Source organism: Cnephaeus nilssonii (genome assembly GCF_951640355.1).
Source record: "Cnephaeus nilssonii genome assembly, chromosome: 2".
NCBI classification, from domain to species: Eukaryota; Metazoa; Chordata; class Mammalia; order Chiroptera; family Vespertilionidae; genus Cnephaeus; species Cnephaeus nilssonii.
In genome coordinates, this window is record NC_137073.1 from 9,756,425 (window position 1) to 9,893,754 (window position 137,330).

Genomic DNA, 137,330 nt, shown 5'->3' on the forward strand with positions numbered 1-137,330 from the left:
AGAACGGCCACGCAGGCAGGAGGCTGTACAGGAGGTGGGTGTGTGGTCCCGGCATCCCACCTCACAGGGTTCTTGGGTGGACTTCAAGTGATCATGGATGCACTTAGCTCAAAATCACTGGACAACGAGGATTGCCATCGTTGTTACATCGTGTGTCTGTGTCCGTCTTTAGAACGGTAGTCAGATTTGAATTGCACACCTTTCACTCATACATTCGTTTAACAAATACATGTTTATTGAGCATCTACTGTGTGCCAGGTGCTATAGTGCCACTGGAAAACCAGCAATGAGCAAAACAAAGAGAATGCCTGTCTTCATGGAGCTGTTCTCCTTGTCTTTATGCCTGGGTAAAGGTGTGAGGGCATATGGCATTCACTCACTCAGTCACTTGGATTTTTAGTGAACATCTACTTTGTGCCGGACCTTGTGTTGGTTGTCGGGGAGAAGCAGGCATGAGTCAGGCCCAGTCTGGTCTAGTGGGGAAGCAGACTCCGCCCCCACCTCATCACATTGTCTGCCTGGACTGCTGGGAGAGGTCGAACTGGGCTTTGAAAGTGACCGTCAGAGAAGGGATAAGACAGTGTACCAAGCAGAGGAAATGGCACAATGACAGGCTTGAGGTATTTGGGATCTGTGACTCTTCGGTGTGGTTAAGGCCTTGGGTTCGTGGCACAGGGAAGGAAGTAGTAGGAGAGATGAGGCGACGATGGTGTGATTTCAAATGCCAGAGCAGCTACTGAGTGCAGTCAGGGGGCGGCGGGGGGCATGGAGTTATGGGTGCAGGGGTTGACATGATCACATTGGTTTGGGGACGGTCACACTAGCAGCTGGGAGGAGATGTGGATGTGAAGGGAAGAGCCTGCAGGCGGGAAGACGAGAGAGGAGGCCCTGCCTCAGGCCCAGGGGAAAGCAGATGAGGGCCCGGACTGACCCACGGTGGTTGCAATGGAGAGGACCTAGGAGGCGGCTCTGGATTTGGCCACTGAGGCGAAGCTGTAACGTTGTGGTTTCACAAGAATGGGCTTTGTCATCAAAGAATGCAAGTGAGACGCAGCTGAGCGCCCTGCCCGGCCCTCCACGAGGCCAGGTGCCGAGACGCGCGCTAGGGAAGGCGCGGCCAGCACGGTTGGGGCGGTTCCGTCGAAGCCTTGGCCTCGCTCGCTAGCGCTGCGCTGCGGATGTACTACGATCACACCTTTTGTCTCTGTCCTCGGTGCCCAGCCCAGGGCTCCGGCACGCAACAGGTGCTGCCTCTGAGGAGCAGGATCTGGCTTGCGTATAGATGTCAATATTGTAGACATGCAGACACACAGCTGAACCTGGGGAGGTGAGAGGGTAAAGAAAGAAGATGAGATGGGGCCTGGGGAACCCCGCTGTGGGGGGGTTGTGGAAGAATGGAGGGGTCTGTAAGGAGGCTGAGAAACAACATCCAGAAGTGTGTGTGTGGTTTTTTGTGTTTTTTTTTTGGGGGGGGGGGGCGGGGTAGAGGCAGGAGACAGGCTGGGAACCAAGAAGGGGAGGGTTTAAAGAAGAGCCCTGGCTGGTTTGACTCAGTGGATAGAGCGTCGGCCTGCGGACTGACGGGTCCCAGGTTCGATTTCGGCCAGGGGCACATGCCTGGGTTGTGGGCTTGGTCCCCAGTAGGGGGTGTGCAGGAGGCAGCCAATCAATGATTCTCTCTCATTGATGTTTCTGTCTCTCTCTCCCTCTCCTTTCCTCTCTGAAATCAATAAAAATATATTTTAAAGAATAAAGAAAGAAAGAAGAGAGAAGTCATCAGGGTCATATGTCCCTGAAAGATCACGGAGGATAAGGCCTGACAGGTAGTCGATGGATTTACTATCAAAGAGGTCACTGGTACTTGGCAAAAACAGGTTCAAGGCCTGTTGGGGGCCAAAGCCCCATTACAGGAGTACAGGGGTGAGGTCACGCTGAGACATGGAGATGAGGAGAGGAGAGGTGGGCACCGAGGAGAGTGATGCAGGTACCCGGATGGTCAGGGGTATCAGAATTCCCCTCCCAATGTGAACGAATTTCCATTTTATCTTAAAGATAGGCCAGGAGGTCTGGTTAGGTAGTGAGCATCCTGTCCCTGGAGGTAGACAAGCAGAGCTCTGAGACTCCCTGCTGCCCAGGGACTCACACTTGGAGTGGGAAAGGCTGTGCAAAAAAATGATGCCCCTTGTCCTTCTCAGCTGGGCTCGGCTGATTCCTCACATCACAAAAGCCACCTAGAGGGTCAGTCTTGCTATTTCTAGTGTCCAGAGAGTCTCCTGCAGGGCCACACACACACACACACACACACACACACACACAGAGGTGGTCGTGCACAGGCTCACACACACTCCCAGACACAAAACCTAAAATCTATCCACAGCGCCGCTCCCCGGGAAATGCATTCTCTTACCCCTTCTGGCTGCTGTTCCACCCCCGCCCCCCGCCCCGCCCCCAGCATCTCCAGCCTCCTGCACCTCCTCGGTCCTCTCCGCATCTCTCCGGCTTCCCAGCCCTGCTCTCCCCACCCCTCCCCTAGGACTCTCCGGTTCTCCTCTTCCCGGGTCCCCCTCCCCCGGACTACAACCCCCAGGCGCCCCCAGACCCGGGTGCTGCGCATGCCCCCTGCTCCCCGCCCCCTCCCGGTTCCCCCCTCCCTCCCGTGCTCCTCACCTCCCTCCGCCCCCCTCCCCCGCGCCTCGGCTCCCGCATCCCTCCATCCAAGCCTGTGCCGCAGCCGCATCGCCACCGCAGCCCCGGCAGAGCCGAGCCGGTCCAGGCCCTTGCCCCTGCTCGGCCCTCCGCCCGCCGCCCCCGGTCCCGCCCCCGCCTGCGGCGCCTCCCCCAGCGGCTCTGCTGCTCCCCCCGGTACCCCCAGACCCCTGCCTCCAGCACCGAGCCTGAAGGTAGGAGCAGCAGCCGAGGCAGGAGGACGAGGAGGAGGAGGAGCCGTCGCAGGATGAAGGATCGGACTCAGGAGCTGCGGAGTGTGAGCTTGGGGGTGGGGAAAATGGGGGGAGGGACCCCAATATTTGGGGAGCGCGTGGGGGTGGAGTGGGGCAGGTGCTGAGTTGTGGGGGCAAATTATGAGACTGGCGGTTGGTGGCAGGGGCACCACAATTTCTGGAGGCACCTGATGTTCTCCAGTGAACCTGCATTTTGGGGACAGTGGCTGGAAGGTGTTGGGAGCCGGTGAGACACAAGGGGCAGGAGCGGTCTCACGGGCCTTGGACACCCCACATCCCAGGAGGGCCCTGGGTCTGCTCCGGGGGTGGGAAGGAGTGAGTGTCAGGGAGGAACGGAGGGTGCTGAGCCCCAGCAGCAGATTTTCGGGTCAGAAGGATGGGCCTTTAGTGGGCCAGGCTGAGCTCAGCAGGACCGGACGTGGGGGAGGCTCTGGGGAAGGGCACAGGTTGGGACTGAGATGCCAACACCTGGCAGTGACTGAAGTGCGAGTGTGAGTGTGTGTGCGCGCACGTGTGTGCTGCTCTCCATGGCAGGGGGCACCTCAGACACAGGCGGGAAGGGGCTGCCTCGGGAGACAGCCAGAGGGCCAGGGCCTGAGGTGGGGTGACCCCAGAGGTTGGAGGTGGGGATGCAGAGAAGGGGAGGAGGTTCCAGGCACAGGGCCGTGGAATTGGGTGGTCTGACATGGACTGTGCTCTGCGGGGGAACTGCCCCTGAACAGCCGGCAGGCCGCGTGGGCCCGGTCTGCCGTGGGCCCGGTCTGCCGTGGGCCCGGTCTGCCGTGGGCCCGGTCTGCAGGCCTGAGAGGCCAGGCTCGGGAGCTGGCCCGGCAGGGAGTTGTGCTTGGGGGACTGGTGTCTGCGTGAAGGCTGCGTTTGGAGGGGCTGGGAGCTGGAGCCTGATGGGAATGGTGTCTGGTGGGGAGGAGGCTGGGGGATTCGGAGAAATGACCGGGGCTCCAGGAGGCAGAGCTGACACCCTGCTGTGGGCTCCCGTCTTGTGGGGTTACGTTCTTAAAGCACTAGCCCCAGCTGGTTCACTCCATTCGACGGGTCAGGGAAACGGGTTCAGAGATGGGCAGGGACTTGCCCAAGGTCACCAAGCAAGTGAATGGGAGGACCAGTCTGGAATGTGGGTTTCCTGTTTGCCTAGTTGACACGCGCCTCTGCTTTTGTGGCCTTTGAAACAGAGTCTCAACATGAGGTGTGTGGGATGGGGGTGGGGGACAAAAACTCTTTGGAGAGCCCCCCTGGATTTGGGGGTGGGGAACCAGGTCACTAAGACGAGAGGAAGGGGCTCCGAGGCCAGTGAGTGCTGTCTCTGGGGAGAGCTGGGTTGGCGAGTGGGAAGGAAGCAGGAATTGGTGGTCAGGGCAGGGAATGTGAAGGTTTATTTCTTTATTAAACTTACCCAATAGGCATCAGGAAAATAACAGTAATAAAAAATAACCAACACTTGTGTGCCAGACCCCGTTCTAAGTTTTTTATACATATTAACTCATTGTGATTGTCACAGCGACTCTAGGAGGCGGGAACTAGTGTTAGCCCGTTTTAAAGATAAGGAAACTGAGGCCCAGAGAGGTTAAGTAACTTACCCGAAGCCACGTAGCTAATAAAAGGCGGCCAGGCAGGCTGGCCCCATCGGGGCTCTAAACCACCCTTCTCTCGGGAAGTCGTTGCCATCCATAATTTTTTAGACCCTCACCCGCCTCCTGGGCAGGGAGGCAGACCGAGAGACTCCCTCATTTTATAGCTGAGGAAACTAAAGCCCAGAGTGGTTACCTAACTCGCCCAAGGTCACGCAGCTAGCAAGTGAGGAGTTCGGATTTGAACCCAGAGCCCCTGCTGCCAAGACTCTCCGTGACTCCAAAATCCAGAGAAATGGAACGTGGAGTCGGGTGAGGGTGGAATTGTGGTGGAATTAGAGAGAGGGGGAGGGAGAAAGGGATGGAGGAGGAGGCAGGGGTTGGGAGTCTTCACCTGAGTGGGTCGGGGGACCCTGCCCAGGGGTGAGGAATCTGTCTGCTCGGGCTACTGGGGGCAGTGAGGTGGAAGAGGGGGGAAGTGGTATGGAGGGCTGGAGGGCTGGGTGCCTGCTGATGGCTCTGGTGTTAGTCATAGCTCTGGGAAACTGGAGATTTGGGAGGGGGTGGGTGGAGAGGAAAAAAGCTGCCAGATGCAAGGAGTGCTGAGGGTCTCCCTGCCAGAGTTAAGAGCAAGGAGGCTGGGAAGCAGGAGAAACTGAGCAGGGCGTGGGAGGCCTGGGAAAGGGCTCTCTAAGCGCTGAGAGGGATGGGGCAGTGGTGGGAGGGGACGTCAGCCCAGCAGGTGATTGTCTTTCCACCAGTGCTTTAGAGTCCCCAGGGGGTTGTCAGATACGTGTATCACTTAGCAGCTGAGGGCACAGGTTTGGGAGTCAGACTGTTTGGGTTCAAATCCTGGCTTTGCTACTTCCTGTGTGACCTTGGGTAAGTTGCTTAACCTCTCTGATAGTCATTTTTTTCATGTGTGAAATCCGAGTAATTGACAATTTGCAGGGTTATCCTAAGGGTTGAGATTAGTTACTGTGCAAAAGTACCCAGAAGAAGGCCTGGTGCCCAGCTGTACCCATAGAGTACCCATCAGCTGTACTCTATGAAGGTTTGTTATTCCACAGCTGACTTGTTTGTTTCTCTTGAACCCTTGAGATGGGCAGGATGCGACCCTAATTTATTTTAGAGTAAATTGAGGACCACACAGGTAACCTGACTTGCTCAAGGTCACACAGCGGTTAATGGCAGAGCCAGGGTCAAACCAGGGTTTTCTGTCTCCAGTGTACCAAACCCCTTTGGTTGGGAGCTAGGAGGTGCTTGGCTGGAATGGAGGCTGCAATCGGGGTTAATCAGCGGGATTGGTGTCCCAAGATCCAGAAACTGGGGCCAGGGATGGGGCTCCAGAGGAAGGAGGGAGAGCAAGGGAGGCAGAGAAGAAGGTTGGTGGGAGAGAGAAAGTGCTAGGAGACGCGTGGGCTGTGGAATGGGAAGGCCGGAGACAGGAAACGGGGAGACTGGGAAATGGAGGACGGTGAGGCCTGCGCTGAGGGGGCTTGACTCTGAGGCCTCGTGGGAATGGGGGCTGTTAAAGGACAAGTCCTGTGCCCCGAGGGCCGGCCCGAGTCCCCCGTGCAGCGCGCAGGTGCGGACAGGCACAGCAGGCGCTTCTCTCCTGTTCTTCCAGGCAGACCTGGAAGAACAGGAGAGAAGCCGGTGTGCACGGAGGGACAGAGACCAGGAGAGCCGGGGTGACGGCCGGGCCAGCCAGCGGCGCGCGGCGTGCTCCTGCGCTTCAAGCAGCGAGCTCCCCCTGCTTTTGAGGACCTTTGCACTTGTTCCCTCGGCCAGAGTGCCGGTCCCTCTGTTCTGAATGCTCTCCCTCTGCCCTGAGTTCTGTTCCCCAGGTTTGGCTCAGGTGACTCCTTCAGGATTGGCTCAAGGGTCAACCCCCGTAAGGCCTCCCTGGCCGTCCTGTGTAAAGCCGCCCCTGGCTCATGTCTCTCCGTCACGTCCCTGGTTCATCTCTCTCCTGCTCTCAGCACAACCGACCCTGTCCTGATCGTTTGTCACTGTCTGTCTCCCTCCACTGGCACGTCAGCTCCTTGGGGCAGGACCTTCTCCCCGTCTTGTTCACCATGTTCTCAGGCGCCTGGGAGCGACCTCGGCCCAGGTCGTGCCAGTACATCCTGGGTAGGTGCATGAGGGACTCAGTGGGCAGAGGGAGGATGCGGAAGGGAGGAAGTGGGAAGGCAGGGAAGGCAGAGGAGAGAGGCGGGTGGGAGGGCGAGCCTAGGTGCTGGTAGGAGGAGAGGCCCAGGTCGGGCACAGATGGGCAGAAGGGGGGATACAGGGGAGACACGCTGCTGCCTCTAGATCAAGCGATGCTTGCAGCCCTAAGGAGTGCGTGTGAGCACGCGTGTGTGTACATGGCCCCTGTGTATTCACACACACACACTCTGTGACTCTTCTGTCACCCGATTCCAGTCTCTTTCCACCGCTGTTTTAGTCACCCTCTCAGCATCGGTCGCTTTGGGCAGTGACTTGCTGGCTCACATTGTCCCTCTCCTCCTTCCATCTGCCCACCTGTCTGTTGTCTCCTGCTGCTGACACGCACACAGGGCCCTTGGTGTCCAATGGGAGGACTGCAGCTAGAGGCTTGGGTCTGATCTGATCACCCCTGTTCCCCAGGCAGCTCCCGAGGGGCCCAGGATCTCTGCTCTCTCCTTCCATCCTCAAGTGCTTAAGGGGTTGTCGAGCCGTAAAGAGCAAAGTGTCTGGCTTCAAGTCTAGGCATCGCCCTATCAGCACCCATCAGCTGTATAATCTTGGGCAAGTTATTTAACCTCCCATGCCTCAGTTTCCTCATCCGTCAAATGGGAATATGGATAGTATCTACTTCATGGAGTGGCTGTAAGGATTAAACAAGAAATTCAAAGCACTTGTAACAGGGCCTGCGCCTGGTAATCAGTACATATGTGTTGTGTTAGATATATATTATTCTTTTTTAAAATATATATTTTTATTGATTTCTTAGAGGAAGGGAAAGAGAGAGAAAAACATCAATGATGAGAATCATGGATTGGCTGCCTCCTGCACGCCCCCCACTGGGGATTGAGCCACAACTCAGGCATATGCCCGACTGGGAATTGAACCGTGACCTCCTGGTTTGTAGGTCAACTGAGCCACATTGGCCGGGGCTAATTCTTTTTTTTTCTTTTAATAAAATTTTAGTTAATTGATTGATTTTAAATATATGTTTTATTGATTTCAGAGAGGAAGGGAGAGAAAGAGAGAGATAGAAACATCAATGATGAGAGGGAATCATTGATTGGCTGCCTCCTGCACGTTGGACTGAGCCCACAACCCAGGTATGTGCCTTTGACCAGGAAGCAAATCCAAGACCCTTCAGTTCAGGGGCTGACACTCGAACCACTGAGCAACACCAGCTAGGGCAAGGACATGATTTTTAAAAATTGATTTTAGAGAAGGAGAAAGAGAAAAACATCAGTTGGTTGCCTCCCACACGGATCCCAACTGGGAATCAAACCCACAACCTGGGTATGTGCCCTGACTGGGAATCGAACCAGTGACCTTTAGCTGCACGGGACAATGCTCCAACCAACTGAGCCACACCAGCCAGGGCTAGATGCAGGTAATTCTTACCTCCATTTTGCTCATGAGGAAACAGAGGCTTGAATTGTCCAGTGAAGAGGATCAGTCTCATTTGACCCTCTGTTCCAAGGTAGTCAGTCTCATGTGCCCGCAGCCTCTCTCTTTCAGGCCAACTTCCAGGAATGGAGGCCGTGCTCATCATTAAACACGTACCCCCGGCAGGAAGCGCTGAGCCCAGGTGCCAGCCCACCATCTCACAGCCGAACCGGGGCCAGAGCGGGCGGGGGTTCTCCTAGGGTCACACAGCGAGTCGAGGGGAGGTGAGAACGCCTAGCTTCCTTGTGGGAGCTCTCCCTGCCGCCAGGCACCTCTGATGCTTTTCTGTCCTGGCCACGGGAGTTCAGCGGGAGTGAGGACACAGCGAACGGACTCTCTGAGGCCAGGGAGGAAGGGAAGGATGGAGGGGAAAGAGCCTGGGATTTAGCACCGGGCAGTTCAGGCCCCACCTCTGGCCTTATTTGCTGCGAAGCCTTAGACAGGTAGGCAACTTCTCTGAGCCTGTTTCGTCATCTGTAACGTGGGAGGGGAAGGGGTAATAGCCCGCCCCCACTCGGCATTCATCTTCTCTCTGGCAGCGTGGGGCATTTCCCCGCCTGGTTTCATTGCCCTCCTGCCCACCATTTGGGGTAGACGTGATTGCCACCCAGCAAATGCAGAGGCTGAGGCTCAGAGGGGGGAAGTCATGTGGCCTTCTAGCTACGGACTTGGGCAAATTCCTTAGCCTCTCTCTGTCTCAGTTTCCCCATCTACAAAAGGGAGCTATAATGTCTATCTCGGGGGGTATGTGCAAGAATTAGATGGAGAGCCCTGGCCAGTGTAGCTCGGTTGGTTGGAGCGTCGCCCCATGCACTGAAAGGTGGCAGGTTTGATTCCTGGTCAGGGCACCTACCTGGGCTACGGGTTAGCGCCCCAGTCAGGGTGCATACATAGCCGCTTGATGTTTCTCTCTCACGTCGATATTTCTCTCTCTCCCCCCCTCTCTCAAAAATCAATAAAACACATTTTTTAAAATATAATCAAGTGGGTAAATATATGCAGAGGGCATAGAATGGTATCCGTAACATGCTGTGTAAATGTTTGCCATGGTTATAACGTGGGTCAGTGGTCCTCATAGAGTTTTAATGAAGATTAAATGAGATAACAAGATGGTAAGGTCTGTGTAAAGGTGCTGTTCAATGATAACATTTTGCCAGGACTTCAGGGCACAGAGCCTCCCCCAGATTGGACCTTGAGAGGGAGATAGCTGGGGGCAGAGGTGCTGGAAGGAGGTGGCTGACGGGGTGGGGGCTGCAGGAGTCTCCAGCTGTGGAGGGGTTTGGGGGAGGCCTGTCTTCGATGCCTACCGTTTCCCCACTCCTTTCAGCCTGGGCACCACTTTCCTTTATCCCCTCTGACCTGCTCCCTCATCTGTGAAATGGGGACAGTGGTGTTTGCTCTTCCTTTCTCAGCAGGGCTACAGTGGTGAGGATCAAAGGGATTATGGATGCAGAAGTGTTTGTGAACTGTAGCGGATTGTTAGCACTCAGCTCTGTAATTATTACACCAAATAGGTCATCCTTGGGTCCTCTGTCTCTTTTCCTGTCTCAAGGACAGGGATAGGCAGGTAGCGTGCCTCAGGGCAGAAGCTAAGGACCTGGCTCTGGGAACAATAGGAGAGACAGGAATTAGACTTCAGGAAGTCTAAGTCAGCACGTGGAAGGGAAAGAGACAGAGTAGAGGAAGGTGCGGCCTCACGGCCTGAGGGCAGCTGGGCGGAGTGGGGTGCCTGAAGGCCGAGAAGGGGCGGAGGCCTGGCTTTTGGTGCCAGGGGAAGGAGTCCTGGGGGGGGGGGGGGCAGCTGGCGTTTTGAGGACAGGGAATCATGGGAGGCTGGTGGGGCTTCAGAGATGAGCCAGGCATCCCCAAGTCTCTAAGGCCAAGGTCTAAGGGGGCGGTCCCGGGCAGGTGCGGGCTAGAGAAGCCCCATCAGAGTCCGAAGGCCTACCTGGTGCCACCCTTCTCCTGGGGCGGCTGTGGGCAGAGGTGGAGGAGCCTCCCTCTCCTGGGGGATTTTGGGGTTCTCTGGAAATTAAACGTAAGTGCACACACCTTCTGACGTGGTGTGGGGCCGTCTGCGGAGAATTCCTGGCGTTTCCGGGCAGGAGGCCGGGGTGGCTTCTCGAGTCCGGCCGGGTCTCTGGGCTGGCGGTTCCTTCAGTGCTATCAGGCTCTGCGATCCCGCGTTCACCGGGCTGTCTAGATTGCATCTAGGTCCCATCTGGCTGTCTAGGTTCGATCTGCGCTGTCTGGCATCTGTCTGTGCCGAGTCTGGTTCGGTCTGAGCCGTCTGGTTCTGCCAGGCTCTGTCTGCGATCTGCTTGGACCCTGTGAGGTTCCATGTGAGCCCTTCTCTTTAGATCCCCCCGGCCCTGCCAGGCAGACGCTTTTTGGATCCTGCCTTGATTTCATGCAGGCTCTGGACTTAGATCCGAGTGGTGGTTAGGTTCTTGCTGGGACTCAGGGTGAACTCTTTAAGTTTCCAGTGGGGCTGATTCGGGCTCCAGGAATTAAGCTTGGAGGGCTCCGCTTTTGTCCTGACTTCTGCCCCACGCAGAGAATCTTGAGTCAGGAGTGTAGCACCGATGAGCCTCCCTGCCCCTCTCCCTTTCCCAGCTCCGAACGAGTGTGCAGACCAGGCTCAGAGGGCCTCCCGAATGCCCCGGGGCGCGGGGGACCCGTGGTGTCCACACGTAGCTGCATGCAGCTCTGCTGTGGGTCTGCGTGTGGGTGAACGTCAGCATGTTAGTGTGTCTCTGTGTGGGTGTCAGTGGGTCTGTCTGCGCCTTGTGTGTGTCACTGGCTCTCGGTGGAGGTGTGGGTGTGTGAATCCCTTTGTGTCTCTGAGCCCTGCGGGTGGAGGGCTGAGCAGCTGCAGGTTGCAACTAGGAAATCCAAGCCAGTGAGAGTAGGTGGGTGTGAAGTTGGAAGAGGCTGGATGAAAGCAAGTGAACTCACCCAGGAGAGTCGGGGAGTCGGCGGGGCAGCGGGGGCCGAGCAAGCTGAGGGGGTGCGGTGGGCAGGAGGAGGAAGACACAGAAGGGAGGGGGGTACTGCTGTGTCACCTCCAGCCCTCACCGGGCCTGACTGCTTGCTGGCAGTGAATTGACCTTGTATAGGGGACGTGGCTGGGAGAGGGGGATGCAGGACGGGAAGAAGAGGGGAGCAAAGTGAGGCTGGCCCCAGTGGCTGAGGGATGGTGGAGAGGGTCAGGCTCCTGGGACTCCATTCCAGACCCCTTCTCAGCGCCCAGAGCCAATGCCTGCACGGCTGGCATTTAGCTGGTTGTTACCGTATTGAAATACTTCTGTCCTGGTTGGCTAATAGCAGGTGTCCTGTGGCCACCTGCCTCCAGGGGGACTGCATTCCCAGGGCCACATCCACCCCTGAGAGGCGCCTTTTGCTAATTCCCCATCAGCCACCTGGCCTCGGGTTTGCTGTTTACCCATAGCCAGTGTTCATCCTGACGCCTGGGGCTGGCCCGCACCTGCCTACGGCCCCTCCCAAGACTCCCGCTCCGAGCCTCGAGCTGGCGGGAGGAGGACGGGGCGGGGCTGCTCATGGTCTCCACCTTTCCTTGTCTCGCAGGCGAAAGACAGTGACGATGAGGAGGAGGTGGTCCATGTGGATCGGGATCACTTCATGGATGAGTTCTTTGAACAGGTAACTGAGTCTCCAATACCCCAGACCCAGAACCTGGCCCCCAGCCAACAACTCCCCCCTCCCCACTCTCTAGTCCTACACCCCTTGGCCTTTTACCAGTCCCTCGGGGTCTGGCCCATTTCCCTGAACCCCGAGTGAGCCCTGTCTGGCCTGAGCACTTGGCTGGGCATCGCCAATTTGCCGCCCCAGGTGGAAGAGATCCGGGGCTGCATTGAGAAGCTGTCGGAGGATGTGGAGCAAGTGAAAAAACAGCACAGCGCCATCCTGGCTGCCCCCAACCCGGATGAGAGTGAGTGCGGCTGCGGAGTGCCCGGGGGCTGGGGCTGGGGTCCACCCAGACTTCTCACTCACCCGGGCCCCCTCCTCAGAGACCAAACAGGAGCTGGAGGACCTCACTGCAGACATCAAGAAGACGGCCAACAAGGTTCGGTCCAAATTGAAAGGTGAGGATTGCAATCCCCCGACTAAGGAGAAAAAGAGCTCTGCCTTCCAGCGACCAGACAGGCCTTTCTCTCAGGAGTGCCTACACACTTCTAGGAGCCAGGTTCTCACCCAGTAGAAAGCACACAGCCCCAGTTTCCCTCCTTGCTCCAGATTCTTTGAAGATAGAGACACGACAGGGAAATGAGGGAGAGGGGGCGGGCTGGCCAGATTGTATGTGAGCTCTGCTGATTCCATCAGCATGAAGGTCCATCAGAAGAATATAGCCTCCCAAACGGCCTTAGTTTCACTAAGGCCTCATTTCCCCAGAACAGGTGCCAGGCATAGTCCTCAGCACCCAGTAGGTGGGTTCAGCAAATGCTTCTGAATTGGTACCCTCGGCTCAGGACAGATTGGACGGTGTGGCTGACATCAGGGGCTGGCAGGCTTTCAGGAGGGACTTGCCAAATGCTCATGTATTCGCTCTAATTTAAGGACTTGGGTGCTGGTAATAACCACCTTCCCCCAAGGCATTGTGGGTTGGGAACCTCCTTGTCTGCCGGTGCCAGGGGAATGGCAGTGTTACCCTGATGCTCCCTTGTATGCTCATGGTAATCCAGCGGCAGGAAACATTTGCCAAGCACCTACTCCGTCCGTCCGAGCCACATGCTGGGCTTTGGGGAAAAGGAACCATGCCAGATGCCTGGGCCTGCGTGCTGTGACCTTGGTCCGGGGAGATGAGGACGGAGACTTGATGCCCTCCCGGGCTCGACAGGAGGCCGTGTGTTAGCTAGTGCTGATCTGTAAAAACAAACCGTTTGCACTCAGGAGCGTGTGCTGGAAAGGAAAATTACCTAAACTGGGAGCACGTGAAGTGCAGCTCCAGGCGGAGGGGGCCCCGCTTACACCCTCCCTCATTTGGACAAGACCCTGCCCTCAGCAAGGAAAACGGAAGCAATTTCAAAGCTGGCTTTTTTTTTTTTTTGTAGCAAAATCTTTTCTTTCCAAATGAAATCTTATAAAGAACCCCAATATATACAGCACATAAAAATCAGGCTGTTCTGGCTGAACTGGGGCTGGAACACTCCGGTCAAGTTCCTTCTCAAAATCAGGGTTCCATGGAACCCAGCTTAGAAGTCCCTGGGCTCAGTGATTTCCTTGGGCTCATCAAGCTCTGACCTTACATGTCTCTCTGTTGGAGCACGAGGAGGGCTCCATGGTTTAGGGGTTCAGGAAAAGATCAAGAGACTAGGAAAAGTGGCAGAAGCTTCTAGAAGCTGACCTTCCAGACCCCAGAAAGAGGAGGTCCCCTTCTCCATCTTCCTCCAGCTGTGTGGTGGCACGAGCTCAGGTTTTGTGTGTGACTTGGAGTTGTTTTACCCACGCAAACCTCGGTTTCTGGTCTGAAAGTGGATTGGTCACTGACCTCCCAGGGTTTTTGTGAGAAGTCAGTGAGACTGTGAAGTAAAGGACCCCTTCGCCAGGGCGGGGCTCCGGTCCCAAGTCTGACAATAGGATCCGAGTCCGGACCAGAGATTCTGACATCCCTGGGGGGTGTGTGTGCCTTTCCTGCAGCAGCTGGGCCTCAGTTGCCCCTCGGTCACTGCCCCGCGTTGCTGGCAGGGAGTCGGGAGTCGGGGTGCCATTCAGCCCCAGAGGTCCCTGCTGCCAGCAGGACAGGAACCGGCTGGAGGCCCTTCCAGGTCTGAGAGGGCCTGGTGGTGACTCATCCCCGCGGCATCTCCCAGCACAGGACACCTTACTACAAGCTCTGTTTTAGAAAATCTGAATAAGTGTCAGGAGTGCATGAAACCCCAGTTAATCTGTGTGCTTTTCCAGAATCCTTTAGAAGTGGGAATTTGGGACAGGGCTACCTTGTAGGGCAGGGGGAACGCTATTTTCTCTATGGAACGTCCATCCACTCACGTAGAATTTGCCAAGGAAATGGTGGCCTCTGACCCACCTGGAAGTGCTCGCCTTCCAGGGAAAGCCCCAGGGTGGGCTCCGGGCCCTTCCCGAGAACGGCGAGCGGAGTTCCCTGCCCCCAGGGCCGTTCACAGCGGCCTGGGCCCCGCTCCCTCGTGGGAATGGGCCGTGGTTTCAGCTATGGGACTTCCCAAGACCCCAGCAACGACGGAGCCAGCAGCGCCCTTCCGTCTGGTTACCCACCGGCCCTCGGCCTCCCTCCCCCTGCCTTCCTGACCCCTCAAACGTCTGTCCCTTTACTTTTCGGCCTCCCGCCCCTCACCATGGAACCTTTACTGTCTGCCTTCGCCACGGGTGTGACATCTCTTCACAGGCCTGGGGCCTGCCTCGGGGTGTCGGCCCTTCCTCCGTCCCGGACCCCCGCCCCACACGCCCCGGGTCTGCGGCCCGTCACTGCATCCTCTCTCCCGCAGCGATCGAGCAAAGCATCGAGCAGGAGGAGGGGCTGAACCGTTCCTCCGCGGACCTGCGCATCCGCAAGACTCAGGTGGGAGGCGGGCCAGGCGGGGGCGTGTCCGGGATGGAGCCGGGGAGGGGCCATGCTGGTGGGGGCGGGGCATATGGGCGGGGTTACAGCGGAGGGAGGGGCCTATGGACGGGGTTACAGCGGAGGGAGGGACCGACGGGCGGGGTTACAGCGGGGGCGGGGTTAGAGCGAAGGGAGGGGCCTATGGACGGGGTTACGGCGGGGGCGGGGCCGATGGGCGGGGTTACAGCGGAGGGAGGGGCCGACGGGCGGGGTTACAGCGGGGGCGGGGTTACAGCGGAGGGAGGGACCGATGGGCGGGGTTACAGCGGAGGGAGGGGCCTATGGACGGGGTTACGGCGGGAGCGGGGCCGATGGGCGGGGTTACAGCGGAGGGAGGGACCGACGGGCGGGGTTACAGCGGGGGCGGGGTTAGAGCGGAGGGAGGGGCCTATGGACGGGGTTACAGCGGGGGCGGGGCCGACGGGCGGGGTTACAGCGGAGGGAGGGACCGACGGGCGGGGTTACAGCGGGGGCGGGGTTAGAGCGGAGGGAGGGGCCTATGGACGGGGTTACAGCGGGGGCGGGGCCGATGGGCGGGGCTACAGCGGAGGGAGGGGCCGACGGGCGGGGCTACAGCGGAGGGAGGGACCGACGGGCGGGGTTACAGCGGGGGCGGGGTTAGAGCGGAGGGAGGGGCCTATGGACGGGGTTACAGCGGGGGCGGGGCCGACGGGCGGGGCTACAGCGGAGGGAGGGGCCGATGGGCGGGGTTACAGCGGAGGGAGGGACCGACGGGCGGGGTTACAGCGGGGGCGGGGTTAGAGCGGAGGGAGGGGCCGATGGGCGGGGCTACAGCGGAGGGAGGGACCGATGGGCGGGGTTACAGCGGGGCGGGTACCGGTCACATCCTAATGCCCAGGCCCCGGCCGCCGCTGGTTTGGGCGTAAGATGGGGAGACAAGCGGAAGGGGACTGTGCTCTTGTGAGGCTTTGGGGTGGGGCGTGATCACCCCTCCTCTCCACTCCACGTGTTCACTAACGGCTCCCCTTGGTCTCTGCTCCCTGCCTCCTCATGTGTGTGCCCCCACCCCAGCATTCTACACTCTCCCGGAAGTTCGTGGAAGTAATGACCGAATATAACGCGACCCAGTCCAAGTACCGGGACCGCTGCAAGGACAGGATCCAGCGGCAGCTGGAGATCAGTGCGTGTGCCTCCCCTCCCGACTCCCCAGGCCTGCCCAAGCCTCCTCCCAGGCCCTTCCTCTCGGTGGAGGGGCGCCTGGCCTAGAGCCCCATGGAAGGGTGGTGTCCCGGGTCCCTGCCCCATCCCACCACCTCAGCGCAGGCTGGCCCAACCCTGAGCATGGAGTCCTTCCTCCCCACAGCCGGAAGGACCACAACCAACGAAGAACTGGAAGACATGCTGGAGAGCGGGAAGTTGGCCATCTTCACTGATGATGTGAGCGCGGGCGGGGCTTGGTCTGTTTTGGAAAGCAGCTGCATCTCCTCCCCAAACTTAGGTTAAAGGGAAGGTCCTAAGTCCACCTGCAATAACTGGCCTCGGAGGCCGGGAACTGGAACTGGGGAATTCCATGGAGCAGAACAGGAAGGCACCCCCATAAAAAGGGCGAACAGTAGTGTGCCAGGCACTGTTTTAAGCACTTTACACATTCACATTTACCTGCTAACCTCATTGCACCCTCACCACAGCCCTCTGAGGGAGCCACACTTCACGGGGGAGGAAACGGTGCCCAAAGAGGTTAAGTAACTCGCTGAGGTCACACAGCTGGGGACAGAGCCAGTACTGGAACCCACATGGAGGTGCTGATCTGGACTCTTCGGTACTAAGATACGGAACGCCCTACTGACGCAGGCTGTTTCACCCAATGACTAATGTGCCTACCTTCTGAAATTTTTAAAAAACCCTGTTTTCGTTTTGCACACTGTCCTGCCTTGTCATCTTGTATGTGAATAGATGGGCTTCCCCCAGCTGAGTTCTTGTTTCTCTTTTAAGTTTCACCCTGGCCTGCCCGTTCTGTCTGTTTATGCTTCCGGCCGTGGAATGGCTCTCCTTAAGGTCTAGACCAGGTTACAGTACGTTCAGGGACTTCCTAGCATATTGTCCCTTAGATAATTGGCCTTTGTTAAATTAGCTTTGAGCAAATGGATTGTGGGCAACTACCCTGGAGCTCTCCACACAGCTCTGCTAGGCTGTTTGTCTGAGGAGGGGGTGGTGGTGGTGGTTGGGGGCGGGGGAGCTGGTTAGTGGTTCTAAGAAGGCAGAGCTGACCCCTGCCAGTTCACCAGCCCATGCAGGGTGGTTGGTACCTGGCTTGAGGGCTGTGCAAGACGCAGACAGGCGCTGTGGTAGTTGACTTCCACAGCCGGGGAAGGCTTCCGGGGACGTGGCATTGAGCTGAGCCTTAAGAGACAAGGAGCGTGTGGACGGGGAGACGGGCAAAGGACACTACAGACAAAGGAACAGACTGGGCAAAGACAGGGAGAGCGGACCACGTGCCAAACAGCCGTCGGATGATTTTGGCTCCTGTTGGATAGCAGGAGATGAGGGTAGGAAAGGAGCCTGCGCCTTGACCGCTAAGATAAAGGTGTGGCCCCGGCCGGTTTGGCTCGGTGGATACAGCACCCGCCTGCAGACTGAAGGGTCCTGGGTTCGAGTCCGGTCAAGGGCATATGCCCCGGTTTCGGGCTCGATCCCCAGTAGGAGGTGTGCAGGAGGCAGCCGATCAGTGATTCTCTCTCATCATTGATGTTTCTCTCTCTCCCTCTCCCTTCCTCTCTGAAATCAATAAAACTATATTTTTTTAAAAGATAAAGGTGTGTACCCTCTGGATAGGGGGAGCCCTGGCAGGTTTTAGAGCAGAGGAGTGGCTTGATGTGGTCTAAACAGTGAATGCTCTGAGGAGTGAGCGGCCGGGCTCAGGCCAGGCATCTGTGGGGAGGAGGTGTATCTAATTCTGGGTTGGAGTCTCTCTCCCACCGACTCTTGAGGCTTCAGCGCACTCCTTTATTTCTCCCCCGTCTCATGTCCTGTTCTCCAGGGGACTTGTGGGCACCCTGCCTTCTCATCTGGGCCTCCTTCTCTGCTTGCTATTCTTTCTCTCTCTCTCTCTCTGTCTCTGTCTGTCTCTCTCTGTCTCCTCCCCACCCCACCCCCGCCCCTTTCTCTCTGCTGTGTCTTCTTCCATTTCTCTATCTTCCTTTGACCAGACAGGGGCCTGAATACTGGTGGGGCCTTGGACCTCTGTCTCCCTTCCCAGGGCTTCTGGGCTAAGGTGGAGGCTGGGGACAATGTTATTTCCTGTAATTTAACAAACTTGTCTTCGGTGCTTCCTGTATGCCAGGCACTATTCTGATCAATGTACACATACTAACTCATTTAATCTCCACAGCGACCATGAGGTGGGCACTATTATTATCCACGTTTTCTAGGTGGGGAGACGGAGGCCCAGAGAGGTTAGATCATTTGCCCAGGGTTGCAGCTAGTGAGTGACAGCTAGGGTTGGACCCAGGTGCTCCGGCTGCAGGCTCTGAGCTCTAATGGGAGTGAAGGGTGGTCTTCAGCAGCCCCCCTCCCCATCGCCCTAGATCAAAATGGACTCCCAGATGACGAAGCAGGCGCTGAATGAGATCGAGACGAGGCACAACGAGATCATCAAACTGGAAACCAGCATCCGCGAGCTGCACGACATGTTTGTGGACATGGCCATGCTCGTGGAAAGCCAGGTACTGCTCTGCCCTCGCCCCGCCATCTGGAAGCCGCCCCAGCTCCCCGGTTCCTCCTCCAGCCCAGCCCACGCCTCCCCGTGCACATCCCCTCTGCAGGGCGAGATGATTGACCGAATTGAATACAACGTGGAACATTCCGTGGACTATGTGGAGCGAGCTGTGTCTGACACGAAGAAAGCCGTGAGATATCAGAGCAAGGCCCGGAGGGTGAGCCGGGGCGGGGAGGGCCTGTGGGGCAGGTGGGCGGGAGCTGGTGGGCGGGGCGGGGCTCTGGCCAGGGCTGAGGCAAGTGATGAAATTCCCTGAAAGGCCTTATCTCTGGCTCTGACCTCTTCGTTTTTCTGTTTTCTCTCCCCTCTTCTTTTTCCTCACACCCTCCCCCATCTTTCTGTCTGTTTCTTTTTCTCTTAAACCGCCCCTCTCTCCGCCTCCTGTCCCATTGCCCTTTCTGCCTGCAGAAGAAAATCATGATCATCATTTGCTGTGTGGTGCTGGGGGTGGTCTTGGCGTCATCCATTGGGGGGACGCTGGGCTTGTAGGCCCACCACCCCTATCTCCCCCAGACCCTTCCCCCACCACATCGGGAGCAATACCCCCACTACCCCTTTCACTCCATCCCCTGCTCCAGGCTCACCCCCAAGACAGACCCAGGCAGCCCTCCCCTTACCCTCCCCCCCACCTCCCGCCATCAGACCCTGGAGTCCCTGGACCTCACTGCACCATGGACCCTCCCCCCCACATAAATAGCAGCAGGCGTGATTACACATGCACACCAACATGCATGCCGCCGGCACGTGCTCGAGACGAGTGGACACCCCAGCGTGTGTGTGTGCGTGCACAGATGTGTGTAGAAGCACCACATCGCCCTTCTTGCCCCCACCGGTCTGTGTGTTATCTTAGCTTTCGCCTTCGCTCGGTTGCCGTGTAGACGGTGGCCGGGATCACACAGCAGCCCACCGAGCCCTGCTCTGTCTTCTGTGAACAGGTGTGTGTGTCCACAGGTCTGTGGGTGCATAATCTGTGTACATGGACTTGTGTGTTTGAGTGTTTGAATCTAATGCAATAGCACTTCTTCCACTGGCACCCCTCCCCCACATCTGCTATAAACGGGGCAGATGCTCATTCCCAGAGGATCCAGGTAGGCCCCAGTTCACAGGCCATGGCAGGCACCCCACGGAGAGAGATGTGGAGCCCATCTTCCTGGTTTAGTCACCCCAGGCATGGGTCCTGGGGGAGCGTGTGTGTGTGTGTGTGTGTGTGTGTGTGTGTGTGTGGTGAGCCTTGGAGTTGAGCCAACGGGAAGCATACACATATAAATAACCTGGCTTGGCTTGTATGTACACGTACATTTCCCCAGCAGGTGATGTGAGAAACACGAATATGTCTCAGGATCTGCCTGAGTGCTGGTAGGTCTCCTCAGAGCCGTCCCTGGTGCGCACTGGGCACGCTCGGGTGGGCACAGGAAGCTGTATTTCAACGCTGTTTGGACGGTCCGTGTGAGCATGTGTGTGCACTGCACAGAGGCTTTCTCCAGTGTTTCTGTCCCGTTGACTATATGCACATGTATCTCTTTAAGGTCTCGTGCCCCATCCAGGTTTGTCTATGCAGATTGATTTGCCCCTCCCTCTCTCCCCGGAGCTGCTGCCAGTATCTGGCAGTGGCCACACACTGCAATATCAACATTGTGCAACTGGCGCGTCCTGCCCTGGCAGGTGTCAGAGCCCCTGACACACAGCCCAGACGCTTCGCTTCCTCTGTGTCCCTGCCAGAGGACAGGCCTGCACCCATGAGGGCTGGGACACCGTGTGCTCCCTCATGCCAAGGCTCAGGAGGCCTCGTGTAGGTGACCACACCCAGGCACACAGCAGCACACTGGAGCACACGTGCATGCTACCATGGGCATGGGGCCCACACAGGCCTGCCCCCATTTGCACATGAATGCCTCCTGGAAGGGCTAGTGTGAGAACGTTACTGATGATGCCGGTGTGGAGGGCGACCCCAGACAGCTAGGGAGAGAGCATTCCTGCCTTCCGCACACTTACCTCAGCATTTGTCTCCCTTGCCCCACTTGATGCTCTGGGCTCCGTCTCAGGGACCTTGGTCTGGGGAGCTGTTTGTTGCAGGCGCACTGGAGTGGCCAGTGTGGCAGCAGTCACTCAGGATGGGCTAAGTCCCAGGATCCATCCCCTGGACACATTTGCCGAAATGTCTGCAATCACTGCTCCCCAACCAGGGTGGGCACCGGCCTGGGTTTCTGATGGTGAGGAAAGGGCTAGCGCCTCCCTTGTGTAGGCAACTTATGCACAGGTGGGTTCGTGCGTTTGGTGGCTGATGGGAGGTACGTGAGCAAAGGATAATGTTAGGAGCCCCCTGCACTCCGTGGCTGAGGAACAGGGACCCACAGGTACAGGATTGAACACACAAGTACAGGAATGTGCCCTGCCCTGGGGGTGGGCATCCATGTGCACTGGGTAAAGGACTCAGGGTTGTGTGCAGATCATTTCCCAGGGTTCCACTTTATGTGAAGCGTGTGTGTGTGTGTGTGTGTGTGTGTGTGTGTGTGTGAGAGAGAGAGAGAGAGAGAAAGCAGATGTGACCTGGGACACAATACCCTCCCCAGCCCCACGCCAGCTCTTCCCCGCCCGGCTGTTTGGGCTCTACTTGTGTGTGGCCAATACGTGTAAACCCCAAGGTGTGCTGTCCTGAAGAGGGGCCCTGACTGCATTCCCAGAATGCCCTTCTGCAGGACAGGAAGTGGCCCTGTGTCTGCCGGCAGCCCTCCTGCTCCCTTCTCACTTCTTTGAGGACGTCAGGGAAGACCCCAGCACTTCCCCCACCCCTCCCTTTTTCCTTCCGGGTGCCCAGCCAGGACACCCTTTCCGCCCAGGTGTTTCCTGAATTCACAGCCTTGGGGCCACCAGAAGGCTGGAGCCACGGCTGGAGCCATGCAGCTGCCTCCTTGAGTGGTATTAGGCCCATAGCTGCCCATCTCAGCGTCAGACCAGAGGATCCCGAGGTCTGCTGCGCCCCAGCTTCCCCAAGTCCCAACCTCATATGATGTGTTTGCTTGTTGGCTGCTGTGTCCCACGTGTTCTGGAGTGTTGTCTGGGGGTGGTGTCTTTTACGTGGTCTTGGAGGAGTGTGTGCTGCCCACCCTCCCACACCTACAACCATGTGTGCCCCGGGGTGGTCCCGGGCCTGGCCAGGGCTCACTGCTTCCCTTTCCCTCTCCCCTTTAACCCTAGCTCTGCCTCTCACAAAGCACACTGCGCGTGTCCATCCCATGTGCCTGTGGGTCGATGCACGCTCATGCCACGCCTTGAGCGTGTGTACATGATGTGTTCTATGCATTCACCCTGCCCCCAGCCCGCCCCGCAAAGGACAAGATGGTGGCCCCCGGCTCCCTTCCACCCCACCTGCCCCCTGCCCGCTGTGCAGCCGTGTGCGTTGGCGTGTGTTTCCGTGTCGCTGGCGTGTCACGTGATGTAGCTGTGTTTGCTGACATGAGCCCCTGCCCCCTCTGTTTCTCCTTTGGTTTCTAGAGCTCTTTCCCTCGCCTCTCCAGAGGGGACAGGACTCTTGGGGCCTGGCTGGGGGCCCAGAGCCAGGCCACCCTCTCCTGTTAGCCCTCAGAGACCCATTTCTCTCTATTGGTGACCAAGTTGCAAATGGATAAAACACAGGAAAATTCTGCCCTCTCTCCCCAGCCCTGCATGTCCTGTCCCCAGAGCCCCCTACCCCCACCCTGGGCCGGGTTGGGCCCCGTGGAACGGGAGAAATAGCAACCAATCCAACAGCGGGCGTGCTGCGTGCTCACTTCCTTCTGTCCCCACACGGGACGGGCGCCGTGGGGAGGGGCCCCACGGGGGAGGCAGGCCAGGGAGCTGGGCAGGCACTGGACACAGATGTAAAGGAGTTTTAATCCAGGGCATGGGCAGGTACAGTTTCTGGGGTACCCTCAGGCAGAGACCTCACAACATGGCAGGAACTACATTTGGGCACAGGAGTGGGAAGAAGTGAAAATACAGATTTCCTCAGCTTCCACTGAGGAGAATTAAAAGATGAAACCTTAAGGTGATAAATGTTTTAAAATAATGGGGATGTGACCCTCCCCGAGGGACAAAGGTGGTAGGAGGAGCCAGAAAGCCTCTTCATTCTGAGCCCAGGCCTGAGGGTCCTGCTGGGGCGGCAGGAGGCCAGCAGGAGGCCTGTGGAACTTGTCCTCGCTTCCTGCTTGCAAAGCCAATGGGAGGCAGTGAGAACATCAGGGAAATCAGAACCCCGCCGACCCGACAGCAGGCCTGGGTGAGAGCGAAGACAGGCCTGGGTGAGAGCGAAGACGTCCGGCCCTAGAACTGAGAGGCAGCGGGCCGCGGACTCGGTGCTCATGGTTTAACACGAGGCTCCAGGAGAGCCGATCTGGCTGCAGACCCTCCAGCTCTAGAGGGCAGCCTCCCCCTCTATTGGGGCCTGGAAGGATGTGCTACGCTGGGCTCCAGGCCCAGCTCCATTGTCACTGGGCCGAACTGTCCATGGTCTGCATCCAGCGAATGGTGCGGGTCCGGCTCTCCTCCCATGAGAATAGGGGCTCATAGCCAAAATGGCGTTGAGCCTTGTTAGTGCTGACGGTGAAGGTGGTGTTGGCCATAGCCAAGGTGTATGGGTTGAGCAGGGGCGCATAGAGCAGAAGCGGCCGCAGTAGCCACTGCAGCAGGGCATTGAGGGCAGCCAGCAGCATCAGTAGCCAGTAGGGCAACAGCGGGCGGGTGCCCACCAGCCGTAGTCCACAGGGGCCCAGGAACTCCATGTTGAAGTCCTCGTAGCTCTTGTAGGGTGATTTGTCATAGCAGAAGTACACCTGGCCACCCATTAATGCCGCTCGCTGCTGTAGCTCCCGGGCCACCAGCACATGCATCCAGGCCACGTTGCCTGCCAGAGGGAAGTGGGGTGGACATGCCCCTGAGATCATGTAGCTGCTGCTCTCCCAGGCCAGCCCACACACAAGCCACCTCTTTGGGCCCATGTAGATGCTGCCCCTCTCCTCTCCCTCAGCCTATGACTTTTCTGTCTGCCTTCCCAACTTGCAAGGATGCTGTTTCCCTGTGGCCCACATCTAGTCTACCCTAGCCCATGTACAGGCCGTTCTTTTCTATGCAGGGTACACACTGCACCCCTTCCAGAACCATGCAGGTTCTTAGCCTCCCCCGTGCCTAGCCCGGGCCTCACCTACATAGACCCGTCCGTGCTCCACAGAGGCTGGGATGGCCCGGAAGAGCCGGCCTCCCAGGCGCAGGCCCTGGTGATAGATGTCCCTCATGATCTGGTGGCCTTCACCATAGATGCCGGTGGGACGCAGAGCACATGTCACCAAGGGCAGCCCCCCACGGACCTGGCAACAAAAGGTAGGCACTGCTAAGACCTAGGAGCCAGTGGCCTGCCCTCTTCCAGCTGGGAATGGAAGGGAGGTGCCAGGGCAGGACACAAAGAAGCCCAGCTGGTGTGGCTCTGCATCTCCTCGTCTCACCTTCCTTCCGTTGGCTTCCAGGACCAGCTGCTCAGCTAGGGCCTTGCTGCAAGGATAGGGATGTCTGTGTACCGCTTCATACGGGGTGTCCTCATTGCCCCTAGGGGGAGAGAGAAGACTCTTAATGCTGAGGGGAGATGGGCTCTTAAAGTATTGTGGGGAACCCCAGCTCACCTGTAGAAGGGGTGGCCTTTGATGTTGGGCCCCACAACTTCCATGCTGCTCGTGTAGACCAGGAACTGTGTTCCAGTCTGCACACAAGCCTCAATCACATTCTTCGTGCCTGGGGAGGCGGGGTGTGTGTCCAAACTGAACCTTCCTCCCTTTCTGTATCTTTCCCCTTCCCATCCCAAATCGGGATGAAGGCATATGGCTTCCTCCCCCAGGTCCAGGGAAAACCACACAGGTTGGCGAGGGCTGGCCTTCTATTACAGGGACAGGAGTGCACACAGGACTGACTGACGCAGGAGAATCACAGAGGTCAAGGTCAGAGCAGGGGGAGGGACACACAGTCAAGATCAGGCCATGGGCCAGTATTAAGTGCATTATTAGAACGGTGGGGGGATATCTCACCCTGCACGTTGACCGCATGGATGGTCTCAGGACTGGCCCTCCCAAACACGTCCACCAGCCCGGCCGTGTGGATGACCACATGGGCTCCAGCCATAGCCGCTGCCACCTCGTGGGCCTGGGTCACATCCCCCTGGATGGCAGTCACCTGCACTGGCCCTGGTAGGAGTGGGGCAGCCAGAGGCAATGTCAGAGCTGAGCCCACGTCAGCTGTTTGGTTCAGCCTACACCCCTGGGAGCCACATGTTTCCAGTGTGACTCACTCACCCCATTCCTGCGCACTGGAGAACACAAACAGGCATCACCCTTTCCACCAGTGAAGGGAGCCCACGCCCTCCCCCCAGCTCCCCTCCACGATCACCTGTCTTCAGCTCCTCCAGCCAGGGACCCAGGTGCAGGTCAAAGATCCGCAGCTCACGGAGCCGGGGTTCCTGCTGCAGCAGCATTCGGACCACATGCTCCCCCAGGAAGCCACAGCCACCTGTGACCAGGTATACCAGCTTCTGGGCCTGTGCAGAGTCTGCCATGTCCTGCTAGGGAGAGACCCTGGTTCACCTGAGTTGCCTGCGGTGTGCTACCTGCCCAGCACCAGCAGCCCACCTGATGTTCCTTGAAGGGGCCTCTAGCCTAGTGGACCGGAGCAGTGACCAGGGGCCACAACTGTTCCTAGTGGGTGCAGCAGCCAGGCTACCTGCCCTCTGACCCTGCTAACCGGTTACTGAGATATGGTCAGGGCTTGCAGGAAGGACTCAGTGTTTGAGGTGGAGGGGAGGTTCTGGGATAAAAACAGTGGGGGAGGGAGGGAGGGAGAGAGGGAGGGTAGAGGGAGGTGGGCAGGGCTGGGGCTAGGGAAGGGGACCTCAGACATCAGCTCTGCCTACCTGCAGCCACAGTCCCAGGGTGCCCAAACTAGCCACCAGAGCTGGTCTTCTCTCGTTTCCGGCCAGCGATAAATGGTTGTCCCCTTCCGCTTGCTCCTCCCTCCTGGCCATTCCAGGAACCGCCTCCACCCCTCCTCTCCTACTCTTGCCACAGGGCCCCCCCTGGTGGCCACTGCGCTCCACTGGCATCTGGTTCCAGCAAAGAACTTGGGGAAGGGGGTCGGGAAAGCCAAAACCTGCTGGGTGGGCACTGCGGGGCTTGGGGGAAGGGATGGGAAAGGCAGAGTGACCTCACTCCTGCATGATGTCAGTCCTTGCCTCTTGCTGGATTTCCCAGGAGGGAGAAGCCCAGCAGCAGCTGTGGTTCTGGGAAGGGAGGCCTGACCTTGGCCAGGTCTGGCTGGCCTTGCTGGGGATTTCTAGGTGGCTGTTCCAGCCTATCAGGTGGCCCAGAGCAATGGTGGCTGTCTGCGGGTCTGGGTTTTTGCCCCATAGCCCCTCTACCCACCCCAACTCCAGGCCACCCATTTCCCCCTCTTCACTTGCCCCACCCTGTCCTCAACCCCCATCCCACCCTACTCTTTCCCAAAGATACTGACCAAGCACTTTTTGTACAATAAAGTTTAATCACAATTATAAAAATGTGGCATTGGGTTTGCGCTATTAACATATGTACAATCCAGCCCAACAGGAAGGGCCCGCTCCCCCCACCATCCTGGCCTGGCCCAACCAGAGCTTACAGACACCAGGGTAGAAGGGTGACCCACAGGGTCTGGCAGGAACAGAAGACGAGGCAGGGTTCCAGGCACGGAGTCCCCAGGACTGGGGGGCACAGGGCCCCCCTCCCCAGGGGGAGAACATGGCCACTGCCCCTAGAGACCCCTAAACTGGGGAGGGGTGCACGCAGGGCACACAAGGGAAGTCCCCATTAACACAAAGCAAGAGGGCTGTGCAGCCCCCAAGAACAGGATCTATACAGGCTGGCACCCCAGGTTTCCACAGGAAACAGCTGCTGGCAGCTACAAAACATTTACAGCTTCTTCTCCGCAAAGAAAAAAATTAGGGGGTGGGAGGCAGGGGTGACAGGGGAGGCAGACACTGCCTTAAGGGACTGAGGCTCCCTTGCAGGGCTCAGGGGCCCAACTCCATATTCAGAGATGGGGGCATGTGGGCCCTCCTGAGCCCACTAAGGCTGGGGTGCTGGGAGCTCAGGGCACCAAGGGGAATAAATAGGGGTGTGGGCGCCCGTCTGCCCACCTCAGTTGAGGGAGCCCCGGCAGCTCTCGGTGCCGCACAGACACGGGATCTTGTTGTCCTCCAGCGGAAACTTGTAGTCGTAGGTGATCTCCTCGTCCACGCCGATGGGCTGCTTGGAGTAAATCACGATCTTCTTCTGAGACTCGATGGTGATCACCTTGGCATAGCAGTTGGGCTGCAGGAGGGAGGCAGAGTGAGCTGTGTCCACCTGCTTGGACCCCACCGCCCTGGCCAGGCCCCAGCGCACCGTGCAGCAGTGGTTGATGAACCTCGCCAGGTTGCCACACTTGGTGGCATCGATGATGGTGTCGTGGTCCACCCGGAACAGGTAGCTGCTGCCAATGCCCTCCTGCACGTAGCGCTTCTCCCTCATATCGGCCACCATCTGGTAGGATGGGTGCGACGGTCAGGGAGCTGCCCCTCAGAGGGTAGCCTCTGTGATTGGGGTCTGCACAGTCTCCCAGCTGCCTGGGGCCACAATGACCTGTCCTGGGTCTGTAGCTCTCTGGCTCCCACTAACCCAACCTGTGGACACTCCTGACTGCTTCCAGGAGCCCTCCCTCTCATGGCCAGCCCCCTACACCTTCGCTGCCATTATAAGCCACCCAAAGAGGACCCCAGGGGCATGGCACTGGTCACTGGGCAGAAGCAGCCACTGGCTGCTCCTGGAGTGTCTGCCAGGCTCCCAGTCTACCGTGGGGCTGTGGCAGTTCCCAAGATGACAGTGGTCATTTCACGGACTGAATTCTACTCCTCTCTTCTCCCAGGACCCTCTCTCCAAAAAAGGCACCCTCTGGCTGCTGCTGGTTGTCCACAATAGGACCCAGATTCTTGCATGAGGAGCAACTGCTATTTCCCAGAAAACGGGGCACTAAAACCTCTGCGCTCTTCCCTTGGACGCTCTCTCCCAGGGCCTCAGCGGCTGGCTCGGTGCTGGGTCTCCTCCCAAACTTCCATCTGCAGCCAAAATCCACCTCAGAGGAGCTGCTGGGTGTCCTCCTCTAGAAGTTCCGACTGGAACTCATCTGAACCGCACATCTGCTCCTCCTCCTCCTCACTCCCCATCTCACTGGCAGCCCTTACTCCCAGCTGTTAAAGGCAGCGCCCTGAGAAATGGCCTCACCCCGCCCCCCCTTGCCCTCACTCTGCAGAGCCAATGTAGTTGCCTGTCTTGCCAGCTACCTTGGACCCACAGACTCTGGGACCTTGGCTGCCACTGCCTAGCCCAGGAACCCCTCCTTTGACTGGGTTCTCTGCAACAGCCCCCACTCCCACCGCACTGCTCTCTGTCTCTAGTTCTCTCTTCACACTGCAGCCAGAGGGAGCCTGCAACCTCCCAAGTCCTCTCCTGTTTAACACTTCACAGCAACTTTCCTCCTCTCACCATCGGTCCCAACTTACTCATGTGGCTCCTAACTTCTGGGGAGTCTGGCCTCACCTGCCCCTCCTGCTGTATGTCCCTGCCCGACCCAAGTTTCTCCAATTAGCACAGGGCCCTCCTTGCACCTCCCTCACCTCAGCCTGGGGAGTTCGACATCCTTTAGGCTCCTGGTGTAAACACCACTGTGGTCCAACCACCCAGTCTCTCTGAACTTCCCCTTTTGTAACAAGCAAATACCATCCTTTATTGTAGTTACTTGTTCAATGCCTGTCTTCTCCACTAAACTGAGGTCCTTAAAGGGAGAGAGATTAGTCTTGTTTCTTGCTGCATCATTAACATCTAGTTTACTAGTACTCATTACTAGAAAGGGAGGGAGGGAGGAAGGGAGGGAGAGAGGGAGGGAGGGAAGAAATGGTTTCAATGGCTAAGCCTTGGAGGCAGGAGGGTATGTGGGGCTTTGTCCAGAGGGTTGGATGGGTCTCATGTCAGCATCCCAAGGTGCCATTGCGTTGGGAGCTGGGTGTGGGACCTCCTCACCTGGCGGATGTTCTGACCCACATATTCAATGACCATCTCATCAGCTGCGATGGGTTCCATGGCAAACAGACCCCACTCGTGGATCCGGCTCCGGCCGAATCGGAGCTTCTTCTTCCGGAACTAGAGGGCAGAAGGTAGACTGCTGCTGGATGCCTCCTCAACCTGTCTCCTGGCTCTTCCTGCAGATCTCCAGGGCAGGAGGGTGCTCTAGCCACTCACCCCCTCCGCACCCCTCGGGGACCCCACGATGCTGCCCTTCCACTGAGTCTCTCTCCTCCTGGAGTCCCGCTCCTCACCTTGAGCTGGTTTAGCTTCAGCAGATCACTATCCATGATGGCTGAGGTGCCAATGGCACTCAGCAGCCGCCGCTGCTCAGATCGGCGCTCCGAAAGCACACGGTTAGTCCCCTGTGAGAAACAGGACAGGGGAGGTACGTGACGGAGAGACCAAGGGAAGAGGATGCCGGTGGGCCACAGACCAGGGCAGGGCCTCACCTGAGTGTCCGCCCCTTCCAGCTGCCGGGCTGAGACAGGGCACACATCCAGGTACCTGTCCTTTTCCTTCTTGCTGATTGGGTAATAGCCTTCGCTGCGGGCGGAGCCCGTCTGGTGCTCCCGGGGCCCATCCTGGGGCCGCCGCTTGCGTTTTGGAGTGCTCAGGTTGGTGAGTGCAGGGTGTGTTAAGGAAGAGAACGGGTCCCACACTGGCCAGGTGCCTGGGGCCCCACTCCTGTCCCTCCAGTCCCAGCCCAAGGAAAGGGTAACTGACCTTTGTTGGAGGCCCTGAGCATACTTGGTATGAGGAGTAGAAAGATGAGAGAAATAAGTCTTAGGCCACCTTTTCTGCCAGAAACACTGGGAGGCAGAAAAGAGGCAGGAGGCAGAGAGAAAATACCCAGGTAGCCAGAGGAGAAAGACCTAGGCTGAAGGCCGGGGGCAAAAAGAAGTGGACAGGGAGGAAGAGAAACGCAGACACGAGGAGTTGTCTGAAGAGAACACCGCCCAGCTGTGTGACCTCAGGAAAGCCCGCCCCACTCCCGGGCCTGTCTTCCGGTCCTGAGAAGGCCGCCTCCGCGATCAGGATATTGGTGTGATGGACCCAGTGGGTGTCGTTAAGCCAGTCAGCCCCGCTTGTCTGCTGCAGCAGCTGCTCGTACGTGAGCCGCAGGTAGCCCATGTCCTCCAAATCCAGGCCTGAGTTCCAAATGTCATACAGGATGGTCATCTGCTCAAACTCACTGCGGGGTTCAAAGGTGGGAGGCGGTGGGGGAGGGGGTGGCGGTGGTGGCCTCCGGCGCCGAGTGTGGGAACGGAGGCTGCGCCGCCGGATAGCCCCCTCCCCGTTGCTGCTGCTGCTGCTGCTGCTCTCAGATGACTCGGACTCCTCCTCTTCCTCTTCCTCCTCCTCACCCTCCTCCTGCTGCTTTGGTTCCTCTGCCTCGGCCACCACCACCTCAGGGGCCTCCAGGACCTCATCTGCCGGGGAGCTGAAGAGGGCTGCAGGGGCGGGAACGGGCTCCGGCGGCCGAGGGGACGGTGTGAAGGGTTGAGGCTTGATGGCCAGGGCATAGTTGTGCTCCAGTAGGATGTGGCTGAGCAGAGGGCCCAGGCGGTCTGCCTCGTCCGATGTCTCTGTGGCCTCTGGGTCATCGCCAATAGGCAAGGCAGCCAACCCACGTCGGGATGGGGTCAGGGCCAGGTTGGCCAGCACCGCCAGGTCCACTTCCGTCCCTGGCTCAGCCTCCTCTTCCTCGGCAGAGCGGCCTCGGCCTGCGGCCCGGCTCCGACCTCCTCGGGACACCTCCTCCGGCCAACTCTTGACCAGAGATGCGTGGTCCAGGGGCAGATTGCGAATGGTCCGCTCCACGCCCCGGGGGGCTTTGCGGGAGATGGGGCCAGGAGCCTTGGCCTGCTGGGGGGCAGCTGGGGAAGGTTCTGGGGCGGGCACTTCCTCCACAGCAGAGAAGGAGACGGTTTTCCGGCGTTTCTTGGGTGGGGGCAAGAGGGGGATCGGAGAGGAGGGGCGCTCGTCAGGGCAGGGGGCAGGGGCCGGAGGGCCAGCCGGGGGCTCTGGGGGAGGCTGGGGCGCACTGGGTGCTGGTTCCTCAGTGGAACCTAGGGAAGGAAGCACAGGGAAGGGAGAGGGTCAGCTTCTTGGCCCAGCAGCATGAGACGGATTCGTTATGAGCTTGCGGCTGGCCAGCCTCACCGCCGAGTCCACACCCAGCTGCCTTTCAACAGGCTGCACTCATGCTCCCCTCAGCTGCCAACAGACACTCCTGCGCTCAGGGAACACGCTGCCTGCCTCTCACACCTGCAAGGCCGCAGCACTCGGGGCTCCCCTGGGCCTTCTACACCCGTCCATTCATGCCTCCCACATTCCCTGAGCACCACAGGGAGCAGACACTTGCAAAGCACCCAGTTTACAGTGCAATGGACACAATGACATGAAACAGTGCACAGCCAAACTGAAGAGTGGGGGTAGGGTGGGGCTCTGCGGAGACGAACACTCAGACTCCAGCCTTTTAACCAAGCCTGGTGGTGACAGAACTACATCCGACAAGCAGGCACACAGACCAAGACAATTTTTGCCAGCTGCATTTATGAGGATACAATGAGCCAGGTCTGAATTAAAGTATCCATCATTTCAACCACAAACAGTATTCTCTGTTTAGTGAGGTGAAAAAGATACAATATAAGCTGAATCTTTGTGATAAAATATTTTATAAAATGTGCCTTCCTCCCCACTTTCCCCCAAACATCACTGGGGATTTACCCAAGTGAGGAGGGGTCAAGAATTCCCCCCTAAAGAAGCTGAAGGTAAAGCTGAGATCCAAGGACAAGGGGTACCTTAGGGAGGGGAAACTATCTTTGAACAGGCCATGCTGTCTCTCCCCTAATAACCGCCCCAGGAGGAAGCACATCCTCCCTTTGTTGGGACCCCCCTTCCCCCGGCCCAAGTCTGCTGCAGAACGCAGGGGTCTCAACACTGCTCAATACACGAATAGCCCCTTCCCTGGGGCAGCCCGTCTTGCAGATCTGACCCATCAGACAATCCTCACGAGGCCAGTTCACGCTCTGCCCTCTCATCCTAGGTTTCAGCCACCCAAGCATGGCCTTTCAGACCTCTGGCCCTTTGCTGACAGCGTTCCCTGGGTTTGGAATGCCTCTCTCCCCTTGCCTGTTGGGAAAGCTGACATGCAGCTTTTAGGCCCAGGTCAATGCCACCTCCTTTTTGAAGGCTTCCCCGACTTCCTCAAACACTGGTAACACCTTCCTCTCAGAACCAGAAGACTGGTGGTTCTCAATTGTTTGTCTTCAGGTTGGCTGCAACAGATTAATAGCTAATATTTTATGCCAAGCACTAATCCAAGCCCTTTACATACTATATTAACTCATTTAATTCTCACAACAACCCTAGGAAATGGGTACTATTGTTAACCCCATTTGACGGAAAAGGACACTGAGGCAGGGAGAGGTAAATAACATGCCAAGGCCACACAGCTAGCAAATGCCAGAGTAAGATCTACACCCAGGGAAGCCAGAGCTGAGTTTGTACTCTTCCCCACTGCCCTACGCTGATCTGCACGCTCTGCATTGGGACTCGGTGGTTTCATATCTAGCTCTGCCACTCCCAGAGCTCAAGGGCAGCCAGCACCAGGCCCGGCCGAGCAGGCAGTTATCACATGTGTCCAATGCCTTAACAGATGTTCCCCAATCGGCAACCTCAGCAGAGCTCAGCCTGCACTTCCTAAGGCTCTGACTCCACCTGGTGTCCACTCTGAAGCCAGCAAGGCCCTGCGGTGCTCGTCCCAGGTGCTCCAGTTTGAGTCCTCTCATCACTTCTCCCCAACGTTTTGGGATAGCCGCCTCCCTGACCCATCCTCCCAACCTGACCCACTTTGCCCTCTAGAAGCCTGGCTCCTACGGAGAAGAAATTCCCTTCCTGGCTCAGCTTCTTCACACAAATTTCCCTGGCCATGCCTTTCCTTTAGGGAGACAGCCTGTGGGGTACCTTCCTAGTTTACACAACTCCCAGAAGCCAGTTTCTACTGTATGACTGACCCTCATTAACGGAGGGCTACCTGACCCAGCCCCACCAGAAGCTTCCCTGGAGGAAGGCTCTAGGACAGGAGTGGGGCTCTCTGTGGGCAGAGGAAGTCCATGTGCAGAAGGAGGACCCAGACTGGAAGACAGAAGAAAAGCAAGTCCTAAAGGCGGCAGGTCTGTCTGCGGGTTCCTCCAGACAAACCCTGCCCCAGGCTCCTGCCTTTGGGCCACATAGTCCTCTAATCAGTGTGTCCTTGGTAACTTGCATTTTCCTATCATTTTCTAAAAACTAAGGGATCTGCCATAACTGTCTTCTCCTCTCGCACCCTTGCCATCTATTTCAGGAACTCTGATGTCCCACCTGCTTACCAGTTTCACATCTCCAGTGGCCTCCCTCCTCCTCAGCTACCTCCGCAGTCACACACCTGACTCCGTCACCTTTTGGAACAGCTCCACCGTGAAACTTACACTCTGACTCCGTACCTCTGACCACAATTCCCAGCTCCTTTCAGTCTGAACCTTTTCTTTTTTTTGTTAATCCTCACCACTGAAGGTATTTTTTCCATTGCTCTTCAGAGAGAGGGGAAGGGAGGTGTGGGGGGAGAGTGCGAGAGAGGGAAACATCGATTGAGAGAGACTACAATTGCCTCCCACATGTGCCCCAACCCTGAGTAAGGATCAAACCTGCAACCCAGGTACGTGCCCTTGACCAGGAATCAAACCCGAGACCCTTTGGTGCAGGGTGACGCTGTAACCACTGAGCCACACTGGCCAGGGCCCACTGAACCTTTTCCATTTCCCATCCTTCTATCTCACTCCAGCCTATCGCCCTCCTGCTACATTAACTTCTTTTTTTTTTTTTTTTTATATTTTATTTATTTTTTACAGAGAGGAAGAGAGAGGGATAGAGAGCTAGAAACATCGATGAGAGAGAAACATCGATCAGCTGCCTCTTGCACACCCCCTACTGGGGATGTGCCCGCAACCAAGGTACATGCCCTTGACCGGAATCGAACCTGGGACCCTTGAGTCCGCAGGCCGACGCTCTATCCATTGAGCCAAACCGGTTTCGGCTACATTAACTTCTTTCTTTCTCATGCCCAAATTGCAGGGGCTCTCACTTTGTCCTCGCCTTTCACAGAACTTCCTACATCCTTCTACCACCTCTACCCTGTAGACCCCCAACCCTGAATCTAGCCCCCCCTGCCCTCTCTCCTCCCTGACCCATAACCCCAGCCTCAGCAGGGCTTCTGAGCTGTGGCAAGTCCAGTCAGCTTTCATCCTCACTCCCACTCTCCTCTCTTCCCAAAGGTTCCTGCTCCACCAGCCCCCTCAGCCTCGGAAAATGTCCCACTTTCCTAGTGCAAAGTGAAAAAAGGGGCCTTCAGGTATGAAACCCCACGTCTCCTAACCTCCTGTTTACAGATAGATTAGCATCAGACCTAGAGTACACCCTTTCCCCCCATGCTAACACAGCAAGTATTCCTCCCTCCTGGCTCATTTACCTGCCCCCTGTTCCCTTCAGTGTATGAACATGTTCAAGTCTCACCTACTTTGTAAAGCTAACCCGCCATAACCCTGCTTCTTGCTGTCTCTCCAATCCCAGCTGGGTAACCTTGAGTATCTCACTAAACCTCAAAGTCCTCACAGATGGGAATAAGAATGTTGTGAGGATTGCCCTAGCCGATTTGGATCAGTGGACAGAGCGTCGGCCTGAGGACTGAAGGGTCCCGGATTTGATTCTGTGTCAAGGGCACGTACATAGGCTGTAGGCGCCTCCCCAGCCCAGGCCCTGGTCAGGGCGCTTGCAGGAGGCAACCAATCAATGTGGATCTCTCACATCAGTGTTTCTCTCTGTCTTTCCTTCTTTTTGCCACTCTCTCTGAAGATCAATGGAAAAAAATATCCCCAGGTGAGGATTAAAAAAATAATAGTAATTAAAAAAAACACAAAACCCTAGCTGGTTTGGCTCAGTGGATAGAGCGTCGGCCTGTGGACTGAAGGGTCCCGGGTTCAATTCTGGTCATGGGCACACACCTGGGTTTTGGGCTCAATCCCCAGTAGGGGGCATGCAGGAGGCAGCCAATCAATGATTCTCTCTCATCACTGATGTTTCTATCTCTCTCCTTCTCCCTTCCTCTCTGAAATAATATGTTAAAAAAAAAAAAAAAAAGAATGTTGTGAAAATGGAATGAGAAAATAAAATTGCAATGTACCAGGCTGATTACTAAATAAATGTTAATATAATTACAACCCTCAACTCTCTTTCCTTTCACAAGACTAGTCTACCCTCCCAGAAGATTGGTTATCTCTATTGCCTGTCCTCACTCCCATAACTTGGCTCCAGTCTGATCCATTCTGTGAAATTGATAAGGTCACCAGTGACCTAACTGCCAAATCCAACAGACACTTTTCCTATCTTACAACCTCTCTTGTGGTCTGCTGATACAAGCCACTCCCTCCTCCAGAAACTCCAAGCTTCCCACTTTCCTTCCCACCTATCTGATCACTCCTTTTCAGCCTCTGCTGGCTACCCTTTGCACACCTGTCTCTTATCCTACCTAATAAAATAGTAATATGCAAATTGGCCGCACCTTCGCTACGCCCAAGCCACGCCCACCAGCCAAAAGCCACGCCCACCAGCCAATCAGGGTGAGTATGCAAGTTATCCAACAAAGATGGCGGTTAATTTGCATACACTGAGGGAGGGAGGAGTGAAGACTGAAGACAACTTAGAAGGAAGAGGGAGGAAAAATGGAAAGCAAGATGGCTGCCAGAGGGAAAGCCCGGGCGGGGCGGGGCGGGAGGCAGCAGAGCGCGGGTGCAGGCGCGGCAGCCGCAGCGGCGGCGGCAGTGGCAGCGGTAGTGCACGCGGCCGCAGCGGCCGCTTGCAGGATTCTTCCTGCAAATGGGCTACTAGTAAGACTATAAAGCTCTGGCCCCCCTCTCTCATCCCAAACATCCTTCTAGGGCAGCAGTCGCCAACTGGTGGTCCGCGGACCAATGGTGGTCCATGAGGTCCGAAAGGTTGGCAACCGCTGGTTTAAGGAAACCTTTGGAGCAGCGGTCGCCAACTGGTGGTCCGCGAGGTCTGAAAGGTTGGTGACCGCTGTTCTAGGGTACACACGTTTTCACATCCATACTTTCACCACTCTCAAATATCTACCTCACTTCCAGCCTACTGCTTTCTTCAGATCTACTGGCCCAACTACCTGTTGAATGTAGTCGCTCACACCACATACCTGCAGGCCTTGCTGGAGACTTCTCCTGTTCAGGGAGCGGTGTGATGGGGGAGCCCGCGATCCTCTCTGGCTTGGGTTCCTCCACAGGTGCTGGCAGGGGCACAGGGACGTCTCTAGGTGGTGGTGACACTGAGGAGATGGTTGCTGGCTGCTCTTCTTCCTCTTCTTCTTCAGAGGACTCAGATGAGGATGACGATGAGGAGGATGAGGAGGAAGATGAGGAAGATGAGGAGCTGGACGAGCTGCCACTCTCTGAGTCCGAGGTGCTATCATTTTCACCATCTGAGTCAGCATACAGAGAACATTTGGAGGACGAATCGCTTCCCTCGTCCTCGCCTGGAAATCCAGAAGGGGCAATCAGGCGAGATGGGAAGAGCCTCACTTGGTTCCTTCACTGACTCACTACTGTGGATATGTTGGGCTCTATGCTAGGTGCTGGGAAGCCCGGCCTCAAGGAGCTGGGTAGGCACACAATTTGTTCATACTGTGGTAAGCCTCAGTGGGAAGGGCTGGGGAGCCTGGCAAAGGGAAACCCTGATTTCTGCCTGGAGGGTCAAGTCAAGGAAGGCACCCCTGTGAAGGAGATGTCGAAGTCAAGAAAGACAAGTAGGAGTTCACCAACCAGACATGGGGCGAAGCAGGGATGTCAAAGGTTAAGAGAAGATGGGGCGCTGAGAGACTGGTGAGCAGTCCTCTCGAACTACCGAAGCTTTCCCCACAGTGGTTCGTAGAGAACTTCCTGGACTCCAGGGTAGAATAAGCTTAGGGCTGTTACATGCTCTGTATTTCTAAGACATGATAATACATTGTAAGGGCTCTAAGAATTAAGAATTTTGCAGTCTTTGAGGAACATAATTGGGTAAACTAGAATAGAAGGTACTGGTGGCCAGGGAGGGTCTGGAAGATGACAAGATGATCCCAAACAGATAAGCAAGAGCGGGATTATGAATGACCTCAAGTGTCAGGCTGAGGAGTCACCTTGTGGAAAACAGGGAGCCAGGAAAAGACTTTACAGAGAGTCCAGTGTGCATTATAGGGAAGATAATTTCCATCAACAGGCTGGAAAATGGCTGGGAATGGAGGGAAGAATGGAAATGGAGACAGGAAAATCATTCAAAACTGCTTCAGCCTCTAAGTGAGAGAGGCAGGATAGCAGGATCTCAGGCGACAATTCAAGAAACACGGAGGTGGTGAAACTGGAAGGCGTCTAGCCCAAGTGGATGTGTAGGGGCCGCACACACTCGCTCCTGGCAGGGAACTTTGCCCGCACTTTACTGAAAAGAGGCTCTCAGACCATCAGTCTCCCCATTCTGGCCTCTGCAGAAATGGTACCATCAGATATAAACAGTCCATCTTTCCCCAGTTCTCCCACCCGTTACTCTCTGCCTCATTAACCTATTCTATCTTCTTCAAAACACATATCTGTATCTCAAGAACTACTATTTGTTCACTTGTTTGTCAAGTCTCCCCCTCCCTACCAACTGATCACGAGCGCCTCAAAAGCAGGAATCACATCTGTCCTGGTCACTGATGTGTCCCCAACACCTAGAAGAGTGCCTGGCAGAATAGGGGCTCAATATACAGGGTGGAGCAAAAGTAGGTTTACAAGTTTCGAGTATGTGAAACACAGTTCAGTCTTTTATTATTATTTTGGATTACTTCCCGTACAAACAACTGTAAACCCGACTTTTCCCCTACCCTATATATTTCTAAACAAAGGAATGAAAAGAAAGACTAAACCATGTACCCAAGCCTCAATAAATGTGGAGGAACAAACAAGTATTCAACCGAAGAACACAACGGTGTCTGGTAATGGCAGCGGCAGGGAGAAGAGGGAGGCATGGCTCAGTGGCTGGGCCTTAAAGGAAGAGCAGTGCTCAAAGATGGAAAGGCTCGCTCTGGTAGCATCAAAGGGCAGCAAGAGAATGCAACCTCTTATTTCAAGGGCCCGGGAAAAGAAATAGGCTCTACTGGGTTGTCTTCAGGGCACAGCCTTGTTTCAGTAGCAGAGGTAAGCAGGTATTGGGGTCGTTGTTTACATGGGCTAAGGGTACCAAAGGGTAGAGCTAAAAAAGTTGTTTTTGGGGAGGACAACGGTGGCCAACAAATCCAGCAGCAACATGTGGGTTCAGAAAAGGATGAGGCAGGTGGCCGAACCCCTTTCTCCCCAAGCCAGAATTCTACTGTATTGTCTGTGCTTACCATCTGATGCCTGTGTCTCCTTCTTTGCAGTATCCATGGCTTCCTCATGATCGTCATCTTCCTCATCTTCCTCCTCCTCCTCGTCCTCCTCAAGGAAAGGGATAAATAGGGACTCACAGGAAAAGGGCAGCTGGTCCTCTGGAAGGCACAGCTCCCTGGGTCCCAGCCCCAAGGGAAGTGGCCATGGGCACAGCAACACAGGAAGTAGGCTCCTGGCAGGGACCGGGTGCCCTGGCTCCTCACCTTCTCCGAGGAGGACTCCTGGGATGCCTCCTCCCCCTCGCTGTCCAGAGCAAAGGACTTGCGGTGCTTGCCCTGGGTCTTGCTTCGCTCTTCATCGCGCTTTTGGGGCTTGGTCCCTGGACGTCCTGCCTCTCCAGCCTCCTTCTCTCGCTCAGGGTCTAGGCCCGGGTGAGTGGTAGTTAGGACAATTTACCATCAGCAGTAAGTTACCATTTCTCGACCCTGCGAAAGGAGCTGTGCATACACTGTCGCTCATCTTCCTCCCAGTCCCACCAGACAGACCTCGTTTTATAGACAAGAAGCCAAAGCTCAGCGCAAAACCCTCAGCAATACCTTATATTTTAGTTTTAAACATGTCACGCTCATTTTATCTTTCACTGTTTTCTGGGTGGGGTGGAAGAGGCAGATGCCTGGCCCAAGAAAATACTGCTAAGGCCAATGGGTTTCCAGGGAAGCAGATCAGACTCAATAAGGAAGTTTTCTAGACACAAGCTGTCAACCAATAGCTTAAACTTAGGCAAATTGGTAGAAGGCATAAAAGAGCTTAACCTATTTAACCTTGAAATTCTATGATCTTTAGATGTGAATGTTATTTCCATTTAATAAAAGGAAAATCAAAGTACAGAAAACTTAAATCAACATACCAGTGTACAAACCGTAACTAAAATCCAGGACGGTCCCATCGGAAGCTTTTCACCTCTCTCAAAACTGCTTTCTTTAACCCTCTACCAAAATCTCCACTTGGCTCTTTGCCTTTAAGACACCGTTATCCCCGCCTCTTTTCCTATCAGAATCTAAATAACCTTTCCCCTTTCTCCTTCTACCCAACCTTCCCACTCACCATCTTCGTCTTCCTCAGCTGGAGTGGAAGGCCGGGGCCTCTTTTCCTCACTGGCCTCTGAAATTTCTGAAGGCTCTTTTCGTTTTACCTGGGGGGTGGGAAGAGACAGAGTCCATTTAGACCTCAAAAACTTGTACCCAAGGAGGGGGATGGCCTGTCCCCACCCTACTAGGCAAGACCATAGTTCTGGGTACCTTGAAAGAAGGCAGCCGCAGGGCCCCTCGCAGTCCTGACCCAAAGGCGAAGGCCTCGATGCCTGTGGTACCCCCACTCTTCGCCCAGTCTACTAGGGACAGCAGGCCTGGCTCTTTGAGCTTTGTCTTCTCTTTATCTTCCTCCTTGGCTTGCTGTTTGGCTGCATTCTGGAATGGCTGCAGGCAGTAGGGGGGCTGAGCCTCAGAACCCAGGTGCTCCCTCCTGCCTCCTGCCTCCTGCCTCCTGCCTGGGAACTACTCCCAGGCCCCAGGAAACTAGAATTGCATCTACTCACTCCTCCATCTGATGCACATCTATGCCATACCTCCCCGGCACCAGCCCCTGTAGAGGTACTTCCTCAGAAGTCGGCTCACTTATAGTCCCATCAACCTCAGGAAGCAGCTACTATCCTTCCCACTTCACAATGCAGGCACTGAAGACTGAAGTCCACAGATACTGAAGGGCCTTGTCCACTGCAAGTCAGCAGTGGAGCCAGGACACAGTTCTTCAGACTCTTAGGCTCATGCTTTCCTACTGCTCTCCGTGCCCCAATTCCCTGTCCAACCAGCGTCCCAGTACTGTCTACGTGCCTTGATCCTCCTATTTTGAGCTGTGTAGCTTGGAGAAGCAGGGATTTATTTCCCCCAAGGAGCCCCAAGTTTCCCCAGTCCCAGGCATTGGCCCTCACCTTGGCCTTCTCTTCCTTGCTCTCCCACCACTGGTCAAAGGCTCCAAAGGCCACATTTTCCACCATCTTGCGGTTGAGGTCTCGCTGCATGATGCTCTTCATCTCTTGGACGAGGGTGGCCAGCACACGGCCCACAGTGCCTGCTGACGGCAGGGCCTTGCCCTCTGCCAGCTCTGCTTCCTCCCTTGGAGGTAGTCGGGCCTCCTCTCCCGAGACTGAAGAGGAGGGCAGGGGCTCAGCTGCCACGGGCAAAGGCAGGTGGTAAGCCTCCCGGGAATATGCCCCTCGGCCTTCTTGCCCTTGTGTGTACAGAGCATAGGGCAAGCCATAGGCTGCCTCCTGTGGGGGTGGGAATGGGAGGAAGGCCTCCCCAAAGGCCCCACCATGGGGACCAGCCGAGGCAGCAGTCAATCCCTTGCCCTGCCGCAGCTGGTGGAGCCGAGTTAACATCTGGGTCTGCATCTGGAAGGACATGGGCATTCCTCCCCACTGAGCCCCAAGTCGATCCATGAGCTCTAGGGAGTTCACAAAGTCATAGATGTGGGGGGGTGGCGGAGGAGGTGGGGGGTACTCAGGGGGCGGTGGCCCATCAGGTCGGGGTGGGAGGAGGTAGGCAGGCTGGTGGGGATAACCAAGGGGAAGGGAAGCCAGGTAGGGAGGGGGAGGAGGGGGTGGGGGGGGAGGAGGGGGAGGCTGTTGGGGGGGCGTTGGGGCTGGAGGGGGGGAGCCGCCCCTGTCGTCATCGGAGATCTCCATGTCCTCTCCAGAAGAGCATGGAGAAGCCTGTAGGGGTGCAGAGGAGGGTCACAGAAAGCTTCTGCCTCTTCCCTGGGCTTTTTCCCAAATCTGTTCTCATCTAGTTCCCTTCCCTCTCCCTCTGGGCTCAACCCTGCCTCCCTGACCCCAGGTATCTCCGCTGCTTGAGCCCCACCTCACCTGGTTCTGTCCGTTGGCCTTGGGAGACTCCCGGGTAGCCCCTGGATCCCCACTCCCTGCAGGTGCCACATCCTCAAAATTAGCTGGGGCTGGAGGAGGCGTGCAGGGCCCGTGACCTGAACCAGAAGGCACCTCAATCCCTGTGTCTCTAGCCCCAGGGCCTGTGGTGGAGTTCTCTTCCTCTTCCTCTGTGTCAGAGGCCAGGAAAGAAAACTTGGAGCGCTGCTCCTTCAGCAGCATCTCAATGCGGGAATCCAGGCTGCTGTGCTGAGCAAAGGGCACACTCTCATTGGTGGTCTCTGGGGCTGGGGAGCCGGAACGGGCAGGTGAAGCTGGGCGGGGGGAGGTCCGAGCTTCTTCTCTCTCCGGGCTGGGCCCCCCAGCACCACCACCTCCACCAGGTTCTGGAGGCTCCGGGGGTGGAGCCTCTGAGGCAGGAGGCCGGTAGTCCTGGTCAGTGGGACGGCTGGGTTCAGGGGGCAAATAGGAGGTGTAGGAAGGTGGGAAGCGCTCAGCTGTATTTTCAGCAAAAGGTGCCCCGGGGGGCTCCTCCCGAGTTGCCCGGCGGGGTGGGTAGGAAGAATGGCGTTGGTAGCGATTCCAGCTTTCATAATATGCTGGGTAGTTTGAGTCAGAACCACGAAAATGAGAGGATGAGGAAGAAGAGGACGAGGAGGACGAGGACAATGAGGAGGAAGAGGTGGAGGATGTGGCGGTGGCTGCAGTGGTGGCAGAAATGGCTGCAGAGGTGGTCGTGGGGGCTGCAGATGCAGAGAAATGGCGGCGGGAAAAGGAATCCTGGTAGCTGTTCTCTGACCGCCGGGGCTTGAAGGAGGTGGAAGTGGTGCTGGAGGAAAGATGCAGGAGTTAGCTGGGTTCAGCTCTGTATGACCAAAACCTAGGGTCCCAATTCTCAGTCCCCAAGCCCTTCTACGCTGTCCCGAAAGGAAGATGGAAATGCTGTCGGGTTCCTAGCTAGAGTGAGTTCCCTGAGAACAGGGACAAATTCTTCCCAACTCCCTTTTCAAGTTGGTTTCTTCTTTCCAGTGGCAGCTCCCAGAATCTGGGGGTCCCAAAGGGTGTTTACCCTGTACCTGCTGGAATAGGCAGAGTCCTGAGAGTAGGGGGTGCTGCCCCGAGACGTGTAGGGGGTTCCTTGGGAGGACTGAGGGGTGAACTGGCCGAAGGAAGATGGGGTGTCTTGTCGGCTGCTGGAGAAGCTTGTGTCCTGGGAGCAGGGGGTGCCATTGCCAGGAGTGCCCACCACAGCAGTGCCTGCTGGGTAGGCAGCTGTGTCAGAGGAGGGGCGGCGGCGGGACTCAGTCTGGAAGGGGAGAGTGGAGCAGGGAGAAAGGAAAAAAGATCAATTACCATTTAACAATTCACCCTTCCCCAAACTTCGAATCCCAGTTGCCTGTCATTTGAAAGCATCTAGGCATCTTTTCTTGGTTCTTCCTATACTTAACAGTGAAGTCCAGAGCCTCCCAAAGACTGGTCCTGGCACTCAAGGACTGTGCCCACATGGCTAGGGCTATGGCAACCACAAGCTTCTCACCGTCTCAGTGGCTGCACCAGGGCCCTGGAACTTCTCACTCAGGGCCTTGCCCCCAGTGGGCACCGTCTGAGGGGTGTAGGAGCCATTGACAATCAGTTCATAGTACTTCATTCGTTGTTGTCCTAGGAGGAGAAAAATGGGAACCAACAGAGTCAGATAGAGAAAACAACTCCTTCCTAATATGGTTTTCCCACTTATTCCTCAGGCCTCAAGTTGATCTTGGGTTTGGGGACTTCAATTCTTCTTCCCTATCTCTGTATCTGGGACCTTCTACCTCATCTCCACGTAACAACTACTACAAACGACATATAGTACAACACTTCACAGTTCCCTCTACATGTGTTACTACACTGAATGGTCACCAGAAGGGAAAAGCATCAGTACACCTACTTAACAGGTTTAAAGAAAATTGACCTGCACAAAGTCGGTTAGTAGCAGAACTCAAATTCAGACCCAGGTCGTCTAATGCTAGATCCTATCATGTTCTTCATCCTATAAACTCAAGAGTTGCAAAAACAAAGTTTTATTTGCCTTACATAATCACTTAACAAATTTTTTGGGGGTAGGGGGATTAACATTTTAAAATCATGAGATCTGATATAAAAACCTTGATTTCTTGCTTCAAAAAAACAAAAAACAAAGATTATTTGGCAGTATTAGTCCTCTTTCCCACTTGCAAATTGGCTAATGCCAACTAACAGCTGCCTCCTTTAGATGGCACTGTGCTACAGTATGCCACAGCCCCTACCCTTCCCTATGATCCCTAACACGTCTGCTTCCTCCACTTACCTATTAGTATATATACAGGTCTCTAATGCTCCATCCAAAGTTTCAAAACCTAGTATTTTGGGGAATTCAGTGTCAAAACCTGAGCTGAAGCTATTTACTCTAGTTTGTTTTTTAATCCTCACCTGAGGGTATTTTTGTCGTTGATTTTTTCAAAGAGAATGAAAGGGAGAGGGGAGAGGTAGGAAGGGAGAGAGAAAGATAAAGAGAGGAGAGAGAGAGAGCGAGAGAGAGCGAGAGAGAGCGAAAGAGAGCGAGAGAGCGAGAGAGCGAGAGAGAGAGAGAGAGAGAGAGAGAGAGAGAGAGACATCGATGTGAGCGAGATACGTTGACTGGTTGCCTCCCACACATGCCCTGAGGTACATGCCACTGACCGGTTATCAAACCTGAGACCCTTCCACTGAGCTGAACCAGCCAGGGTTATTTACTCTAGTTTTTATTTATCCAACCCAGTGTGACCCTTCATACACTTTCTTATAAAAATAGCCCTATGCTGGTACAGCCCCAATGATGCTGAATACACACAAAAAATACGTGTACCATAACCCTTTGCAAAATTCTGATTTCAGAAACCCATCTGGCCCCAAGAGTTTCAGATGAGGAATCATGAACCTGATCACATACCTGACTCCAACCGGCATTCACATGTACAATCTCTGCCAGAGCCCAACTTTGGCAGCAGGCAGGGGAACCCTCACCTTTGATGTCGAGCTGGGCATGGATGATGTTGCCCATGACGGAGGTAAGGTGGAGGTTTTTGACCGTTTCCTTGGCTCCTCGAGTGCTGGTGAAGAGCACTCGGGCCAGGCCCAGGTGCTTGCGAGTACGGGGGTGAAGAAGGATCTCCACCTCTTCCACCTCGCCATACTTTCGGCACATATCCTTCAGGAAGGTCTCCCGCACGTTGTCATTCAGTCTTGCAAAAGTCACTTCCTTCAGAGGGATCTGTCCAATATAGAACTCATCCAGCTGTGGAGAGGACAAGCGCTAAGTCTGGGGTCGTAATACTTTTTCCTTTTGGAAACTTTAGAGAGATCCATGAGATCAAGAGAGATAGGACTGGAAATAAGAGGCAAGGGCAGGGGACCCCAACAAGGGATACATCAGTCTTGATCCCTCTCTCTCTCTCTCGAATTCTTTTCATCACAGAATAATGGCAAGAACCAGGAAAAGAAAGGTATGAACTGAGAAATAAACACACATGGAAGAAACTAGACGTAAAGAAATCTCACTAACTCAGCTTTTACTAAGTAATTACCATGGACTGGGCACTAGGAATATAGAGATGGAAAAAAAGGAGATTCCTGGTCAGAAAAAATAGACAAGACAGAGACACATACAATTATGACATGGCAGTAAGTGTCGGCAGAGGTGTGCAGAGGTTGTTTGGGAGTCCAGAAAGGAAACCTTTATTCAGAGAGAAGGCAGGGAAGCATTCATACAGATGGTGTCATTCGTATTGGGCTTTTGAGATAAATAGGAGTTCACCAAAATTACAAGGACTTACTGGTAAAAGGCCGTGACATTATGAAATAACAGCATTTCCTAGAAACTGAGGAGTGTATAGAGGATGGAACACAGGTGAGCAGTATCAAGGCAGGAGATGAGGCTTGACCAGCTCAATAATCATAAATGTCAATGCACAAAAACATGGACTTGGCAACAAAAGTAAAATAAGAGTAAAATTAAAGCGACAATGACAGCAGGGTGGAACATGAAATGAAGAGAATGGAAGCAAGGAAACCAGGTGAAATGAATACAAGAGTATGTATTAAAGATATGGCAATGGAAATAGGATAATTAAGATAAAATGGTTTAGGAAAAAGGGGGCAGAACTTTGTGACAGATTATGCGATAAAGGAAAGGAGACTCATAGGATGACTTCCAGGTTTCCAGCTTGGGCAGCTAAGTAAATGGGGGGAGAGCAGGATTAAAGGGGTAAAGATCATTTGTTTTGGATGTCTTGAATCTGAGATGTCTGTGGGGCCTCCAGATGGAGCTTCCCACTACCAGGCATACACGTTTGAAGTTCGAGACTGATCTTGGCTAGAAACAGAGATTTAGAAGTCATGAACATTTTGGTAATAGTCAAAATAATGGATGTGAAAGAGATTGTCCAGGGAAAGTGTACAAAGTGAAAAAAGGGGCAAGGGAACCCCACCAATGATTTATTTAAAAGTGAATGAATAATTAGTGAGGAAAACCAAGAACCCCCCGTTTTCTAGGCCCAGCCCAAGGCCTGTTGAGTACCCTGCCTGGACAGAGACATGGGAATCCTCTGACATAAGATGGAGGGTCAAATGGCCAAAGGAGAGGTGAGGAACAGAGGACTTCAGGGATGGAGTCCCTGGCCTTAGCACTCCCTTATTTGTTGGGAAACGGGGTATCAGACCAGAGCACTGTCCAAGAATACATATACTGTCTAGGAATACAGAGTGGGAAGTACAGCGGCTAAACACGTCTTCATGTCATTCAAGGAGTCAACACCCCTGCTTGGGACACCTCACCCACGCCTTTCTAGAAGATAAATCGATTTCCTGTCCAGAACAACTCAGCCTCACAGCCTCACAGCCTGTTAGATGTGGCTGTGATCCTTTCATTGGAAAACTCTCATTCAGAGACATTAAGACTAGACTGCCAGGATGGAGCCTCCACACCCTCCAAGGGCCACCACACCGAGACACCAGCAGACACATACCTTAAACTTGGGGACTGGGAGGGAAAAGTCTCTGTTTTTGGACCTGACATGGCAACGGGGGTCTTGGAGGTCTTCGACTGGGATATACTTTGAGTCCTAGGAAGGAAAGCAGGAACAGAAAGATAGCTCAAGGTGAAACCACGCTGTTGAGCTCTAAGCCCATTTGGAGACCCATATGCAAAAGAGTTGGGCGCTGGTTAACCACTTTTTAAGAAGGCAGGCCCTGGATATGGAAGTTCTGGGTGCTGAACAGAGCCAACAGGAGAATGGGCCTGGAGGTTCCTGGATGGCAAGGAAAGGCCTGGGTACTCACGTTGACACTGAAGTGGACTCCATCATAGCGGTACACCTTTTGAGAAGGCCTGCGCAAGGCAGGGTCCAAGGCAGGATCCACGATGAGCTTGTAGTTTCGCCACTGGAAGCTCGGGGTCTTCTGCCCATCTCCCCCACCTTCCTGATCCATCTTTGCTCATTTACACTGTTACACGAGAGGAATACACAAGGGGGTTCAGATCTTAGGCCTGACTCCCTTGCTGCCCCTCACCGACTAGCCCAGACTCCAGGTTCTCTCATCACCCCAGTTTCCACACCTCACCATGACCCGTAGCTCCCCCAGATTTTCCAAGTACACTCTTTCACCGTAACAACACATTCTCTCCACCCCTCAACTCTTGCCCTCAGACCACCAGGCCCATCTCGTGCCCCCAGCTCTACCCAGCGCGCGCCCCACTTGCCCTCAGAGCAAGACCCCTCCCCCGCCCCCTGGCAGGCCCCGCCCCCTCCCGCCTCCTCACCGGCCAGCGGCCCGGGCCAAGCCCGGCTCCCGCTCCCACACACCCGCTCGGGTCCCCGCGCCCCGATCCTCTCGCCAAGAGGTGGCACCTATTCGGGGCGTTGGAAACACCGCGAGACCGAGCCCGAGACCCGGCTTCGGCCCCGAATCTGGGCGGGGGGGTAGGGGAACGCGCACCGCTGCCCTCTCCTCCCGCCCCGGTGCGTTCTGCCCCCCCCCATCTCCGCGCACGCGCGGCGCGGCCCCACTCACCCGCTCGTGTCGAGCGGCTCCCCCTCCCCCCACCCCGCGCGGCACCTCAGTGGCGCGAGGCGGCGGCGGCGGCGGCGGCAGCGCGAGACCCGGCCCCGCAGCGGTGGCGGCGGCGGCGCCCCCCCACCACCACCTCCCCGGCGCGCGCACCAAACACCACCGCCACCTGCGCGAGGCCCAGCAGGCACAGCGTCGACATTCGCACTTTCGCCACGGGCGCCACTGGGAGACCAACGGGGCCGAGGGTAGCGGTTTCGCCTCGGCCGGCGTCCTAGGAGGCTTGAGAATTGCAGCCTAGGGAGCTTGGAGATTGGCCGCATCCCCCGGAGAGTGGGCTTCACCACGACTATCCAGCTGCTCTGGCCTGGGGCCGTTGACGAATCGGCGGCGACGAAAGCAGCGACTAATCCCCGAGGAAAAGGGGGCGGGGCGAAGGGGAGGAGGCCAGCCAGAGCTGGGGAGATTTGAGTGGCGCGTTGAACGGGCGCAGATTCGTCAGGCGGGCGGGGCGAATGGGTGGACGAGACGCGGGCTCCTCTGCTCCTCTTGCCTGCCCCTTTCTTGCGCGGCCAAACGTCCAAGAGGCTGCAGATTCGCCACAGGTCCTGGCCCCAGCACTTGCCTCCCTTTACCCGCTTTGGTGAAGTCAAGAAAGTAATGCCTGTTTAGGCAACCCCTGTTGGCAAGACAGCCACTTTTCTGGATTTTCTTCCTAGTACAATTCAGGGGACTGCCCAATTCCGACCCGAGGAAAGTGGCTATGGCTCAAAGCGCCTCAGAGTCCGATGAGAATTTCCGGCTGAGCATCGGGGCCTGAGGAATCCTGGGGAGCCGGACTCACGAATCTGCGAGCCTGTGGGCGGGGCCGCGGCGCCTGCGCAGAGGGCGTGGCCAGCGTGCGGCCCGGCGTCGCGGGGCTCTTCCTGTAGGACCCACCGAAACCGGGCGGCCTGCGAGGGGCGCCCTTGAGGTGGAAAATACAACCAACAGTGGTGACTCAGGCTGTTTGCCCGGCGCCGCACTTACCGTAATGCAGGGAGCGTTTTCCTTTCGTGATCCCCCTTGGGCCACTGGCTGCTTAAGATGCCCACTTGGCAGATGGGGAGACTGAGACCTGCAGAGGGTTCCGCATTTTGCCTGTACTCGGCCACTACTGGTCTTAAAGTTTTATGATAAACGTGGTGGAGCTTAAAGACCCCAGAGTGGGTCCTGTAAAAAGTAAACTCGGTTTTACAGTAGTAACTAGGTGAGCTGCTCGCATCATGGTCCCAGTGCCCGCCGTTTTCAGCGGGATAGGGTGGAGGCTATCCTTACGCGGTCTCGCCGCTCGAGGGCAGCACCACTCCAGGCTTACCCTGGGCCTAAGGTCGCCTGAGGCTGAGCATCCTGTATTTCTGTCTTGGACGCAGGGTATTCTGGTCTCCAGGTGATGGCATACCCCCGAGGCCCCTCTGCCTGAGCTGAGGATGCGTTAGGTTCCAGACATCTCAGTCTACATCTCTCGCTGTATTACCTTGGGCAAATCATTGACCTTTCATAGCTTCAGATCCTTACTCTGAAATGGATGTTGATGTCACGCAGGATTAATGTAGGCATCAAAAAAAAAAAAAAAAAGCATAGGAAAAGCCCTTGAAGCCTTGTCCATGCAAATTTATCATTTTAAGAAATAGGAAATGAGGAAAGGGGTACTTGGTCAAGATGTCACACCATAAGAATAGAAGAGAGAGGATTGGGACTTTTTAAATTTTTGAGGAAAACGAGGCTGAAAAAATGAATTTACGTGGAAGCATGTGCGATGAGATCATATTGCTTTCTCGTCCGAGTTGAAAGGTATTGGCTCCTTTTCTCAAGTCAAACAGAAAGAGATTCCCCGTGTGATGGTAAAGGTAATCCAAGTTTTCACTGACTAGCTGTGTGGTTCTGAGCGAGATCCTCAGCCTTCTTGGACCCCAGGTCCCTTACCTCTGAAATGGAAATCAAGACTTACCTCTTTAGGTGGCTATGAGGGTTCAATGAGATAACCTATGAAAAGCCCCTACTTTGTAATAGTCGCTCAAAGAAAAAAAACTTGTAAAAGAAACATACTAAATCCTCAGTGGAAGAGAGACCCTGGGCTCAGGAACAAGAGTGCAAACGCCTTTTGCCTTGGAATAACTCATGCTCCACATTCAGAAGCTACTGGCCAGAAGGGGGTCACCCTTGCCCAGCACCCAGTCTCTCCTGGTCTCTTAGCAACAAGGCGCCTGATCCTAAGAAGACCTCCCCTTCACTCCATTCACGGCCACAGACACATCTGTGAAACACAATTTATTATACAAACAAGGTGCATCAAAAACTCAGTGTCAGAATAGCTCTGTATTCCAAGGGTTAGGGACTTGACCTCCCTTAAAACCTCCTCACCCCACCCCTTGCCAGGGAGTCAAGCTGGGAACACAGACCCTCAGTCTCCAAAGACCCCCAAGACTGGCACAGAAGAGTGAGAAGCAGATATAGAAGCATTAATTGTGGGTCTGGGGAGTTGGACAGGCACTTGAACCTCAAAAAATAGGGAGGCTCCTTCTAGAAAAGGCTGGACCTATGCCTGGGCAGAAACACCAAATCCCTCTCTATAACAACTAAAGCAAGAGTGTGAAACCCATCAAAACTGATAGGTCTGGCCAGAGTGGCTCAGCAGTTCAGCATCAACCTATGAACCAGGAGATCATGGGTGTGCAGGAGGCAGCCGATCAATGATCCTCTCTTATCATTGGTGTTTCTATCTCTCTCTCCCTCTCCCTTCCTCTCTGAAATCAAAAGGAAAAAAAAAAAAAAGGAGCATGTACAGGTTGCAGGTTCATCCCCGGCTAGTTGGGGCAAGTGTGGGAGGTAAGCAGTCAATGTGTCTGTCTCACATGGATGTCTCTCTCACGCCCTCCCTCCCTTCCTTTCATTCTCTCTAAAAAGCAATGAAAAAATATCCTCAGGTGAGGATTTTAAAAAACAAAAATAAGGGAAGGGTTGGCTGCCTTCTAGGGCAGTTGGGTGGGTATGTAATCTGACCTCCACATCCTGTATAGGGGCAAGTGGCTAGGGGTCAGCACCAAAGGTCTGACCAGGGTCTCCCTGCCTTTCTTCCACCTGGTGTATGAACCTTCGACTGAAGACCTTCCGCTTTCTCCCTTGCTCCTCCCAGGTGTAGAACTACACTCATGGGACAGGCTAACAAGGAGAATCCCGGGAATGTGGGAGCTGCCCCAAGGCCCAGCCCAAAGGACCCTGAGGTCAGGAATCTGGTTTCTACCTAAGAGTGGCCACAAGAGGTGCCTCCAGGCAGTCAGGGAACAGTGATCTAGACCAGGGGCCTCTGGCTGACCCCGAAGAAGGCAGTGCTTGTAACAGGTGGCTAACACACACGTCACACAGCCTGCAGCTCCCCCTGCAGGCGACTCAGCTCCTCTAACTCCTGCTTGTGGCGGTCTGTTTTGTGTGCCACCAAGGAGCGGTAAAAATGCAGGGCAAAGGCCACAAACACAAGCCCCACAGGTACCATGATTGCTGTGGAGGCCATGGCTGCTTGCCATCCTGGTCCGTGGACCCCACCACCACCACATGCTTGCTGGGGTGGGCAGGCCTCAGATGGCGCGGCCTGTGGAGGGGCTACTGAAGCAGAGGGTGGCTTAGACGCTGGACTCAGGGAAGTGGCCACTGGTGGTAGAGTCCCAGGCACCTGGGAGGCAGGTACCATAGGTTCTGGCTTGCCCACGGGGGCCCCAATGGGCACAAACTTGACCCAGCCAACAAGGACAACTTCAGCGAGGAAGAGGAAGGTGCCTAAGGCAGTGGAGAAGCCCCAGGCCAGCTCCACGTAGCGGTGGAGTCGCTGGTGTGGAGACTGGTGGACAGAGTTGAGGTTGTGGATGTTGCTAACAGCTTCAATGTGGGGCAGCAGACACGTGGAGACCATGAGTGCGAAGAGGTGCACAGCCACGAGGACGGTGGTGCAGGCACTAAAGGCCACCAGCAGGCCTGGTGGGTACTCGTAGTTGTTCTCCAGTTGTACTTCCACCATGGCCACCTGTGGGGACAAGAGGGGATGGATTGAGTGTCTATAACTTCCTGAACAGTAGCAAGGCTGCATCCTTAGGACCTAGAACAGTGCCTGGCAGAAAGACTCTCAGTCTTGCCCTGGCCAGTGTAGCTCAGTTGGTTAGAGTGTCATCCCATTCACCAAAAGGTTGCAGGTTTGATTCCTGGTCAGGGCACATACCTAGGTTTGGGTTTGATCCCTGGTTGGGGAGCATACGGGAGGCAACCAATAGTAGTTTCTCACATCGGTCTCTCTCTCTCTCTCTCTCTCTCTCTCTCTCTCTCTCTCTCTCTCTCTCTCTTTCTCATCTTCCTCCCATCCAAGTACTAACCAGACCCAACCCTGCTTAGTTTCCGAGATTAGATGAGATCTGACCCAATCAGGGAGGTATGGCCATAGACTTCTCTCTAAAAATCAAGAAAAACATACCCTTGGGTGAAGATTAAAAAAAAAAGGCTCTCAGTCTTTGTTGAGTGCATAAATGGGCAGCTTCGGGAAGGCTCTGGCCTGTCTGGGCCTTAGTTTCCCCATCTAGCTATTGAAACAGCTGGATGACATTTTTCTGACAATCTTAGCTTGTCATAAACATAGGGGTTAAAAAGCAGATTCTGGAGCTGGGCTGCCTGGGTTCATTTTCAGATCTACAAGCTGTGTAGTCTTGAGCAAGTGACTTAATCTCTCCGTGCCTCAATCGCCTCATCTGGAAAATGGGGATTGATAGTAGCACCTATCTGCTTTATAAAATTGTGAAAATTGAATGAGATAATATACATCAAGTGATAAGAATAGTGCAAGGCACATAGTAAGCACTAAGTGTTTGCTGTTATTATTAGTGTTAACACTGACGGCCACAGTTTGCAAATTGGCACACCATGAACCCAAGAATCAAATTGCGAATTTTTAAAACTCAAGAGATTTTGCCCTGGCTGGGTGCTCAGTGGTTAGAGCATCAGCTCAGAGACCCAAAGGTCACAGGTTCCATTCCCAATTCTTGGTCAAGGGTCAAGGGCACATACCTCAGTTGCAGGTTCCATCCCCTGGGACCGGAAAGGGACCTCATCCAGGAGGGAGGCGACCAATCAATGTGTCTCTCTCAAGTCAGTATTTCTTTCTCTCCCTCTCTCTCCTTCATCCCTCCCCCTCATCCCTCCCTTCACTCTCTCTAAAAATCAGTGGGGAAAAAAATCCTCGGTTGAGGATAAAAAAACTAAATAAAACTCAAGGAATTTCATAGAAATACCCCAATTTCCAGATCCTCTTAAAAATTTGGAGTATCTGGTTACACCCGGTCCACATTCTTGCATGACAACTATCAGCTAGAGTTGAGTCATGGGTGCTGCCTTTGAACCGGGCAGGGTCTCTTTATAGCCACAGTCCCCACAAAACCAACTTGGCTTCCATATTACCTGCCTGGATCCTGTTCAAGGTTTGTATAAATTTGGACTCTAGAACTAGACTGCCAAAGTTCACATCCTGCCACTTGCTTGCTGTGGGACTCTGGGCCGGTGATATAACATCTCTGATCCTGTTTTTTCATCTGCAAAATCGCCATTAATAGTGGTACCTACTTCATAGGATAGTAGATAACATACATAAAAGCCCTAAGCACAGTGCCTGGTACTTAATGACAGTTTAATACTATTTGTATGTTATTTTCACCCAGGCCACCTGAATTCCAGGACCTGGATCTTTTCCCAATAGTTCTTGCAGGACCCATTAGATTGCTCTGGGGCTGAGGGAAGGAGGAAGGTGAGGAGCCTGGAGCGTGGTGGTAGAAAGACAAGGATGAGTGTTTTGGGAAAGTGGGCCATGAAGGGTATTAGCAGGTGTTTCCCACAGACGGGCATCTGGGCCAGGCCTACTCCTGCTTTCTCCCATAGCCTGACCCAGGCTTGTTTTCCCCGGGCACGACTGGAGCCAGTCCTGCCCCCAGAACCTACTCATCTGGCCTCCGGATCCTGCAGAGAAGATCCTGGCCTTTAAGCTGTCACCCCAGCAACATGCAAGTCCAGCAGCAGGCCAGACTGAACCATGGGGTGGATGGGGGTGGGGGACCTCCCTTAGCTAGGTCCATGAGACTGCGTCTTTTCCTCTCCAGTCTGTATAGGGGAAGGAGAGCCAACTCCCTGTTCCTAGATGACTCCACGTTAGGAAGGGTAGACTGGCCTGTGGATCCTGGGCCACCACATAAAAATAAATCATAGACCTAGAATGACCCTTGAGGACAGAGACTTTCCCTCTGATCATTTTAAATACAGAAGCTGTGGCACTGAGAAGGGTAGGGACTGACCCAAATCACCTAGTGCTCTGACCCTTTTATCCCCACCTCAATTTGCCCCCCAAAACAGGTTCCTATAAGGATGCCCCCCCTCCCCCGCATACACACACCTCGCTCCTGCCAGCCAATTAACAGGTAGTCTAAGCCATCTTTGATGTGTATCTTGCTCTAACATGCTTAGATCTAGGGTTTGAGGACAAGAATCAGCTCATCCTAGGGCAGGCACTTGGCAGACTACAGAGGGCACACCCTCCACCATCTCACAATTTCCCACTGACCTGCAAAGTGGTGGAGACCTGCCCCGGGTCTCCGGCCACAGCAGGACCAAGCTGACTCCTCACCCTGGGACCTCCCTCAGTCCCACTTCCCCGGGCCTCCTCTGGGACCGTTAGCTGACTTCATCTTCCCACACCACCCGTTTATCAGCTCGGGAATCATGTAATCAGTTTCCTAATCAGCTTCTTTCCCCACAGACTTCCTCACAGGCATCCTCTCCTCAAAGCTTCCTGGGCTACACTAAGCACCCTTGGTACCTGCTGGGGACTAGATGCCTTCCTTGGGATGGGCCCCACCTTCAGTTGGGTGACCACCCCATCTGTTTATTTTCTCTAACCCCACCTCCAGCTGTGCATACAGCCGCACCCCAGCTCTGATTTGCCTTTGAACCTCTCCTGGCAGGGGTGGGGGGTGGTGTCTAGTAATCACTTCTGCCTGGACTAGGCTTTTGGACCTCTTTGTCCCACCCATGCATATGCATCCCCCTTGGTGGTTTATCTATCCCCATACATGATTTGTATCCATGACATTTTTTGCACTTGTTTATCCTCCCTGTGGCCCAGTTTATGCCAGGGGTCTGTTCACCCCCCCCCCCCTTCCCCCATTAAAAAGGGATTTGTCATCCCTCGGGAACTTGTTTGTTCCCCTCTTTTACCTCTTAAAACCCAGTCATTCCTTTTCCTTTGCCCGGCCTCCCTTGGGTACCCGTTTACTTTGCCTATGGCCCCTTCCTCACCCCCACCCTGTGCACCCCTCCCCTCCCCTCACCATGGCGAAGCCCGAGAGCAGGGCAGACGTGCGGCTGGAGGCTTTGAGCTTGGCCCGGCTGAGGTAGAGGCGGCGCCAGCTGAGCGCCCGCAGCGAGTGCTGACTGGCCCCCATGAGGTCCAAGTAGCCGCGGTGCACGAACTCCCGGTACGTGGCCGAGCCCGAGGGGCAGTCGGCCTCCGGGTTCAGCGGGGCCTGCTCGCCCGCGTCCCCCTGGCCGCCCTTCATCCTGGGGGGGCCGCAGCACCAGGGGGCCTGGGCAGTCAGGGCGGGGTCGAGTAGCCTCGGGGTGTCCAGGAGGGTCGGTCCAGGCCGGGAAGAGACCCCATCCCCTGCGGGGTGAGCCGAGATGTGGGCGGCAGGTGCCCAGGAAGAGGCGGTCGGGGCTGAGCAGAAAGAGTAGGCGTCTGCGGGGAGCCCTAGGGGCCGAAGCGGGACAGCAGAGGCCGAAACAGGAACTGGGGCAGAGGCGGAGCCGGGGCGGCCACATGATGGGGTGGAGTCCGGGGGCGTCCGCAGAGATCTCAAGGGACCCCTGTGACACGAGTCCGGCTAGAATGTCATGCGGGCGCCCTGGCTCCGCTGAGGCCAACCACCAGCCCCCGCTGTGCCTGGGAGCTCCCGGACCCTGGACCACTCCGAGTACATCGGGACATCCCAGAGTCCAGAGCTCCAATCCTCCACCTAAATTGTAAACTCGGGGAAGGTGAGCCCATCTGCTGTAGGGGTCCTGGTGAACTCAGTTCCGGGAAGCCAGGGATGCCCAAGGCTCCTCCGAGAGCCCCAAAGGGTTCGCACTCAGGTCCTCCCTGCCCTACCCCCCTCTCCCGACGCCGCAGACACAGGAACTCAGTCACCCCAGCTGGAAGATTTTGAGTTTTATAGCAAACCATATTGTACAGACCCGGGGCCCAGCCCCGGCTGGGTCCCCCACGTGCCCCCCGCCGGGCTGCCTCTTTCCCCTCCCCCAAGCGGCCTCAACCTCAAGCCTTCGCGACCCCCAGGACCCCTCCCGTCGACCTCTGATCCGCCCAGTCCCTCCCCCCACCCGCGCACCTCCCTGTTACCTGAGGTATGTGGATAAATTCCCCCCTCCCCTACATGGTACAACCCAGCTACCCCGGAGGCCTGGGCTGAGGGGCGGGCCCTGGCTCCCCAAGCCCCGCCCCCACACTGGAGGAAAGGGCAGGGGTGGGCCAAGACTGTTACTAAGTTCCCACGGCAACCAAGAGGGGCCATTACCAGCCTTAGCCCTGGCTTTGGGACGTGTCCATTGGCTGCTATTTCCATGGCAACCAGGAGTGGCAGTTCCCTGGGCAAATGGGATACAAGTTTCCATGACGATGAGTGGGAAGAGCCAAACTGAAGGAGTGTCATCTTCCCCATCGCTGGGATGGCACCCCACTCCGCTTCAGGTCAGGAGGGGTGGAACTGCTCAATACAGTAAAGCGAGAAAGAGCCTGGTGGTGGCGCAGCGCCCACCGGTCCAGTCTCAGTCCAAGCGGTCCGGCCCTCACACTCCAGCTCCCCCAAGTCCGAGATTCCCCAGGTTCAAGTAACACTTCAGTACAGATGAATGTTCAAGTATTGAACGGGGAGGCGGGCAGGGGGCTGGGGTACCCCTCACCACTCCCCTGGGCCACGCTGAACAGCAGACAGGCCAGCTGGCCCCCACTCCTCGCAATAGCTGCCATTGTCAGTGACTTTCAAGGAGTCGGGGTTGGGGGAAGGAACTGAAACTGGGGAGTAAGAGGAGGAGTAACCCCCTGAGGGATTGCTACTGCCCCCACACCTGCTCTCCCCGACCCCTCACTTAGCCCTGGCTTTCCCTGGTTCCCCGAGTGTCCCCACCTCTGACACCTGGACTCCCCATTGCTCCTCTGGTTCCCCTTTTTGCCCCTCCCTCCCAACTCCAAGTATCTGGTCTGCTCCCTGCACCCCTGGTGGTCTGCTTGCTGCCCCCCTCCCCCAGCCCATCCTCCACCTCCCCAGCCCCTGGCTCCCAGTATCCTGTATGCAGATGTGTTTCCCCCATTCTCCCTCCCTCAGACTTGCACCTTACCCCCCCGCCCACCATCCCTTTGGCTCAGCAACCCCAGTACCTCTGACCCACTCCCCCCAGGGGATGGACAATGAAGCAGGTGGAAGGGAGAGGGGAGGGGAAAGAGACCCCCAGAAATATCAGTGCAGGGGGCAGAGTGGGGAGGCTGGCTCAAGTCCCTGGGCAGGAATCCCAAGTCGGAAAACTCGGGAATCCCAAGTCATGAGGTGGGTAACCTGGCCTCCTGGCAGGAGTGAAATGAAGGCCGGAGGTCCAGGCTCCTGAAGAGTCGGGGGGTAGGGAGGGGCACCCAACTAGCTGTCCTTGAGAAGCAACTTCTCCTCTGGGCAGCGGAAGGGGCCAGGGGGCCCGGCAGCTGCCAGCCGGGCACAAGCTTCAGGTGAGAGCTGGCGGCAGGAGCGCAGGTCTAGGCGGCGTAGGCGAGGACAGCGGCGGAACAGCGGAAGGCAATGGTCAGTGAGGCGGTGGCAACCTGGGGATGGGGTAATGGTAACCAACACCAGGAAAGTGAGTAGGGCGTAGGCACTGGTCATGGGAATCAACAGGCTAGCAGGATGGACAGACAGGGGAACATGCTTACCAGCAAGATTGAGGTGTACCAGGGTCTCTCGAAGTGGGGAGGTGGGGGCCGTGAGGAGATGAACACTGGGATCCCCGACATGGGCGCAGTGGCTGAGGTCCAGGGCGCTCAGCTGGGGCGCGTGGCGCAGCAGGAGTCGCAGGGAGGCATCTGTCAGCTCTAGGCCTGCCAAGCGCAGCTCTGCTACCCCCTGCAGCCGCCCACGGCTCTCCGTTTGCCCTGGGCAGGCAGATGAAAGGTGAGCACGCCCCTCTGCTTCCACTCCTGCACCGAGGCCCCCAGGCCAGCTATGTTTACATCCCTGTATTCCTCACCCCCAAATCTGCTCCCATTATATGTGAGCCTCGGCTGGGGCTTGCTGTGTGGCTTGCTCTTGTCCTCATCTCATCTGTTCATTGCTCACGCTGCCTCCTCAGTGAGGCCTGCCATGATTACTCCACTTGAAACTGTAATATTCCACAATATTATTTTCCCCCACTTTCCCACCATCTGGCATATATTTTTTTCTCTCTCCTTCCATGAAGGCAAGAATTTTTGTTTGTCTTGTTCTTGCTTTAACCCCAACAATTGGGACATAGGTGCTCAATATATAGTCACTCATCTAACAAATGACATCCCTACCAGGACTGCCATTCTAGGCTGCTCTCCCACTCCCATCTCCTTCCATGATTAGTCAAGTCACCAACTGGATCCCTTTCTCTCCATCCCCCCTGCCACCACTCTGAGTCGACACCACTCTTGCCTCAACTCCTGCCCCAACCTCCTCATTCACTCTAGTCTCGCCTCTTCTTCTGGAATCCAAAGAGAGCCATTCTCAAATACAAGTGGGCCAACATCCGTTCTGTGCTAAAAACTCTCGAGAGCACCTCAAAGAAGTTCGATCTCCTTGGTGGAACCCTGCAGTCCCTACAAGGCCTATCACTTTCTCAGCTCTTCACTCCTCTCCCTCACCCCAAACACCCGGACCAATTCCACAGGTGGCCCTGCCCTGACACTCTCCTTGTGGCCACCTGTGCTGTCCTCTGCCTGGCCAGTGTCACTGGCTTTCAGGTCTGAACTCCGTCTCTTCCTTTATCTCTGGAGTACATGAGCTTACACTGCTCAACTTTGCACTCAAAAGCGCATGGTCTGCTTCCCTTTTATTGAATTTACCATGTCCCTGGCATTACAGTTTCTGTTTGTTTTTTAAAAAACTAAACGCCTATGGTGCACCAGCAGCCACTAATTGAGCACTCACTGTGCGCCAGACACAGGCTAAACGGCTGCCTGCCCGTAGGCCAGTGGCTCTCAAACTCTGTCCCTTGGAAGGCTAGTTAAAATGGATTGCTGGCCCCAGAGTTTAGGTACTCTAAGTTGGGGCCTCAGAGTTTATTTTTCTAGCAAGTGATGTTGAAGCTGCTGCTCTGGAGACCATGCTTTAAGAACCACAGCCTTGGGAGACAAGCTCTCTGATGATCATTCCTGTTTACCGGTGAGAAAATGGAGGCTCAAACCATTAAGCAATCTGTCCAAAGTCACATGACTATGAAGTAACAAAGCCAGGACAGCAGGCCTGGTGGCTCCAAGTCCAAACACCTACCACCATGCTATATACCTCCCGGCACCAGCGGAGCCCTTAGGTAACCTAGATCAGATGCCACAAACTCATGAACCTAGCCTACACGAGTGTTTTAAGGAATCCGTGTATGCTAAAAATTTTCTAAGTGACTAAGCCTACCAAAAGGACATTTAAAAAATACATATTTTTTCTTGTTGATTTCAGAGAGGAAGTGAAAGGGAGAGATAGAAACATCAATGAGAGAGAATCATTGATGGGCTGCACGCGCCCCCCGCACTGGGGATCGAGCCCAAAACCTGGGCTTGTGCCAACTGGGAATCAAACCATGACCTCCTGGTTCACAGGTCGATGCTCAACCACTAAGCCACATGGGCTGGGCCTAAAGGACATATTTATTTATTTATTTATTTATTTATTTATTTATTTATTTATTTAATGTTTGGTGTTTTTTAAAAAAATTGATTTCAGAGAGGAAGGGAGAGGGAGAGAGAGAAACATCAATGACAAGAGAGAATCATTGACTGGATGCCTCCTGCACGCCCCCTACTGGAGATTGAGCCCGCAACCTGGGCATGTACCCTTGACCAGAATCAAACCCAGGACCCTTCAGTCCACAGGCCAATGCTCTATCCACTGAGCCAAACCAGCTAGGGCAAAGGACATTTTTATAAAGAAACTAGAGGTCTGGTGCACGAATTTGTGCACAGGTGGGGTCCAGCTGGCTCCCCGTATGGGAGCCCGATCGGGCCAGGCTGGCAGGGGGGGTGGGGGGGGAGGTGGGAAAGGGGACGAGTGAGGTTGGCCGGCCGGCCCTGTCCCTGATGGGGGTAGGGTGCAATCAGGGGTGGGGCTGGTCAGGGGGAGGGTTAAATAATTTTCATCATTTAACACCCCCCCGCCCCCATCGCGCTGGTTGGCCGGCCGCAGTGCCAGTTGTTCTGGTTGCTTGGCTTTTATATATATCGATTTAGATATTGAGCTTTTCCTTGAAAATGGTAAGATCTGACATCACTGGGCTACCCTTTCACCTGACAATTGGCTGGGAATGGGTCGCTAGAGCCTACTTTCTCACGTCCTGCACCAATCTCATCACTTGCTGCCTCTGTGAGGACCTGACTTGGCAAGCTCTGAATTCCAGCTGCTCCTTTTTTTCATTTGAGGAGCTGAGAGCTTAGAGAGGGAATACATTACAGATACCATCAACCTTGGGCCACAGCTTAAGCCACTAGAGGAAAGCAGAGGAAAGAGGGCACCCTGGCTTTGACAGGGAAAAGGAGGCAGCAGTGAGGGTTTCACTGAGGTGGCAGCATTTAAGCTGGTCCTTCAAGGACTAACCCTCTGGAGAGGTGGGAGAAGAATAGACCAGACAGAAAATAGCAGGGGCAAAAGCAAGAAGTAGAAATTTTAAGGTTTGCTCCAGGAACGCTGTACAAACCAGACAGCCAAGATCAGAAAAGTAGGTGTAGAGTTCCAACATGCACAATAGGCCTGAGGGCCCGGAAGGCTCATCTTTGCAAGCTCCTGCTAAAGGCGCTGAAACTGAAATGAATTCAGGCAGGAGGAGATGGGGTCAGTCTGCCAGCCAACCAGCACTTCCTCACCTCATGGAATGCAGTGTTCCCAATGCCCACCCTTACACGAGCCCAAATCTTCCTGGCTCAGTCCAGTTCCAGTAAGACTGGGCAATGGGTGAATGCTCTGGTTTGGCTTTGCCTGTGTGACTTGCAGCACTCAACCCCTCTGGACCTCTGGTACCTCATCCAGAAAATGCAAAGAATCCTAGCTGCTTCTCTACTCCTTTTCCAGGCTGCTGTGAAGGGGTGCGGTGGAGGAGGGTGCGGTGGAGGAGGGTGGGAAGATGGGAGCCATGAGAGCTGTGAAAGCAAGATAGTCCTTGCCCTCACAGAGCTTAAGAACCTAGTGAGAGGAAAGGTTTTAACCAGATCATTCCACAACAGTACACTGCTATACTGGGAGGGAGCTCCCTCAAAGTTGAAGAGGGACTCTGATTTCAATGGGGAAGAGAATCATGGAGGGCTTCTAGGAAGCAGTGGCATTTAAGTTGCAGCCTGAAAGGTGATTAGGAGTTAATTAGATGAAGGAAGATAAGAGCATTCTAGGCAGAGAAGAGTAGGCAAAGGCCCTGGGGCTGGAGGGAACTTGGCAAGGAGGTTGAGGTGGCTAAAATGCAGGAACCTCATGGGTGAGCAGGAACCAGACTATGGCAGGCCTTAGTGGATACAGTAAAACACTGATCTTTATCCAAAGAACACCAGGAAGCAACAAAAAAAGAGTTTACAGCACAGGAGTAAAATGGATACATTTGTCTTTCTGGATGGTTCCCCTGACTTTGGTGTGAAGAACAGACTAGTGTGGACCAGAGAAGATGCTACTGTAAGCACCCTATCTCTTGGCTAGACAAGGAGGCCCCAGGCCTCAGGACCCCCACCCCATACCTTGTATGACCCCCAAGGTGACCAGACCTCTGCTCACCCGACCAGCCTCAGCTCCCAGCATCCCCCTCAGTCAATATGGGCCTCCTGCCCCACAAAACTACTTATTCTGCCTCAAACTCCCTGGAAAAACCCGGTCCCTTTCAGGTCTCAGTTTAGTTCCTTTCAAGGAGGGCTTCTTGCATTGCTCCTTCACCGCCCCCCCGCCCTCGCCAACAGCCCTTAGCCTACCACATCATGCTACAGAATTTTCTATTTCTGAGTCAGTCTCTCTCTGCATGACTGGGGGTCCACCAGGGTGGGGAATGAGGCTGATTCAGGCTGAGGTCTCCAGGGTCCTATCCAGGCCCAGGCCCAGGCCCAGGCCCAGGCCCAGGCCCAAAATGTGTTCAACAATAAAAGCTGACTTTACTTGGCAGGGTACCTGGGCCTGACCCACAGTGAAGAGGTGGCTGGTCTGACTGGGGAGATGATACTACCACTCCACGCAAACTTCCAAGTCAATTGGCTCCCTCTTTCTGCTCTTTTCCCTTAGGAAAATCCGTATCTTTTGACTGTAGGGCAAGGGAGTCTAGGGACTAAATTGCTCAGCCATATTTTTACTGGATCCACACGTGAATTTTAAAAGAATCTGAATTAATTTCCATCATTTAGAAACCAGGATATGCCACAGAAAATATATATTCCTGGCTCCTCTGGACAAACAGAAGCGACTGGCCACAGGCCCACAATCTTCCACAGCAATAGCCACTGCTCCCTTGGGAGAAGGCTGTCCAGTGGAGCCCACCATCCCCAGCGGCTTCACTGAGATCCCCTGGCTTTTCCCAGAATCCAGTGTCATCCTCCTGTCCTCCACTGTGCTTCATCCCATAATTATCTCCCCCTGGAGGCCAGGGACTACATCCTCTTCCCTCCACTCCCATCACAGGGCCCAGCACACAGCAGGTGAGTGAATGAATGAACAATGGCCAAGCAGGGCCTTCCTTTTCAAACTCAAGTATTCTATCCTTTCTTCAAACCCTTTAAACCTCGCATGGGCCTCAGAACCCCACCTTGCCCAACCCGTTCTACAATGAGCCAACGGAGGCTGCACCTGGTTTGGTGTCTGGCGGAGGCAGCAGCAGCTCTCGGAGCTGGGAGTCTTTAACATCCTCAATCCAGCGCAGGTCCAGGAGCCGCAGGGCTGGCAGTGGGGCTGAGCCCAGGGCAGAGACAGAGAGCCAGGAGCAGCCAGACAGCACCAGTTCCTGCAGGCCTGGGGGAAGTTAGGAAGCTGGTGCTAGGAGGGCTCTGTGCCAGGCTTATCCCACGAGTCAGTCTATCCAACCTCACCACCTTGCCATACCTTGCAGTCGGTTCAGAAGCCACATGAGTTGCTTCTTGGAGACACCTGTCCAGCTGAGGTCCAGGGCTCGGGGCTGGCGACGAACCACACCACTAAGCATGGGGGGAGTGAGTGACTTCCGCCGGCTCAGGTCCATTCGAGGCCACAGACGCTTGTCATAGCACCTGGCAGCCACAAGAGGGTAGACAGCCCTCAGCTCTCAGGGAGCCCACAGCCCTCCCCACACTCAATGGCACACCCCAGTTTTCTCCCGATCCATACAGAAGGTGGGAGGAGGGGGCTGCAGGAAGCTCCAGGACCCAGGCCAAGAGGATTGAGTTTGGGGCTCAAACCCATTACTAAACTAGATGCAAGTTTAGTTAAAAACTATTTTAGTTAAGAATTTTCAAATAGTCTTCCTGCTGGGAAAGTCCATTCTCCTTGCGCCTCAGAGGCCTAGTTTAGAAAATGAAGATAATGATCCTTACTGGCCTGCCCCATAGGGCTGCTGTAAGAGCAAATGAGGTCATTCTGGTGTCCGTACCTTACAGCTTAAGACACACACCAACATCCTATATACCATAGCTGCTGTAACACCAAAGGGAGCTTCGGCACTCCCAGCCCCACCTGGGACTGCTCACTAAGTTATGTTGTCGGCTTGTGGTCACGTCTCCTCTACCAGTTTCTGCTCTTGATCCACGTCAGCCCCATCCTTGCCTTACAGCCCTTTTGCTCTCTGTATTTGACTATTGTGTCCCATGAACTACAATGCAGGCTCCACAAGGGCACATGTGGCCTTTTCCCTTCGGTTCCCCAGTACCCAGCACTGTGCCATGGCACAGCAGGTTATCTGTTGCAACGAATGGGGCCAAGCTTCCATGAGCACCGCTCACAACACACTTCCCTTACAGCTTTCATTTATTCACCCAGTCAATGTTTACGGAAGACCTGGCAGGTCCAAGGTGTTGAAGCTACAAAGATGAATGAGGTCTGAACAAAGGTAAAGCAGGTTTCCTGATCCCAGCATTTCTGACAGCCTTGACATGCCCTTTGGAAAAGGGCTTCCCAAACTTATTTTATCAGGGAACCCTTCCCCACCAAGGTTACCTATTAATACTTTGCAGTGCACTAAGAGTTCCTTGAGACCCCCTTTGAAAACTTAAAAAAAATATATATTTTTTTATTGATTTCAGAGAGGAAGGGAGAGGGAGAAAGAGATAGAAACATCAGTGATGAGAGAGAATTATTAATCAGCTGCCTCCTGCACGCCCCCTAATGGGGATCGAGCCCACAATCCAGGCATGTGCCTTTGACCAGAATCGAACCTGGGACCCTTTAGTCTGCAGGCCAATGCTCTATCCACTGAGCCAAACCAGCTAGGGCTGAAAACTCTTCTTAATGCAGTTCTTGAGGGCATGTCAGGAATTTCCCACTGGGTTAGATGAACTGTGTCAGAAGCGGCAGGGGTGGAGAGGGCCCAGGAAGCTGTATCTCCCCCTGCCCCCCAATTCTGAAGGGCTTTTTCTCCAACCCCAGTCATTTGCTATTCACTTATCTGCAGAACATGAATTTATCTTTAAATTGATCTCCTCTATGCACTTAAAACCAACACTGTTTCACATAAATGTGTTAACCATAGAAATAAATACAATAAACACAGACCAGGGTTATTAAATTCTAACCGGGTGTCGCTGTAGCTTTGGGCTAACACCTAAATAAAGACTTTTTGTTAGACAGGGAGATGAGTATAAGAAAGGTACTAAAGATGCAATAGCACACAATGGAGAGACCTCCTTTTCAAAATTAATAAAAGAAGCCTTTTTGTGCCACTTAACACTGCCAGGCATACCTCAGAGCCCCTGGGTGACATTTTAGGGAACGCTGGAGGCCCAGACATTGAGGCTTCAATCCCAACAACTCCACCTCCCTGCCCTACCTATCACGTCCTACCACTCCTTCCTCTTCTGGCATTCTAGCCTCTCCCGCTCCCGCTCCCATCCACTCAACCACTAACATTTGCAAATCTCTCCAATTCTAAAAAGGAAAAGAACAAAACAAAAACCCCACCCTCAACACAACTTCTGTCCTTAGGTCCTGCCCCTTCTCTCTACTCAGTAAAATCCCTATCCACCAGTTTGGCTCAGTGGATAGAGCATCGGCCTGCGGACTGAAGGGTCCCGGGTTCGATTCCGGTCAAGGGCACGTACCTTGGTTGCGGGCCCATCCCCAGTGGGAGGTGTGCAGGAGGCAGCTGATCGATGTTTCTAACTCTCTATCTCTCTCCCTTCCTCTCTGTAAAAAAATCAATAAAATATATTTAAAACAAACAAAAAAACAAAACCTCTCTCTACCCACTCTGACCCAATCCTGAGTCCCAGCTCAACTGCGACCACCACCTTAAAGCTCCTCCTGGATCTTCCATGGCTAGAAAGGAACCCCTTCCCCCTGGAGGTACACATAGGCTCCCAATTGTTCTGTATCATACTCCACAAGAGCCAGGCCACACCATCAGCCTGCCTACAGACACACAAGGCTGTCTGGTGCCAACACATTTTGGCACATACGTTGTGCTGGAAATGCCAACCAACCCAGATCCTTAAAGGCTCATCGCCAGTGCCTCTTCTTCCAGGAAGTCTCCCCTGACTTTCCTTGTCCTGAAGCTAATCGATCCCTTTGCTCTTGCGTGACCAGGAAACTGGATTTGAATCTCAGAGCGGCAGCCAACAGTCAGTGAGGGCCCTACTGATACTTAGTGTCCAGCCTCCACTGGGCACAAAGCAGTCAGAAAGTGGGGGAGACACAGCCAGTGCACAGAAACTGAAGCGACAAAGAACATGATAAGAGTCGATGAGAAGACTGAGACAGGGGAGCCGCCCAGGGAGACAATGCCTGATGGGATTTTAAGGACAGCAGTCATTACTCCAGTGAGGTGGGTAGGAAGAGAGTGTACATTCCAGATGGGGAAGAACTAGTACCCAGGTCCAGGATCCAGAGAGAACACAGAGAGCTCAGAGACGCTCAGCCAGCATGAACAAAGGGCAATTCATAATCTCTTAATAATAAGAATGATGATGATGATGACTATAGCACTAATAACTACTATTTATCAAGGGTTTACTATGTGCCAGGTACTGTTGTATGTATTAAACATTTAACCTCACAATAGCCCTAGCAGGTAAATACTATTATCATCTCCTTTTTAAAGAGAAATGAGGCTCAGAGAGGTTAAGAAACTTGTTCAAGGTATCACAGCTACTAAATGGTAGCAGAGCCAGGGCTTAAACCAAGCTAGTTGGATCGGGAGCCTGAACTCTGGTGAGTGGGGAAGAGACAGAGGTTGAGGCTACAGAGGGGGCCTAGTGTAGGGGTGACATGTCAAGAAGGACTAGAATAGCCCTGGCCAGTGTTGCTCAGTTGGTTGGAGTGTTGTTCCATGCACCAAAGGGTCGAGGGTTCGGTCCCCGGTTAGGGTGCATGTGGGAGGCAGCCGATCAATGCTCTCTCTCTCTCTCTCTCTCTCTCTCTCTCTCTCTCTCTCTCTCTCTCGCTCTCTCTCTCCCCCTCTATCTTTAAAATCAATTTAAAAATATCCTCGGGTGAGGATATAAATAAGTAAATAAATAAACAGAATTTAAAAAAATTTTTTTAAAAGAAAGGCTAGAATGCCAGGCTGAATTGCTGTGGCCACAGAGCTCAGAGGTGAAGGGCATGGGTATCTAAATCCCAGCTCTGCCACCTCTGTGCTTTGTGTGACCTTAGACAAGTCACTTGCCCTCTTTGGGCCATTCTCCAAACTATAAAAGGAATTAAATGCAACACTTAATTCAAAGGTTTGCTGCAAAGACGAAGAGACAGTACAGGGGAGGTGTTCAGTGCAGTCACTGGGGCACTGTTCATGTCCATTAGGACTGTGGGAGCTCGTTGTGAGGCAACAGGGAGCCATGGGTGGGTTCTTTCTAAGCTGGGGAATAAGTCTAAGGCAAAAAGCAGGAAGAACTCTTCAGGGACTAAAGCATGCCATCATCCAGGGGGGTCAAGGCTTGATGTTCAAGTTCTCTAAACCATTCACTTTACCCTTAACTCCAGCCGAGTCATCCCCTACTAAGCCCACCTCCAAAGTCCTAAAATGTAGTCCTAAACCTCCCCTTGCGGAGGCCCTTTGGGGACACAGAGATGGAGCAGCCCAAACGGCCACCTGTTAGGAGCTCAACAGCCTCCTGGGCTCCAGCCAAAGCCAGTTCTTCCCTCTCAGCTCTCGGTTCCCTGATGCTTCCGTTGTCCTCCAATCTGTCCATCGCTAAGCCTCTGCTTCCAACCCCTGCTGGCCTTGACCCTGTGTTCCAGTCCCTTCCTTGCCACTCTCTCTGCCCATGTCCTCCAAAGTCCCACCCCTCTTCCCTGAAACTCAACAACTTCGACACTTCTGCCTGCCTTCTCTCCCCTCCCTTTTTAAAAATTGATTTGAGAGATCAATTTATTCTTCCACCTATTTATGCATTCATTGGTTGCTTCCTGTATGTGCCCTGGTCAGGGATCGAACCCAAAACCTTGGCATATCAGAACAACTCTAACCAACTGAGCTACCCTGCCAGGGCTTCCCCTCACTCTTGACAGATCACTTCGCCTCCCAGTTCCGAGAAAAGATAGAAGTCACAGAGAGGAAAGCCTGCAACGTCCTGCTCCCCACCTACAAATTTCTCTCACTACCTCTTTCTACTCCATCCTGATTTTCTCACTGTCACTCATTCACTCAATGAATATTTTCTTAGTACCGACTGTATGCCAGGTACCATTTTAGAAACCAGGTACAGCAGCAAGCAAGTCCTGGCCTTGACCCTATGTGACCTGGCTTCCGTCTCCCCACCCCCATGTAGCACAGCCAAGGATACCAAGACCTCCTTGTAGCAAAATCCAACCGCCACTCTGGTCCTTGATCTCCTTTTGCCAACATCCAACACTGTTCACCACTCGCTCCTTCCTCAATCTCCCTCCCTCAGAGCACAGCTCCACCCTTGATTTCCTCCAAGTCTCTGGCTGCTCTTTCTCTAACTCACAAATACTGACATTCTGTCTTCTGCTTTCTTCCGTGAAGCTGATATCTATAGATTAAAAACTCCCAAACTTGGATCTTTCTCTTAATAAATCACTTTGCCTTCTAGTTCCAAGAGAAGACAGAAGCCACCAGACAGGACAACCTGCAACTGCCTGTTTGTTCACTGCTGTGCCCCTAGTTTCTAAACTCGGACCTTTCTCTTGAGCCTCAGACTGCGACATCCAGCTGTTTCCCGCTAGCTCCGACTGGCCCACAAACCTTCCAGACCACACACGTCAAATCTGCGTGCTTCCCTTTCCCCGAGAACCTGCCTCTCTTCCTTCGGTATTCCCCAGCGTGAGGACCGGCACTGTGCCCCCACAGGCTTGTGGGCCAGAAACTCATTTGAGTCACCCGCGGCCCCATAGCCACTTAGTCACCAAATCCAAGCTCTTCTGTTTTTGTTTTTTAAAAATATATCTTTATTGATTTCAGAGAGGAAGGGAGAGGGGAGAGAAATAGAAATATCAATGATGAGAGAGAATCATTGATCGGCTGCCTCATGCGCGTCCCTACTGGGAATCGAACCCAGGACCCTTCAGTTCGCAGGCCCACGATCTACCCACTGAGCAAAACCAGCCAGGGCTCTTCTGCTTCTTAAATAAGTTCTCAACCTGAGTCACTTCTCTCCATTCCCTGCCCCTGCTTCTGCCCCCAGGCCTTACAGAGCCTTCTGAGTGTTCCCATTGTGCCCCACGGCCCCTGCTCTGCCCTACCCTCCTCTTCTTATGGAAAACCACCATTTTATTGAGTATTTGGTACCCTCCAGGAACTACGCTAAGTACTTTGCAAGAACCATCTCACTTAATCCCCACAAAGTGTTAATTTGAACTCCAGATAGTGGGTGAGAACACTGAGGCTTGGTAGGTATAACTGTCCAACCACGGCCATACACCCAGGAAGTGCCGGAGTCCCAGCTGATGAAACCATAAGGACCAAACTCCAGGGCCCACGCTGGACACCACTGTGCAGCCCAGCCTCTCTCTACCTCTGGTCACACATCTCTCCTTAAGGCCAAAACCAAGTCCTCTTCAGTTCTGATTCCCATGTACAAGCACAGGGCTGGCCTTGCTGAAGAGGCCTCAACAAACACTTCCTCAGCCATTACATGAGGCCGGGTGTCACCTCCAGCAGCTGCTGTAACTACCTGCTTCTGTGTTGCAGGCTGCCGTGGAGCTATGTTCTGAGGACACAGATCTGTGTTCTGAGGATGTGGAAGTCTGTGCTTTCAGTAATTACTTAGAACTGAGTGAATAATAATGATTATGGTTAAGGCATCGAGTAGTTTCTTTTTCCCAGGTACTGCCCTCAGCTACAAAAACACTATGAGGTATACAGACAATGCAGTATGGAATTGCACCCCTGAAACCTACATAATTTTACTAATCGATGTCAACACAATAAGTTAAATGAAAAAACAACACACCACACCAACAACTCTGAAGTAAATGTTTTGGTCCTCCTGGTTTAACAGATGAAGAAAATGAGGCCAGAAGCAGTTAAGAAACTGGCCCAACGGCAGACAGCTCCTGAGAGGAAGAGTCAGACTGAACCACAGGCACTGACCTCCAGAGGCCAGTAGGCACGCACTAGCACGCAGAATCCACAGGAAAAGGATCAGAGTTTGAGTTCAGCCACTAGCTTGTACTGCGACTTCAGGAGTCCCGCATTCCCTCACAGGCTGCTATCATGAGGAAAAACCAGCTAACTTTTGCAAAGTGGCCAACAGGGTGTCTAGTCCACAGTAAGTGCTTGAGAAAGAGCCTGAATTTTCTCATGGAATAAAATATTTCTTGAGCATCTACACTGCCCTTTGTCCCGTGCTGGGAACATGAAGATAAAACAGACACAGTATCTGCACCACCCCAGAAACTGATTGGAACATGAAAATGAATAAATGAATGAAGGCTCAGCCCTCCTATGAGCTGTGAGGGGAACAGAGTGTTCCGAGAGTTTGATTGGGGCGAGGAAGAGCAGGGGTTTGGGAAGCTGAGGGAGATTTCTGAATAAACAAGGTTCAGGAAGCAGTGGGGAGATGGGGGAGGACAGGCAGAGGGAGCTGGTAGCGGCTCTGGGGCATGAAGACGTTACTTAGGGTCAGGAGGCCCAAGTATGGCTGCTTGTGAGAAGGCAGGGCCCATCTCAGCAAAGAGCTTTCTTATGTGTAAATGAAAAAGGTAAGATTGTCCTCAGAAGAGGAAGTGTGAAAAGCAAACGAGATGATGCATATACAGCAGTGAGCACTAAGCTTGGCACATACTAAACACTCATAAATTATAGTGTTAAGAGGAAAGATTCGGGAACAAGAGGGGCTGGGTTCAAATTCCTGGTTCTACTGCTTCCTCTCCACATGACCTTGACCTCAGCTTCATCTGTAAAGGGGAGTAATAGTACCTACCTCACAAAGTCGTTATGAGGATTAAATGAGCTCAAAAACAGAAAGCAGCCTGCGCACAGTAAATGCAGAAGTATCATGCTGTAGTGTGCACACACTACAGAAATAACAGTGACCAGGGAGGAAGGAGGAGGAACAGGCGACAAGTCACCCAGAAAGTGAGGAGGGTGTCAGCAATAGAACCTAGGCCTGTGCAGGCCACTCACCAGCGGCTCCAAGTCCGGCAGACTCGCATGCAGATGCACAGCTCTCGGGGCCCAAGGTGCTGGAAGACACGAAGCCAGGCAGCACGGGGCAGAGGGTGGTCGGATCCAGCAGCCAAAGGCAGTGTGTCGGGCTCAGGACTTCGAGGTGGGGGCCGTACCACATGACGCTCCAGCTGTGGGGGCCGGGGTGGTGGGGCAGGGCCCAAGGGCCAACTGAGGAGGGGCCCCCCACTGCCAGGACGTACAGCCCGTCGCCCCCCGCGGTTCTCCTTCTCGCCTGAGCTGCCCCTGGCTGGCCGTCGCCCATTTCGGGCCTCGCCAGGGGCCTCATCCTCACTCAGGGATGTGCCTGATGAGTCGGAGTCTGAGTCTGAGTCCGAGGAGGACGAGGAGGTGTCAGGCACCCGCTCTAGCAGCTGGCACATCCGCTTGAAACGCTCTAACTTCTCCCTCTGTGGTGATGGGGATGGCACCGCTGGGCCCTCAGCAGAGGCCAAAGGTGGCTTTGGTTTCTGCAGAAAGAGAGGAGACTGCTCTAGGGTCCGACACACACTTTCCCACCCCCCTGCCCTTGAGGAGTCACCAGGGGATGCACAGTCCAAGGGATAGTCCTGATCCAGCCCTGGCTCTGAGCGATGTGAGGCATTGCCCAAGCCATGCCTGAACTTCACATTCCTTATCTGTCACATGAAGGCACTGATTCAAAGAATTAAATGCCTTATGGGTTCCAGTAGTTCATGAATTTCCACAAGCAGCATGCTATGAAAACGTAGTCCAGATTTGAGTATTGGCTTGGCCATCAACTCTGTGTGACCTTGGGAAGCCCCTGTCTCACCATCTACAACGTGGGACACTGGACCATTCCAAGTGTCCGGTCAAGGATGTGAGAATAACAAAGACCACCTGGCCCTATGTGTGGGAGGCAGAGCATCCCACACTCGCTGACTCGTCACATCCTCACAGTGCTTGAATGGAGTGGCAACCTGGGTCACTCTTTTAGACATGAGGCAAATGGGCTCAGAGAGATTAAGCGCCCAAGTGACAAATGGCAGAGGTGGGATTTGAATGCAATCAGGCAGATTTAGTGTGTCCATGCAAAGTGACATCTGATTCCTTGCTTTGCTGTATGACCTTAGGCCAGTCTTTTAACCTCTCTGGACCTCATTTTCCTCGAATCTAGGTAAGTTTTATAATTTACAAAGCCCATTTGCTTTCAGTAGATTTAAATAGTGGGATAAGTAGATAAGGAAGGTAGATTTCCCAAATGAGAAAACTGAGGCTCAGAGCAGCTGACAAATTGCCAAGACCACACGGAGTCAGCAGGCAGAGATTTGGACTCAGTTCTTTCCCCTTTAAGGTTTGGAAAGATGATGTAAAAGGGTCCGATAATACCCTGAGGGTTCTTGGAAAGTCAGGGGCTCCTGTGGCCCTGGCCCCAACCCACTCCCCGCCTCCACTCCTCCCAGGGTCCACGTGCCCATCGTGGCCAAGTGGAGCAGGGCCAGGACAAGGTGAGCAGGAAAACACAGATCTGTCTCCAGGGTGGAGGGTGGGGCAGGGAAAGAGGGGACAGGGAGGGAGGAGGTCCCCGGCACACCTCCCAGTGTTCGGGAGGGAGCCCAGGGTGGCAGGACGAGAAAGCTTGGCTTGGATTCAGAACCCTGGGGGGCAGAAGGCCTTGGCCGCCTGGGTCCGATCCTCGGAGGAGGCAGGCGTCTCCACCCACCTTCTTCAGGTGCCTCTCCCGGCCTCCTTTCACCTACCAGGGAAAGAGGGAGACATAGGGAAAGGGAGAGACCCTTTAGCCCCTCATTGTCCACAACTAAGATCCATGCCCTCCTCTTGGACTACAATTCCCAGAAGCCCCCACCTCAAGGAGAATTCTGAGCATGCTCACCTTCTAACCAATGTCTTGGCTCAGTGAGTATGCTCTCATCTCCTCTTTCTTCCCCCTCAGGCCCTTTCCAGCCCCTCCTTCTTCCTCTGGAGCAGCTTTGAGTATGCTCTTTCCCTAATCCCTAAGTACCCAGGGCTCCCAACGCTTCACTGCCCAGTGCCAGCTGCCCCTCTCACCTGTACCTCTCCTCCCCATCCTCCCCCAGCACCTCCTGAATTACATCTCCTAGCAATCCCTGAGGGAACCCATGGAGGGCCCACCCTCCCCAAAAAGGAAGAGGACTACCATTCCCAGATTCCCTTGGCTGAACCTAGTGAGCATGCTCCCTGGCTCACCTTTTTCTTTGGGGTTGGGGGCTCATTCCCTGACTCCCTCTCCTTTCTTTTGGGGGGCCCAGGCACGTCCTCTGGGGGGGGCCCAGCAGGCAGGGGGCCCTTGCGCCTGGGTGGGGGTGGTGGAAGTGGCGGCTCCTCCGTCAGCTTCCATCCACTCCCCAGGCTGGCACCCTCCTCTCCGTTGTCAGTCCTTCGGCGGCCTGGTCCCTCACCCGAATCCTGAGGAGATGAATGCTGGGGGTGAGATTCTGCATAGCTCCCCAGTCCCCTGGGAGCCCAGCACCCAGCCCAGTCCTGCCCCTACCTTGCTGGTCCGGCCTTCCTGGGTACAGCGAGGGCACTCCCAGCAGTTAGGAATTTCCGCATTGATAACACCCTCAGCCTTCCCCATCTGTGGGCAGAGGGCAGGGAATGGATATAGGGTATCAGTCAAGTCAGAGGCAGTGTCCCCACCTCCTTGCTCCCTGGCAATGTGCCCCTCCCAGACTCCAGGTTCCCCAGGGCCATCACCTTCAGGCAGCCAGGGTGGACGATCTCGTTGCAGATTGTACACTCCATGAGGCTCAAACCAAATTTTTCTTCCTCTCCCTCCACTGTGTCCTCCTTCCCAGCCTCCCCACACAAGAGGCACACAGCTGTGTGTGGGAGCACGGGCTGTTGGGGGAGAAGGGGCATCAGGGACCCCGAAAGCAAGCAACAGGGGAAGACCCTTCTTTCTGGGAGCCTTGGCCAGCTGCTGGAGGAGGTTTAGAACCTCTGGGCCAAGCTGGATCAAATCTTGAATTTATTTCTTCTTTTTTGGCAGTGTGACCTTGAGCAACTGATTTAATCTCATTCCTGTTTCTCCATTTGTAAAATGGGGCTAGGAATTTTTCCTGTGCAGAACTCTTTAAGAACGAGATAATGCAAGATGGGCATTTGTTACATCGTTTGTTCTCACTGTTGTGAATGTCCAGCTAGATCCAGGGCCTGTGTGACCCTGGAGTTGTTGCTGGCTTTGTGAGAAAGGGAGACCATAAGCAAATATGACACTGATACTCAGAGAGGGCTGGAGGGGAGGCGACAGCAGCCTGGGATGATTCTGAGTTTGCTCAGTGGGCAGCCTAAGCGTTGCTCTGGAGCTCACAATGAATCAGGTTTGGGCAAGACCCCTGGGAACACTAAAGGTTGGTCTTCAGGAAAAGGGAGCAGCCTTCAGATAATAGGACTTTGGGGAGGACGGTGGCAATACGGAGTCATATTGGGGAAAAGGGTTGTGAGACAGGCTCAAGGAAGAAGCAGGTAGGGGGAAGAAGGAACAAGAAAGTGGGCAAGGGCTGGGGGACAAGGAGAAGAGAGGGGCGGTGGGTGAAGAGACCAAGCAGTAAAGAGTCGTGGAGGGAAAAGGAAGTGATGGTGTGGGAGGGGGCCACAGGATGCTACTGGAGGCCCATGGCGGCAGGGGACGGGCCGCTCTCTGGAGCCCTGGGAAGCTCAAAGGATGCGGACAGCTGAGACCTGTGTTCCTCAGAAACCTACTGTGTGCTGGGCCTTGTAGCAGGCACTTGCATATCTGTGCTATTGTTTACAACTCAGCAAAAGAAACATTTTGCAGAGAAAGGACCTTTGGGATTCAGTGATTTGCTCAAGGTCACACAAAGGGTAAGTGCAGCCTCAAATCCAAGGCCCCTCTGGCAGGTGAGGAAGAGGCCAAAGAAGGCTAAGTAAGACCTATTCACAGGGGCTAGCCCAGGGGTGGGCGCCTGTGCACAGATACCTCTAAGCAGTGGGATGCGAGGGGCCAGGTTTTCTATTGGTCTGTGCCTCTGAAAGTTGGGGCAAGTATGACGGTAGAGACTGGGTCAGATTCTTCTGTGACCTAACATCGCCCTCAGCTTGGAGCTGAGGGGGGGAAACGGGCCGATGGACATCTGAACAAACCAGTGAATGAATGAGCGAACGAACAGCAACTCTACAGTAAACCCCAGGAAGGAGCTACCAGCCACCCCAGAAGGCACTTAGGCCACCAGGGAAGGGCGCCCAGAGCCCGGGGGTCGGGGGGCAGAACTCACGGCAGTGCACTGCCGGAGCAGGCACGACTGCTTCATGCGCCCGGGCCCCCCGAACTTCTTCATGTCTCGGCAGAAGTGGCAGTCCCCGCACTCAGTTCGCACACAGGCCCGGCAGCGGCGGCAGCGGGTTCGGCGTCGGCGCGCTCCGGCCCCCGGCCCCCGGCTGCTCGACGACATTGGGGGCGTCAGCAACGCCGAGGGCTGTAGGGGGAATGGTGACAGGGTCAGGTGGGCCCACTGGAGCCCTGAGCTGGGAAACTCCTGACAGCTCCCTCCATTTCTAGGCAGCAAGAACTCACCCTCCTACCCAGGGAGCCAAGGAACATGGAGGTCACCCCTCCTGCAGGGCGTAGGGGGAGCCACTCTCTGGAGGCCTACCTCTCCCAAGCAGCTCACCTGGCGCCTCCGGGAGCCTGAGAACGGGCTTCCTCACCTCTGCCTCCTCTAAGGCTTCCTCACCGCCTCCTTGACTCGCCCAAGGAGGACCAGGGACTGACACCCCCACCTCAAAGCTCCCGGGAAAGCCAGGGGCTCCTTGTCTGTGGAGCAACATTAGGAGGTCCCAACTTTTCCCGTTCCCCAATGTCCTATACCCCAAGCTCTCCCCAACCTAAAATTCTCCACGTTTACCTCCAAGGCACCCAGATTCTTAGATGGAAGCGCCAGACCTTTCTTTCTCCCTCCTCTCATACAATGACCACCCAATTTCTCGTCCCCCAAAACCAGATCCAATGGGATCCTTGCCCCCCAAATCCCTAAAGATTCACTCTGCTGCCCAACTTCCAGGGCTCTGAGATCCTCCTCCCCCAAGATCTCAATTCCTTAGCTCCCCCAGAGCGCCCTCTGCTCTAAGACACCCTCCTTTTGTATTTCTCAGTCAACCTGGGCGACCTCCTGGATTCCCTGGGACTCTAGAACCCAGCCTGACATCTTCACAGAACACAGGGTGGGCGCCTCCATGTGCCCCAAGCCCAGCTTCCCAGGCTGCTTTCCTCCCCTAATTGTCTAGAATCCCTTGGGCTGTCCTTCCCATGGAAACCAAACCCTCCGAGATCCCAGCAGGCCTGGAGGGTCTCTTCATGGCCCCGGTCTTACCCCAGCTTCCCCCTTTCCAGGGACTTCCAGACCCATCTATGGGGGTGGGGAAGGGGCCCTCCAGCGCTCCAGGGGAGGGGCCTAGAGGGCGGCAACTGCGGCAGGGATGGGGGTCTGCAAGGGGAAGCAGCATCGAGGAGGGCAGGCCAGCTCCCGGGTGGAGAGGTAGCAGGATGGAGGGCTGGAGATGAGGAGTTGGGAGCAGAGAGAGGGTGAGGCTGGGGGCGGGGAAGGGAGAAGAGGCCGGGCTGAGGATGAATGGGAGTGGGAGCTGCCCAGGTCTGGGGGTGAGGAGGAGCCGCACGAACCCACCTCACACGTGTCCCGGGAGCCATCTCTCCCTTCTCGGCAGCTCCCGGCGGGTCGGCGGCCATCGGCGGCGGGGGGGCCGGGCGGCGCGGGGCGCGGAACGCTCAGAACGCCGGGGTCCACGGCCCCCCGAGGGCGCTCGGCCCCTCCCTCCGGCGGAGGCCGGGACGGCGGCGAGTGGAGATGGGGGGCGCCGGGGGCGAGGCCCTCCCACGGGCTGCGGCGCGGCCCTTCCAGGGGGAGGTCCTGCTCTGGGGGGCGCAGTCCCTCAGCCCCCCCAGGCCAACGGGGGCTCCTCGGGCGCAGGGTGCTCAGCTTCTGCCCGGGCCCCACTCAGTCCGGGGTCCGAGTCTCAGCTCCCCTCCCCCTTTTCTCCCCAGCGCCCCCGACCCTTTAACTGGCCCCTTCCCGGCCCCCACTGCCCAGGGGTCTAGGGCCCGGCCTGGGACCCCCCACCGTTTCCGGGGTTCAAGCCCCGCCCACCACCGGTTCCCGGGGAGGGGGGGGTCCCTGTAACCTGCCCCCCTCCCCTGGGTCCTCCCCTAGACTGCGGCCCCCTGCCCTACCACTATCTGGCGAACCGAGGGGGGTGAAGGAAGCTGCTCCGGCCCCGCCCCCCCCAGCCTGCGTACGCCCCCGCCCTTTCCCCCTCCCCCCAGCGCGCGACCCTCCAGAGATAGGGATTTAAATAAAATTTGAATAAATCCCCTTCCTCAAGCAGAAGGTTGGAAGGAAAGGATGGAAGGAGGTAGGGAAAGGGGGAGGGGACAATCGGGGTGCCTCAGCCCCCTTGGTCCCCCGGCCCCGCGCAGCTTCGGCCCGGGGCCCTGGCCGCCTCTCTCATCCCTCCAGAGCTCCTTCCTCCTTCCTCCTCTCTTCCCCCTCCCGTCCCTCCTCCTTCCCTCCTCCTCCTCCTCCTTACTCCCTCCTTCTCCCAGAGGAACCCCGCCCCCTGCCTCCTCCTCCCCTCACCACTCCACTTGCCGGGACGAGCACGCGCAGGGAACGACGGAAGTCGTAGTCCCGCGGGCACTGGTGCTACCGTGGGAACAATGGGGCGCTGGGGCTAACGGGGACTACAAACAAGATGGCGGAGGGCGTGCCAAACTGAGAGCTGAGGATGCCGGGAGTTATAGTCCGGTTGCCCGAAGGCTCCCCGTTGCAGAGCATACAGATGGAGTGGGAACGATGACTACAAACAAGATGGCCTTCTTCCCCGGCCCGACCTCCTTCCCAGGCACTCACACGCCCTCCTGTCCACAACCCTCCGCGTGTGTGGTACCTGACGGGAGTCGCAGTCCATCTGCTGCCTTCCCGCTGCCATTTCTACTTCTCAGGAACAATGGAAAGGTGAAAAGGAACGAGGACTACAAACAAGATGGCTGAAGAGGGGCGTACAACCTGACTAGTAGTCGATCTCATGAGGTGCGATGGGAATAGTAGTTTTCCTAGGTTGCTAGTGTTCCTTAAGAATGACGAAACTGGGAGGTTAAGGAGACTACCACAAAGATGGCAGGTTACCTAGCCTCTTCCCGTCGCCTCATTCTACCACCTTGAGCACCTCGCCCCCCCGTAACATCGAAATCCCCCTCCCGGTGGCGCAGAGCCTGGCGGGAGTTGCAGTCTTCCCGTCTCTTCTATTATCTTCGGTCGAGACAATGGAAATAAAAAGGGGCGGGGACTGTCTGCAAAAATGGCGGCCGAAGGGAAGGGGAGACGACGACCTGGGATTTGTAGTCTACGCCCTAAGGCTACTCCCTGCGAAAACCGGGAAAAGGACTACAGTAAAGATGGCGGCTTACCGCTCGCCCTTTGTGGCAAGGCCTGCTGGGAGGCGTAGTCCTTTGGCTTCTACAGAGAAAGGACGTGGGCAGTAGGCAAGTGCATTGAGCTGCGAGCGAACGAACGGGAACCTGGAGTTGTCCTCTCTCCGCTACCCGCTTCTCGGAGATCTGCCGGGAAATGTAGTCCCACGCCTTCCCTCGTTAGTGGACGGGGAGGATTTATGTCACTAGTGGGGATCAGTGCAGGCGAGGGAGAAAGAAGTCTGGGCAATCCAAGAATATATCATGTCCGCCTCCCCGTGTGGCGAGGACTGAATGTTTCTGGGGCGGCTCTTAAAGGAAAGCAAATTAGTATTGTCGCGACAAAGGAGGGGTGGTTCAGGCCGAAAGCACTGTCACGCTGTTGACCCTTGGAAAGCTTGTACACCTCATATCCGATGCTTGTTCCCGCAGACCACAGGGAATCAATCAGGTCGTGAGGGTTCCAGGGAAAAGGCTCTGAGATCATGCAAAATCCCCGCCGCTCCTTCGGAAGTCACCAAATCTCGGTTTTCACATCTGAAAAATGGGGATAATGATGCCTCCCTCCAAGCAGAGTTAGGAGTGTAAAGACAATGGTCACGAAAGTTCCCAGCTCAGGGCCTGACATGGGGCACGTATTGGTAGTCCCTTTTTCAAGCTCCGTTTTCGCCCAGTTGTTCTGGGATCCCAGGAATCCATTATGCTAGAAGTTCGCTCCTGGTGGGCAGGCTATTCCAATTGAACTTCATTCTGTTCCCTCACACCCTCCTCAGTCTGGTCCTCCAGCGTCCACTACCGAGCACTGCTCCTAGGGGGCGCCCATTCTCCACTTGACTGAGGTCCTACTGCAATCCGAGGTGGTAGGTGCTGCATACTGCCCAGCCTCCTCTCCAGCCTGCTTTGGAGGGATCCTCCTAACCTCAGCTGCCAAAGCAAACGGAACTGCTTTCCACCTCAGTGCCTTCTTACCTGCCTTTTCTACCTGGAAAAGTGTCCTGCGAAAGACTTGATGGGTCTGGTTTCTCTGTCAGAGAAAGTTAACCGCTGGCCCGTAAGGTGTGAAATCCTAAGTTTGCAGGGACTGAACTGAGAGGCTCCTTCTAGCTCACGTTTATCAGTCAGGAAATCCTTGGCTGTGGAAGGATTGTGTCCTCATTGTTTTAGCTTCGGCTTGCACGATTACTTGAGGAAAGCTTGGGAACTGTTCCCTCTGCCTGTTATGCCCTTCCCCTCCTCCTGTTCCATTTCTCCACCCGATTAATTACTCACCCTTTCAGGTCTCTGTTTAAATGCCACCGTCCCAATGAAGCCTTCCTGTAATTCTCATTTGAGATTCACTTATTGACTAGAGCAGTGGTCGGCAAACTCATTAGTCAACAGAGCCAAATATCAACAGTACAACGATTGAAATTTCTTTTGAGAGCCAAATTTTTTAAACTTAAACTTCTTCTAATGACACATCTTCAAAATGGACTCGCCCAGGCCGTGGTATTTTGTGGAAGAGCCACACTCAAGGGGCCAAAGAGCCGCATGTGGCTCGCGAGCCGCAGTTTGCCGACCACGGTACTAGAGTATAAGTTTCATGAGAAGTCCAGCTCACATGTTAAGTGCGTTCAGCATCTCATTTGATCCTCATAAGAATGCTATGAGCTAGAATTCCATTTTATAGATGAGAAAACTGGGGCTTAGAATGGATGAGTTGTAGAGTCAGGATTCAAACCCAAGACTCCAGAGTCCGTCTTCATAACTACTGGGACACCCGCAAACTGGTTAAATCCAGCCCATGTGTATGTTTGCTTTGGCACAACAACAAATTTATCATGCAAAAATGGATTTTTACTTTAATTTGAAATCCTGAAGTCTAGCAACTGGGTGGGTAAGGGGAAATGACAGAGTGAGATTGCATATAAAGATATAAGAAATGCCCTGGCTGGTTTGGCTCAGAGGATAGAGCATTAGCCTGGGGACTGGAGGGTCCCGGGTTGGATTCCAGTCAAGGGCACATGCTCGGGTTGCGGGCTCGATCCCCAGTGGGGGGCATGCAGGAGGCAGCCAATCAATGGTTCTCTCTCATCATTGATGTTTCTATCTCTCTCTCCCTCTCCCTTCTTTGAAATCAATAAAAATATTTTACTTTTCACTTTATAATCTACTTTACAGTTTGAGATCTTTACCATAAGCAGGTATTATTTATATGCTGAAAACATGAGTTGAAAATACTATAATGTAGCCATGTTGACATCCTACCTAATAAAAGGGAAGTATGCAAATAACCATCACTCCGCTACGCCCACGATTGGGCCGGCAGCAGGCTGGGGGCGGGACTTGGGGTGGCCAATTGGGCTGACAGGAGGAGCGGGGGGCGGGGACTCACGAGTCCCTGCCTCCCGTTCCTCCCACCGGCCCCAATGGCCTGCACTGCAGGAGGACCGAGGCGGAAGGTGCCGGTGGCGGAACTCGGGGTGGCCGATTGCTTGGCTGCCAGCACCAGTTTTCCGCCAGCAGCAGTTTTCCTCTGGCCACCTGCCGATCGGAGCACCTCCAGATTGGAGTTCCTCTTGGGGTGGCCGATCGCGCTGGCGGGAGGCGCTCTGATCGGCGGGTGGCCAGAGGAAAACTGCTGCTGGCGGAAAATTGGTGCCCGCAGCCAGGTGAAGGAGGGTCTATTGCACGAAACTTCGTGCAACGGGCTTCTAGTTAAAATATAAAGATGATAGGGGAGTAGGGAGTTGGGTAAAAAAGGTGAAGGGATTAAGAAGTGTAGAATGGTAGTTACAGAATGGTCATGGGGATGTAAAGTACAGCATAGGAAATATAGTCAATAATATTCTAATAACTATGTATGGTGTCATGGTATGAGATGGGTACGAGATTTATTGAGATGATCACAGTAAATTATATAATGTCTGCTCACTGGGGTGTGCTCTGAAATTAATATAATATTGTATGTAATCTGTAATTGGAAAATAAAAAATGATTTTTAAAAAAGACCAGCTCAGCCAACATGGCTCAGTGGTTGAGTGTCAAACTCTGAACCAGGGGGTCACCGTTCTATTCCTGGCCAGGTATATGCCTGGGTTGAGGGCTGTGGGGCATGCAGGAAGCAGCTGATCAATGATTCTCTCATCATAATGTTTCTCTCCCTCTCCCTTCCTCTCTGAAATCAATAAAAATATATATTTTTAAATTTAAAAGACCATATTCAGACCTTCTCAGACATAAGTGAACTCAGGGAATACAGCACCCATGAGCCCCTTTACTTTTGTATAAAAATGATTTTTGGTCCTGGCCAGTTGCTCAGTGGTTAGAGCATTGGCCTGAGGACTGAAGGGTTGAGGGTTCAATTTCCCATCAAGGGCTCGTAACTGGGTTGCAGGTGTCCCAGCCCCCCGCCCCCCCCCCCCCCCCCCCGCCCAGGCGCATGCGGGAGGCAACCAATCAATGTGTCTCTCTCACATCGATTTTTCTCTGTCTCTTCCCCTCCCTTCCATTCTTTCTAGAAATCAAAGGAAAAAATATCTTCAGGTGAGGATTAACAATAACAAAAAATGATGTTTGTTTTCTGTCAACCTTTTAAATGCATTTTGTTTAAGAATCTCTGGAAGGATGGCTTAAGGCCACTGGTTAGTGGCGGCTTCCTATGCGAGGTCCTGGGCTATGGGACTGCAGAGCAGTTTCAGAAACAGGCTCTGGTGAGGAGTTGCTGAAAGGAATGGAGGGCACCTGCCTGCTCTCAGACCTATCTGCAACCTTGGAATGAGCACAGCACTGAATTCCGGAGCTGGAGCAGCCCACTGATCCTGCAGCTCCTTTTTACCAGTGGCTGGTCTTCCTTCTCCGTCTTTCTGGGTCTTTGTAGTTTATAGCGTCCGTGTCAGCAGGGTAGGCGAGGTTCTCCGGCAGTAACACATAACAACCACGTTTTAGGTGCCTTGTAACAGCAAAGGCCTGCTGCTTGCTCGTGCTGCACGTCTCCTGCTGGTCAGTGGAGGGAGGTCTGCTCCTCAGGGAGGTGGAGGGAAGAAGCCCAATACGCGCTTCCGTGATCGCCGTCTAATCACAGAAGAATGGGGAAGGAGGACTTGGTGCCATGCTCACTGGTTTTTTAGCTTCTTCCAGGAAGAGACACATGGCAGTTCTGCTCACATTGTATTGATGGGACTGTAAAATGGTGCAGATACTATGGAAGACAGTATGGTGGGTCCTCAATAAACTAAACATCCATTTAATGTTTAATTAGTTAATTAATCAAATGCCTAACTTCAAAGGAGGCAGAAAACAGAACTCCTCACGCGCCTGGAGGGAGGAGAACTGGAACATTTGTGAGCAGCCCCAACGACAAGCACAGCTTCCTGTGGGCCCTGGGGACGTTAGTCCCACCGTGTAGAGGGTTTCCTGGGCAAGCACCCACTACAAGGCACTGAGTCAATTCTTTTGTTGCCACATGATATGGCAATATCCACATAAAGAGAACTGAAAATGCCACTGTGAGAGGGTGATGGTCAGCCCCGAGATCACAATCACAAAAAGCAAAGCTCCCCCAAAACTGTGTGGATCTCATGAGTGTAAGACCCCAGAGGTAAAATGCTCAGCAATGGGCGTGGCTTCAGGTGGCTGCAGAACGTCCATAGGGCTCTTTGGCCAGTGTTCCCGGAGGATCTGAGGTCAACAGTAGCTGAGTTTCTACTGGTAATCCACGTTGAATTTCTCCCTGAGGCGCTTCAAATTGGTCATGTAGATAACATCACATTTCTTTTTGCATTTCATTTGGGAACCACGATTGATGCTCTGAGTGGGTTCCTGCAGCAAAGGCTCTGGACGTCATAAAAGTTTCCCTTTATAAGATGGGAAATTATATATGAACTAGAGGCCCAGTGCCGGCCGGAACTTCCTTCATTCCGCGCCGACCCCTGGTGGTTAGCGCACATCATAGCGAGTGATCGAACTCCCGGTCAGTCGAACTGCCGAGGCGATACTTTGCATATTAGGCTTCTATATATATACCAGAGGCCTGGTGCATGAAAATTCATGCGCTGGAGGGGGCGTCCCTCAGCCCTGCTTGTCCCCTCTCACAGTCTAGGAGCCCTCAGGGGCAGGAGGCAACCAGGGAAGGTGATGCCCCCATCACAACTCTGCTGCTGCCACTGCCGGCAGCGCAAGCCTCGGCTGTTCCTGGTTACCTGTGCTTCGGGCAGGCCCTGGGCGGCTGGGGGGCTAAGGGGACTGGGAGTGGCCAGGCCTGGCGGGACTAAGGAGACTGGGCACTGCCATCTTGTGGCTGTGGGTGCTGCCATCTTTGAGAGCGTGGCAGTCAATTAGCATATTCTCTCCTTATTGGTTGTGGGTGCCGCCATTTTGTGACAGTGTGAGTGTCAATTAGCATATTCCCTTTTTATTAGATAGGATAGCTATTCTGCCATAAGTAAAACTTAAAAAAAAATTAAATATATTTTTTATTGATTTCAGAGAGGAAGAGAAAGAGAGAGAGAGAGAGAGAGAGATAGAAACATCAATGATGAGAAAGAATCATTGATCAGCTGCCTCCTGAATGCCCTCTGCTGGGGATTGAGCCTGCAACTTGGGCATGTGCCCTTGACTGGAATCGAACCTGGGACCCTTCAGTCTGCAGGTCTACGCTCTATCCACTGAGCCAAACCAGGTAGGGCTTAAATTTTTTTTTTAATATATTTTTATTGGTTTCAGAGAGGAAGGGAAAGGGAGAGAGAGAGAAACATCAATGATGAGAGAGATTCATCGATCAGCTGCCTCCTGCAAGCCCCCTGCTGAGGATCAAGCCAGTAACCCTGGCATGTGCCCTTGACCAGAATCGAACCTGGTCCTCAGGTGGATGCTCTATCCACTGAGCCAAACCTGGTAGGGCTAATTATTTTTTTTTTAAAGTTTTTCATTATATTATTGTAGGATCTAAAGATAAAACAGAATGGACTCCTCTAGGTAGAATGGAAAGGGCATGATCCTTTCTTTAAAATGCTATTTATATTTATAAAAGCCTAAGCGACTGGCCGACTGGAAGCTATGACGCGCATTGACCATGCTCAAGGCAGGAGTGGAAACCACAGGCATGGAAACATGGAACAGACTGATGAATCTCAGAGGGAAGGGGGTGAATCTCAGAGGGTGCAGCCTGGCCTGAACCCTCTTGCAATCCGGGACCCCTTGGGGGATGTTGAAGAGCTGGTTTCAGCCCGATCTCTGCAGGCCAGCCTGAGGGACCCCACCGGTGCACAAATCCATGCACCGGGCCTCTAGTTCGAAGATAAAAATCTAGCTAACCTAGATGAGTCAAAAAAATTTGTTGATTTGAGAAAAAAAAGGGGGGGGGAGAACTTTTGGATACAAACAGCAGTGTGGTGATTTCTGGGGTGGTGGTTGGAGGTGGAAGAGGGTATAGGGGGAAAATAGTGATAGAAAAAAAGAAAAGAAAAATTGTTGGTTATCATCGAAAATATTTAAATATCAATCTAAATAATTAAGGAAATGAGGGTAGCAGATAGAATACACTGTAAGTGTAAATGCATACTATAACTATTAGTAAGCTAAAAATGGTAACATAACCAACAAAAATCTGGATTTAGAGGAAGAGAGTGAGAGGAATGCTGGGAATGAATTGGGAGTAGCTAATGTGGAAGGAAGTCAACTAGCCATATTTACTTTTAAAACGTGATTAAGGGCAGGTGCTGGCTAGAAGGGGTCAATGGGGGCAAAGAGGGACACCTGTAATACTTGCTTGTGTGTGTGTGTGTGTGTGTGTGTGTGTGTGTGAATCCTCACCCGAGGATATTTTCCATTGATTTTTAGAGAGAGTAGAAGGGAGGGGGAGAGACAGAGAAACATTGATGTGAGAGAGACACATCTATTGGTTGCCTCCTGCCTATGCCCCAATCAGGGCCAGCATCGAACCTGCAACCGAGGTGTAGTCCCTTGACCAGAATCAAACCCAGAACCCTTCAGTCTGGGGTCCAGACACTCTATCCACTGAGCCAAACGGATTAGGGCTATAATACTTTCAACAATAAAGATTTTTAAAAAACAAAACATGATGGCAAGATATGTACACATATAATACCTTAATAAAAAAAATTGGAAAAAAAAAAACAAAAACATGTGGGCAGTGCCCTCAGCGGTCCCAGATCTGTCTCTTGCTTCAACAGTGTTTGGATGAAACATACCCAGGGACGCCCCTTCTTGCAGCCTCCGACTACTCTATGTCTTATCCAGTCACCACCATCAGAACCCCCTCCGGGACCAGCCAACACACTGGGTTTTTTCTACCTTAACTCCTTATTGCCCAACAGCCATGAGCTCCCAAATTCGTCAGAATTATTCCACCGAGGAGGAGGCTGCGGCCAACCGCCTGGCCAGCCTGCACCTGCGGGCCTCCCACACCTACCTCTCTCGGCTTCTATTTTGAACGTGACGATGTGGCTCTGGAGGGCGTGGGCCACTTCTTCTGTGAGTTGGCGGAGAAGAAGCGTGAGGGTGCTGAGCGTCTATTAAAGTTGCCAAACCAGCGCAGTGGCCGCACTCTTTTTCAGGACGTGCTGAAGCCTTCCAAGATGAGTGGGCAAAACTCAGGACGCCATGGAAGCCGCCCTGGCCTTGGAGAGGAGCCTGACCCAGGCCCTGTGGATCTGCAGGCCCTGGGTTCTACCCACGCAGACCCTCAGCTCCGTGACTTCCTGCAGGACCGCTTCCTGGGTGAGGAGGTGAAATTCATCAAGAAGATGGGCGACACCTGACTCACCTCCGCAGGCTGCCGGCCCCCAGGCTGGGCTGGGCGAGTATCTCTTCGAAAGGCTCACCCTGAAGCACGACTAGGAGCCCTCTGCCTTCCCCTGGTGTCTGGCTTTTACCCGGGCTTCTCCCTGAAACTGCAAGGCAATCTTTGAAGCACCCTGAAGCCCTCTCCCATGCATTGGACCAAATGAAACAATAAAGCTTTTTGCAGCAAAGCAAACAAACTAACAAAAAACACCACCCAAAACAAAAACATGTCATCTCTATACACTGAGTGGCCAGATTATTATGACCACCTGACGTTTGTAGGCACATTAGCCGTACACTGCGTCGTATGGGATATGGAAGCCGAAGGCCTGTTCGAACACCTTTGCTGTCTGCAGTTACCAAGATAAAACGTCTCCAATTCGCACAGGAACACAAGGATTGGACAGTCGAGCACTGAAAAAAAGTCATGTGGTCCGATGAATCACGTTTCCAGTTGCATCATGCAGATGGCAGAGTGAGAATTTCGCGGAAACAGCATGAAAGCATGCACCCCACATGAATGAGCTGGTGGGGGCAGTGTTATGGTTTGGGGCATGTTTTCCTGGCATGATTTGGGCCTTTTAATTCATGTGGAACAACGTCTGAATAGCACAACATACCTAAGTATCGTTGCTGATCAAGTTCATCCTATCATGTTGATGGTGTATCCCAATGGAGATGGCTTCTTCCAACAAGACAATGCGCCATGCCACGGTGCTCGTATTGTGCAGGAGTGGTTTCAAGAACATGAGGGAGACTTTACCTTGCTTAGGTGGCCCCCACAATCCCCCGATCTCAATCCAATTGAGCATTTGTGGGACAAAGTTAAAAAGAGCCATCAGGCAGCTGGTTCCACAACCATCAAATCTCACAGAACTGGACAGTGCTATTCATCAGGCATGGGGTCAGATTCTTCGCATCACCTTTCAACATCTCGTGGAGTCAATGCCAGAAGAATCGCCGCAGTATGGAAGGCAAAAGGTGGCCCAACGAAGTACTGACGGGGCGGTCATAATAATCTGGCCACTCATTGTGCATAAAAGAGTAATACGCAAATCGACCAAACAGCCGAACAACCAGAATGACAGCTCAACCAGTTGCTATGAGGCACACTGACCACCTCTGGGTCTTTCCTGCTGGCCGGCAGGCTCTGATCCCCTGATGGTGACCGGGGGTGGGTGCAGTGGGGGTGGGGATGGCTGCCAGCAGCCGGGGAAGATGGCCCTGATCACAGACCAGGCCTAGGGACCGTACCAACGCGAATTTTGTGCACCAGGCCTCTAGTCCATAGATAATAATTCATCCTCCATGTTTTTTTTTAAATAAATCTTTATTGTTCAGATTATTACAATTGTTCCTCTTTTTTCCCCCCATAGCTCCCCTCCACCCGGTTCTCACCCCACCCTCTGCCCTTATCCCCCCCTCACTGTCCTCATTTTTGTCCAGTCTCTTCCCGCACCCCCACACCCCTTTCCCCCTGAGAATTGTCAGTCTACTCCCTTTCTATGCCCCTGATTCTATTATATTCACCAGTTTATTCTGTTCATCAGATTTTTTATTCACTTGATTTTTAGATTCACTTGTTGATAGATATCTATTTGTTGTTCATAATTTTTATCTTTACCTTTTTCTTCTTCTTCCTCTTCTTAAAGAATACCTTTCAGCATTTCATATAATACTGGTTTGGCAGTGATGAACTCCTTTAGCTCTTTCTTATCTGTGAAGCTCTTTATCTGACCTTCAATTCTGAATGATAGCTTTGCTGGGTAGAGTACTCTTGGTTGTAGGTTCATGCTATTCATCACTTTGAATATTTCTTGCCACTCCCTTCTGGCCTGCATAGTTTCTGTTGAGAAATCAGCTGACAATCATATGGGTGCTCCCTTGTAGGTAACTAACTGTTTTTCTCTTGCTGCTTTTAAGATTCTCTTTGTCTTTTGCTCTTGGCATTTTAATTATGATGTGTCTTGGTGTGGTCCTCTTTGGATTTCTTTGTTTGTGGTTCTGTGCACTTCCTGGACTTGTAAGTCTATTTCTTTCACCAGGTGGGGGAAGTTTTCTGTCATTATTTCTTCAAATAGGTTTTCAGTATCTTGCTCTCTCTCTTCTCTGGCACCACCATAATTCGGATGTTGCTACGCTTGAAGTTGTCCCAGAGGCTCCTTACACTATCTTCATATTTTTTTATTCTTTATTCTTTTTTCATTTCTGGTTGGTTGTTTTTTGCTTCTTTGTATTTCAAATCTTTGACTTGATTCTTGCGATCCTCTAGTCTGCTGTTGGATCTCTGTATATTATTTTTTATTTCAGTCAGTGTATGCTTAATTTCAAGTTTGTCCTTTTTCATATCCTCGAGGGTCTCGCTAAATTTATCGGCCTTTTCTAGAAAATTCTTGAAAAACCTTATAACTATGGTTTTGAACTCTATATCCAGTTGTTTGCTTTCCTCCATTTCTTTCATTTGTGACCTGTTTCTTTGTCTCTGCATTTTGGCTGCTTCCCTGAGTTGATAGAGTGGCTTTGTGTGCTAGGTGTCCTATAGGGCCCAGTGGCTCAGCCTCCCCAGTTACCTGAGGTGGACACTCTTGGTGCACCCCTTTGTGGGCTGTGTGCACAGTCTTGTTGTAGTTAAGCCTTGATTGTTGTTGGTATCACTAGGAGGAATTGACTTCCAGGCCAATTGGCTGTGAGGATGAGCTGTGTCTACACTGGGAGAACTTCTTTGCTGGAGACACCCTTATGAGACAAGACTTGCAAAAGCCTCTCTGTTCAGCTTGGATGGGGCAGAGTCTCAGGGCGGAGCAGACAGCAATGACTTCCTATCAGCCCTGCCCTAAGAGGCCCCTGGGTCTCAGTTTCCCACGGTAATTGCTGCAAGCACCTCTGAGAGAAAGCCGCCCTTGAGTTTTGCCCACTGCCAGACAGTCCAGTTTCTCCCCGAATGAGTCTGGGTCCCCAGAGTTTTGCCTGGAACTGGAGTTCAGAGCAGTTGGGAGCTTTTTTCTCCCTCTCGATTGAGAAAGCCAGCTGTGTACTCAGTTGCCAGCCCTCTCCGAGTGCGCGCCTCCATACCTCTGCCTTCTGCAGCTCCTCTGAGTCTCAGTGTGCTTTTCTCTTTCCTTCTAGTTGTAGAATTTCCACTCAGCCAGCCTTCTTGTGGTTCTGGATGATGTCCGTTTTGTCTTTTAGTTTTGAAATTGTTGTGCAAGGCAGCAGTTTAGGTGTTTACCTATGCCGCCATCTTGGTTTCTCCATCCTCCATGTTTTAAAAAAATCTTTTTCTTTTTTTTGTTTTATTTATTTTATATATATATAAAATAAATAAAACAAAAAAAAAGAAAAATATATTTTTAAAACACACACATATATATATACATACACACACACACACACACACACACACACACACACACACATTATTGATTTTTTACAGAGAGGAGGGGAAAGGGATAGAGAGTTAGAAACATCAATGAGAGAGAAATATCGATCAGCTGCCTCCTACACACCCCCCTACTGGGGATGTGCCCACAACCAAGGTACATGCCCTTGACCGGAATCAAACCTGGGACTTTTCAGTCCGCAGGCCAACGCTCTATCCACTGAGCCAAACAGGTTAGGGCTCTTTTTTTCTTTTTAAGATTTTAAAACCAGAATTTATTTTTATTTAAAAATGCTCAAGAGGCCCTAGCTGGTTTGGCTCAGTGGATAGAGCATCGGCCTGCAGACTAAAGGGTCCCAGGTTCAATTCCGGTCAAGGGCACATGCCCGGGGTTGCGGGCTCCATCCCCAGTGGGGGGCATGCAGGAGGCAGCTGATCAATGATTCTTTCTCATCATTGATATTTCTATCTCTCCCTCTCCCTTCCTCTCTGAAATCAATAAAAAAATTTCTGGAAAATTCAAATATGCCTAAATGGTTGATTGAGGACCACTACCACTAGATTGAATAAATGAATAGTAAGCACCTCTTGTATGCCAAGCCCCATGCTAGGCATCTATGATGTAAAACTCCTGTCTTAATCCAGAATGAGAAGGGAACCTCAGGCCTTTGTCTAGAGATGAGGGTGTGGGATTTATTCTCCCCATCACGCAGGGTCTGTAAGGCTATGGCATCCAGCACAGCATTACACCCAAAGCACAGCGGAGAGCCTAGCACCAGCTGCCTCTGGGCCTCCTGCCTCCATCCTTTTCTGAAATGGGCTCAGCTTCTCCATCCCTCTGGGCCCAGGACAGCCCCTACACTCCAGCTACTCCTCCACAGATACTAGGACCCCCAAGGACTTAGATCTGCTGCCCAACATGCTCTTTCACTGGAATGACCTGAATCTCCCTGCTTTCTTTGGTTAATCTAGAGTCAGGAGTCAGCTGCCTCTCAAAGAGGGCTGATTCCCATCCTTCCTTCCTTCCTTCCTCCCTTCCTTCCTTCCTTCCTTCCTTCCTTCCTTCCTTCCTTCCTTCCTTCCTTCTTTCTTTCTTTCTTTCTTTCTTTCTTTCTTTCTTTCTTTCTTTCTTTCTTTTCGTTCTTTCTTCATTCCCCCCGCCCCGCTTTTTTTTTTCTCTCTTTCACATTTATGGTTATCTTTCCCCATCTGAAATATTTCTCTCTTACTGTTTTCTCTAACAATTAAAATACAGTCAATATGCAACAGCTTTGGAATTTGTATATTATTTCAACTTTAGTGTACAGCTTTTAGTTTCAGTTCACCTTGATTTTTAACTCTTTATTATGGAAAGTTTTGAAAACGTAAAAGTAGAACAGTGTAATGAAACCCCTTATCCATGTAACGCTTACTCACGTCAACATTTATCAACATACGACTAACTCAGTTTCATGTAATCCCCCATTCATCCCCCTCCCCTATCCCCATTGCATTATTTTAAAGCAAATCCCAGACACCATAACATTTCACTTGTAATATTCTTCAGATATATCTCTAAGAAATGAGGAACCTTTTTTCTTAACACAACCAGAGACTTTTGTCATATCTTACTAAATAATGGTAATTCCTTAATACGATCTAATACATAGTCGGTGTTCAAATTTCCTGGATTATCTCATAAATGTCTCTTCTCAGTTGGTTTATGGAAACCAGGCCCGCACATTGCATTTGTTGCTGAAGTGGGCGGCGTCTGACCTGGCTCCGAATGGTCCCTGCCTCCTGGTCTTCCCGCCCCTCCACATAGGCGGGACCTAGTGACTTAACTGCTATAACGAACAGATTCAGCAAAAGGGGTGAGCTGTCACTTCTGGGATTCGGCCATGGAAGACTGTGACTTCCATCTTCTCAGCACGCTCTCTGGCTCCTCTGACGTCGTGTTGTGAGAGGTCCAGGTGGCCAGGAACTGCGAGCAGCCTCCAGCGAACAGCCCGCGGGGGACTGAAGTCCTCAGACCAGCCACCCCCCGGGAACGGGATCCTGCCAATGCCACATGAGTGGACTGAGACGCAGATTCTTCGGCCACTTGCAGCCCTGACCTGGACTGCTGCAGCCTTTTGAGAGCCTCTCAGCCCGGTTTCCTGACCCACAGCAATGGAGATAAGATGCTGTTTTATTTTCTAGTGCTTTTTTTTAAGAGAGAGAGAGAGAGGGAGATTGCTTTGTTGTTCCATTTATTTATGTATTTATTGGTTGTTTCTTGCATGTGCCCCGACAGGGGATCAAATCCACAACCTTGGCATATCCAGACGACACTCGAACCAACTGAGCTGCCCGGCAGGAGTGAATAAATGTTATTTTAAATCACTAGGTTTGGGGCAACTTGTTACGTGTGAATTTTTATATATTTAAGACAACAAACTATATTTACGGGAAAATCAGCTTGACTAAATATGAAATTATATATATATATATATATATATATATATATATATATATATATATAATTTCAGAGAGGAAGGGAGAGGGAGAGAGAGATAGAAACATCAATGATGAGAAAGAATCATTGATCGGCTACCTCCTGCACACCCCCTATAGGGGATCGAGCTCACAACCCGGGCATGTGCCCTGACTAGGAATCGAACCGTGACCTCCTGGTTCATGGGTTGACGCTCAACCACTGCGCCACGCCGGCCTGGCTTACTTTGTGTTTTGAACTGTCTGGATTTTTCCTGCAAATTACTACTGGGTCTGTGCAATTTCATTGCTCTTCATTTCTATGCCATATATTTCAGTCCTTGTTTTAGGTAGCTCTTGCTTCCTAAATTTAGTGGCTTAAAACAGCAGCAATCGTTTATGATCTCTCCTGGTTTCTGTGGGTCAGGAATTCGGTCAGGCCACGGTAGGGATGACTTGTCTCTGGTCCACCATGTTTGGGGTCTCAGCTAGAAGTCTTGAAAGCTGGGGGGCTGGAATCATCTAAAGCTTCACTCACTTACATGTGTGGTGGCTATTTCTGCTGGCTGTTGGCTGAGGGCCTGGTCTGGGGCTGTCGGCCAGACACCTACACATGGCCTCTTATGTGGCCGAGGCTTCCTTACAACACGGGACCTGAGTTCCAAGAGCAAGTGTCCAAGAGAGACACTTCTTATGACCTAGCTTCAGAAGTCACACGTTGCTTCTGCCACGTTCTGGTTGTTACTGTTGAGTCTCTAAAACCAGCCCACGTTCAAGGGCACGAGAATTGCACTCCTTTCGAAGGGAGACATGTCAATAAATATGTGGACATGTTTTCAAATCAACAGGACATTCATGACAGTGTCAGTGGAAGTGTGACCCACTCGTGTTCTGTACTGGAGAGTGCGTGTCAGTAATCACAGCAATATGTGTGTGCACTTATAGTAAAAAAGAAACAAGAGAGAGATGCCTTTAAATTTATTAACCTTTAACCTTTTACTTTTGTAAGTGTGTTTTGTGACTCGCTTTTGAAGGCTTTCTCTTAGCCCAAACTTTTAAAGTATCTGTCTTTGTTTTTGCTTAGTAATTTTAGAGCTCTCTCTCGCATTTAACACATTTTTAAAATGGTGTTAGGACGGAATCTGCCTTCTATCAGGTTCCTGAGAAACAGCCCAAAATGGGAGTTCTTGACCACGTGCCTGGGGAATTGTTCTAGAAGAAGGAGAATGAGGCCATCAGGACAGGGCGGTGAGGAAAAGCTGAGCAACAGGGCTCAGAGTTATGGAGCCCAAGGGTCCCACCAAGTTAGTTCCACCGGGAGGCATCCAGACCGTTCAGACACTGGGCAAGGTCTGCCATGAGGAGGGGCGGGGACAGCGGGGGGGGGGGGGGGGTCACTATTGGAAAGGGACCTGGGGGCAGCTCAGAACACTTGCTTTCCCAGGAGGTCACTCCATCTAGCTATAGCTCCTGCAGCATTCCGATTGGGTCATAATTTCTGAGTAAACGTAGAAGAGGAGAATTAGTTCTAGAGCCTTAACTGATATTCATCAGCTCCTTCCTCTGCCATTCACTCACCTAGCCTCCCCCCCCCCGCCCGCGCCCCCCCCCCCCTTCTACAGCTGGCTTCTCTCTGCTGTCTCCATAGCTTGCCTGGTAGGTTGACCCTGGCCCTCATCCCTGAAGGGTTGAGTCCCTGGTTACCACGCCCTTCAGGCCGTGGTCATGGAACTTGCCTCCTTAAAATAAAACAGCCTGGGTGTCTGGAGGCGTCCCCGTGGATCACCCGAGTGCCCCATGACGTAGCAGCAGCTCTGGCTCCGTGAGGACCAGGGTGTGTTACCCAGGCCGCTGTATTGGCACCAGGAGGCCAAAGTGACCAACCAGGAGGCAGGTGTAGCTCTGAAGTTATTGGGGCTCTAGCCATGTGCCCAGTGGAAATGTGCCTCCCACTCTGGGAACTGGGATTTCCAGACCCACAGAGTCTCAAGTTGGGGGGCTGGAAGCACAGGTTCCCCAAGGAGGTCACTGGCAGTGACGTAAGCAGGGCCACTCCTGCTTCCACTCCTGGGGTCCCAGGCTCACGCGCCCGAGTCTGGGCACGGCGCTGTGAAGGCACCGCGGGCTTACAGCAGCGGATCTCAACCTTCCTAAGGCCGCGGCCCTTTAATACAGCTCCTCATGCTGTGGTGACCCCCAACCATCAAATTATTTTCGTTGCTACTTCATAACTGTAATTTTGCTACTGTTAATGAATCATAATGTGAATATCTGTGTTTTCCGATGGTCTTAGGCTCTAGAGCAGCGGTTCTCAACCTGTGCGCGACCCACAGGTTGAGAACCGCTAGCAGGGTCGCCTAAGACCATCGGAAAACACAGATGTTTGTAACTCTCTAGGAGACTGAGAGTTAGCGTGTGGGGTGATCAGTGAAGGGACGGGGGGGGGGTGCAGAGGGGACTGTGGGAGCCCAGAGAGGGCAGAGGAGAGGGAAAACTTCCCAGAGGAGGCAAAGCCCGCGTTGAAGTTGAAAATGTGAGAAGGGTTGTGCCAGGTAAGCGGGGGCAGGAGCGCTTTCTACACGGAGGAGCCCCGGAGAAAGGCCTGGTGCTGAGCAGCCTGTGAGCAGTCGTGTGGCCCTGGCCGGGAGGCGCGGTGGTTGGAGCATCATCCCATACGTCAGAAGGCTGCAGGTTTGATCCCCAGTCGGGGTGGGTACCAATCAATGTTTCTCTCTCACATCAACGTTTCTTTCTCCCTTCATCTCTCTCTAAAATCCATAAAAACATATCCCCAGCCCTAACTGGTTTGGCTCAGTAGATAGAGTGTCAGCCTTCGGACTCAAGGGTCCCAGGTTCGATTCCGGTCAAGGGCATGTACCTTGGTTGCGGGCACATCCCCAGTGAGGGGTGTGCAGGAGGCAGCTGATCGATGTTTCTCTCTCATCGATATTTCTAACTCTCCCTCTCCCTTCCTCTCTGTAAAAAATCAATAAAATATATTTTTAAAAAAACATTAAAAAAAACCAACATATCCTCAGATGAGGATTTTTAAAAAACAAACCACACAGGTTGTGTAGCTGAGGCAGAAGTTGGGAAAAAGAAAGAAAGAAGGATTGAGGGTGCACAGGGACTTGGGGGTTGAAGGCCTCGAAGGCCAGGCTCCAGAATGGGAACTAACTTTCTCCTGAGAGCACTGGGGAGTCGAGGAAAGGGATGGGGGTGGCGGGCGGGGGCAGGACAGCCCTTGCTCTTCCCTGTCGTGTTCTATCTCACCAAGCACCAACCTCTGCTCTCTAGTGTCCTCAGACCCGCTGAGCGTGCTCCCACCTCAGGGCCTTTGCACGCGCTGTTCTCTGCCCGGAGAAGGAGGGGTGACGCTGTGCAGTCAGGGTGAGGATGGAGTTGGACTTCACATTGGGGCCAGAGTGAGGGTCTGGTTTAGAGTTCATGGTTATTTGTTCTGAATGGCTCCATGCTGTGACCTGCCAGGTGGCATTGGGGTCATGCTGAGTGACCTGGGAGATGGACAGGACAGATCTCTTGGGAGTTCGTGTGTGGGCGTTGGGCTCCAAGCATGGCGTCGTGGGACACGGAGGAAGCGTTATGTGCCATTGGGGAAACCCTTCAGGGGCCAGGGCGCTTGGTGGGCGGAGTCGGTGAAAGCCTGGGAGGTGGCTGTTATCATCCCGGTTTCCAGTTGAGGAAACAGACTGAGGCTCAGGGAGGGTGAGTGACTTGCCAAAGCTGGTGAGGAACAAAGGCAGGGTCCGAACCCGTCTGCGGACCCCTAAGTTGCTAGGATCCTCAGGCACCAGCTGTTGGTGAGAACAAAGCAGCGAGGGAGACAGGTGGGCTGGCCAGCGCGGCAGAGCTAGTGACCTCTAGTGACCTCTGCCGAGACAGGCGCCTTGGACAGTGAGGCTGGGCCTGGGATGGGGGCTGATTCCGGGGAAGGTGCGCCCGGGGGTCCAGAAAGAGAGAAAGCGAAGCCCCTGAGAGAAGTGGGAGAGGCTGTGGCCGGTGAGGGTGGCCTGCCCTCTGCTCCCCTGTGAACGGCGCCTGGTTCGCTGCCTGCTTCCCTCTCCCCTCCCGCCCCCTCTCCTCCTCCTCCACTACCCGGCCTGGCCTACGCTCAGTGCAGCCAGCCAACGGGCCTAGTCTAATCCCCTGACATCACTGCCCCCCCAGTACAGTCCTGTCTAGCAGCCCAGCCCCCCCTCTCCCACACACACACACACACACTCACCTCGCCTTGGAGTCTCAGTTTAGGATCCTTCACCTCAGAACCCATCTTCCCTTCAACCTCTTTCCTCCTTCAGCTCCCAAGCTGGGCGGCAGGAGTCTAGGGTCTGTCCTGGCCTTGCTGTGTGACTCCAGGTAAGTAGCCACACCCCTCTGGGCCTCAGGCTCCTTATGAGTCTCCTTGACCACCAGCTAATCACATCGACTTACATTGGCTTCTCCTCTGCACTTTGCTGCCTCAGGACACTTTTTATCTGTTCACACGTCTGTTGTTGGGCTCCTGCACTGGACGGAGCCAGTAAGCGCGGGTCCTGGCCTGCCCAACTCCTCACCGGTGCCAGCACCCAGCAGGGACTCCACCGGTATTTGCCGGTGGCATGTATACATGAACGAATGAGCAGATGTATCTCCTGCCTAAGCAGAAAGGAGGCGGCCTTCTCCCTCCACTCCAGCCCCCAGTGCTGGGGAGGGTAGAGCAGTATTCCAGCCCCAAGCTGGATGGAAGCAGTTTGTTCTGATTGACCGGCTCTGACTCAGCAGGTGGGCGGAGGCTGAGAACTTTTTATAAACAGACTAGAGGCCCGGCACATGAAATTCATGCGCGGGTACGGTCCCTGGGCCTGGCCTGCGATCAGGGCCATCTTCCCAGGCTGCCGGCAGCCGGCCTCACCCCTGCCCCCCACTGCCACTGCTACCCACCCCTGGTTCCCAGTTCGCCATCGGGCAATGGGAGCCTGCCAGCCGGGGAAAAGGACCAAGAGGTGGTCAGTGCGCCTCATAGTGACTGGTCAAGCCGTCGTTCTGGTCGGTCTGCTGTTAGGGTCAATTTGCATATTACTCTTTTATTATATAGGATATATTTTATGGATTTTAGAGAGGAAGGGAAAGGAAGAGAGAGATAGAAACATCAATGATGAGAGAGAATCATTGATTGGCTGCCTCCTGCATGCCCCCTACTGGGGATTGAGAGTGCAACCTGGGCGTGTGCCCTTGACTGGAATTGAACCTGGGACCCTTCAGTCCACAGGCCGACACTCTATCCACTGAGCCAAGCTGGCTAGGGCCAGAGACTGAGAATTGAACAATGATCCCAAGGAAGAGACTGGGAAAGCGCTGGAGAGGGACCAGACCCAGCACCTGCCCCCCCCCCCCCCCCCCCCCGCCGCCTCTAGCACAGGCTTGGAGCAGGGAGGGCTTCAGATGCCTGTCTGCGTGTCTGGGTGTGCTGTGCCTGGGCAGAGAGCAGCCATTGGCCCACGACCTCCCAGGATAGCGAAGACTGAGATGTGGCCCGATCTCAGGACTCCTGCCCCCCGCTGCATGTATGTCTGTGTGCACACACATGCCATGGTGTGTATACACCCAAGTATGTTCATGTCTGCTCCGTGAATGCACCTCTGGCGAGGCCTCTAGTTGTGGCTGTGCACTCACATATCTGTGCACCTGTGTGGACACATGTGGACTCGTCTATACACAGGCTCTCCCTGTGTAATGTGTGCAGGCCTGGCTGGGTGTATGTGATACGTGTGTGAAGGCCTGAAGTGTCAGCTCCAGAGGGGCAAGGACTTTTGTCTGACTTGTTCTCTGTTCCATCCCAGCACCTGGAACAGGTCCAGCAGGCAGTAGGTGTCAATACATACTTGAATGAATGAACAGATGAAAGTGTGTGTACACGTCTGCTGTGTGCCCACGTACCAACGTGTGTGTAGACATGTGCTCGCTCCTGTGTCGAAGGTGCACCTGGGTGTGGGCGGTGCTGCTCACAGGCCACCCCTCCTGTCCCTTTTGCAAATTCCTCCGAACCAGGGCCCGATGCCTGGGTCCCTGTGGGGCGGAGCAGGGGGCCACCTCCTCCTGGGGAACTGGATGCCAGGACGTGCGGAGCTGCAGGGAACTGGGCGGCCCTTTGTCCCCTGTCATCCCTCCCTGCCCTTGCCCCCTCCCTCCCAGCAACCAGGGTTTAAGGTCGAATTTGGGGGGCTGTAGAGGACTAGGATGTCATCTCAGTGTCCCCTGCCCAGCCTGCTCCCTGCCTCTGGAGCTCCTCTCATCCCCCTCCCCCTCCCCCTGGGACTCCCTCCTTCCCTCTCAGGACTCAGCCCCAGCTATAAAGCCATCTGAGGGACAGGAGGACAGGTGCCCCAGAACAACCCCGAGACTGCAGAGGAAGGAGCCAAGGAGAGAGCATGAGCTGTTCTCTGGGTGAGTGAGGGGATGGGGCCCCAGGGCCCCAGAGACCGGCAGAGGAGGGGCAGTGCCCGGGCCCTCTGGCCCAGCTGTGCCTGGTTGTCTTTGCATCTACGGAGAACCACCAAATCCTTACACACAGAAGGCTTCATTCATTCATTCATTCATTCATTCATTCAAGAAATAGTGTTTGAGTGACTATTTCGTGCTAGCTAATACTCTAAGTATTGGGGATCGAGCAGTGAGCAAACAGACAAAAATCTATGTATGGTCTCATGGAGATTTCATTCTGTACACAGACAATCCTATATAATAAAGAGGTAATATGCAAATTAACCCTCATACCCACACAAGATGGCTGCCTACGATCAGGCCAGCAGGGGTGTTAGTGAGGGACGACCAAACAACTGAACAAGCAGGCTGCGTGGAGCGACCAGGCCGGAGGAGGGTGGCAGTAAGAGATGACCAGGCCAGCAGGGGGGACAGTTGGGGGCAACCAGGCCTGCGGGGGGGCAGTTAGGGGTGACCAGGCCAGCAGAGGGGGGCAGTTGGGGACAACCAGGCCGGCAGAGGGTCAGTAAGAGGTGACCAGGCCGGCAGCGGGGCGCAGTTAGGGGAGACCAGGCAGGCAGGCAGGTGAGCGATTAGGAGCCAGTGGTTCAGGATTGTGAGAGGGATGTCCGAATGCCAGTTTAGGCTGGATCCCAGGGATTGGGCCTAAACCAGCAGTCTGACATCCCCCAAGGGGTCCCAGATTGGAGAGGGTGAAGGCTGGGCTGAGAGGACCCGACCCCCCCCCCCCGTGCACAAATTTCGTGCGCCAGGCCTCTAGTTCATTTAATAAATAAGTAAATCAGAATGCTGTGTGATAGAAGGTGAGTGCAATGATCCAAATTTGCTAAATGAATGAATGAATGAATGAATGAATGAATGAAGGGCCTTCCCTTAGTTTCTGAACTACTAGGAACTCAGGAATGGAGAAAGGAGAATAAAGGAGGCCATCCTGGTTTGCCGGTCATCTCCATTGCTTTCTGCTGGCAACCTTAGGTAACGCCCCCTCTCTGAGCCTCACGCCTTTGGTGGGAACATAACCTGGGCCTGATCTCTGAGAGGACAGTTCGGCAGCATTTATTCAGATTTAAAATGAGTGTACCCTCCAATCCCAATATCCACACTTTCAACTGTGTCCAAAGAGCTGGGGTAAGGATGTTCATGGCAGCCTTCATCCAGTCAACAAATATTAGGCTCTATGCTAGCCCTGGCCATGTGGCTCAGTGGTTGAGCGTCCACCCATGAACCAAGAGGTTACTGGTTCGATTCCCAGTCAGGGCATATGCCCGGGTTGCGGGCACGATCCACAGTGGGGGGCATGCAGGAGGCAGCAGATCAATGATTCTCTCTCATCAGTGATGTTTCCATCTCTCTCTCCCTCTCCCTTCCTCTCTCTCTCAAATAAATTTTTAAAAAGCTCTATGCTAGGTGCTGGGGACCAGCAGTGAATGAACCAGGTGAGGTTTCCTCTTTCCTGGAGCCAACAGTCTAGGGAGAGAGACAGCAACAAGCACGTAGACAAAGAAATAAACGACGCAGTTGCAAGTAGCATGAGAGTCTGTGAAGACTATAAATCCGGGAGAGGGAGAGGTTTTGATATATGAGTTGAGGCCTGAAGTACAAGAAGGAGGCAGCCTTGGGGAGGTTTTGGGGTGGTCCTGGCAGGCCCGAGGGGGAATGCAAGGAGCTAGTACAGAGAGGCCAGGCCTTCCCGGCCACACCGAAGACTTCGGCCTTCACTCTGTGTGAGGTGGGAGCCATGGAGGGTTCAGGCAGAGGAGGGATCTAGTTGGACTCGGGGTTGCAGGAGGGTGCGGGGAGGCAAGGTGGGAGCAGAGACCAGCGGGGAAGTCCGGTGAGAGGTGCTGGCGGCTGGGATTCAGGTGGGAGCTGCTGGAGGGGAGAAGTGGTTAGATTCTGGACACATGTTTTCATCTTTTAAAATGTTTGATTGCAAATGACAAACATACAGAAAAGTGCACACCATAAGTGTACAGCTCAGTGAATTTCCACAAAGTGAATATACCCTTGTCATGAGCACTAGGTTCAAGGAGCACAGACGTGTGCTGGCTGCCTTTAAGGATTTACTGTGGGGCTGGTGTGCAGAGGAAGAAAGGCCCCAGAGAGACCCATGACTTTGACCTGAGCAACTGGAAGAAGGGAAGTGCTCTTATCAGAGATGGGGGGAGACTGGGGGAGGGGGGACCCAGAGTTGAGTGGTGCGTATTTTGAGTTTGGGGTGCTGATTAGTATCTAAGGGGAAATGTCGAGCAGGAAGTTGATCACATGGGTCTGGAGTTCAAGGGAATGTTCTGGGCTGGAAATAATCTACATTCAGGGTTACTCTGCCCTGATTTGGATACACAAGATTGTTGCGGGCCACAAGGGCTGTTTCCGTTTAGGTTGTTATGAGGAGTAAATGAATGAGTGGGCGGAGTTGGGGACTGGTGCTGACCTCTGATGCCTTCTGCCAGCCCCCCTCTGCCTGCTGACCCTGCTGCGGCCACCCCTCAGCCCGGGGGGGGGGGCCCATCTCCCCAGCTGAGCCCATCAGTCAAGCCTATAGCCTGGCCCTCTGCATGCAGAAGAATACGTCAGTGCTCCTGCAGACGTATGTGAGTGATGCTGGGCATGAGAGGGCGTGAGGGGCGGGGACACTGCCCTCCGGGCCCTGCTCTGTGCAGGGGGAAAGAGCAAGGTCAGGGGAAGGTTCCTGCCTGGGTCGGAGAGTACAGGGGCTCTGTCAACTAGAGACACACCCACATGAACACCGTCACTGACGGCTGGTGACCTTGGGCAAGTCATTCTTTCTCTCCCTGCCTCGGCTTCCTCATCTGCAAAATGGGCTGGTGATCCTGCCTTCGCTGACCTCTCGGGACTGTTACAAGATTCAAAGGAAGCACCCAGAGGGAGGGCTTTACCGCGTCCTGATTCTCTCCACAGGCACCGGGCTGTGTTGCTTATTTGATCCTTACGCCCTGCGGGGCACTCCCTCCCACTATCTCACGGAGCTCTCCGGAAGTTCTGAGACCGGGACTTACAATCCACTTCACAGATAAGAAAACGGAGCCTGAGAGAGGGTGAACGGTTTGCTGGAGGTCACGCAGCAATACCTGGAAGTGCCAGGATCTTAAACCAGGTCTGTGACATTCAATGCCCATTCTCCCCACACCCCGCAACTGACTGGAAGTTCAAACTGGAGCCTCTTGGCCAGGTCTGTTTCCTGTGGGGGCCGTGCAGGGCTTGTTCAGTTCTGAACACGATGCCTGTCTAAAACACGCACAGGAGTCCTGCTGACCAAAGCTCCTGCTTGCCTCCCCAAGTCACATGACCTGCCGGGCCCTGAACCTCAGGAGTTTGTGACTCTTCCACTGTCCTATATTCCAGGCCCATGTGAAGTTGCTAAATCTAGTTTCTAGTCTTCCACCTTCCACCATTCCCTGGTAGCTTTGGGCACCCTGAGCCTGTTTCTCCTGTGAAATGGGGATGCAGGACTAGGTGATGTATCTATCAATGAGGGGATTTATCAGTGCAGTGAGCACTAAGATTCTGTGGGTTTAGGTTTGTGGAGGCAAGAACTTTAATGGAGAAGGCACTCAATGAGATTTAATAATATCAACAGTTATTTATTGACCAGAGGCCCGGTGCACGAAATTAGTGCACAGGTAGGGTCCCTTGGCCTGGCCAGCGATCAGGGCCAATCGGAGCCTTCTGGCTGCCGGCCGGGGCCTTCTTTCATTCCACGCCACCCCCTGGTGGTCAGTGCATGTCATAGTGAGTGATGGAACTCCCGGTCAAACTTCTGAGGGGACAATTTGCATATTAGGCTTTTATGTATATAGATTATAATAAAATTAACAAACACAAACAACTAAATGCTGTAAATAAAAAAAGAAATAGACAGGGCTGTAACTACATTGTCAATAACATATTTAGGTAGAAAATATTATAATAAATAATATAATCTGTGTTCATATTAACATTTATTATTAGTGGTGGCTTATCATGCTCTTATTGTATGCCAGGTGCTGTGCTAAGGGCTTTATATATATTATTTCTTATCATCTCATGACAATACTGCCACATGGGAATTATTGAAACTGTGATTCCTGGGACATCTCACCGACTCTCTGAGGTGTAGTGGGTGGCAACTCCCCTTGGGAAGATGCTGTCGCATAGAAGGCAGATGTGAAATCATGGGGAGCTTCAGGGTACCCTCACTTCTGTCTCTGTCCATCATGCAGCTCCAGTACCAGGGCAGCCCTTTTAGCGACCCTGGCTTCTCAGCCCCTGTGCTCCAGCTCAGCAGCCTGCCACCTGCCGCTGTCTCCTTCAAGACCTGGCATGCCTTGGATGGCGGGGAGGGGCTGGGCCATGCCCAGGGGGCCTTCCAGGCCTTGACCCAGCACCTTCAGCCTGTGGGAGACGACCAGAGCTACCTGAACCCTGGCAGTCCTCTCCTGCTGGCTCAGCTGGGGGGCGAGGCTCCGGGCCCACGGCCTGCTGGGCAACGTGGCTGCCATCGTGACTGCCCTGGGCCTGCCCATCCCCCCGAAGAGGACACTGTCGGGCTTGTCACCTTGGGGGCCTCAGCCTTCGAGAGGAAATGTCGAGGCTATGTAGTGACCCGGGAATATGGCCACTGGACAGGCCGAGCTGTGAGGGGCTTGGCTCTGCTCAAGGGCAAGTACCCTGGAGAGAGGAGGCAGGACTTCCTGTCAGAGGCTGCAACACTTCTCCTGGCCTTTCTGCCTTGCTGCTTGGCTAGCGGACAGGGTTAGTGTGCCATGTCATGGGAATATTTCCTGGGAACCGGCCTCAATTCCCTGTTGGCTGGGCCTTCCCAGGCCCCACGGCCTCCCTTCCAGATCTGGTGGGACGCCCCGGCTATCATCCCATGCATCACCACTCCAGGGGCCTGGCGGCCGCTTCCTGGGTGGAGAGAAGTACCGCTTTGAAGAGGCTTCACTCCCCCGCTCCTGGGAACAGACGGACAGACGGACGATGGCCTCCTTCCCGGGCTTTCCTGAGGCCGCCCCTTCCTGTCATTGTGGGGAGGTGCGGGGGCCTGCGGTCTCTCCCTCGCTTCCTGGGGGGGATGCGGATGTTTGGAGCAGACAGGCCTCTGCCTTTTGCTGGAGCTCACGTCCTCCCCCGGTCTCCTTTTCTGACTGTGACCACGGTGACAACTTCCTGTCTTCAGGGGCTTCACTTCCTCATCAATGGAGGTTTGATTCACATCTGTTTCCTGCTCGGGACACATGCAGGTCCTCCTCGGGGCTCTCAGGAACCCAGTGCACTGTGGTGTTTATATGTCTGGGCCCAGGCGACACCCCAGGATCCTGTTCTCCTCAAGGCATCTCCCCACCTTCAACAACTATATCTACTGGTAACTTCAGTGTTCTTTTTATTTTTTAACATTTTATTTACAAAAAATTAATTTATTCTCAGAAATGAAACTCTTTTAAGGTGTCGATTGTTTATCTTCACAGACCTGGCTTGGGAGGAAGAGGAGGTGCAAGGACAGGGCGGAGGGAAGTGAAGGGGGAGGACATACAGGGAGGGGCAGGGGTGGGGTGGGAGGGGGGAGGCACCAGTGGACGGACTGGGGGGGGGGGGGGAGGGCCGGAGGGAAACGGAGTGACAAGGTGTCCCTTCCTGGAGTTGAGGCTGAGCTGCACACATGCTCGTACGGGGCCAAGAGGAGATGAGAGTGAGGAGAAAAGGGAGACAAGTGACCTCCAAGTCACTTGGGTAAAGGTGGGGGCGGGGGGGGGGGAGGCAGACCCAAGGGATGGAGAAAAGAGGGAGAAAGCAAGAGTGTGACGGAACTGGGAAGCCACACGCTGAGACGAGAAGGTCCCTAGGGAAAAAGAGAACCTACAGCGCAGATAGGACGACAGAGGCGGAGAGACGGAGAGAGATGGAGGCGGCCGGCAGGAGGTGAGGGCGAGCTGCGGACCCGCCCGCGCTCAGGCGGGGCCCCCGGGCACCAGCTGGCCCAGGTCGGCTTCGGTGCAGCTCACCCACTCGCGGTAGAGGCTGCACACGCGGAGCCCCAGCACCTTGGCGGGGAAGACGCCGGCGGCGGCGGCGGCAGCGGCGGCGGCGGCGGGCTCGGGCCGGGGCTCGCGGGGCTCGGCGCCCAGCGCGGCCAGCACGGCCTCCACGGCGGCGCCCAGCGCCCGGGCCTGGCGCGCGGCCTCCTCCAGGCGCCGCAGCAGGCGCGGCGCGCGCGGGTTCAGCTCGGCCTGCAGGCGGCGCACCACGTCGAGCAGCGGCGGCAGCGCGGCCAGCGCCCCCGCGTCCAGCCGCAGGCGCTCGGGCAACGGCAGGCCCGCGTGGCCCGGGGCCGGGGCGCTCAAGCCCGCCGCCGGCAGCCGCGGAGGCGAGAAGCCGGGCAGCCCGAAGGGGTCTCCCTGGTGCTGCACCTGTGGAGACAGGCCGGTCAATGGGCTCCGGAACTCCGCCCTCCCTGGGGCCTCCGTCTCCCCTTCTCGCAAAGGACAAATTCCGTCTGTGTTTGTGATAACACAAAACAACCAAAAAAGTGACCTTTACACCACCAGTGCCTTTGTTTCTTCATCTCTAAAATGGAGATAACACTGTCAACTTCCTAAGGTGGCTATGAGCATGGTAAAAAGCTTAAGTCAGGTCCTGACCCCTGGGAAAGGCACAATAAACACACTAGGGCAAGCATGTCAAACTCAAAGGCTAACACGGGCCAGTAAACAAGGTTGAAGTTTATGGGGGCCGCAAAAAAACAAAAGCTTCACTTTTCATAGAAACGTAGGTTTATTTCGATAGAGACATGCTGAATACAAAGGGCTGAAATAAATGAGTAATTGTTAACATAAAATAATAGAACATTTTAATAACCATTAATATTTTTTCTTGAAGATTAACTTACCAGACACTGGATACCTGCACAAATTAATAAGCATAACACAAATAAACCTATTTTTCTTGTTCTCCAAAAGCGAAATATTTCCTGTTGTGCACACCAAACAAGTCTGTCCAAGACTAATGTGGCAATCGGCTGCTAAAATAATCGCTGCTAATATTAGTGGAGAGAAAGGGCGTGCCTGCATGTAAGGGAAATGAATGCAACAGTCATTAGCGAACGTTGTAGTTCGTTATTAATAATTATGTATAACAGGATATGGTAAAAATTAAGTTACAAAATTTTTATTAAAACGTTTCTTACATACCATTATATTGGCTGAGCCGCAAAAATATTTGTTGTGGGCGACCCGTGGGCCGAGAGTTTGACATGCTTGCAGTAGGGTGCAAATCCCGTCTCCATTTACTAACTGTTCAGTTTCTTACAAAACCATTTCCCTTCTCTGAGCCTCAGTCTCATCTGTAGAATGGGGGGGGGGGGGGGGGGGGGACAAGATAGTACGGGAACTAGTCTTTTTCACGCCCCCCCTCCCACCTCTGCACCTGCCTGGCACACAGCAGAGGATTCATGAATAACTATCATATGCGTGAACAGATAAAAGCTAAAGGTGATTTGTAATTTGTAAAACTGCTATACAATACCATTTATCCTTTGCTAACATCTTGCCTCTGGTTCAGGCATTGTGCTTGCTGCTTTAAGCACACTGTTCCTAATTTTCCCAATAATGGGTGTGATGTAATTATGGTGATTTTGTAAATGAGGACTCTGGGTCCTCCATCCAGGAAAGGGCAGGACTGGAATCGGAACGAAAGTTGGTAGGAGGACAAAGCTGATTCCATTATCCCACCACCTAATAATTGTTACATCATTATTTTCATGTTCTCATTCCTGCCCAAGGTCGCAGTAAGATTGGCAGGCCCACAGTCTGTCTGCTTCAAAACCATACCCTCCCTCCACTATAGAAATTTGGGGACATTTCTTCTGACCTTAGGCAGGCCCTCTACCCAACCAAAGGTACTGGCAGATCTCCCTCCTTTGTAAAAGTCCCCGGGGGTGGAATTTTTGACCCAGACTGAAACCCCTTCTTGGCCTCTCTGCATAGCACAAGTAAGAGTTCACAGCTCATCTTGTTCAACTGCCTCCTTTGACAGCTGGTGAGACCGAGGCCCAGGGAAGTGAGGTGACAAACCCAGACAGAGTCTGGAACCTAGCTTTCCTGACTCCCAGACCAGAGTTCTCTACACTCTCAGGTTGCCTGTCTTAAGCACCAAGAAGGGAGCCTCCAAGCTTAGGTGGATGAAGGGGCATTTGGGGAACAGAGATGATCCTCCTCCAATTGCTGTGTGGCCTGGGTCAAGTGACTGATCTCTCTTGGAGCCCCAATTTCTGTAGCTGGGAAATGAGATTGAGAAAACAGGTACTCAAGTAACCCTATGATCTGTATTTCCCTGATCCCCAGGCCCCCCCACACCCATCCCCACTCACATATTCCTGGAAGAGCTGCTCAGCATATTTGGTGAGGAGGCGGGCAAGGCTGTGTGTCTGACGGATCTTGGCCTCCAAGAGGGGAAGGGGTGAGACTGAGGAATCAGCCTGGGAGTCTTCTGGTGGGAAGAGGGGGGAGGAATGAGGCAGCCCAACCCTGCTCCTGACCCTTCGGGCTGGCCCTTCCTTCCCGAACCCAGAAGCTCAGCTCTGAATTCTCCAACTTTTAAGCCAGCCAGGCTCTGTCCCATTCCAACTGAGGGAAAATGAGATACCAGACATTTGCCAGACGTTTTTTTCTGTGTGAAATGTGTTCCCTGTCCTCAAATCACTGTTGAAATACTATTAAAGCTGAATTCAAATACTGCCTCCTCAGTGTAGCCTTGGATTTACTCCTTCCTTAAATTAACTCCCTTCTTCTTCTTAAGGCCATTTGTTCATACTTTCAAGGTAGTTCTTTTAATGGCTCTTTTATGTGTGTGAACCGGCCTCATCCTGGGAGCCATTTGAGGGTAGGGCTCACATACCTCTGTAATTGGTGGAATTCAACATCACTGAAACACAGAACTTCTAACCGGAATGCGCCTTTCAGCCCATTTTACAGATTGGGAGGCTTAAATCCCATTCCCTCCCTGATAGCCTTTTTACGCAAGGCGCTGGGCTGGGCACCAGACAGCATCAATTGAATCAGCGACCAGTCTTCCTACACACACAAGCTGAAAGGTGGTGCCCGGGAAGCACTACATTTCCCGAAACGCCCCGCGCACGCGCCCAGGGCAGGCTGGGTAATGTAGTACTGGCTTCTCAACCCTGGCGCCCCACCCCCACCCCCACCCCCACCCCCACCCCGCCTGAGTTTCCCACCGCCCATTCCTGTCTTTATCAGCCTTGGCGTTCGTCTCAGGTTGTCATTCACTGTCTCCCGTGGCCCACAGACTTCCTCTCCTCACTCTATCACTCCCCCTGGCTCTGATTCTCTGCCAGTATTCAGAGGACCCAGGGGACAGCCTCAGCCACGACCCCAGTCCTCCCCCAGGGTGTACTCGAACCGGTTATCTCACCCCTGAGCCCGCGGCCCTGAAGGCACAGCCCCAGGCCCCCTCTGAACTCCGGCGCTAGCACCTTCCCACAGCTCACCCACAGCTCACCGCTGGTTACCTGACACCCGGGCCCTGCTCTCCCCCTCTCAGGCCGCTCCCTTCCCCGACCCGAAGGTGGCGGGGACCCAGACCCCAGCTTCCAGCCCTTCCGACCACTGCTCCCCTTGGGCACTCGACATTCACACTTTAGCCCCTTACCCAGACTTCCCTCCCTCCGGCTCATGCTGGCCCCAGGCTGATCCCGGTTGCCTCCACGCCCCCCTTCCAAGAGGGGGAGAAGGGGAGAAAGGGTAGGGGCGGGCCCGGGCGCAGCCAATCAGGGCTCAAACCCCAAAGAATTCCCCCCCTCTCCCGCCCCAGGCAAGATTCCTTGTCCCGGAGTCCAGTTCACTGCCTGCTCGGCCCAGTGGAGAAAGGGGCCTGAGGGGGTAGCAGGTCGTCTGCACGGTGGATCTGGGACCTAGGCCCCGGGGGAGGACGGGGGCCAGCGCCGGGAGGCAGCCCTGCGTCACGCCAGGAGGAGGCTCAGGCTCTGGCTCCGGTCTGGGACAACGCTTGGCGCCGGGGCTGCTTTTCGGAGAAAACTGGGGTTGATTGAAAAGGGTGGGGCTGGCAGGACAGGAATGCGCCGGCACCGGCACTCTCGCTTGGCTGGGAAGGAGGGGGAGAGGGGGTTCTAAGGCTTGGGCAACACCTGCCCAGACATACTGTACACCTCCTTTCTTACATACTTCATGTTCTCTGTTCCCGTTGCACCTACTAGGAGAGGGGCAGGTACACCAGCTCAACTCACCTTACCAGGCTCACACACCTGCTCTGACTGCATTTAGACTTTCATTCTCACACAGGAACAAGCTTCAGAGACAGGTGTGTGTGTGTGTGTGGTGATGGTGGTGGTGGTGGGGGGTGTCTTACCCACATGTCAACTCCACTAACCTGGTGCAGACAAAAGCCCAGTCTGTCCTGGGCGCTGGAACATGACCCAACTTGCTTCCTGGTTCCCTGAGGAGTTCACAGTCTGATGGGGGAAGCCATAGACAACAGCAGGTAAAGTGACCGAAGGGACTGGGAAGAGGCTGTGTGTCTGGGAGGAAATTGCCAGAATAAAGAAAGGAAGGGGTTACTGGCGGAGGGCACAGCAGGTGTGATGAAACCCGATTGTTCACAGGGCCCACAATCACGTACTCATTTAAAAAAATACGTTTTTATTGATTTTTTTTTTAGAGAGAGAGGAAGGGAGAGAGCTAGAGATAGAAACATCGATGAGAGAGTGAGAAACGTCATTGATCGGCTGCCTCCTGCAGGCCCCCACTGGGGATCAAGTTCGCAACCCAGGCTTGTGCCCTGACCAGGAATCTAACTGATGACCTCGTGATTCCTGGGTCAATGCTCGACCACTGAGCCACTCCAGCTGGGCTCACATACTTATTAACAGTGAATATTTATCGAGTATTCATAATGTGCAAGGCACTGTTCTAAGAGCTATACACTTACTAACTTACCCTCGTGTTATAGTTGACGAATTAGAAACAAGTGACTTACCCAGGGTGACTGGACGACCAGAGCTGGGATTTTACCCCAGCAATTTGGTTCCCCAAATGCTGCCATAACCATCTTCCTATTCCTTAACCTCTGTGGACCTAGTCTCACCAAAACAAACAGACCCAATAGCCACACCTTTGAAATACACACACAACACACATTTAGACATCATATCTGCTGGCAAACAGCCTCAAATCAACCAAGACATGCTCCTTTTAAATAACGTTTTACTTTATTTAAAGTACAAACATCCATGAATTTTTAGAGTAAATATGCTCAGGGAACCAGCACCAGGTTAACAAACAGAGCATGACCAGTTCCCAGAGCCCCCTCCTAGCCCCTCCCAGTCCCAAGGGTGCGCACTATTCTGGTTCTCACACCCTAATTAGTTTTGTCCGTTTGGAACTTCACACACATGGAATCAGACAGTCTGTCTTTCGTGAGACTTGTTCCCCTTGTGGGTGTAATGGACTTCATTCTCCTGTGTGCAGGGTGTGAATGGGCTACAGCTCCTTGTCCACTCTCCTTGGATGGGTTGTTTCCGGTCTGGGGCTGTTATCCCTAGTGCTGTGAACATTCCAGGGCCCCTCGCGCCTCTCTCGGTGCTCATACCTACGCATTTCTGTTGGTGCTGAGGATGTAGGAGTGGAATTGCTGCATCATGGGGTTGTGGTGTATTTGGGGCTTCACTAGCACACTGCGTTTTCCAAAGTGTCTCTACCCATTTACACTCCCGCAGAGGTACGAGGGGTCCAGTTACTCTACTTCTTCACCTGCCCTCGGTGCACCAGCCATTCTCATTTAGCCATTCCGGTGGGCGGAGCCCCACTCATAGGCAGTGTCTGGCAGGTACGTGGCACTCAGTTAACAGACTGCTGAATGAATGAATGGCTGAAGGAATAGTTGGTCAGTGTACACTCGACAACCTGGCGAGGGTGAGCGCGCACACACACACACACACACACACACACACACGTGCGCGCGCGTGCGCGTCACAGGAGCGCTCACGCGCAGAGGGCGCACACCCAGACACAGTCCTTCCCGTTCCCCGGCGCCCACGTGCTCTGCACGCACCCCTCAGCCCTGCCGCGCGCATCCAGCCTCGGAGCTGCCCCCAACCTCCCTCTGGGCGGCGGGCAGGGGGCGCTGCGCGTCCGGGCACCCCGAGGGGGCGGGCCGGGGCGGGCCGGCTTCCAGGCCTGGACTCCGCCGGTCCGCGCTGCAGGGCCGCTCCGGGGACTGGCCAGGGCGGGGCGGGGCGCGGCGGCAGGAAGCGGGGCGGGGACTCGCGGAGGCGTTGGGGAGCGAGGGAGGGCGCGGCCAACTCCCGGAGGGACGGCAGGCCGAGAGAACCGCGACCCGGCCTGGCGCCGAGCCTGAGCCCGCCGGACGGGAGGCGGCCCAGCCGCGGGCTCGGCCTCGGCCCCAGCCCCGCCAGCATGGCCGGCCGGACCGTGCGGGCTGAGACCCGGAGCCGGGCCAAGGATGACATCAAGAAGGTGATGGCGACCATCGAGAAGGTCCGGAGATGGTGAGCGCTGCCCCGGGGCCAGGGTCGGGACCGGCAGGGCCGTTCCTCCTCCAGAGGCGTCTCCCCGCCCTTCAGCAGCTGTGGCCCAGGTGTTAGGCGTGTCCCCCAGCTGCGCCCCGGATCTACAGAGCTCTGTCCCCTTCTGGCTACACCCTGGGGTCTACAAAGCGTGTACCCCAGCCGAACCCTTCCAGAGCAGGAGCCCCCATTTATGCCCCGCCCCCTCAGGCTTTGACACTCCTCCCGAAAGAATGCCGGATCCCAAGCCAGGCCCCAGCCTGGTGCCCATGTCTACCCCAGGGGTCTGTGAGCCGTGGCCCCATACTCTGTCACTAGAGGCACCTCCATGTATGCCCTGGGGGCTGCGGGTTCTCTTTCTCCCTCTCACTATGCCCCATTAGCAAAACTGCCCCTTACCTGTGCACCACCCACACCTCTGTAGGTATCCCCAGGTGTGTCTAGCTGCGGAGGGAGGCTCTCAGCTCAGGCCTCTCTGACCTAGTCCCCCCACTCTCCCACAGGGAGAAGCGTTGGGTGACTGTGGGCGACACGTCCCTTCGTATCTTCAAGTGGGTGCCAGTGGTGGACCCCCAGGAGGAGGTGAGCAAGCCCCCCCACACCAGACCCTGCATCTGTGCAACCCCAGGCAAGCCCCTCCCCATCCTGGCCTCCACCTCCAGTCCCCACTCTGAGACCTCAAAGGCAGCAGCCGAGACACATGTTAACAATTATTGGCAACTCCCCCCCTTCTCCCTTTCTCCTGCTCCAGACCCCGGGATTCAAGACCTCACCCAGTGTGCACCACCTCCGTCACCTCATGCAGGGCCTTTGGCTTCTCTGCGCCTCAGCTCACTTATTTGTAGGGTGGGGGCTTTGCAAGCGCCATCTCTGATCCTTACCCCTCTGATCCCCAGGAGCGACGGAGGGCAGGTGGCGGGGCAGAGAGATCCCGAGGTCGGGAGCGTCGGGGTAGGGGTGCCAGCCCACGAGGGGGTGGCCCTCTCATTCTGCTTGATCTCAATGGTATGTAGGGATCCTGGGACGGGGGCAGGGGGCGGGGGGACTATGGGATTGAAGGAGGGGACTGGGGACCTCAGGCCCAACCCTCTCGACTTTTGCTCTCACAGATGAGAACAGTAACCAGAGTTTCCATTCGGAAGGCTCCCTGCAAAAGGGCACTGAGCCCAGCCCTGGCGGCACCCCCCAGCCCAGCCGTCCTGCATCACCTTCCGGGCCTCCGGAAGGGGTCCCGGAGGAAGCTCAGCCTCCACGGCTAGGCCAGGAGAGAGGTAGGACCAGGTGCCGCCCAGGAGCCCTCCCGTGTCCTCTCCAAGGTTGAAGCCACCAGCGTATCCCTGTGCCTGCTCCCCCTCTCCTGGTGCCTCCTCAGGAGGCCCTCCTGGCTCCTGTGGAAGGTCCCGGACCTTTGTCTTGACTTCTGGTCTGTTGATGACTTACCACTGGGATTTTCATGTACATTTAACTTTTATTACCTAAGTGTCTTTCTTTCCCTCTTCCACCTCATGGCAGCGCCTGAATGTTGGGTCCATATGGATTTGTCTGCTACTGTATCTTCAGAACACCAAGTGTCACATAGTACGTGCTCAATAAATATTTGTTGAGAAATAAATAACAGTGCTAATCTTAAGAGTAATTAATAGTAAGTGCTAATGACAGCTAATACTTATTGAGCTCTTACTGTGTGACACTCTTTAAGCTTTTTACATGTTTTATTTTATCTCCTTTAATCCCTACTACAACCCTTTGAGGACTGTTATCACCATTTATAGATGAGAAACTGATCGCCCAGCTCACCAGCCTGGAGCATGAGCGCTCCTCAGCTTCTCCCTTTTCCACATAGTCAATCCCCTCTCTGGTCAGTACCTCCTCCCAACATTGCCTAGCTCCCTCTCCCTCCCCAGCTCTGTCATCTCTCATCCTCACCAAACTCCAGCCTCCTTGTAGGTCTCCCTTCAGTCCCGCCCACATGGCCGACGGAGCGGCTTTTTCTAAAGCACAAGTTTGACGGGGTCATTTTCCTGCTCGCAGCCCTCAGTGGCTCTCAGCTGGCCTCTCTGGGCCCTTTGTGAACTGTCCCCTCGTGACCTCATCGTTCCCTTTCAGGAACACCATGACTTGGGCCTATGGCTGTGTACTTCTGGACCTTTACTAATATAAAAACCATAACTGGCATTTATTGAGCACTTAACTATGTGCCCCACACTGTGCTAAGGACTTTACCCGTATTATCTCATTTAATCCTCACAGCAGGCTCATGTGGTAGCTACTATAACGATCTACATTTTACAGGTGGGGAAACTGAGGTCCAGAGAAATTAGGTCACGAGCCCAAGGTTAGGATTTGAACGCCGGCAGTCCAACCCCAGAATTTGTGCTAAGTGTATGTTGCCTCTGCCTAAAATGTGCTCCACTTCCCCACCTGCCGGGTCAAATCTTACTCACCCATCACGATCCCACCTAAATGTCCTTCCCGTGTCTTCCTGGGGTGCAGCCAGGTGCTCGTCTCCCGCCTCGGTGCTCCCGCAGCTGGGGGCTGACGTGCCGGGTGTTTGTTTCCCCCGCTCTGTGCTGTGGCACAGCGGCTGCTCAGGGAATGTCTGTTACCTTGCCGTTCCAGATCCCGGGGGTATCACTGCAGGCGGCACCGATGAACCCCCAATGCTGACCAAGGAGGAGCCTGTCCCAGAGTTGCTGGAGGCTGAGGTGAGAGGGGCCAGAAGCTGGACTCCCGGGTCTTGGAGGGAATGGGACTCGGGCAGCACAAGGCGTGGGGCTGCACTCTTGAGGTCCGGGTGGGAAACGCCGACCTCAGACACAGCTGACGGCTTACAGCTGGGTTCTTGGGACGAAAAGGAAAGGGTGTTTTATTTTTTTTTATTTTTTTAAATTTTATTTATTTTTTTAAATATATATATATATTTTATTGATTTTTTACAGAGAGGAAGGGAGAGGGATAGAGTTAGAGAGTTAGAAACATCGATCAGTTGCCTCCTGCACACCCCCTTCTGGGGATGTGCCCACAACCAAGGTACATGCCCTTGACTGGAATCGAACCTGGGACCCTTCAGTCCACAGGCTGACGCTCTATCCACTGAGCCAAACCAGTTAGGGCAGGAAAGGGTGTTTTAGAAACAAAGTCCTGCGGGCTGGCTCGGGGCTGATCTAAGACCATTAAAAGCCTGAAAAGATCATGGTGCTCCTCCAAGTATTATTTTTTAAAATCCTAAACGATACAATTAGCTTAAGAGAGTCCCCCACAAAGTTGACTTCCCACAGGGACTACCTTGATGTATTTCCCAGAAATACCAAATATCAATTTCTTTCCCCAAAACAGTATTGTTGTGTCCAGTGCCCCCACTTAATCTGCGTGCCGGGTCCCTGGCTCTGGGCTGGACTCCTGGGTGCGGGAGGGGAGTGGAGTGGAGGCTTTGGAGAAGGCAGAGGCTAGGAGGCTGCACTCCTGGGTCCGGGGAGCTCATGCCTGCCCACCCTTCCTCTCCAGGCCCCCGAAGCTTACCCTGTCTTTGAGCCAGTGCCACCTGTCCCCGAGGCAGCCCAGGGTGACACCGAGGACTCGGAGGGCGCCCCCCCACTCAAGCGCATCTGCCCAAATGCCCCCGACCCCTGAGAAGCTGGTCTGTCTTTCCTGTTGCCCCAGGGGCCCCTGTGATTTTTTACAAATAAAGACCCTTTTGTAATTTTGTGTCATGTCATTTCCCCGTCCGGGCTGGGGAGGGTCTTTGGAGCCCGTTTTGTCTCCTGCTCCGTTTCTCAGACAGTGTCACTTGAAGCTCTAAGAGGATCTTCCTATAGTCACACCATGATGAGTCAGGTATGGGATGGGGGCTTGAGCCAGGACCCTGCCTCTCTAACACTCCCCTCCACCCTGCCCTGTACCCCTGACCTTTGACCCTTCCTGACCTTCAGCCAGAGGAGGAATCCAGGGGCCTGGGCCCAGCAATTACCAAAGCTCTGGGCACCAAGGCCCACGATTCCCATTCGTACACAGGAACATGGAGGCCAAGAGGGACTTTGGGGCCCGGGATGGCCCGACCCCTTTGCTGCCCTCAGGAAGCTACAGCGTCGAACCTCCTGCCTCTTCGTAGTCATTCCTCCACTGGAACCCTGCCCACACTTTGGGTTGAGTCTTATCTGTCCCCAGCTCCATCACCACCTCCTCCAGAAAGCCTTGCCTGGCCCCAGGCATCGTCGGTTTCCCTTCTTTTGTGCCCCCCCCCCCCCCCCCCGTGCTCCCTCCCCATTGCCTCCGTATTTATCAGGCTGTTTGGGGTGGTTGGCCTGTGTGTCTTCCACCAGGTTGAAGTTCACTAGGTTGTGGGCTCCTGAGGGCAGAACTTGGTCCCCAGTTTTCTTAGCACCAAACTGGGCACAGAGCTGCCATAGCAACTGTTTGGTGAATGAATGAATGAATGAATGGGCTGAGGCTATCCAGGTAGGCTTCTCTGAGGAGGTGGCATGTGAGCTAAGCTCTGAGACATGAACCTCAGTGTGCTAGAATTGAAGTCCGAAGCCCTGGTTCAAGTCCTGGCTCTGTTACTAGCTGTGTGGCTCTGCATGGGCTATTTCCCTTCCCTTCATTTGTTCATCTGAGCAATGGGGCGATAACTAGACCTCATCTGTCCCGGTGGTTTATGGGAACCTTCAAATAATGTAAAGCACATTCATTCTGTGCCTACAAAAGAGTTAGGGTCGGGTGTATTAGCCCTACTTTTATATTTTATTATTATTTTTTAAATCCTCTCCTGAAAATATGTTTATTGATTTTAGAGAGAGGAAGGGAAAGAGAGAGAAACATCGATGTGAAAGAGACACATTGGCCAGTTGCCTCCCATATGCGCCCTGACCAGGGATCGAGCCCGCAACCTAGGTATGTGCCCTGACTGGGAATCGAATCCCCAATCTCTCGGTGTACAGGATGACGCTCCAATCAACTGAGCCATCTGGCCAGGCCCAACCCTATTTTTATTTTTAACAAAGAAGAGACTGAGATTCAGAGGGGACCAAACTGGAACTTTAAAGAACTACTAAAAATGTAAGGGTGATTCACGATAGCAGCTGCAGTAGTAGTAGTTGAGCCAGAGCTGGCCAGGGGGCCAGGTGTGTAGTGATGTGATATATTCATTTTCTGTTGCTGCTATAACAAAATACCACAAACTTAGTGGCTAAAAACAACACAAATTTATTATCTTACTGCCCGGAGGTCAGAGGTCCAAAATAAGTCTTAACGGGTTAAAGTCTGGGTGTCTTCGGGGCTGGTTCCTTCCAGCGGCTCGTGGGGAGAACCAGTTTCCCCGGCCTTCTTCCGTTTCTGCAGACCTCCTGCAGTTTTTGGCTCCTTTCATCTTCAAACCTAGCAGCAGAGCATCTTCCAAACTAACACACACACACTCTCTCTCCTTCCATCAGCACATCTCCTTTTCTGTCTCTCTCCTGCCTCCCTTTTCTAAGGACCCCTGTGATGACATTGGACCTGGATGATCCAGGATAATCTTCCCATCTCAAAGCCCTTCATTTCATCACAGCTGCAAAGTCTCATTTGGTGGATAAAGTGACAGTCACAGCTTCTGGGATTAGGGCAGGGACATCTTTGGAGGGCATTCGTCAGCCGCACCAATATCTCAGCCATTTCCTGGGTGTGTGGGTCATCTCATTATCCCCTCCACCACCCCGTGAGGTGATGAGCGTGCTCCGTAAACTGTGAAGTGCCTTGTATGGGTCAGCAGTACAGTATTGTGGCCCAGTATTCAGGCTCTGGGTTTGAATCTCAGTGTCTATTCAATCACTGTGTTACCTTGAACAAGTGACTTATCTCTGTGCCTGTTGTCTTATCTGTAAAATGGGAGTAATAGTAACAATAACTACTGTGAGGATTAAATGAGGCAATACATAGAGAGTCCTTGGCTTGGCACATAGTAAGTGCTCAGTAAATGGCAGCTGTTTTTCCTGTTACCCCATTTTACAGATGAGGACACTAGGGTTTAGGGATAGAGGCCAGAGACTTGCCTGTCAGTAAGACTGGGGAGGAGGAGTCCATTTCTGAGCAGCCTTGAAAGGCTAAAGCTTGAGTCTCCCTGATTCCTGTCCTCCTCCTGGTCCTAGCTCCCAAGCCCCAGGCATCTGTTCTTTAGCCTAGGCCTACGCAACCCCTACTCCCCTACGAGTGACCTTTTCCATAGCCACACCCCTAATCATCACCTTACCACGCCCACCCAGCCCCTCCCCGGGACCGTACTCTCTCTATCCCTGGTTCTGGGGCCCCGGCCCCAGGCTACTCTCCCTGTGTCCCTCTCTCTTCTTCCTGGTCCCTTAAATACCGCCTGCCCTGGCCTAGCCTTCTCTCCATGGAGCTCTCCTCCCTGCTGGGTCCCAGCTACTCCTCAAATCTGCCTCCAAGTTCTGCCCCCACCTCCAGACTCAGAGCAGATGCCTTTGAGACTTCTCCCTGGATGTCCCACAGACCCTCAGCCTCCACCTTCTCCCAACGTGTGTCCACCATCCCCTGTGCAGAGAAGTAGCCCCCCAATGCCAGGAGTTGGCTCAGATGGGAGCATCCAGGAGTCACAATGTCCCATGTGCTATCATGTCCCGTTAAGTCTCTGTTCTAAGGATCCTCCCCTCTGCCCCTTTCTAGGGCCCCACTGTTTCTCTGTAGGTTTCCCTGCTTCACTCTTTCCCACCCCAGTCCATTCTCCGCCCAGCACGTGGGCAGTCTCAGAAACCTGAACCTGTTCATGCTGCTGCCCCGGGTCAGAACCCTCCAGTTGGCGTGACCTGCCGGACGGAGCCCACACTCTGACACACCGCCCTGCACAGCTCCCCTCGGAACTGCTGGAAATCGCTCCCAAACGCACTCGCTGTTTTTCACCTCTCGGCTTAGCTCATGCTGTTTGCTCTGTCCGGAGTGCCCCTCTCATCCCCTCTTCAGCTGGCAGATGCCTTCTTGTTTTCAAACCTCTGCTTCGGGGTCTTCTTTCCTCTCATGCCCCTGCCCCCCTCCTGCCATTTCAGGGAGCACTAGTTATTGTCCTGTGATGGTCTGGGTTTGCTTTCACACCAGACTGTGAGCTCCACTCGGGAGGGGAATTCCTTTATTCATAGCACCATGTATTGTGGCTGTTTGCTGGGTACTTTTCCAGGCCCTGGGGATACAACATAAACAAAATAGAAAAAATCCCTGTCTCATGGAGCTTATTTTCAGTAAATTATATGATATGGAGCAAGTTATAACTACTTTTTAAAAAATAGAGTAAGGAAGATGGGGAAAGAATGGATTGCAATTTTATTTTATTTTTAATATATTTTATTGATTTTTTACAGAGAGGAAGGGAAAGAGATAGAGAGTTAGAAACATCGATGAGAGAGAAACATCGATCAGCTGCCTCCTGCACACCCCCCACTGAGGATGTGCCCGCAACCAAGGTACATGCCCTTGACCGGAATCGAACCTGGGACCTTTCAGTCCGCAGGCTGACACTCTATCCACTGAGCCAAACCGGTTTCGGCTGGATTGCAATTTTAAATAGGAAGCTCAGGGAAGGCCTTACTGAGAGACATTTAAAGAAAAGCTTGAAGGAGGTAAGGGAGAGAGCCATGCAGATATCTGGGGGAAGAGAATTCTGAGCAGATGGAACAGCCAATGCAAAGGTCCTGAGGGGAAGCATGCCTGGAAATGAGGTCAGTGTGGCTGGAGCCGAGGGAGAGAGGCAGGGAGGAAGGAGACCGAGAGGTATGGTGGAGGGAAATGAGGTCAGGTCAGGGAGGGCCTCATAGGCAAGGCAGGCACATATTCTGTCATTCAAACTTTGAGAATAAAAGAGTATGATGCATTATAATTATGCCCAGATAACAGGTGAAACCTGGGGTAACCAGAATGTACTGTCATTCTGTTGGAGGCCATTGTCAGGGCTTTGGGTTTTACCCTGGAAGAGATGAAGAATTATTAGAATTATTGAAGGGGTCTGAGCAGAGGATGACATGATCAGACTTAGATTCCTCCCCCTAATATTTTATTATAAACAGACAGCAAAGTTGGAAGGATTGTACAGGTAGCACCCATACACTCACCACCTAGAGTCTAGGTCCTAGACTCTAACATTTTACTGTATTTGCTTTATCGTATATCCATTTCAAAATTAGTTGCAACAGTACAATTCCCTCTAAACACTTCAGCACATTAACTAGAATTCGGTATCCTATATGATAAAAGGCTAATATGCAAATCAACCGAACAGCAGAACAACCAGTCGCTATGACGCGAACTGACCACCAGGGGGCAGACGCTCACTGCAGGAGCTGCCCCCTGGTGGTCAGTGTGCTCCCACAGCCAACCTCCTGCGGTGCCCAGCTGATCACTGGCCAGGCCAAGGGACCCCACCCATGCACAAACTAGAGGCACTGAGCCTTTAGTTTTAAGTTTGTTTTCCTTTTCTGTTGAGGCAAAATATCCATATAATGAAATGTCCAGTTGTTACCTGTATGATTCAGTCAGTTTCATCACATGCATACATCTGCATAACACAAGCCCTTATCAAATACATCACTGTCTTCCCCCAATTCCTGTTGCCCCTTCCTATTGTCCTCGTCCCCGCTTCCTGTCCCAACTTCTCCGAGGCAACCATTGTTCTGATTTTGGTTTTGACTAGGTTAACATGTTCTAGAAGTCCATATGCATGGACTTATACAGTGTGTACTCATTTGCATCTGTTCTCTTTCACTCAGCATGATGTTTTTGAGAGGCATCCATACTGTTGCTTGGATCCTTCTGTCCCTTTCTATTGCGTGGTAGTATTCCACAGAGTTGGGTTTGACTAGGCTCACTCTGCCAGGTGGAGAACAGATGGCTCTAATTCCTCTCCGTTTCTAGCTCCCTGGACAAGCCTGTCAGGCCTGGGGCTCAGAGCCCTGGGTGAGTTTACCCCAAGGAGATAGAGGACCCTTTCCCAGGGACCTTTTTAGAATTAGAGTTTGTGGCATCAGTCCCTGGGGAGACAGAACGGTATCAGGGGCAGGGTCTAGAGTGACGAAGCACTTCAAGTTCCATGTCCCAAGAAACCACTCGGTCCTGGGCACTCGGGGATGGTCCCTAGCAGGATCCCACCACTGCCCCTTTCTCACCCGGCTGCACTGCTTTCCTCCTCAGGACTGATTTTCCTGAAACTTCACTGTCTGTTCCTCCCCTGTCTGAACTCCCCAAGGCTCCCCTTGCCTTTGCCTGGCAACCCAAATGGTACACAGGTGCACTCAGACTTTGGGGTCCCACTCCAGACCACCACAATAAAGCAAGTGTCACAAGAAAGCGAGTCATGATCTTTTTGCTGGTGGAGGGTCTTGCCTTCCATTTGTAAAAACCGCAACACCTCTGAAGCATGAGAAAATGAGGTTTGCCTGTACTTAGCCTACAGCACTGGTTCTCAAACTTGCTGCACATTGAAACTACCTGGGATTTCATACCTGGTTCCTGCCCCAGACACTTTCATTGGTATGGGAGGCGACGTGGGCATTGGGATTTTTCTTTCTTTTTAATATATTTTATTGATTTTTTTACAGAGAGGAAGGGAGAGGGATAGAGAGTTAGAAACATCGATGAGAGAGAAACATCCATCAGCTGCCTCTTGCACACCCCCTACTGGGGATATGCCCGCAACCAAGGTACATGCCCTTGACCGGACTCGAACCCGGGAACCTTCAGTCCACAGGCTGACGCTCTATCCACTGAGCCAAACCGGTCAGGGCAGGCATTGGGATTTTTAAAAGCTCCACTGGTGATACAGAGTTTGGGAACCACTGGCCTATAGATAGGATTTGCTTGGCTTACCTGTTGAATATATTGCAAACATTTAAAATCAAGTGATTTCATATAAAAAATCTGAACTCGTAGCTATCTTTGACAAAGCAGATGGTCTGAGACATGGAAGCTGCCTCCAGGCGTGCTAATCACCAGGGGCCGTGGGGCACTGGCTGCCCGCAGAGACAGCGTGTGTTCCCCAGTTGCCACAATCCCCACTACTCCTTAGTGTCTTAGTCCTCATTTACATCCGTGTGCATGGCCTGCAGGCTAATGTCCGAGCTCTGCAGCAGGCGCTGTGGGCCTTCCAGGTGCGGGTCTCTGCTTACCTCCTCAGCCTCTTCAGTCACTATTCCAGAATGCTCCTGCCACTTCCTGCCCTCCGGCCACCTGGGCCTCACGGTTCCCTTTCACACCTGCCTTTGCCCACGCAGTTCTCCCACCAAACCTGCTCCGTTTGGCCCCTGCCCACCTCTCTCACTCCTTTCCCCTTGCCATGCCACACACACAACTTCTAACACACTGAAGTGTTCCCCCCTCCGCACCTGCTGTTCCCTGGCCTGGGCAACTTCCCTTCCTCTTCCTTCCTGGCCAATGCCTGCTTATCCTTCAGGCCTTGGCTTAGCGCTTACCTCCTTCAGGAAGGTTCACTGGCCCTCAGACTAGGTCAGGTGCCCTGTTAGTCACTGTACTTCCTCTTTTGCTGGACATCTCACTTCCCCTGCTAGAAAGAGGCCGAGTGCTCTATCCGTCCTCCTAGGGTAGTGATGGCGAACCTATGACACGCGTGTCAGCACTGACACGCGTAGCCATTTCTGATGACACGCGGCCGCATGCCGAGGATGGAACATTTGCTGCTCCTGAGGATGAAACATTTGCGACTAGAGTCTTGGAGTTAGTTTTTTCCTCAAAGTGACACAATACCCGAGTTTTGCTCAGTTTTTTTTGGTGAAGTTTGACACACCAAGCTCAAAAGGTTGCCCATCACTGTCCTAGGGTCTAGTGTAGGTGTTCATTAATGGTAAATGGATGAAAGAACAAGCAAGCACATGTCCCCTTCTCCACCCCTCTTCTGCTTGCGTTTCTATGATAGCACTGGACTCTCCGTCCCCCTGGAGACCCAAACCTCCCTGAGCTCAGGCCCATCTCACAGGGGCCCACCCTGTGGCTCCCCACCTTCAGAAGGCGCACGTGGAACAGGCAGACGCAGCCCTGACCGAGTCCCCACATCCTGACCGGTGCCTGCGCTGCTGCCCGGCAGGGCTGTGCCCGGTTGGTGACGCCCCGCCCGGGGCAGAGCGCGTCCTCTCCGTTCCCGGGCATTTGTTCGGGGCTGTCGGTGGCAGTGGCTTTGCTGCTGGTCCCTCCGTTTCCCGTCAGCTCTGGGGGGCAGCTGTGGTGCAGACGGCCCAAGACCCAGGGTGGCAATGGGCTTTTCCAGGTTCACCTGCTCTGTCCTGAGCGGCCCTGGGCCCGGCACTTACCCACGGGACCTATTGGCCTCTGAAAAAATCATCTTTCTCATCTTTGGGCCGTCCGGCTGTCAACCTTGGCAGGAACGGCCGGCGTCTGAGACGCTGTGTGCAAACCCAATTGTTGGAAAGTGAGTATTTCCAACCTTTCCTTTTTAACTCACCGCTAGGAAATTTAGGAAATGCAGTGCCGAAGAAAAGAGAGGAAAACTGCCTGCAACGTGTAACCACCCCGGTTGAGGATTTAATGTGCATGTTTTAAGATGTTGTGGGGCGGTTGGGATCCATGAAAACTGCCCCAAACGGGGCGCCCGTGCAGGTTCGGCGGCGGTGAGCGCGGCCGGGGCTGCAGGACGGGCGCCGCTCCCCCCGCGGCCTTTGGGAAGCTCCGAGCAGACAAAGGAGGGCGCGCCGGCGGCGGGTGACGGCACCGAGCGCGCGCCGGGCGTCCTAGAGCGGCCGCGGGCGGACTTCCGGCCTCCAGCCGCCGACGGAAGGGCCGCCCGCGGCGGAGGGCCGGGCGCGCCACAGCCAGCCGTGGCGGCGAGCGGGTCTCCGGGTGGGCCCCTGCCGCCGCGTCCGGGCAGCATGTGAGCCCCTCTGGGCCTTGGTTTCCCGCTGTCCGGGCGTGAGGATCCGGGACTGCCGGGGTCTTGTACTTGCACCGTGGAACCCGCCGTGCCCCCATTCTGCAGCCAAGGAGGCTGAGACCCAGAATAGCAAAGGCGTGCTTTCCCGCTGGCGAATCCGGTCGGGCGGAGGCACGGTCCACAGCACTGCCCCTGAGCTCCAGCGCTGCTTCTGCTGGGCCCGGCTGTGTCCGAGCGCCGCTGTCACGGGGAAGGGCCCCCGAGAGCCCTGCCTCCGGTGGGCCGGTAGCGTGTGGGCTCCTGAGCTCCTGCAGGAAATAGGTCACAACCCGAGCCCAGGTGGCTTTGAGAGTACGTTCGTTAAAGCCGGGGACAGGGAGACAGGGAAGGGCTTAGGGTAGAAGGAGCAGCAGGAGAGGGACTCGGTGGGGCTGCTTTGGCCCCAGAAACGTCGTGGGAAAGGAGCGAGCCAAGGGGGCTGCTGCCCGCTCAGCGGAGAGTCAGAGAAAAGGGGGCCCTGGGGGCGGGGGCGGGGTAGCCCAGAACGAGCAGCCGCTGGTTGCAGGTCTTGAGAGGACACTTAGGATTTTAGGAGAGCCCTGACTCTGGGGAGAGCTTCGGCCTGCACACGATGGGTCCCTGGGTTCGGTCGGTTCCCGGTCTAGAGCACCTTCCTGGGTTGCAGGTTCATCCCTGGCCCCAGTTGACCGGTGTGACAGGCGACCAGTCACTGTGTCTGTCTCACATCGATGTTTCTCTTCGCTCCCCGCTCCCAACCTCCCTCCCTTCCACTCTCTAAAAAGCAATGGAAAAGAATACCCTCAGGTTAGAATACATAGATATATTTACTTTTAGGAGAAGGAGAGTGAAAAGCTCCTGCCTGAGGAAAGGAACGGACATGCTCCGCAGAGAGCCCTGGCTGGTGTCCTTGGTCCTGGGGGTTTTTAACTCTTTTGTGGGCAGGAATCTTGGGTGCGGTCTGCGGGGAGGGTCCCAGCAGGATATTCATTGGTTTCCAGGTGTGTCCTTCAATATGTTGATTCACTTGGTTAGCTCCACCCTTTACTTTCATCTTGGGTCTGTCTGGGTTTTGTTATTTGTTCCCCTGACTTCATCCGTCCTTGGGTTTGGCTGGCACAAATGGCACTAATTGGGTCTCTGTTACCTATCTCCCTGACCAGGCTGATTTAAGCTCTTTATTCTCTCTGGTGATGGGGGCGGGGCGGGGGGGGGGGGGGGTTGGACAGTGGAGAGGTATAAACCATTTGCTGCCGAAACCGGTTTAGCTCAGTGGCCTGCGGACTCAAGGGTCCCAGGTTCGATTCCGGTCAAGGGCATGTACCTTGGTTGCGGTCACATCCCCAGTAGGGGGTGTGCAGGAGGCGGCTGATCGATGTTTCTCTCTCATCGATGTTTCTAACTCTCTATCCCTCTCTCTTCCTCTCTGTAAAAAAATCAATAAAATATATTTTAAAAAAACAAAACAAAAAACATTTGCTCTCACGTGTCCTTGGTTAGGGAAGATTACGTCTTGCGGTTTATACCAGCTGGCTGTAAATTGGTCAAATTGTTTGGCCTTGTTTAATGATCTTGTCTCAGTTTTCCCATCCCACTTGCCAAGGAATGTTCCGAGGTTCTTACTGTCCTGCCTGACCACTCTTGAGAGCTGTGTGTCAGGAGCCGGACCTACATATCTCCCCCACCTTTATTACACCCCCCCCCCCCCCCCCCAGGCAGGTGCTCTTCACACTTTACAGGTAACAGAAATGGGCCCGGGGCGATTTCCTCCAGAGTCACGATGCTGGTCAGTTGCTGGGTAGGGAGGAATATAAACCCAAGTTTGACTTGACTGACAGAGCTGTTTTGGGGAATATTAGCTAACACTGAGTGATTACAACCAAGCCCTTTCACAAAGGGCAGAGTTTACCACTCAGAGATGACGGGGAGGGGTGTCGCAGACCTGGTGGCCCTGGTTCAGGTATGTTTGCACCCCTTCATTTACTCAAGGAGCAAGAAACAGATTTAACATATTTCTTTTTAGTAACAGCTTTATTGAGATACTAGAGGCCCAGTACATGAAATTCGTGCACGGCGGGGGGAGAGGGGGGAGTTGTTTGTCCCTCAGCCCAGCCTGCACCCTCTCCAATCTGGGACCCCTTGAGGGATGTCCGACTGCCTGGGCAGTCGGACATCCCTCTCACAATCCAGGACTGCTGGCTCCAACTGCTCGCCTGCCTGCCTTCCTGATTGCCCCTAACCACTTCTGCCTGCCAGCCTGATCACCCCCTAACCACTCCCCTGCCAGCCTGATTGATGCCTAACTGCTCCCCTTCCAGCCTGTTTGCCCCTAACTGCCCTCCCCTGCAGGCCTGGTCACCCCCAACTTCCCTCCTCTGCCAGCCTGGTCACCCCCAACTTCCTTCCTCTGCCAGCCTGGTCACCCCTAACTGCCCTCCCCTGCAGGCTTGATTGCCCCCAACTGCCCTCCCTTGCAGGCCATCTTGTGGTGGCCATCTTGTGTCCACATGGGGGCAGGATCTTTGACCACATGGGGGCAGCCATCTTGTGTGTTGGAGTGATGGTCAATCTGCATATTACTCTTTTATTAGATAGGATAGAGGCCTGGTGCATGGGTGGGGGCCAGCTGGTTTGCCCTGAAGGGTGTCCTGGATCAGGGTGGGGGTTCCCTTGGGGCGTGGGGCAGCCTGGGAGAGGGGCCTGTGGTGGTTTGCAGGCCGGCCACACCACCCGTCGACCCAAGCAGAGGCCCTGGTATCTGGGATTTATTTATCTTCTACAATTGAAACTTTGTAGCCTGGAGCAGAGGCCAAGGCAGGCCAGGGCTGCAGAAGCTTGGCTTCCTCCATCGCCGGGGGCAACCCTAGCCTCCTGCTCTCTCCAGCTCTGTGGCTGCTGCCATTTTTGTTGGGATTTATTTATCTTCTATAATTGAAACTTTGTAGCCTGGAGTGGAGGCCTGGGCCGGCCAGGGTGTGCGGAAAGCTTGGCTTCCTCCATCGCCGGGGAAACCCAAGCCTCCCTCCTGCTCTCTCTGTGGCTGCAGCCATCTTGGTTGGGTTAATTTGCATACTCGCTCCTGATTGGTTGGTGGGCGTGGCTGGTGGGTGTAACGGAGTGGTGATTAATTTGCATATTACTCTTTTATTAGATAGGATAATTCACTATATAGTTCACCCATTTAAAGTGTACAATTCAGTGGTTCTTAGTACATTCACAGAATTGTGCAGCTATCACCACTCAGTTTTAGAACATTTTCAACACCCTCAAAAGAAATCATGCTCATTAGTAGTAACTCCCATCCGAACTTCCCAGCCCACCCTAGACTATCACTCACCCACTTTCTGTCTATAGATTTGCCTATTCTGGACATTTTAGGTAAGGCCTCAGGTGGCCTTTTGTGACTGTGGTAATCTTTTTAAAACAAAGTCCAGGCTTTGAGCTCAGAGCTTTGGCTTATAACCATAACCAGCTAGAATGGAATAGCATTGTTTTGATTTTGTTGTATTTATTTTTACTACTCTAGGGCAGTGGTCGGCAAACCGCAGCTCGCGAGCCACATGCAGCTCTTTGGACCCTTGAGTGTGGCTCTTCCACAAAATACATGCGGGCGCGCACGTACAGTGCAATTGAAACTTCGTGGCCCATGCGCAGAAGTCAGTTTTTGGCCTGGGCAAGTCTATTTTGAAGAAGTGGCGTTAGAAGAAGTGGGGGTGTCGGTCGGTCGGGCGATGGGAGACGTGGCGCAGGCGGGCCGGGGGAGGCGCATGCGATTCATGCACGAGTTGAGTGAGCTGGTCAGTTAGCAGTCTCGTGTGCAGTGGTTAGTGCGACAAAAGTACCTACTCGAAGCATACCTACTTCCAACCAGCTGCAAATCCTACAGGTATCTTTGTCATCAATTTAAGAATTGTAATTATTTTGTGTTGGTGGCTTTATTATTATAAAATGAAACTTTTTTTTAGGTGCCCTGTTTGACATGGCTACAAAGAAGAAGCAAAGAAAAACGGAAGACAGAAAACCGTGAATTTAAAGTTGAATGGACCGAGACTTTCGTGTTTATTCAAAACTTAAATGGCCTTCCGACCTGTCTTATTTGTCAGGAAAAATTGGCGCATAACAAGAAATCTAATTTGGAGAGACACTTTACAACTAAACACGTGTCATTTAGTACTAAATATCCTGTCGGTGATGCAAGGAAGAAAGCAGTTGAGGAACTTCAGAAGAGTCAAGAAAAATCAAGTTCTGTATTTAATTACTGGGTGCAATTTTCCAACAATGTTAATATTGCAAGTTTTATGGTTAGTCAAGAGATTGCTAAGAGAGGAAAACCATATACAGACGGTGAATACATAAAAAGTTGTTTTATAAATGCATCCGAAGAGCTATTTCGGGATTTTAAGAACAAAGCAGATATTCTAAAAAAATTTAAAGAGTTGCCATTGTCTGCTAAAACAGTGAAAGATAGAACAGTCAAAATGTCTTTGAATATAACAGACCAGCAAGTCGAAGATCTTAAATTGGTTTCAGCTTTATCAATAGCAGTTGACGAGTCTTGTGACATAAATGATACAGTGCAAGTTTCACTTTTTGTACGATTTATTTCATCTACAGGTCCTAAAGAAGAACTTCTGGATTATTGCCACTCAAAGGTCAAACACCTGGAGAGGATATAGCAAATGCTGTAATTGAGTGCATTGAAAAACATCATATTCCACTCGATAAAATTGTCTCAATTTCAACAGATGGGGCGAAAACTATGACCGGCGTAAGAAATGGGTTTGTTGCTATTTTGAAAGAAAAAATTAATCACGAGCTGCTTACTTACCATTGCATCATTAATCAAGAAGCGCTTTGTGCGCAGACATTTCCAGAAGAAATTTGCGAAGTTATGGAATTGGTGATTAACATTATCAACTCCAGGGGGCATAGGCGACCAAGGAGACAGAACTAAACCTCACATCACCCTGCTTGGCCCAGGAGGATGGCTGGTTAGCCAGAGACGGGTAAGATTCCTCAGGGAAGGAACAACCTAAGACAGGCACAGTCGCATAGGGGCCATCAGGAGAGAATTTGGGGGTCAACAGAGGTGGGGCACAGACCTTTACCCCCCCAAGTTTGCAGGGGCCTGAACCCTCACCCCTGCTGAGGGAGATCTCCTGCCCCCATGGCTGCTCAGCTTCACATGCCCAGCTCAGATCGGGACCCAGGTAACAGAGACTTGGCCGACAGCAGATGCCCTCTCACTGCAACAAGACTTGATGGAGATGTCTTGCACCCGTGATCCGGGGAACTGGAGTCTATGATATCTAAATCCAGCCTAGCACCAGGAATGCTCAGGGCCTACTCAAGAAGGCAAATAATCCTCTCCACTAATAATTACAGGGTAAAACAAGATGGCTGTTAGAGTATTAAATTTGACAGTAAAATAGTAGTCAAGTTTTCAGACTAATTTAAGTTGGCCAATCAAAATAAGCAAATACTCTAGAAAAATCAATTGTACTGGACAAAAAAGCTGTTCCTAAAGTGTCAACTAAAATTTTTATTGGTAGTTCATCTCATGGTAAAATTGCGTAACATATGATGAACCTAAAGCAGTCACATTTTAGTGCAAAAATGTAAAATTTAAAAGCTATCAAGATTACAGCATAAAATTTCCAAAAGCCTCCCAATATTTAAACCAAAAAAGGGGGATAGTAGAAGAATATCATGTAAGGAAAAATATCCTGTAAATAAATTACATCTAGAAAATTTTTACTTTAGAAAATTAACTTTCATTTGTAATGCTAACAGCAAGACACCCAGGTAAAACATACATGGTGTCAAAACAAGCCAAAGGAATATCGTTTGGGCAAAAAAATGAAAAAGGATCGCAAGTCAAATTTATAGAAAATATTCCTTTATTAATTTTTGGTCGAGAATATGTTTGTATATTTTCAGAAAACAACTCCGAGACCATGTGGATTCCTGCAACAGAGAGGAATTGACAGGAGTGCTCCAGCCATGAAGACAGAAGAGAAGCAGTCCAGAGATGGAAGACGCTGACCATGCCTTGCCATACTAGTAGTCAGCAGATGTGCGTCACTGCAGATTGCCCAGGACCAAACCAGAGAGGGTTGGACCTGCATTACCACCATTTGTCCACCATCCAGAACTGAAATATCATTGCTGTTATGTACACATAAACAACTGTTGGACATAGAAATCGGGACTCAAAAGAACTGTTGGCCCAGAAAGAAACTCACTATAGACTGATTCATTTGCCTCTCAGCATAACCATTATTGCTTGTCTCATTTTCGGTTCCTATAAGTGTATTCCTAGTATCACATGAGCTCACTCATCTAGGGGAAATGATGAACAACATAGACTGAAGAACAAGAACAGCATTGATCAGACTGTCAGACCTCAGAGGGAAGGTAGGGGAGGGTGGGGACAAGGGAGATAGATCAACCAAAGGACTTGTGTGCTTGCATATGAGCCTAACCAGTGATCACGGACAACAGGGGGATGGGGGCATGCGTGTGGGGGGGTTTGGGATGGGAATGGGTGGGGGGGTTGATGACAAATATGTGATACCTTAATCAATAAAGTAATAAAAAAATTAAAAAATTAAAATAAAATAAAAATAAAATCTCCACAACTAAAAAATAAACTTCCAAATAAAGGAAAAAAATAAAAATTAAAAATAAAATCTCAAAAAAAACCAAACATTATCAACTCCGTTATAGCTAAAGCTCTTAATCATCGCCAATTTAAAGAATCTTTAGTTGAAATGGAGAGTGAGTACGCAGATCTTCTGCTGCATAACAAGGTACGTTGGTTATCAAAAGGAAACGTTTTGAAACGTTTCACTTCCTAATTAACAGAAATGAAAGCATTTCTCCTTGAGAAGGGTGTTCACTATCCAGAACTAACGAACGATCTGTGGATCCAAAAATTTTATTTCATGGTAGACGTTACGTCTCATCTAAATCAGCTTAATAGTAAACTACAGGGGAAAAGAAACACAATTTTTTCGATGTTAGAAGAAGTTATTTCATTCGAAAACAAATTATCTCTTTTTGCTCAAGATTTTGAAAGAGAAACTTTGATTCACTTTCCAAGCCTGTTGAAACATCGCCAAGAAAATAATTCTGATATTGACATTTGCTATTTCAAAACAACACTTTTAAATATGAGGGAAGCTTTTCTCAACAGGTTTCAGGAATTCAGAAACAGCAAAGCGACGTTAGCCTTTGTTAAAAAACCTCTTAATTCTACTGTAACAGAATTAAATTTTTCTCCCTTTAATACTGACATTGGCAACTTTGAATTGCAATTGCTGGATTTAAAAAGCAAAGAATCGTGGAGCTCGAAATTTGAACGTCTTTGTGCTGATATAGAAATATTGGAGAAAAACAAATGTGAACTTAGTTCACAGCACAAGTGGTCTGCTTTGAAAGACCTGGAGAAGGAAGATATGTTGATTTTTAACACCTGGAATAGTATTCCTGACTCATATAGTCAACTGAAAAAACTAGCGTTTGCTGTTCTTTCCTTATTCGGGTCTAATATTTATGCGAACAATCATTTTCAAGCATGAACCTTATCAAGAGTAAATTGAGAAGTCGTCTTATTGATGAGAACCTGGAATCGTGCCTAAAATTAAAAACAACAACATACAAACCCGACTTACCCAAACTTTCCAAGGAGATGCAAGGCCATTGTTCACATTAGTGTTTGTCAGTCATTGTCATGATTTAATTTTATGGATATTGTAAGATAAATTGTAAGGAATTTAATTTTATCAATAAATAATATCTTTATTAAGTATAATATCAAGTTTTATTCAACGTACCTATAGTTTAACTAAGACTTAAAACTTTAAGTAAAGTTTATTAAGATAATTTTAGGGAACGTTGTGGAGTGAAAGAAGACGTAGCATCGAGGACTGAGAAAGGTATGTCGAGATGGTTTGGACATATAGAGAGGATGAACGAAAGGAGATAGACAAAACAAGTATACAAGACCAGTGTGGATGGGAGAGTTGGAAGGGGTCGACCTCAGCGAACATACCTCAATCAGATTGAGGACGTTTTTAGCAAAGGCCAGCTTAGGAGTACCCTAATTAAGTTGATAACAATGTACCTTCCTATATAGTTTAAGTTTAAAAAATTTGGCTCTCAAAAGAAATTTCAATCGTTGTACTGTTGATATTTGGCTCTGTTGACTAATGAGTTTGCCGACCACTGCTCTAGGGTAAGCAATAAGTATTTCTAACATATGGTAGTAACATTGTTTCCTTTTTGAATAAATTCATTTCCATAAAAATGAGTTTATATTTTTAAAAATTTATTGATTTTAGCTAGAGAAAGGGAGGGAGAAACATTGATTTGCTACACTTATTTATGCAGTCATTGGTTGCTTCTTGTACGTGCCCTGACGAGGGATCAAACCCCCAAACTTGGCGTTTCAGGACGATGCTCTAACGGTAACCAACTGAGCTACCAGGCCAGGTCGTGAGTTGATATCGTTAAGGAATGAGATTAAGTAAATAATAGAGTGGTACACAAATATGCCTAAAGGAATGTGCATGAGGTTCCGAAAACACTAGATTGACTTGAGATTCCCCAGGACCTAGTTTGGAAACTACTCTATTCCATTTCACTCTTCTAACAGCTCCTATGATGAAACACATCATTTTACCGGTGAAGAAACAGGTGCAGAGAAGTGAAGCACAGTAACCTGTCCAGGGTAATCCAGCTAGTGACAGAACCCAGACTTAACCTAAAGTCTTTCTAATCCTGAAGACCACCTACTTTCCAAGTCTGGAAGTAAAAGGGGTGAGGAATGGACTAGGAAGCTTACGAAAGGACTGTAGCCACTAGACAAAAACATGAATTCGAACAATATTCAAATAATTTAAACAAATATTCAAATATTTCTCTAAAACTACTTGTGACTTAAACAGAAATCCTCTTTCAGTCATGGTTGGACTTTCTTCCTCAAGGGCATACCAGGACCCAGGTGTTGTCTGGATATCCACTGTTTCTGTGTGTGTGCGCGTGTGCATGTGTGTGCGTGTGTGTGCGTGTGTATGTGTGTATGTGTGTGTGTGTGTTTGCTTTCACACTTGGTGTCAGTGCTGGGGAAAGTCTAATCTCTACTTCATCTTGGTTGTTGTTGGCATCACTGTCCAAGCCCACAGTGGTTCCTTAAAGGCGAGGCCTCCTGCCCTGTACCCCGTGGGGCACTAGAATCTCTGGGCTGGCGGGAACGCCTAGTTCATAGGATCCCACGTTTCCTGGGACCTCAGGTAGCCACCTGCTCTCAGGACTGGCTACTTTCATGGAGCAGGGCCACACCGGGACCAGGCCTTCCTCTCTCCCATCGCAGGCCAGGGGGCTTCTCCATTTCCTGTCATCAACTTCTCCATGAGCCTCTGCCTCTCCCCTCAGGCTCTTCTTATTCCACTGAAAGAGTAAGTGGAATAAGAACATTAAACTCAGAGGCCATTTGCAATAAAACTGTTTCCTTTTCCTTGAGTGTAGAGAGAGAGCCTAATTTTTAAGCCTCAACTTTAAAAAACGTAGCATGTAGAAGACAAACAAAACAACCAAATCCTGCCATCCTTTTGTCAACACTCAGTCCTCTTCTCTCAGCCGTGCAATTCAAGTTGGACCCAGCCCCGAAGTTAAGCGCATCTGTCCTCCTTAGGAGGCAATAGGTTCTGTCCGTTGTTATTCAACTTGAGTGAGCATCTCAACTTTAGCTCCAACTTAGATCTAAGAGTAGTTTTGGAATCTATAAAACAAAATAGCTAATATTGAGCCAGGTAATATCCCAAGAGCTCTACATGCATGATTTCACAAAATCATTTCAGCAACTCGGTGAGGAAAGTACGTTTTACAGACGAGAACACTGAGGCATGGAGAAGTTGAGTCACTTGTCCGAGGTCCCACAGTAGACAGCAGAGGCAGATTTGAATCCACACAGTCTGACTTCAGAGTGTGTGCTGGGCGCCATTTCCTCCATGATCAACAGTAGATGCGAGTGTGCCCTATACATTGGCGCCCTTTTGAAGCAGTTTGTAGCGGAACTGAGGACTCTCCTTCCCAGAGAGGAGTCTGACCACCCAGGATCTCCCACTCAGGACCCCTTCCTCCCTCCGCAGCTCCTCTGTATGAGCACTGATTCCGTCGTTCTGTTTTTCCTGAGAACTGCGGTCTCCACGAAAAACATAAGACCCGGCTAACTTGGAGAGCCTATGCGGCTCCCTTTATTACAGCTGCTGGGAAAGCTGGCCCATTGTCACTCTGAAAGGCCGTGGGGAGTCCAGATTTAGGCATCATTTCCTTAAGCAGCGCCTTTACAACGTCACTGCTCCTTCCGGTTCAGCGCGGGAATGCTTCAGTAGTTATCTACGCACACGAATAAGTATTGGGGTCGTCCAGGAGCAGAGGGCATCACTGTAGTCTACCTGACAGTCTTCTCCGGGAACATTCCCGGGCCTGGCCTGCCTGACTGAAAAGTGGGACTGGAGGTCTAGTATCTGCATGATTCTTTGTGCATCGCATGCACCTGGCCCTGACACTATGAATGATTCTTCTCATGATGCTTCTCTACCCTAACCAACCATTCACATGATGTTTACGTTCCATAATGTGTGGAATCCTGAGCTTCTTTTACTCTTTTCCAACCTAGCCCTTGAGGAACTATATATACTGGAGGCCCGGTGCATGAATTCGTGCACGGGTGGGGTCCTTTGGCCTGGCCGGCGATTGGGCCGATTGGGCTGGCCTGCCTGGGTGGGGGAGGGGGAAAGGGGAAGGACTGTGGGAGTTTGGTTGGTTGGGGGAGGTTGGCTGTGGGAGCGCACTGACCACCAGGGGGCAGCTCCTGCATTGGTCAGTGTGCATCAGTGCGTAATGGTCACTTAGGCTTTTATATAGAGAGATTTTTTTTTTTTTAATTCTCACCCAAGGATAGTTTTCCATTGATTTTTCAGAGAATGGAAGGGAGGGAGGGTGGGGGAGAGAGAGAGAGAGAAACATTGATGTGAGAGAGTCATGTCAACTAGTTGCCTCCCATGTGCACCCTAATGGGGCCAGGGCGCAAACCTGCAACCCAGGTACATGCCCTTAACTAGGAATTGAACCCAGACCCTTTGGTCCTCGGTCTGATGCTCTAACCACTGAGCAAAACTGACCAGGGTGAGGAACAATATCTTTTTATGTTCATTTATCACCCACCCCTTAGACACAGGAGTCTCCTTAAAGCCCCATTCCTGGGCAATTTTGAGATCATTTTTGCTCTATAAAGGCGTGGATTGATTTAGTCAAGCTGGGAAGGAGGGCCAGCCACAAGCCCGTCTTGTTTAGAGCTGCTCTTTTTGCTGTGGCGTCCGCAAGGCTGTTCCTTTTTAGCACCTCTGAGCATTCTCTCCGGCGCCCCTGCTGTGCGCCACCATCGTTAAGTCTCTAATAACCTTAGGATCGAGGCTCCACATTTTATCTCCTTATTTCCAGCGGTCAGCAATCCCCATTCCTGCCAAATAGTCCCATGGGTGTGGAATATAGGGTGTGCATGTTTAGACTCAGTATATACAGTCAGGGTTTTGTTTTTGCCTAATTCCAGGGCTCAGGTCAATGCTGTGAGTGCAGCTTTTTGAGAAGAAGTCCCACGGGGAAGAGTTCCTGCTTCAGTGGTGTTGAACGAGGACACCACTCAGTCCCTACCTCCTAACTCCTCTGGGTACCTTTCCTAATTGGATAATATAAAGCTACTCCCATCAGTAAACTATATTTCTTCTGAGTTGGCTAACAGCTCACTCTTTTTTTTTTCTTTTTTTTTTAAATGGGAGTGATGACAGATGACCTGATGGATTGTCCTGGGATTGGAAACGATGTGAATGAAGTGACCGGTCCATGTAGATGCTCAGGAAGAGTATTTTATTTTATTTTATTATTTTTTAAAATATATTTTATTGATTTTTTACAGAGAGGAAGAGAGAGGGATAGAGAGTTAGAAACATCGATGAGAGAGAAACATAGATCAGCTGCCTCTTGCACACCCCCTACTGGGGATGTGCCCGCAACCAAGGTACATGCCCTTGACCGGAATCGAAACTGGGACCTTTTAGTCCGCAGGCCGACGCTCTATCCACTGAGCCAAACCGGTTTCGGTGGCTCTTAAGGTCTTTCCTACTAGTGTACACTTGATCAATTATTTCAATACTGTTATGATCTCGAACCCTAAGGAGATTGGCAATCGAGTGGCAGGTGTGAGGGTGTGACAACTTTTTATAGTGATATTAGGATTATCCAACAGCATGGCCTGGTATTGAATTATTTTGTTAGCCAATCATTTCCCTTGGTTTCAAGGATGGTGACTACCTGGTTGGAGGTCCATAGAGTCGGCTGCTGTCTCATTGTTCATCTTTCTGCGTCAAATATTAACATGCAAGTTGCAACCACCGCCCTCGGGCAGGGCAGCCACCCTGTGCCAGTGTCAAGTTGTTTAGAAAATAGTCACAAGTCTTACAGGCTCAGCATTTGAGTTAGAATTCCCAGGGCAATTCCTTGAGTCTCAGGCACAGACAATTCAAAAGGCTCTTTCAAATCAGATAAGCCAGGGCAGGGGCTTCTTGTAGTTTTGCCTCACTTAAAAAAAAAAAAAGTTTTTATTGATTTTAGAGACAGGAAGGGAGAAAGAAACATTGATTGGCTGCCTCCTGCATGCCCCCCCCCCCCCCTGACTGGGGAATCGAGCCTGCACCCCAGGCATGTGTCCTGATCCGGAATTGAACCGGTGACCTCTAGATGCATGGGATGACGCTCAGCCAACTGAGCCAAACTGGCCAGGGCTTACCTTAAGTTTTTCAAAAGCATCCTGCCACTCTTTGCCCCACCCCAAGGGGGCATTCTCTCCTCCTTTCAATTTATCTTGGTTATAAAACCAAAATTAGGGATTATCGAGCAAGGGAGCATCCCACAAAGGAGTCACTCACACACATTTGTGTCTTTTCACGATGCCAGGTTCATTAGGGAGACCTCCCCAATCAGTCAGTAGGGTTACATGCAGGTTACACACAGAGAGGGGGAGCTTATGCGAAAGAAGCACGCAGAGCGAGTGTCCGGGGTGAAGTCCCAGTCACCGGTAGTGTCCGCAGCAGGAGAGGTGGGTGTTGGTCTCCAGCGCCCAGTGGTACACTCTTCGGGGTGGATTGGAAATCTGGCCGTGAAACTGGACACAACATGGGTCTGGGCCACTTGTCACTACTTGAGCCAAATCAAACAGGGACAGGCATGGGTCATATTTGAGCGTTTAGTCCAGTGATGCTGGCAGTATGGAGAGAGCAGCAGGTCATCCTGCAAATTCTGCTCTCACCTCCTCTACCAGCCGACTGATTACAAACGGATAAGAAGAAAGGCCACATGCAAAGGGGAAGGGGGCAGGCTAAGGGCTGCAAGGTCCGTGGTCTGTTGTCTCCTTTCAGGATCTTGAAGTCTGATAACAAGGTAGTTAATTTTCTATGACCTTAACAGCTCCGCCTGTTCCTGGGACTGGAGAATGGTCAGCGTTCCTGAAGCAAACTCCTGGAGGGGGTCAGGGTCCAGGCACAGCAACCAAATCAAAGCATGTCCTGTCCTTGGTTTGTTCTCAAAATGTATTTTCTTTCCTGAGCAATGGACCCATCCAGGCTCAGAGGCATCTGTTATCTTTTCACAGCCCTGTTTTTCTCCTTGCAACACATCCTCCAGTTCCCCAGGGTCTGTAAGAAAACCTCTCATCTATAGTTAGTAAGGTGAATAATCAAACAACTGTGGTCCTATTCTTTTAAAAATATTTTTAAACTAGCGTTCCCGTTGCAGGAAAAATCCTGCAATAGGGTTTCCTGCTGCACTCTACCCCGCCCCGCCTCCGCTCCTCCCTTGTCCCCCGGCCCGCCTTCTCCGCCAGCCGGCCCGATCTCCTTCCTTCTCCCCCGGCCCCGCCTCCGCTCCTCCCTCCCCCCCCCCCCCCGCCCCCGCTTGCTTGCTTCTCTGCAGCTTTGCTCCCTTCAGCATCTCTTGGCTTCTTTCTACGCTGTCTTGATATGCAAATTAGCCGCCATCTTTGTTTGGATAATTTGCATACTCGTCCTGATTGGCTGGTGGGCGTGGTTTGGGCGTAGCGAAGGTGCAGTCAATTTGCATATTTGTCTATTATTAGGTAGGATATTTTTATTGATTTCAGAGAGGAAGGGAGAGGGAGAGAGAGAATCATTGATCAGCTGCCTCCTGCATGCCCCCTACTGGGCATGTGCCCTGACCAGGAATGGAACCATGACCTCCTGGTTCATAGGTAGACCCTCAACCACTGAGCTACACCGGCCAGGCTATGGTCCTATCCTTGTTGCATGCCCTTCCCCCTATCAGCAGGGCTCTGAGCCTGACCTGTGGCATAGCCAAGCTCGAGCATCAAATAATTGGAGCTCTGAGTTCTTATAGCCCACAGTGGGCAGGGGTCCCACTCAAATCAGTGTCCAGATGGAGTCCTTATCGGGGTGTCCAGATTTATGGTTTGGGGCTTCTGGGCCTTTCCTAAGGGCATTCCTGTTACACCCCATTACCTGAGTCTTGACATAGCACTTGACATAACTGTCGCGGCTGACAGTGACTCGATATTGGATTTTCAAAAGTGTTCAAAAAGTCTGTTCTGCTCTTGCTCTATACAGGGATCCAGGTCCAATGGAAACCTGTCATTCCGCGACCTGGTTCCCTGGCAGAGCTGGACTGGCTATTACTGCACTCCGCACGTAGGCTTCCTGGTCATGGGAAATAAGAAGGCCCAGGTACCTAACTTAGTTTGAATATCTGGGCCTTTTTCTGGGGTACTTGGTATCTCTTTTTTGCTAGATGGTTTAAGGTCAGAAGAGTATTTCTGTTGGAAGTTTCTTTACCAGGGCTGGCAATTAGAATGTCATCTACATATTGTAGAACAGCCCCATTTTCAAGTTGGAGGTCCCTCAAGTCTTTTGCATGGGATTCCCCAAAAAGGGTTGGAGATTTTTTGAAAATCTGCGGTAAAACAGCACAGCAATACTGGGATTTCTGATGAGTGTTAGGATCTTCTCGTT

The 137,330-nt window shown here is 53.1% G+C and overlaps 7 protein-coding genes, 1 long non-coding RNA gene and 2 pseudogenes across 20 annotated transcripts; 5 read left to right on the forward strand and 5 right to left on the reverse strand.

The window, feature by feature from the left end:
• Positions 1-2,953: 2,953 nt before the first annotated feature.
• On the forward strand, positions 2,954-19,212 carry STX1B (syntaxin 1B; the record flags this gene model as incomplete). 2 transcript variants are annotated; one of them, XM_079790252.1, is made up of 10 exons in its annotated part: positions 2,954-2,983; positions 11,789-11,863; positions 12,053-12,152; positions 12,232-12,306; positions 14,683-14,756; positions 15,831-15,939; positions 16,123-16,196; positions 18,344-18,481; positions 18,581-18,691; positions 18,943-19,212. In XM_079790252.1, 10 exons carry the CDS (start codon positions 2,954-2,956, stop codon positions 19,021-19,023), a joined length of 867 nt encoding a protein of 288 aa, XP_079646378.1. In that variant the 3' UTR covers positions 19,024-19,212. The 2 variants fall into 2 exon arrangements, with proteins under 2 accessions (XP_079646378.1, XP_079646379.1); XM_079790253.1 differs by lacking the exon at positions 12,232-12,306.
• Positions 19,213-22,384: 3,172 nt separating this feature from the next.
• HSD3B7 (hydroxy-delta-5-steroid dehydrogenase, 3 beta- and steroid delta-isomerase 7) lies at positions 22,385-25,929 on the reverse strand. 3 transcript variants are annotated; one of them, XM_079783505.1, is made up of 7 exons: positions 25,460-25,540; positions 24,940-25,111; positions 24,582-24,737; positions 24,183-24,291; positions 24,009-24,108; positions 23,711-23,873; positions 22,385-23,413 (listed from the first exon to the last, which is right to left on the reverse strand). In XM_079783505.1, exons 2-7 carry the CDS (start codon positions 25,103-25,105, stop codon positions 22,998-23,000), a joined length of 1,110 nt encoding a protein of 369 aa, XP_079639631.1. In that variant the 5' UTR covers positions 25,106-25,111; positions 25,460-25,540; the 3' UTR covers positions 22,385-22,997. The 3 variants fall into 3 exon arrangements, with proteins under 3 accessions (XP_079639631.1, XP_079639632.1, XP_079639633.1); XM_079783506.1 differs by having other exon boundaries at positions 24,940-25,108; positions 25,460-25,515; XM_079783507.1 differs by having other exon boundaries at positions 23,216-23,413; positions 23,715-23,873; positions 25,460-25,929.
• A 152-nt stretch (positions 25,930-26,081) lies between these two features.
• Positions 26,082-47,950, reverse strand: SETD1A (SET domain containing 1A, histone lysine methyltransferase). 7 transcript variants are annotated; one of them, XM_079781532.1, is made up of 19 exons: positions 47,281-47,949; positions 46,383-46,547; positions 46,070-46,165; positions 44,070-44,340; positions 42,586-42,707; positions 42,125-42,354; positions 41,031-41,877; positions 40,095-40,877; positions 39,406-39,582; positions 39,212-39,299; positions 38,371-38,528; positions 38,128-38,212; positions 35,926-36,207; positions 29,720-30,748; positions 29,129-29,301; positions 28,931-29,041; positions 28,635-28,754; positions 26,964-27,101; positions 26,083-26,891 (listed from the first exon to the last, which is right to left on the reverse strand). In XM_079781532.1, exons 2-19 carry the CDS (start codon positions 46,530-46,532, stop codon positions 26,718-26,720), a joined length of 5,034 nt encoding a protein of 1,677 aa, XP_079637658.1. In that variant the 5' UTR covers positions 46,533-46,547; positions 47,281-47,949; the 3' UTR covers positions 26,083-26,717. The 7 variants fall into 7 exon arrangements, with proteins under 7 accessions (XP_079637652.1, XP_079637653.1, XP_079637654.1 ...); XM_079781530.1 differs by having other exon boundaries at positions 35,926-36,261; XM_079781531.1 differs by having other exon boundaries at positions 38,128-38,215.
• Positions 47,951-49,406: 1,456 nt separating this feature from the next.
• ORAI3 (ORAI calcium release-activated calcium modulator 3) lies at positions 49,407-55,423 on the reverse strand. The gene is made up of 2 exons (XM_079780148.1): positions 54,503-55,423; positions 49,407-51,168 (listed from the first exon to the last, which is right to left on the reverse strand). Exons 1-2 carry the CDS (start codon positions 54,728-54,730, stop codon positions 50,509-50,511), a joined length of 888 nt encoding a protein of 295 aa, XP_079636274.1. The 5' UTR covers positions 54,731-55,423; the 3' UTR covers positions 49,407-50,508.
• A 141-nt stretch (positions 55,424-55,564) lies between these two features.
• Positions 55,565-76,189, reverse strand: FBXL19 (F-box and leucine rich repeat protein 19). 2 transcript variants are annotated; one of them, XM_079760648.1, is made up of 11 exons: positions 75,863-76,189; positions 74,456-74,656; positions 72,915-73,058; positions 72,709-72,795; positions 72,405-72,623; positions 71,899-71,931; positions 70,173-70,684; positions 62,501-62,664; positions 62,249-62,410; positions 57,145-57,363; positions 55,565-57,036 (listed from the first exon to the last, which is right to left on the reverse strand). In XM_079760648.1, the coding sequence occupies exons 2-11, from the start codon at positions 74,630-74,632 to the stop codon at positions 56,858-56,860; spliced, it is 1,896 nt and encodes a 631-aa protein (XP_079616774.1). In that variant the 5' UTR covers positions 74,633-74,656; positions 75,863-76,189; the 3' UTR covers positions 55,565-56,857. The 2 variants fall into 2 exon arrangements, with proteins under 2 accessions (XP_079616774.1, XP_079616773.1); XM_079760647.1 differs by having other exon boundaries at positions 71,770-71,931.
• Positions 76,190-84,982: 8,793 nt separating this feature from the next.
• Positions 84,983-85,503, forward strand: LOC307105802 (ferritin light chain-like; annotated as a pseudogene). The gene has a single exon. The product of its transcript is annotated as a ferritin light chain-like (transcript).
• Positions 85,504-100,341: 14,838 nt separating this feature from the next.
• Positions 100,342-102,957, forward strand: LOC307093240 (cardiotrophin-2-like; annotated as a pseudogene). The gene is made up of 2 exons: positions 100,342-100,377; positions 102,007-102,957. The product of its transcript is annotated as a cardiotrophin-2-like (transcript).
• Positions 102,958-103,178: 221 nt separating this feature from the next.
• On the reverse strand, positions 103,179-107,539 carry LOC307115316 (cardiotrophin-1-like). Its single transcript, XM_079798516.1, has 3 exons — positions 107,450-107,539; positions 106,152-106,270; positions 103,179-104,193 (listed from the first exon to the last, which is right to left on the reverse strand). Exons 1-3 carry the CDS (start codon positions 107,472-107,474, stop codon positions 103,735-103,737), a joined length of 603 nt encoding a protein of 200 aa, XP_079654642.1. The 5' UTR covers positions 107,475-107,539; the 3' UTR covers positions 103,179-103,734.
• A 206-nt stretch (positions 107,540-107,745) lies between these two features.
• Positions 107,746-114,055, forward strand: BCL7C (BAF chromatin remodeling complex subunit BCL7C). Its single transcript, XM_079790990.1, has 6 exons — positions 107,746-110,324; positions 110,846-110,924; positions 111,239-111,347; positions 111,452-111,613; positions 112,962-113,047; positions 113,847-114,055. Exons 1-6 carry the CDS (start codon positions 109,681-109,683, stop codon positions 113,970-113,972), a joined length of 1,206 nt encoding a protein of 401 aa, XP_079647116.1. The 5' UTR covers positions 107,746-109,680; the 3' UTR covers positions 113,973-114,055.
• An 8,391-nt stretch (positions 114,056-122,446) lies between these two features.
• On the forward strand, positions 122,447-128,743 carry LOC307093433. Its single transcript, XR_013812966.1, has 4 exons — positions 122,447-122,562; positions 125,756-126,115; positions 126,195-127,235; positions 128,170-128,743. It is a non-coding gene; the product is annotated as an uncharacterized lncRNA (long non-coding RNA).
• The last annotated feature ends 8,587 nt before the right edge of the window (positions 128,744-137,330 follow it).

Bases quoted from the DNA above. Each gene is read 5' to 3' on its own strand.
- HSD3B7 (XM_079783505.1), bottom strand. From the start codon at position 25,105: ATGGCAGACTCTGCACAGGCCCAGAAGCTGGTATACCTGGTCACAGGT. The intron at 24,738-24,939 runs GTGATCGTGGAG...CACTCCTACCAG, and splicing joins GCTGGAGGAGCTGAAGACAG to GGCCAGTGCAGGTGACTGCC. The intron at 24,292-24,581 runs GTGAGATATCCC...CCGCCTCCCCAG, and splicing joins CCATGCGGTCAACGTGCAGG to GCACGAAGAATGTGATTGAG.
- SETD1A (XM_079781526.1), bottom strand. From the start codon at position 46,532: ATGGATCAGGAAGGTGGGGGAGATGGGCAGAAGACCCCGAGCTTCCAG. The intron at 42,708-44,069 runs GTGAGGGTTCCC...TTCTCCTCCTAG, and splicing joins TGCCCAGCTCGACATCAAAG to GACAACAACGAATGAAGTAC. The intron at 38,216-38,370 runs GTGAGGAGCCAG...CCTTTCCTTGAG, and splicing joins AGGAGTCCTCCTCGGAGAAG to GAGGACGAGGAGGAGGAGGA.
- ORAI3 (XM_079780148.1), bottom strand. From the start codon at position 54,730: ATGAAGGGCGGCCAGGGGGACGCGGGCGAGCAGGCCCCGCTGAACCCG. The intron at 51,169-54,502 runs GTGAGGGGAGGG...TTGTCCCCACAG, and splicing joins TGCTCTCGGGCTTCGCCATG to GTGGCCATGGTGGAAGTACA.
- FBXL19 (XM_079760647.1), bottom strand. From the start codon at position 74,632: ATGTCGTCGAGCAGCCGGGGGCCGGGGGCCGGAGCGCGCCGACGCCGA. The intron at 72,624-72,708 runs GTAGGGGCAGGA...TCATCTCCTCAG, and splicing joins AGGAAGGCCGGACCAGCAAG to GATTCGGGTGAGGGACCAGG. The intron at 71,932-72,404 runs GTGAGCCAGGGA...TTTCCCTGGTAG, and splicing joins CCCCAACCCCAAAGAAAAAG to GTGAAAGGAGGCCGGGAGAG.
- LOC307115316 (XM_079798516.1), bottom strand. From the start codon at position 107,474: ATGAGCCGGAGGGAGGGAAGTCTGG. The intron at 106,271-107,449 runs GTAAGGGGCTAA...TCTTCCCACCAG, and splicing joins CCGGAGGGAGGGAAGTCTGG to AAGACTCCCAGGCTGATTCC. The intron at 104,194-106,151 runs GTGAGTGGGGAT...CTGTCTCCACAG, and splicing joins AGCAGCTCTTCCAGGAATAT to GTGCAGCACCAGGGAGACCC.
- BCL7C (XM_079790990.1), top strand. From the start codon at position 109,681: ATGGCTGAAGGAATAGTTGGTCAGTGTACACTCGACAACCTGGCGAGG. The intron at 110,325-110,845 runs GTGAGCGCTGCC...ACTCTCCCACAG, and splicing joins ATCGAGAAGGTCCGGAGATG to GGAGAAGCGTTGGGTGACTG. The intron at 111,614-112,961 runs GTAGGACCAGGT...TTGCCGTTCCAG, and splicing joins ACGGCTAGGCCAGGAGAGAG to ATCCCGGGGGTATCACTGCA.